The sequence below is a fragment of the Telopea speciosissima genome, chromosome 10 (assembly GCF_018873765.1).
Source record: "Telopea speciosissima isolate NSW1024214 ecotype Mountain lineage chromosome 10, Tspe_v1, whole genome shotgun sequence".
In the NCBI taxonomy this organism is placed as follows: Eukaryota; Viridiplantae; Streptophyta; class Magnoliopsida; order Proteales; family Proteaceae; genus Telopea; species Telopea speciosissima.
In genome coordinates this window covers 62,147,942-62,254,906 of record NC_057925.1, presented here as the reverse complement: position 1 = coordinate 62,254,906, position 106,965 = coordinate 62,147,942, and the positions used below count along the sequence as shown (strand labels likewise).

General features: G+C 39.4%; 8 protein-coding genes and 1 long non-coding RNA gene across 11 annotated transcripts; 3 read left to right on the top strand and 6 right to left on the bottom strand.

Annotated features, from left to right (window-relative positions):
- Positions 1 to 1,494: 1,494 nt before the first annotated feature.
- LOC122642775 (separase-like) lies at positions 1,495 to 21,372 on the top strand. Of its 2 annotated transcripts, none has more exons than XM_043836352.1 (10): positions 1,495 to 1,770; positions 1,857 to 2,335; positions 4,249 to 4,363; positions 4,500 to 4,625; positions 19,412 to 19,705; positions 19,779 to 19,898; positions 20,029 to 20,250; positions 20,370 to 20,480; positions 20,587 to 20,733; positions 20,861 to 21,372. In XM_043836352.1, exons 1-10 carry the CDS (start codon positions 1,711 to 1,713, stop codon positions 21,329 to 21,331), a joined length of 2,145 nt encoding a protein of 714 aa, XP_043692287.1. In that variant the 5' UTR covers positions 1,495 to 1,710; the 3' UTR covers positions 21,332 to 21,372. The 2 variants fall into 2 exon arrangements, with proteins under 2 accessions (XP_043692287.1, XP_043692288.1); XM_043836353.1 differs by having other exon boundaries at positions 1,860 to 2,335; positions 20,861 to 21,370.
- Positions 21,373 to 32,383: 11,011 nt separating this feature from the next.
- On the top strand, positions 32,384 to 34,863 carry LOC122642776 (tubulin alpha-5 chain-like; the record flags this gene model as incomplete). The annotated part of the gene is made up of 4 exons (XM_043836355.1): positions 32,384 to 32,618; positions 32,699 to 32,898; positions 33,040 to 33,548; positions 34,352 to 34,863. Coding segments are annotated over 4 exons (1,257 nt in total), but the record flags the coding sequence as incomplete, so codon positions are not given.
- A 2,221-nt stretch (positions 34,864 to 37,084) lies between these two features.
- LOC122643863 (ethylene-responsive transcription factor ERN1-like) lies at positions 37,085 to 37,944 on the bottom strand. The gene has a single exon (XM_043837435.1). It carries the CDS (start codon positions 37,895 to 37,897, stop codon positions 37,085 to 37,087), a length of 813 nt encoding a protein of 270 aa, XP_043693370.1. The 5' UTR covers positions 37,898 to 37,944.
- Positions 37,945 to 42,223: 4,279 nt separating this feature from the next.
- On the bottom strand, positions 42,224 to 63,937 carry LOC122642774 (importin-5-like). Its single transcript, XM_043836351.1, has 20 exons — positions 62,582 to 63,937; positions 62,058 to 62,261; positions 59,818 to 59,922; positions 59,256 to 59,321; positions 59,006 to 59,170; positions 58,412 to 58,486; positions 58,148 to 58,302; positions 57,233 to 57,368; positions 57,073 to 57,142; positions 56,846 to 56,973; positions 56,668 to 56,724; positions 54,498 to 54,683; positions 54,319 to 54,411; positions 44,708 to 44,793; positions 44,559 to 44,625; positions 44,363 to 44,429; positions 44,108 to 44,244; positions 43,787 to 43,878; positions 43,573 to 43,639; positions 42,224 to 42,772 (listed from the first exon to the last, which is right to left on the bottom strand). Exons 1-20 carry the CDS (start codon positions 63,806 to 63,808, stop codon positions 42,608 to 42,610), a joined length of 3,348 nt encoding a protein of 1,115 aa, XP_043692286.1. The 5' UTR covers positions 63,809 to 63,937; the 3' UTR covers positions 42,224 to 42,607.
- Positions 63,938 to 71,693: 7,756 nt separating this feature from the next.
- Positions 71,694 to 78,086, bottom strand: LOC122641535 (WD repeat-containing protein 44). The gene is made up of 7 exons (XM_043834800.1): positions 76,389 to 78,086; positions 75,221 to 75,311; positions 74,966 to 75,123; positions 74,224 to 74,275; positions 73,729 to 73,808; positions 73,452 to 73,545; positions 71,694 to 72,442 (listed from the first exon to the last, which is right to left on the bottom strand). Exons 1-7 carry the CDS (start codon positions 77,934 to 77,936, stop codon positions 71,715 to 71,717), a joined length of 2,751 nt encoding a protein of 916 aa, XP_043690735.1. The 5' UTR covers positions 77,937 to 78,086; the 3' UTR covers positions 71,694 to 71,714.
- A 3,493-nt stretch (positions 78,087 to 81,579) lies between these two features.
- LOC122643112 (40S ribosomal protein S5) lies at positions 81,580 to 88,241 on the bottom strand. Of its 2 annotated transcripts, none has more exons than XM_043836754.1 (4): positions 88,104 to 88,241; positions 82,463 to 82,734; positions 82,170 to 82,373; positions 81,580 to 81,835 (listed from the first exon to the last, which is right to left on the bottom strand). In XM_043836754.1, the coding sequence occupies exons 1-4, from the start codon at positions 88,167 to 88,169 to the stop codon at positions 81,781 to 81,783; spliced, it is 597 nt and encodes a 198-aa protein (XP_043692689.1). In that variant the 5' UTR covers positions 88,170 to 88,241; the 3' UTR covers positions 81,580 to 81,780. The 2 variants fall into 2 exon arrangements, with proteins under 2 accessions (XP_043692689.1, XP_043692690.1); XM_043836755.1 differs by having other exon boundaries at positions 82,463 to 82,741; positions 88,111 to 88,234.
- A 3,778-nt stretch (positions 88,242 to 92,019) lies between these two features.
- LOC122643862 (probable cytokinin riboside 5'-monophosphate phosphoribohydrolase LOGL1) lies at positions 92,020 to 92,767 on the top strand. Its single transcript, XM_043837434.1, has 4 exons — positions 92,020 to 92,219; positions 92,351 to 92,448; positions 92,605 to 92,635; positions 92,723 to 92,767. Exons 1-4 carry the CDS (start codon positions 92,124 to 92,126, stop codon positions 92,765 to 92,767), a joined length of 270 nt encoding a protein of 89 aa, XP_043693369.1. The 5' UTR covers positions 92,020 to 92,123.
- Positions 92,768 to 94,080: 1,313 nt separating this feature from the next.
- LOC122642919 lies at positions 94,081 to 96,294 on the bottom strand. Its single transcript, XM_043836535.1, has one exon. It carries the CDS (start codon positions 95,988 to 95,990, stop codon positions 94,314 to 94,316), a length of 1,677 nt encoding a protein of 558 aa, XP_043692470.1. The 5' UTR covers positions 95,991 to 96,294; the 3' UTR covers positions 94,081 to 94,313.
- A 3,038-nt stretch (positions 96,295 to 99,332) lies between these two features.
- On the bottom strand, positions 99,333 to 104,747 carry LOC122643140. Its single transcript, XR_006330171.1, has 4 exons — positions 104,445 to 104,747; positions 101,625 to 101,719; positions 100,647 to 100,719; positions 99,333 to 99,424 (listed from the first exon to the last, which is right to left on the bottom strand). It is a non-coding gene; the product is annotated as an uncharacterized LOC122643140 (long non-coding RNA).
- Positions 104,748 to 106,965: the final 2,218 nt, after the last annotated feature.

Sequence of the window (106,965 nt, the reverse complement as noted above, 5' to 3'; positions counted from 1 at the left end):
ACCGCGCCAGTAATATACCAAAGTAGCCCTGGCAAAGAGATTCAAATAGGTGCAAAGGGCGATTCCCACCCAGAGACAAAATCCGATGTCCACTTCGTGAAACAAAGAAAGCCTTGGACGTGAATTTATCCCTTCATCCAAACCTTAACAAAATCTGCCTGAACCAAGAATCTCAAAAGCACGTGTCTAGGGTCCAGGAGAGAAACGATAACATCCCCTTGAAGTAATAATGACTTCTGCAAAAATTCTTTGATCGAGAACAAGGAAGGCCTTCCATAGCTGCACTTGGAGGTCAAAGCAGTAGAAAAAGCACGCTTTGACAACTCCACCTCCGCTTTGGAAAAAAACACTGCAGGCTCCCTGAAAAATGACGAAGCCTTCTTCACCTCAATCTCTATAGGAGGAGTGGCCAGCGAACGAGAAACAACAGCCGCAAATGAAGCCGGCAAAGCCACAGCCGCAGCAATCCCCAGCCTTGGATCAGGTGGGCGATCCTCCCGAGGAGGAGGAATCACCATAACCAAACCCTACGGAAAAAAAGCTAACCTGTGCCTTCAGAGCAAATTTGTGCTAACATGCGCCTCCAGAGCTAATGCACGGAATGTTAACTCCTCATGTATTCAATTTATATTATGTAGTACAATGTTACAACTGAAATGGGAAAGCTAAATAAGGAAGTAATAGAAAGGAAAGCAACATAATCAGTAGCTACTATCAAAGCTAACAAAAACAAGACTCTCTCACGATAGGGACACTGCCCCTTATAGTGACACACTACCAAACTACGTCTAACACTTGATGGTCCAATAGGGGTCCACGACTCCTATAGGGCTACACTTTCTGAGTTCAGCTTATCTTAAAAGTTAAAACCTTTTAGTTTGTGCCATTGTTGTGTGCTCCTTCCCTTTATTTTTATTATTAATTTCTGTTTCTTATGGGATCCATGTACCCGACCCCATTTAGTTGGGATAAGGCTGAGTTGTTGTTGTTGTGGCTAGCACTCCCTTTTGTAGCTTCATCCATAAAAAAGTGATTCATGATATCAGTCTTAAGTAAATATGTATTCCTGAAGGTTTGAAGTTTTGCCAAGGTTGGGGTTATGCCAGTCCCTGGTGAAAAACTATAATATTTCCCCAAATTTTATCAATTTCAACTCTTGGGAGAACTGAAAATTTTCGTGCTAATTTCGCTCAAAGTTTAGAAATTAGAACCTTGTAATATACTGAAAATTAGGAAACTAAGAACTCCAACTAAACTTACCTCTGCTGTTGTTTGAAATAATCTTTCTTTTTGACAGGTTGTATTTTATTAAAATGTCATTCTTTACTGAAATAGTTGATAGCGTAAATTAAAATATCATTGGCCTTTTCCTGGTAGTGAAGTTTTTCTATTCCTGGCCTTATAGAAATATCTACATGATAATGGACATTTTTTTTGGGAGTTCACGCATCATTGTTTTTAAATCCATATACCAAAGCTTGTTTGTGGTTGCTTTGGATGAATGTTATTTAGACAGTTTTTCAAGCATGACTATATGACTACTATTTAGACTGTAACTGAAGACCTTGTATTCTATTTATCTTCCATGAAATGCATTCATCACTCTGAAGATAACATATACTTTATGTTTGGCAGGTTGCTACGTGGTACTCCATAAATGACATTCTTGATCTTATATTTTATTGTGCTAATAAATGCCGAACTGTAAAGATGGATATGTGTAGAGATGTTGCAAAACATCTAAATGAAGCTGCAAGTGATTTCCTTCAGGTATATGGTTTGCATTTGGCATATTTTCTTCAAGTATACGTTCAACTGCCAGGCTGTATGGTAATTTACATTTGAAAATTATTCAGCAGGGTTTGACACCGGTTGATTTGATTGTTAGTCTTTATGCTGCTGCATTGTATGTTGATAATGATGTTGAATCCAGAGGTTCAAAGGATGAATGCGTAGTTAAAAGTTTGCTTGACAGTGGAGCTAATCTGCAACACATTGCTGCCTTGCTTGCTTCATTAGAAAGTTACTTTTATATTGATGGGAATGAGAATGGTGTAACCCACTGCAGTACAGAAGAGAATTCCGTGGGTACACTTCGTCCAGTCATGGAATCTAATGTTCAACACTCAAAAACTTGTTGCCATAGGCATGGAGAAGTTTCCCTGTTCTCCTACTTAAATGCTTTGGAGTGCTTGTGCAAGCCATTTTCTGAACTAGTAAATACAGCAAAGAAACATATCCTTGCTGAATCTGCAGTTGATCTATGTTCTGATAAGCTACATTATATTCAGGATGCATTCCATAGATTTTGGAAAGTGTTTCTCATGTGTTCCAGGTAATTCAGGGGAGAGTTCTTTTCAATTTTTCTCCCTTTCAATATGTTGTATTCTACGTCTTTTTCATTTTTTTCCAACCCAGAACATTCATGACCCTGGGCATGTCCTCAAAGAATTGATAAAGAGCAAATTACATGCACCCCCCTGTAGTTTCAAACAATAACAAAACACCCCCTAATTTCGCCTTTTACGTGCACCCCCCTAGATTATTGTGGGACTTACAAATAAGCCCTTTCCGTTAAGTGGTAAACGTTAGTTGTAGTTAAACATTAAAAAATGACCATATTATCCTTCAATAATTTGTTTTGACCCTTTTACCCTTATGTGACATAACCCAAAAATCCATCTCCCCCAACCAACGTTCCATTGTCATCTTCCTCCACCTATCTCAGCTCTTTCTTCTCCGGTGATCTGCGAACCTCCTATCATCATCGGGGATCTGCGAAGGAGGAGCTTCACTCTGCACGCCGGCGAATTTAAATCAGAGTATTCCATCAGCCACCTATGGAAACCCATTTCCCCCGTCAATCTTAAAATACTTTTCTCTTTCTGGTTGTGAGTTTGTGATGAAAGTTATATATTAATATTGGAAGCAAGAAGAAAAAAATTGGGGGAGCGGGGAAGCTGTGTTTGTTGTATTTTTATTAATCTGATCACATTCCTTCTACAGCTACATCTTTGGTCTTCATTGCTCGGTATTTTCAAAATGCAATTACATTTACAGGTTTATAGGCGAGATTGAGATTGCCGGAATCTGTAGCTCTGGTTGCATCATCGAAGCGAAAAGTGGAATCAGGACTGGTAACAGAAGCAGGAGCTGAAGAAGAAGAAGCAGGAGTTAACTTAGAGGAATGGGAGAAGTTAGGATATGAGGTTTGTGAGGAAGGGAGAGAGAATAAGAGGTGTGGGGAGAAGGGAATAGTGGAAGTAATGGATTACAACCGAAGCTGGTCTGTGTGTGTGTATCGGTGTGGGTTCTTTTCTCTATGCTCATCTTTGTCTGTAAGTAACAGAACAGAAGCACCACCTGTAGGGTGTGCATTGTACGCTTTCTGTTATGAATCTGGAGCCCCAACTTCAGCGCTTCACCACCTGCGATCGTCACCTGGAAGAGAACTTCAATAGCTTCTGCCCCTCATGCTTCCGCGAACACCTCAAAGGTTTGGAGCCGGTGACCTGCTGATGGAAGAACAATCCATCTGCTTCTTCCTCCAACTCCCCCGTCGGCTCCGCCCTCAAAGCCATTTTCAGGGGGTCTTCTGCTACTGCTGTTGCTGCCGCTGACAGTGGTGTTGGTAATCACCGTAACAAACTTTCCTCCTCCTTCCCCAAGTTCCGCCGCTGCAAGTCCTTCTCCGGTGGTAACGGAGAGGGATTCTCCTAACTAAGCCGCTGCAAACCCTAACTCGTTTTTGGGGGGTTTTGGGGAAAAGAATAAAATAAGGGTAAAATGGGGATTTAAAATAGGTCACTGAATTAAAAGGGTAAAACGGTCTTTTTACATACAAAACTAACAGTTTACTAACACCATGAGCCATTAGGTTTTTTTTTGTAAAAATGAAACTGGAGGGGGTATTTTGTTATTGTTTGAAACTACAAGGGGGGGGGGGTGCATATAATTTGCTCATTGATAAAAAATGTTTTTATAACTTGTTATTAATAGTTTTATTGCTCTGGACTATGTTATCATGTTCCTGTGTTCAATTTAAAGTCTTTAGAGTATGGTCAACATTCTTGTGAGATGATCTAAAAAAAATTTTACACAGATTGCCGACCTCACATAAACCGCTTTCAAGGTCTGTACTTAGTCTCACACTCTCACTATGCGATGCTAGAACTTCACAACATTGCAATTCGAGTGCCCAAGGAAAAAACGTAATTCAAGAAGAGATTTTACTGTTGAAATGTGTAGGTGCAGGTGTACATCTGAAACTGGGAGAGAGAGGTTTCATGAGAGCCAGAAAACATTGCTTTGTGTTGCAGTAGCAGATTTCACAGTCTCTATCAGGACAAGAAAAGACATTCAGGCTAGTCATTGTTGTTTCGTCATATTGATATGCATTGAGAATTTTTTGATTCTTGCATTGAAATTATTGCAGGATTGTAGGAGCAGTGACATTTTAGTTTCTTTATCGGCTAAGTAATTTGGTTTTCTTATTTCAGAGGAGTGCAGATTGCATCGATCAAATTACTTCAATGAAGTGGATTCAGTTTCATGAGCTAAAATATCTCCTCACCTCTCTCTATAACATTGGTGTGATTTTATACAGATCCAACCAAGTAAAACAGGTATTTATTCAGCACCTATGGACTTTATCTGGGATTATGATATATGAAAATAAGAGCCCGCTTGATAACCTTACTGCTGTTTCTGTGCTGAGAAACAGCAGAATCCAGTTTTTTTCCGTTTCTGTGCTGAGAAACCGCTTTTGACCCGCTTGGTAAACCTGTTCTGGAGCAGCAGATCTACAATGCAAAAAAAAAAAAAAAAAGAAGAGATTTTTATCAACCATTAGGAAAGACAATAAGATGGGGAAAAAATTTGATAAAAATAATTGCTTAACATAACCACCAATCAGTTTATTCCATGCATATTTTTTTAAACAGATCTGAAACAAAGAGAAGTCGCTAATCGAGTTCCCAAATAGAGGGGAAAGATGGAGGAATCAACAATCAAGTGGGAAGCCCTAAGATTCACGGGTTTCTGTTCATTCCAATGGATGCACACAAAAGCCAAGGTTCTTAGGGTTTCTGTGAACCAGGTCTCGCACAGAGAGCGAGCGAGAGTGAGAGAGAGAGAGAGATAGAGTGGGAGAAAGAGAAGGATACAGAGAGAGTTCGAGCTTACCTTCAATGGTTGTTAAAAATCTCCTAGTCGAAGTAGAGTTGCAGGTTGAAGGAGGAGTTCTCCCAAACCGTCGAATGAGAAGTGAGAGGTGTGTGTATCGTGAAGTGCGTCCAACGATTAGGAGTTTTTATCGGGACAGTTTTGTAAATTTCAGTCCAGAAATGACAGAACATGCATGTTCTGTCAAAAATCTTCCATGCCACATAAATTTTTGATGTATGCTCCAAGAACACGTTCTACGAAACACATTTACCAAGCGCTTTTTAGGGTGTTTTCCCGTTTCTCAGAACCGGAAAACTCCAGAAATTGTTTCTCGTAAGGTTATCAAACGGGTACTAAGTTTTCTAAGTGGGTTGTGGAGAGTGTTCTCTAAGAAACCTGCTATTTTGAGACATTTGGAGGCTCATTTGGCCATTCCATCTGTTGGATATACGGGATACATGGGATTGCCTGCTAATGTGGTACTCCAATCATTTTATGGATTAGGGTTAGAAACCCACATGTAAATCCAGGATTGTAGAGATTAGGCACTCAAAATAGAAACCAGAATTTAGCAACTTCCCTAATAGCATCCTTGATTTAGTCTTTCTAAAGGTTTTAGAAGGTAGAAAATAGAAACCGAAATTGAAATTAGAAACAAGGGACAAAATTAGAAGCTAGCTGCATTAGCAAGTTCAGATGTAATTACTATTCGGAAATTGCAATTAGAATCCAAAATAGAAACGTAGAATAGATTTAGTAATTTAGGAGGGCAGAAAATAACAAGTCAATCAGAATTAGAAACTAATAAAAAAATGGAAAGTAATGGTAGAAGTACTGCTGTAACAACATTAAGGGATAAGAAATATACTACCAATACAACTTGTGATCTAGGAGAGAAGAAGATAGCAATATCAGCACTAGAACCTGATCTAAAAACTTGATTGAATGAAGCAGGAGAAGATAGGAGGATAGAGGATATGAACTAGGCTTCCCATCTAGAACTTGACTAGCATCTCACAGCAAAGCGTTCTGATCTCACAGAAATCAGTAAGCATAAGCTTAACAAATTGTTCAAGTAATTGGGGTAGGTGATCCCCTACTCTTTATTTACGATTTCAATAAAATAAGCAAAATAGGAAACCCTTATGTATGGTAGGGAGAATCCCTAACAACTTCAAAATAAAAACAATTCTAGAGTTTTAACTGTTAAGAATTATCGTGTTTAGGGGTTATCGTGTTTAGGGGTTTATCGTGTTTAGGTGTTTGGAGTTGTTTACGTCTCTTATTGTGCTTTCTAGTTAGTTCTAATTAGATTTATGTCTTAAGGGTATTTTGGGTACTTCATATTGTAATTCACTTAAGTGATGTTATAAATAAATCTGTCTCTCACGATTTAGTATATCTAACTAAATCGTGAGAAGCCTTCTTTTCTCTCGGTTTTTCCTTCTTCCTCTTCTCTCGGTTGTTCTTTCTTCTTTGCTTTCTTCTTCTAGTTCTCTGGCTGCAGATTACTTTTAGCTTCAGTTTTGTTTCATGGTATCAGAGCAATAAATTCTGACCCACGAGATTCATCTTGTTGCTGCTGTTTTGAAGGTTCTTTTTCACCCCTTTGATTATCGTGGTTTACAGCAACCTATGCTGCCTATGTTGATCTGAACTCTAGTCATATATTCATGAAGGACTAGAGTCCCCTGCTATGCTGCAACTGATTGTGTATGTTCCTGTTGCTGTTCGATGTCCTTGAAGATTGCTTATTTGCTTGCCCCTAAAACCTTGACAATCGATTTTCCAAAAAACCTGTGGAAATCGATTTCTTTTTCTTCTGGGGTCTGTTCTTCATTCTTGTGGCTGGACTTCGAGTCATTATACATCACTATTGCTGGTTATATTTATCAAAGACTATACTTCTGTATTGGGCTGTTCTGCCCTATTCTTCAAGGCTATCGGATTTATCCTGATCAGAGATTTTTTTTCTTTTGGGCTGTTATCGACATTGGAGTTTGCACCTTTTTTTTATTTCCCTAACGGCTGATGCTAAGTCTTCTACCGACAACTTTAATAGTCAAATTACCAGTGTGAAGCTGAATGGTGCTTCTAATTATTTACTTTGGTCTGAAGCCTTTGAGGTCTATGTCATTGCTCGCCGGAAGATGAAATATCTTACGATGGAACCCGTGGATTCCACTAATGCCAAATATGATGATTGGAAGGCTGAGAATGCAACTCTTCTTTGCTGGCTTTGGAATAGCATGGAACCTTCCATTGCTTCCAATGTTATGTTTCATAAAACTGCCAAGGGTGTTTGGAACGAACTTAAAGAGCTACTCTCAAGATACAAATCTGTCCCGAATTTATGATGTCTATGAAAAATTCTTTTCTTTTAAACAAGATGGAAAATCCCTTGGTGAGTATTACAGTTCATTGAAGGGGATGTGGGAAGAACTAAATGTATACCAGCCTATCTCTATTGATGCTGCTGTAATTTTTTTTTTGGATGAATAAAAATTTAATTACGAAGAAAAGAGAAAGAATGTACAAGCCGAAGCAAAAACTAACTGGGGGTTAGGATAGAAGAAGGGATGCCCCAGGAGACAACAATGAGCCTGTTCCTTGGGGAATCCTTCACATCCTTAAGGGGGAGGGATCTAACTTTAGATGAAACATAAAAAAAGATGGCCTTCCAAATCATGTCGAAAGAGCGGGAGTTGGATGTCCATCTTCTGAGGTTGCGTTCCATCCAAATGTGAGCAATAGTGGCACAAAAGGCAATCTTGCCAACTGAGTCGCAAATCGACTTCCCTTCGAAGGTCATGTCTATCCAAATCCACTCTCGGCCGAGTGGGAGAGGGGTGCGTCTACCTGGCCAGCAAAGGCGGAGGACACGGGTCCAAATGGAGGAGGCAAAGGGGCAAGTGAAGAAAAGGTGATCAACATCTTCAATCCCATTCCATCAAGGACAGCAGCTGGGAGGGACTGGAATATGTCGATGAGCAAGAAAGGCTTGGGTGGGGAGGCATCTAGTCAGGGCACGCCAAGCGGTGAGGCTATGGCGAGGAATGTGACCACGAAACCAAACAACTCTATGCCAAGGACAGGGGGTCCCTCTATGTCTAACCAAGTCCCAAGCTGAATGAGAGCTGAATCTGCCAAATTGGGAGGGGAGCCATAAGATGGTGTCACCTCTCCCTCGATGTCCAGGGGGAATGGGGGGGAGGGTGCTCCAAAGGTCGGCGAGAGGGGGGAGGAGGGAATGGGGGGAGACCAAGAGCCACTGGAGATGATGGTAGCAACATGGGCAAATCTGTCTAGACCAGAGGAGTAAATATCTCTAGGGCTCACAATAGAAGAGAGGACTTCGGAGGGGTGCCACTTGTCGAGCCAAAGGAGGGTGGTTGATCCATCATCAATCCTACAAGTAATAGCCTCTCTGGTTAGGTATCTGACTTGAAGAATACTGCGCCAAACCCACGAGGAATCAGCTCCAGGACTAACAGACCAAATAGAATCTCTGCGAAGAGGCCCGGCATAAATCCAAGAAGTCCAGATGGAGGATCTGTTGGTGAGGATCTTCCAAATAAGCTTTATGGAACCAGCAATGTTGACATCCTTTATTCTTCTAAGCCCGAGCCCTCCTTCAGATTTGGGAACACAAAGAGAAGCCCAGCTCTTCGGATGCAGAAACCTAGCAGTATCCACCCCCTTCCAAAGGAAAGCACACATAATGGATTCAGCTGCCTTGATAGTTGCCTTCCGGAGACTAAAAACCCCACTCCAATATATGTAACATGACTGAAGGACCGATCTGATAAGCTCAAGATGGCCTGCATAGGAAAGTAGCTTTGCTTTCCAAAGCTGCAACCTCTTGCGAAGGAGATCTAGGATGGGAGAGCAGTGGTGGGCAAAAAGTCTGGCAGGGATGAGGGGAAGGCCAAGGTATCGAACTGGGAGGGTTCCAATGGTAAAGTCAGTGAGGAAGGACAGAGAGGTTTTGGTTAGGTCTGAAACCCCAGCAAGGAATTTTTGAGACTTCATCTGGTTAATGCAAAGCCCCGAAAGGTTCTGGAAAAGAAGGAGGGAGGACATGATGGACTCATTGGAGCGGGGGACAGCCTTGAAGAAGATCATGAGATCATCAGCGAAGGCCAGGTGAGTCAAGTTGGTAGGCTTGCATTTAGGAATGGGGGAGATGAGGTGAAGGTCAGTTTTAGATTGGATGCTACGGGAGAGGACTTTGAGGGAGAGGCAAAAGAGGAAAGGGGATAGGGGGTAGCCTTGGCGGATGCCAGCAGAGGAAGGGAAAAACCCAGCCGGACTGCCATTTAGGAGAACCGAGAAGCGGGGGGAGGAGATGCAGCAATGGATCCAGTTGACAAAAATGGGGGGGAAAGACATCTTAAGGAGGACTTGGGAGATGAAATCCCAGCGAAGGGAGTCAAAAGCCTTATGAATGTCTATCTTAAGGAGAGCAGCGGGGGAGTGGGATTTGCGATTGAAGCCTCAAACAATTTCCTGGAAAAGGATGATATTATCCGAGATGCTTCTCCCGGCTATGATTAGGACTGACAAGAGAGTCAATGACAAGGCTAAGCCGATTGACAAGGATTTTGGCTATGAACTTGTAGAGAAGGTTGCAAAGGGAGATGGGCCTGAAGTCAGACATGGAAGAGGCACCAGAGGACTTGGGGATGAGGTAGAGGAAGGTGTGGTTAATGTTCTGGATTTGGTGAGGATTGAAGAAGAAGCTCTTGATGGCATTGATAAGCTCGACACTAATGATGTCCCAGCAAGAGGAGAAGAATCCCATACTGAACCCATCAGGACCTGGAGCTTTACTGGCCTTGTGGGATCGAACAGCAGCTGTAATTTCAGAGTCAGAGGGGATGGAACTGAGGGTGTTAAGGAGGTGGGGGGGAGGAATTTGTTGATAAGGTCAGCAAGAATGGGGGAGGGAGTGGTGGCAGGGGGACAAAACATGCCGGTGAAGTAGTTCACGGCTTCAGATTTGATGGAGTCAACAGAGGAGAGGGTCGAGCCATCAGGAGAGGTAAGGGAGAGAATAGAGTTAGAGTTGGATCGGTGGAAGAAAGCGGTGTTAGAGTCGCCAAGTTCAAGCCATTTGATTCTGGATTTCTGTTTAAGAAAGCTTTCTTCTTGGGAAAGAGAGGAAGCAAAGTCCGAAGCCGCTAAGGATTCCTCTTCAGTGAGGGAGGTGTTGAGGGGATCAGCCTGAAGGCGAAGCTGAATGGAGGAGAGGGTGTCCCAATAAGAGGCGATCCGAGAGGAGATGTTGCCAAAGGTGGAAGAGTTCCAAGCTTTAACAGCTGACTTGACATTTTTGAGTTTTTTGGAGAAGGCCAGGAGAGGGAAGGAGAAGGAATGGACTGGAATATTCCAAGCAGATTGGACAAGGGGAAGGAAGTCAGGGTGGGAGGTCCACATGTCAAAGAATTTGAAAGGTTTAGGACCAAAGGATAGATAAGGGAGGACAAAGAGAGAAATGGGGGAGTGGTCAGAAAGGCCAGGGAGGTCAAAGGAGACATAGGAGGAAGGAAGGGAATAAAGCCAAGGGTCATTAACAAGGACTCTGTCAAGTTTGCAGGCAACTCTGTGAGGGCCAGAGTGCTTGTTGTGCCAAGTGAAATCAGCACCCGACCATCTGAGGTCGTTTAGCCCAGAGTCATCGAGACAGGAGTTGAAAGCAGTAACTGCTTGGTGGTCAATAGAGGAACCACCCAGTTTTTCACTAGGAGGGGAGCCAACAGAGGAAGAAATAGATCTGATGTTGTCCCAGAGGGGGATCCTATCAGGATGGCGGTTGAGGGCATAGACGTGGTGAAGAAGAAGAGATGATTATGAAGGTGGTCAGAGATGCTGAGGTGAATGAATTGGGAGGAGGAGAAGGAGGCCGAGATATGGAATTTGGTGGGCTCCCACAAAACCCATATGCGGCCACAAGGAGAGTGGTCATAGTTGGAGAGGAAGGACCAAGAGGGGGGCAAGAGAGTAAGCAATGCGGGACGAATTGTGCTCGAGCACTTTGGTCTCAAGGAGGCAGCAAAGGGGGGATTTGGAGGACTTGAGGCGGGTTCGGATTTCAGCTTGCTTAGCCAGGGCATTGAGCCCATGGACGTTCCAAATGGTCCAAGGGATCATGAGAGGGGGGAGGAGGGGGCAGCCAACCAGTGGAGGAGGTAACTCTAGACCCCGGTGGGACACTGCGGGGCCAGAGGCGATATTCCTTTAACGGGGGGTAGCAGACCAATGGGGAGGGGGGGGGTGGGGTGGGTTTGGTTTGACTGGGTGGGTGTAGATGAGCCGGTTTGGGGGTCCAGGGCTGGTTCGGTAGAGATAGGCCGGGATGGGTTAAAAGGGGGAATGGGGAATAAGTGGTGTGAGGCGGGCATAAGGGTCGGGTGGGAGGTATCTGGGTTTAAGTGGGATAGGACAGGGTGAGGGTGATGGTGGCCCCGTGGAAAGTTGGGATGGGTTTTTTGGGAAGGTTGAGAGCTGAAAAGGGGGGGTTTTGGAAGTTGTCAACGGGGGGGGGGGGTCTCATCTTCGTTACCAAAAGGGGAGGAAGGACGACACAGAGGCAGAAGCTTCAGGGGTGATTGCAGGGTGTGCAGGCCGTCGTTGACGCTCTCAGAGAGCACCTGGGGAGCAGGCGAGAGATCGACAGCACAGGGGATCTCAGGATCGAGACCCGAGAGGGCGGCGAACCTGTTGTTTCCAGCGTCAGTAGAGCAGTGGGGTAGGTAGGCATCGGGACTATCGCCAAGGGATGCAGCCTCGCCAAAGTCTCGAGTGCTTCTCCGGCGACGGCTTCTCTGTTTTTTCCGACCACGAGCCATCGCCGTAGGGGCCTTGGAGAGGGGTTCATCTTCGATTGCAGGGAAGGAGTCCAGCAGATTTTCTTCAATAGCTGTATTAGCAGGAGAAGGCGTCGACTGCATTGGTGGAAGAGTGTTCCCAAGGTCAGCAGAGACAACAGTGATGACCTCCGAAGACAAAGTTGGAGGCACCACAGTAGTTTCCACAGAAGTCGAAGCAGTTCGATAGCCGCCTTCGAAGGTCTCAACCATAACCAGGGTTTCAGGAGCAGGTTCGATGATCACCTTCTTGTGCTTGGACAAGAGAGGACCTGGCTCGCAATTTTTCGAGTGGCCAAAGACCTTGCAGAGAGAGCAGTGGTGAGGCAGGCCTTCGTAGAGGACACATTGGTCGAAGGAGTGGCCGTCTTCTTCCAAAATGGTGACGAAGTCAGGGGGAGAATCCTCAGCACTCAATTCTACGCAGATGCGAGCAAAAGAAAGTCTATCCATTTTCTTGGTGCACTCGTTGGAGAAGAGAGGGGTGCCGATGGTCGATCCAACGATGCTAAGGCCAGAGGGGCACCAATAGTGCAGAGGGAGGCCGGGAAGGGTAATCCAAACGGGAATGGATTTGAGATCAATCCTGTGAAGCGAGAAGTGATGGTCCCATTGCCGGAGGTAAATGCTTTTTTGCCAATCTGCTAGGGGCCACCTTCCAACAAGACGAGCTTTTTTCACTTCCTTCGAGAACTCAAGATGTAAATCCCATTTAATAGCACATAGATGTAAACAGAACCTACGGCTTTCCATTGCTTGAGGAGGGAGGCCTTGACAACATGGTAGGGAGGACGGCTACCAAGAAAATGGCCAACAAGACAACACTGCCATTTCAGGATTTCTTCATCAAGTAGGCCTTTTGGGCAGAATCCAACCTTGGAATCGTCGCGAGTGGTGGGAGAGACATGGTGGAGGGGGTGTCCGGCAGGTTTAAAGGCAGAGCTGCTGGAGAAAAAAGATGTCCAGGGGGTAGCAGCGGTTACAGAAGGTTCAACAGCAGGGGGGTGAGAGAAAGGTGGCAGGGAGAGGGTGGTGGGGTGGTGGAGGCAGGTGGAGGGGTTGTCGGGGAAGAAGGGGGCATGCCGGAGATCATGTCACCATTCGGGTGTCGTGTTGGAATTGCTGCTGTAATTAAGTCCCAACGATTTGAATTTTTGGTTGCTAAATTTCTCTTTGGGCTAGATTCTGATCTTCAATACGTCAAAAGTCAATTGTTGACTGGAGAGAAGATCCCCTCTATGAATGAAGCATATTGTCGGATCCAGAGAGTTGTATCCCCTTCTATGGTGAAGTCTGATTCACCTCCTACAACCAAAGATAATTCTGCCCTTTTCATTTCTACTGGAGGGCGTGGCCGTGGTGGTGGTGGTATTTCTTCTCGCGGTCGTGGTTCTAATTTTGGGCATGGTCGTGCCGCTGGTTCTGGAGGTCATGGGGTTACATCTAACACTGTTGGTTCTGGTTCTGTTGATCCTAGTTCTCGATGGTGCACTCATTGTAATCGGCCTAATCATACTGTTGATAAGTGTTGGCTCAAACATGGCAAACCACAGTGGGCCCGTGAGCAATTTGCAAATTCTGCCATATCTGATGGAGGGACTGATTCTGTGCACTCTTCCGACCCTGCCCCGAGATCCTCTACTGATGGTGGTACCTCTTCTAATGATTTAGTCTCTCAACTCTTACAACGAGTCCAGCAACTTGAGGCTTCTTCTTCTCCATCTACAGCTGTCCTTGCCCACTCAGGTACTACTGCTTGTTTCGCATCCTCATCCTCTTCGTGGGTCATTGACTCAGGAGCATCCTCTCACATGACGGGTAAGCCTACTTTGTTTTCAGCTTCCACACAGACTTCTATGTCATCTTGGATTTCTGTTGCAGATGGATCCTCTATGCCAGTCACTGGTCATGGGAAAGTTGCTCTGTCTTCTAACATATCTTTAGCTAATGTTCTTCATGTTCCCAAGCTTCCTCTTAACCTCTTGTCTGTTAGTCAATTAACTAAAAATTTGAATTGTTCCATAACCTTTCACCCTTCTTATTGTGTCTTTCAGGATCTTGCAACAAAGACGAAGATTGGTGGCGGGTATGAGAAGGGAGGCCTTTATTACTTTGATCTGGGCACTACATCCACTGCAGCGGTTGCTACTTCTCTTGGCGTATCTCCTTTACATTGGCACTATCGGCTAGGACATCCTTCTTTATCTAAGCTGCAGCACCTTGTTCCCAGTTGCAAGTCTGTCTCCCGTATCGAGTGTGAAGCTTGTGAGCTTGGCAAGCATCATCGTACTGTTTGTCCTTTGAGTCCAGAGTCTAGGAGTACTTCTTTATTTCAGTTAGTTCATTCGGATATTTGGGGTCCTTGTAGGGTCAAAAGTCGGTTAGGGTTTTCCTATTTTGTTAGTTTTACTGATGATCATTCTCGTATGACATGGCTGTACCTCTTGAAGGATCGATCTGAATTTGTCTCTGTTTTCAAATAGTTTTATAATGAAATTCGAGTTCATTTTGGTGTTTCTTTAAAGACTTTGCGTACTGACAATGCTCTTGAATTAATTCAATGTGAGGTCTCTCATTTTTGTTCTGACAATGGTATTCTTCACCAAACTAGTTGCTCTTACACACCCCAACAAAATGGTGTGGCAGAGCGCAAAAATCGCCATTTGTTAGATGTTACTCGTTCTTTGATGTTTCATATGCATGTTCCCAAACTCTATTGGGCAGATGCGGTGCTGACAGCATGTTTCCTTATTAATCGTATGCCTTCGTTTGTCCTCAATAATCAAATTCCTTTTAAAATAGTTTTTCCTGATCGGGCAGTTTTCTCTCTTCCTCCTCGTGTTTTTGGTTGTCAGTGTTTTGTTCATGTGCTTCGCCCAGGGCTTGATAAGTTATCTCCTCGGGCTGTTAAGTGTTTATTTCTTGGATATTCTCGTACTCAGAAGGGGTATCGCTGCTTTGACCCTGTTACTCGCCAACAGTTTATTTCTGCTGATGTTACCTTTTTCGAGAGTTCCCCGTATTTTGCTGGTCCCACAGTTGATGTTCCTCTTGATGCCGTTGATCGGGTTGCTGCCCCTGCTCCTCTTCCCTTGCCGATAGCTGCCCCGCCTATACAGGTTTATGTGCGTCGCCACCAACAGCAGCTGCTGCCCCTAGTTCAATCTATTACGGCCCCACCTCTACCGCCACCAGTTGATTCTTTGCCTGCAGATCCCACTGTTCACGTTGATGATCTCCCTATTGCTCAAAGAAAAGGTACTCGTGCTTGCACTACCCGTCCTCTTTATCCTCTGGCCAACTATGTGTCTGTTTCTCATCTTCCTTTTCATTATCGTGCTTTTGCTACTGCCTTACATTCTACTTTTCTTCCTACTTCTTATACCATTGCTATGTCTCACCCTGAGTGGAAAAATACTATGGATGTGGAGATGGAAGCTCTCATCTCTCGTAAGACTTGGTCTTTGGTTGATCTCCCACCTGGTAAGGATCTTGTTAAGTGTTGTTGGGTGTACACGGTGAAGTACAATCCCGATGGTATTGTGGAGCGGCACAAGGCCCGTTTGGTTACCAAGGGGTTTACCCAAACCTATGGGGTCGATTATTTTGAAACCTTCTCTCTTGTTGCGAGGCTGAATTCTGTTCGTATCTTGCTTTCTTTGGTCGTTAACCTTGACTGGCCTCTTTTCCAGATGGATGTGAAGAATGCTTTCTTATATGGTGACCTGCAGGAGGAAGTGTATATGGAGCAACCTCCGGGTTATGTTGCTTAGGGGGAGGATAGTGTCCGAGTTTGTCGCCTTCACAAGGCAATTTATGGACTGAAATAGTCCCCCTGTGCCTGGTTTGATAAATTTAGCAGTGTTGTTGCTGGTTGTGGATTTTCTCAGTGCTACTTTGATCACTCTATCTTTGTTAGACGACAGGGGTCTAATGTGGTCATCTTAGCCGTATATGTTGATGATATTATTATTACTGGTAATGATGCTTCTGGGATTGCATAGGTGAAGACATATCTACTTGACAATTTTCAGATTAAGGATTTGGGTAACCTCAGGTACTTTCTTGGCATCGAGGTTGTTCGTAGTTCTCGTGGTCTAAGCTTCTCCCAACGAAAGTATGTTCTTGATTTACTTGATGAGACAGGTATGATGGGTTGTAAGCCTATTGATACTCCTATGGATCCTCATGTCAGGTTTGGTGCTTCTGATGACACAGACTTTGGTGATCCACACCAGTATCGACGCCTGGTCGGTAGACTTATCTATCTTACAGTTACTCGCCCTGATATTTCTTTTGCTGTGGGTGTTATTAGTCAGTTCATGCAGACGCCTAAGCAAGTTCATTGGGAGGTTGCTTGTCGTATTTTACGTTACCTTAAGGGTGCTCCTGGCAAGGGGCTTATCTATCGCCGTCATGGACATACTAGCATTGTTGGATTTTCTGATGCTGATTGGACTGGTTCTGATGGTGATCGTAGGTCTACTACAGGTTATTGTACTTTCTTTGGTGGTAACTTGGTTACTTGGAAGAGCAAGAAACAAACTCATTTGCTCGTTCGGTCGGCGGTGAGTGCACGAGCTATGGCTCACACATGCTGAATTGATGTGGGTTCGTTCCTTTGCTCATGAGCTTGGTTATTCCAGTAATCAGCCTATGGAGATGTACTGTGATAACTAGGCTGCTATCTACATTGCCAACAACCCTGTGTTTCATGAACGAACTAAGCACATTGAAGTAGACTGTCATTTTGTTCGTGATGCTGTTCTGAAGAAGTTGATTACTACCCCTTTTGTTCGATCCTAGTTTCAGCTCGGCGATATGTTTACCAAAGATTTGTCTCGACCACAATTTGCAATTGGCTGTTCCAAGCTGGATCTTGGTGATGTCTATGCTCCAGCTTGAGGGGGAGTGTTAAGAATTATCGTGTTTAGGGGTTATCGTGTTTAGGGGTTTATCGTGTTTAGGTGTTTGGAGTTGTTTATGTCTCTTATTGTGCTTTCTAGATAGTTCTAATTAGATTTATGTCTTAAGGATATTTTGGGTACTTCATATTGTAATTCACTTAAGTGATGTTATAAATAAATCTGTCTCTCACGATTTAGTATATCTAACTAAATCGTGAGAAGCCTTCTTTTCTCTCGGTTTTTCCTTCTTCCTCTTCTCTCGGTTCTTCTTCTTTCTTCTTTGCTTTCTTCTTCTAGTTCTCTGGCTGCAGATTACTTTTAGCTTCAGTTTTGTTTCATTAACAAAATAGAACTAACTATTTATTCCCAAATAGACCTTAAATAGGCTTATAGAATTGGCTCATTACAATAGAAAACTCAAAAATACTAAGCCCATGGCCCATATAGCCCATTAGATATTCAAAATTAGACATATTGTTCCATTCTTGGTCCACTCTAATGACCTGGTTTGTTGCTGGCCTTCTGAACTGCCTCACCTACATGTCAAATTTCTTAACCAAACTCAACCATATGACCCACCTGTTAGAGTACATGTTGTGAGGGTAGAATGGGTACTTTGGTAAATAAGCATGTACTTAACCTCCCTTGGTATCCTCATGTTATAATAAAACAACAACTCAGCCTTATCCCAACTAAATGAGGTTGGCTACATGCATCTTTTTGGTTCGGTTCAGTCTGGTCTTATTGGTTTGTTACTTTTTAGCATATATCGGGCCAGAAGGGGAACCGACCAGACTGATTACCAATTGGTTTACAAAATTCAAACTGAAACCAATAGCCATCAGTTAGGTTGGTTTTGGTCCCTTATTGGTTTCTCTTAATGGTCTCTTATCTGCCCGGTCTCAGTTTTTCATTTTATAAAATTATATTAAAAATTTTATCAGGTTTTTCCACTTTTTTTTATTCCTTTTCCGGTTTTGGTTCATTCGGTCGATCTTATCGATTCAGTTGGTTCGGACCAAAATCGAATGGAATTGGGAGTTTTTTTTTTAAATCAAAACCGAGACCAAACCGATAAGGACTTTGTTTGGTCTTTCCTTTTGGTTCGGCCTCCATTTTGATACCCCTAGTGGGAGCTGTTTTGCATCTTTTTTTTTGCCACATGTGGTGTCCATTGAAGCTCAAGCTTTCTAGACATGTTGTCTTCTCATCTTTTAACCATATTGTGTTTTCCAGTCCGATGTAATACTGCTACATGGTAGAATGATGTTAAACTATTTTAATAAATCCACTATGTTTGAAGAATAGAGGATTGAAAAAGAAAACGGAGAAAAGCTATATATGTGATGGGACATACAGTTGAGATAGGCTACCAAATTCGGAATGTGACTTATCCAATAAACTCCATATTTATCCAATAGTTAAGAATGATTAAAGCATCATTGCCACATGGCAAATACAGGCAGCATAAGTGGAAAACCTTCCACAATTAGTAGAGGTGAGCACTGCTTTTCGAGTGACTTCTTTCCATATCAGATTGGTAAGTTTCATCTTGATCCAATTCCACTGAATAGAGATACAGAGCTTCGAAAATTTGTTCAAAATTCAATTTTTCTAGCGACTTCTTTTCCATTGTTTGACCATAAAATGGAGATTGGATCTGACACTTAAAACATGGTAAATCTAAGAGGGACGCTTGTAATAGCATAGGTTGGTTGGACCACAAGAATCTTCTGCGTGATTCAGAAAGGGTGGACTAGGGCCAGATGAAGTCAAATTACCCTTTTCAATTTAATAATGAAATTATCTAATAAGTTCCTAATATTGACCCTGCTTTTTGGTAGGGCTTAGTGTCAGCTTTTGCTTGTATCCTCCCCTTCCCCTTTTTCTCCCTTTGGTAATTGAATTATTTATTCATTTAAAAAAAACAATGTAATACAATTGTATGAAATGTTTTCTGTTTCTTGGTTTTTTTTTTTTGGGGGGGGGGGGAGTAAAGGTAATTGCTACTATATAGCTGTTTACTACACAATTTTAAAGTTGTGAGAAGCTTAAAAGTATTCTTGACCATAATAAACTTGCTTTAGTTAACCTATCAAAAAATAAACACGCTTTACTGCATACATTTGCCCCTCCCAGACCCTGCAGTAGCGGGAGCCTTGTGCACTTGCTCTTACCATCTCCATTTTGTGGGTGCCAGATTCCCTCTATCTTTGTCAGACACCAAAACTTGTACCGATCTCCTCCCTACCCGGACTATTAACACCTTAGAGCTAAGGTTGAGCTGCAGAAGTCTCTACTTTCACGTTTGAAATTTACTGTTCACTGCTACTATTCTCATGTTTATTGTCGTTTCATTTGTTCATACTTCATAATTAACTGTTGGAGTTTGTAGTTCTTTCATTGTTCAAGTTTCTTAATTTTGAGGCTTCAGTTGTTTTTTTTTCTTCTGTTTTTGTTTCTTTACAGGCTTCAGTGGCTTTAGAATTATGCTGTAGAGCATCATGGATTTGTGTTTCTCTCCTCTGCAAGACATTTAGGGACAAGTCAGAGGGGATTCAAGAGGAACTATCTGAAGATTCTATTATAGAGTTCGTTGTTGAGACATGTAGAAAAAACGCATTTCTTCTGGATGTTCTCCATCAATGTGGAAGCCCTGATGTAGACACAAGCATTGTAAATAGCCTTTTGAATTGGTGCACTGTTGGAAACTATCTTGAAAGGTTGAGTGGTCCCGCACCCTTGGTGAAACAATGGGTTAAGGTATCATCTGAAATGTGCTCGATTTTGTTAGATATTTTTTTTATCCACTACTAATTTTATTTCTTTGCTCCAGATTAAGTGCAAAGAATTTAGGGGAGCCGATGTGGAAGATTATGCTCCTACTTTATATTCTTTGCTGTTAAAGACTTCTCCAACATGGTCAAAAAAGACGACTGGCATCATTTTAGAGCAGGTCTGTGTCTTTTGTGCTATTAATTTCTATATCTAGTGATTATTCTGGTGCTTCCTTCCTTCTTTCTGTGGGGTTTCCCAGTTATAATAACTGCATTGTGTTTAACTTTTAAATTTTGAATTGTATGAAGGAGCTTTTTATGTATGAAGAAATGAATTCCAGTTATCCGAAACTATGCCAGAAAATGCAACTGAAAATTATGGATATTCTTCTCTTTGATGTTTATATAACAAAGGACGATTTCTTAGAAAATTCAAGGGTCCTTATTTGGAAAGGAAGAGTATTAAGGGCTTGTGAGAGTGAAGACCTTCAAATTTGTATTCAGTGTTTTTCGGAGGCTATTTATATACTTGTGAGCCATTTCCTCATCACTTCGATTTACTTTATTTTATGGTAGTTCAAAAGAATGCTACTTGATCCTTGACCTATTTGGAGATGATTTTGCATTTATTATGAAGTTCATTGAAACAGGACGAAGTATTTTCTAAATCTTCTGTCAACAGTGCTTTGACTTGCCATCAATTAGCACTTGCACATTGCTTGCGGGCACTTTGTACCCAGGAGGCTGAGCCAAACTCCGAGGTGATATTGCTCTAGGGCCTGTAGTTAGAAATAAATTACATGCATTTAAATGTTCTCTGTGCTTTCTTACCATAATTGATGACACTTGCCTGTTGTATTTCTATAGGTAATCTTGCATGATATTCATCATGCACTAGAGCTATGGTCGAATATAGTCATTCCAAGGCATTGTCCTGCAGATGAGCTCTGTGAGTTGGTGACTAAAAATGCAATGCCGTTACTATATCAAGTTTCTGATTTGTTATCACTGAAGGTTAGTTTCATTATTGACAACTAGAAGTAGTAGATTCCGTGCAAAGTATATGGTTCAAGGATAATTTCTAATATTGTCAATTTTGATATCTGATCATGGTTTATCTTCCCTCATTGTGCAATGCCAGGGTCACATGCATTTCCATTATGAAATTTACAAGCTCATCATCATACTACTAAAGCGAAAAAATGTTCCTCTTGAAAAGAGTGTAGCAATGCTATGGGCAGATAGAAGACTGACCCACGCCCTTTGTGTTTCACCAGTTTATGAGAACTTCATCTTGAAATTCTCAGAACATTTTGGTGTTAATTCCGACTCTGTTGGTTTCTGGGTTAATTGTTTAAAGGATTCAGAGCCACTACTGGTTGGATTTCAGCAGAAGTTCTCACTTTCTCATTCCATTTCCCCTCAAGAAAATCATCCTGAAAATTCTTTGGGTTCTGATATCAACATTAATGAAGTAAAAAAGGCTGCAATGGATCTCTTGTCAAGTGTAAGATCTCTTGAAATATCACATCCTGATAATTGTTTTTCGTTTATGCTAACCATGGCAATCATAGTGTTAACCCTTTTTCGTTTCCCTCCCAATTTGTGCTAGGTTCCAGTGTGCAGTCGTTCCAGTTTTCTTGCTGGGCATCTTTACTATGATTTATGTGAAAAATTCATTTCAAATGGGCAACTACTTGAGGTAATTTGTGCTATGTATGTCTTTCTATTATTATCATTTTTTACCTTTGGACCAGAGTTTCCTGATCAAGCTGTTTGGGTTTTTGCTTGTCCTTTTTTCTTTTCTAGAGAGCTTTGGATAAACCCTTTACCATGACTAATTGTATGTTTGTTAATGTCTGAGTAAAATCCACCATAAATTGATTCTAAACTAACAAAAATACAACATATTGTTGAACTAATTAAAGATTTTACTTCAGAGAACTGTTTGAAGTATATCATATTGGGTGTTTTCTACTGGCATCCTTTGCAAAGGAAAGGAAAACCAGCTTATGCTCAGTGTTATTATCACTAAATGATATAATTCAAATGAGACTGGACAAACTCCTAACCACAAAACATGTTGGTGATTCTCTCTGTGCTGGAGCATATGCAAGTTCATGGGTATGTCCAAGTCCAACCAGTCACGAATAATGTTGAAGTCTCCATTTCCAATACCCTAAACAAAAATATCAGGTGTTCTTTACCAATAATAACTACTGGTGTTAAGCTGATTTGTGAAATGAGCTTCTTTAACAAACCATTGGATGACCAACTTTAATTGTGTTGGATCCTCTTATGAATAAGATGATTCTAACAATGCTTGATCTCAAAAACCAAAACCTGTGAAGAAAAAAAAAACAGAAGACAAGATGAAAGAGAAGAGCATGATGGAGATGGAGAAGAGAGAGGGTGAACACGATAGGAATAGAATGGACAACCTCTATTGTGGACAGCCTCTCCCTTATATTAATGAAGCAATCAACTCTTAGTAGGAAACCTACTAAGAGTCTAATGACAAACAAAGACTAAATAAAGTAACTATCAATGACTAACTTAGACTATGACTCAACTTAGACTTCTCCTACAGTCCCACTCTTGACTTAACACTAGCTCTCCTCCTTAAGGTACAATATTCAACCCTCTCCCTCAATCTGGAGTATATATATCAAAACGGTCCAGCTAGGAACAAGAATAGATATTAACATTAGAACCAGTCTTGAACATTTATAGCATTTGTAGACGCCAGTGAGCGTAGAGAGAACTTCATTCTGATAGCAATACCAACTCAAGCACTCCAATCATTAGCATGGTTGAGAAAACTCTTCGTGTCTAATAAATCTAGACAGCAATGAACAAAATAAGTGGCAAAGAATACCAACCGCATCCAAAATATTATAACAGCAACATTAACATCATAGGTAGGGGTGTAAATGAATAGCCGAAATCCGTTTCCATATCGGTATTCGTATCTATTTAGCACTATCCGAATCTGTCTGAAAGCTAAGTGGATGCGAATACGGATAGGCTATAGCTATCTGAAAAGCTATATTTACATGTAAACGGATAAAATATCCGTTCCGTATCTGTGTCCATATTTGTTTAGCACTATCCGAATCCGTCTGAAAGCTAATCGGATGCGGATGTGGATATAGCACTATCCAAGCCGAAGCCGATCCATTTACAACCCTAATCATAGGCCCTTCTCTAACAAGGCAAGTAGTAATCTTCACAAGGAAGACATAAAATGCAACATAGGTCACTGTGAGCTGCTGGTAAAAATGCAATTTAGGTTACTGTGAACCATTGATAAAACCAAGGATCAAGAACTCGGGTTTTGACCTGGCTGAAATCGAGTTTTGGTCGAAACCAACCGAAACCAGGTCGAAACCTGGTACTTTCTCCCATACATGGGGAAACCTTGGTTGGCGGGGTTTCTGTCGAAACCAAGTCGAGATATGCCTTTCTCGGTCGAGATGAGGTATTATATAGGCCTGGTTCAAGGTGGTTCAACGGTCGAAACTGGTCGAAACCATGCACTTTTAAAAACATAGTTCTAAAACTCGTCTCGACTCGGCGAGATCTCGACGAGTTTCTCGGTTTTCTGAGAAATCGTGACGAGATGGCATACGCATTCTAAAAATGCATTTTCTTGGCGAGATCTCAGTATCGTCTCGGCCAAGCCAAATAGGTCCAGTTTTCTTATTTTTTTCATGATTTTTGCAGTTATAAAAATGCAATTTCTCGCCGAGATCTCGGCAAGATCTCAGTATGGGTTATGGCTATGGGTGACCCCTTTTTTGTGCCCAGTTGACCCATTTACAAAACAACTTAAAACTAAGGCTATGGACAGAACTCGAAAATCTCCCTAGTTCTGTCCACAGCTCTAAAGAAAGGGGAAAACACTCAAAACAGCCCTCTCCCTCAATTTTCTTCCTATTTCCTTCAAATCTTGGGTGGATTGCATGGTTCCAAGTGAGATCAAGTGCTAAATTGAAGATTCAACTCCAACAGTCTAAGAATCATCACTTATTTGTAGGATTTCAAAGGTATTTTCTAGAGTAGGTTGTTTTAGTCCGACTCGTCGCCTATCAACCTATGGTCCAAAGTGAAACTCATATTTGGACTTGTTTTTTTGGGAAATCTGGGCATGCCATTGTGTTTAAATGGCCTGAAATAGGCTGAATACCAAGTTTCAGACCCAAAATATGTGTAAAACCCACTGAGTTGGGGGTCCGAGTAAAAAAAAAATAAATGCAGCATCTCGGCGAGATCTCGACTCGTCTCGGTTTTTGGCTAGGCCAAGATGCCACCGAGACCCGAGTTTTAGAACCTTGTTTAAAAATTCACCTCCAACTTGTCTCGGAAACCTGCAAAACCGAGATATCTTGGTGGTTTTGACAGGTTTCGATTGAGTTATTGATCCATGGATAAAAGTGCATTATAGGTTACTACGGATCATTGATAAATGTGCAGCATAGGCCATTGTGAACCACTGATAAAAGTATAATATAGGTTACTGTGGACCACTGATAACAACATAAGGTTGTTGAAAATCATTGATAACAACATAAGGTTGTTGAGAACCACATAACACAGCATAAGGTTGCTGGGAACCACAAGTAACAGTATAAGGTTGCTACAAACAAGTAACCATCTTCATAAGAAAATATGGAGCAGATGACCCAAACAAGCAAACAATAATAACCTTTAGCTGATAACACTAACTATAATAATCTTTTCAAATACCAGATGATAACTCCAATGAACAGATGAGCAGCTGATACTATGCCTGATGACACAAGTACATAATTGTTTTTAAATATCAGACGATAACTCCAATATCCCCTTATGTGTAGCACTACTGATGTGGTTAAGATTGTCCAATTGGGTCAATCGGGGTTCAAGAGACTTTATTTTCGCCCATTGTTGAGTTCTATGGACGTTGGGTTTTGTTGAGATGTGTTACCCGATATTATAAGGGTATTTTGGGTTTTTTATTTATGCTTTATTTATGTACTTTTGAACAAGGGTAGGATTGTAATTTGGGCTGTGACACTGTTCACGTGAACAGTGTCGTGAATAGTATCGTGAACAGTGTTTACCTTTGTAATCTCTTTTATTATTATTATTATAAATAGAGAGCTTGATTGATCTCATTGATCATTCAAGCCATTCACGAAATTCCTGTTTTGTTAACATGGCATCAGAGCCAAATACACTCTGATCTAGGTTTTCAAAACCCACCTCCCTCCCTTCGATTTTTTTCTCCTTCCCTCCATCGAGCTTCTTCCCTTCTTCTTTCTTCCTTTCTTTTGGTTCTTCTTCTCCCATTAGGGCAGCACTACGAGGTGATCGTAATGATCTAGCTGCTGCCCCAATATACCTCCTTTTTATGCCTCTTTTTTGGATCGAGTGGAGTCAAGCACCGCTCGCGATTTGAAGATTCCTATTTTTTTTTGGAGATCAGGCCTCTACATCTGTTTCGGCTGCATCTTCTATTGTGGGATCTTTATTTGATATTGTTCTCAGCCCCTATTCACTTCATCAAATTGGTTGAAGACCCCAACCCCTTATCGATCTCTCTTCTCAGGGTTTTTTTCAAAACCCTGACATTAATCGATCTTGGGGTTGGGCTGCTGGTTCCTGCTGCATCTGATTGGCACCCTTGCTGCCTTCATTCGACATCATTCCCAGCCTACATATCTGAGATTTTTTGCTCCAATACAGCCCTTTTCTATTGGGGGTCGATTCCAGAATTTTTTTGGATATTTTTGGCTGTTTGCTGCTTCATTGAAGATTGGTTACCTGTCGCAATGATCTGGTTTAGATTCTTCTTCGGCCTCTTCGGCATTTATGGCCAGCCCGGACTGATTTTCTTCCCCTTGCTGCCCCAATCAAACTTGATGGCTCCAACTACTGAAGTGGTCTCGGTCTACCTATTTGACAGAGGCGGCCGTGGCCTCACCGCCATCTTCTTGGGACAACAACTAAACCAAGGTGGAAGAGGGTTCTCAGCTCAACAAGTGGTTATCGAATGATGCGATGGTGATGTCCTACTTGATCCATTCTATGCAAGGGGATATCTCGACAATTTTCTTCTCTGGACACTCCCCATACTATCCGGAATGGTGCCAAAGAGACTTATGGTCGCACGGGGAATGATGCACGTGTCTATGAGATTAGAAAGAAGGCTAATGCCACTACCCAACAGAGCTCTCTGTCTCCAAATACTATGCTGCCCTCAAGAACATATGGCAGCAATTGGATCATTACTCCGACTATCAGCCCTCTCAAGCATCGATCCGGCTGCCTTATCGCAAACACGTTGACAAAATACGTGTCTATGATTTTTTGGCTGGACTAAATATGGAGTTTGATCCTATTCGGGTGCAAGTACTTGGGCAGTCCCCTTTTCCATCCCTAGAACAGGCCTTTGCCTTGGTTCATAATGAGGAATCTCGTCGGGCTGCTATGCTGCATTCCTCTACCGTTGATCGCTCCGCCTTGCAAGTTGCTTCCAGTACTCCTTCTCTTACCACTACTGATGGTGGTCCTGCTGTCCCTAAAGGTCCTGTCAAGTGTGAACACTGCAACAGGCTTTATCATACTAAGGCTCAATGCTGGAAGCTCCATGGGAAGCCTGCTGATTTTGAGGAAAAGAAAGCCCGTGGGAAGTTTAAGCCCAAGGCTCATATGGCTGATTCTCCTACTCCTGCTGCTGCTGCCCCTTCATCTGACATTGGGCTTACTCAGGATGAGCTCCTAGCTTTCCGTCGCATGCTACTGAGCCTCTTCCGTTGCCTCCACTACGGCATCTACACTGCTGCCCCCCTGGTTCTAATTTTGCCTCGGTACTCTAGTCGATGAGTCCGTATGCATCGGCTGTATCCGATCCTTGGATTATAGATTCCGGTGCCATGACCACATGCGGCTCCTCCCATGTATTTCATCTTTATTCTCCATCTTCCGCAAAGACAGTGTTCGAGTAGCTAATGGTTCCCTTTCTCCTATTAATGGGAAGGGTTCCATCGCTGCTCCCTACCCTTTCATTAAAATCTGTTTTGCATGTTCCGTCCTTTTCTACTAACCTTCTCTCTATTAGTAGTCTAACTAGAGATCTGAACTGCAAACTGACTTTTTTCCCTTCTCATTGTGTCATACAGGATCTGGAGACGGGGCGTACGATTGGGGGTGGTAAGATGCAGGGTGGTCTCTACTTACTTGACCCGGGTTAGCCTTCTACTTTGCATTCGGCTTCCTCTACAGATCATCATTTACAGTCCACCTCGTCCCCTGACCTTCATCTCTGGCACTGCCGACTTGGTCATCCATCCCTTAGTACTTTGTCTCTTTTGTTTCCGAGCTTGATTAAGCATTGTAATAGGAATGAGTTTTTATGTGAGGTTTGTGTTTTGGCCAAACAGACTCGTTCCAGTTATTCTTCATTAAATAAAAGAAGTGAGTTTCCTTTTGCTTTGGTTCATTCTGATGTGTGGGGCCCTACCCGTTGTACTTCCCTTTCCGGTCATCGATGGTTTGTCTCGTTTATTGATTGTTATACTCGTGCCACTTGGGTATACATGATGAGCCATAAAAGTGAGGTCTTCCGCTGTTTTCAGTTATTTCATCGTATGGTTCAGACCCAATTCAATGCCACCTTGCGCATTTTACGCAGTGATAGTGGCAGAGAGTACATGGAGGGTCAGTTCCAACTTTATTTGGCTGCACATGGTATTGTCCATCGGACATTGTGTTGACACACCCCCGAAATGGGGTTATTGAAAGGAAAAATAGACATCTCCTTGAGGTAGCCCGGGCCATTATGTTTGCACGGCAGGTTCCTTCTCACTACTGGGGTGATGCCATTCTTACCGCTGCTTATCTCATCAACCGTGTGCCTACCCGTGTCCTTGATGGTCGTTCCCCCGTTGATCTCCTCCAGGGTTCCTCCTCCTTTGTGGTTCCCCCCAAAGTTTTTGGTTGTGTTGGCTATGCCCGCAATCATCATCCTCATGGGAACTTTGCTCCACGGAGCATTCGGTGTATATTTCTGGGCTATTCTGCGACCCAGAAAGGATACAAGTGTTACCATCCACCTTCTCGTCGTACTTTTGTCTCCATGGATATTGTCTTCCATGAGTCCTTGCCATATTATTCCCAGACACCTCTTCAGGGGGAGCAGGATCAGGGTTTTGAAGATGTGTCTGCTATTTTTCCGGCTTCTATTCAGGGGGAGCATAGACCAGTCAGTCAAATCCCTGTTGATAAGGTATATACCCGGGAGCGCACAGACAAGTTGAGACTACCACCACCACCATACCACCTCCACAATCGTCCGCACTTGATCCAGCATCCGCACCCTACTACATCATCTGGTAAGGATCCTTCCCTTGACTTACCTATCGCTGTTCGTAAAGGCGTTAGGTCATGCACCCAACACCCCATCTCCAATGTTGTTTCCTATGATGCTTTTTCTCCTTCTTATCGTGCATTTATTTCTTCTCTTTCCTCTGTTTCTATTCCTCAGAAATGGCAGGAGGCGATTGCAGATCCAAAGTGGAAAGCAGCCATGATGGAAGAAATGACGGCCTTACTTAAAAATGAGACATGGGAGCTAGTTGTTCTTCCTTCGGGTAAGAAACCGGGTGCAAATGGGTATTTGTTGTCAAGCGAGAGCCGGATGGAACAGTGGATAGATATAAAGCCAGGCTTGTGGCCGAGGCTTCACTCGGACTTATGGGATCGACTACCAGGAGACATTTGCCCTGTTGCAAAGTTGAACACTTGTCCGGGTCTTATTGTCTTGTCTTTGTCAACTTTGGCTGGGACCTACAGCAGATTGGATGTAAAAATGCATTTCTTCATGGGGAGTTGGAAGAGGAGGTTTATATGGATGTTCCTCTGGGTTTTTCCTCTGACAAGACCCATGGGAAAGTTTGTAGGCTCAAAAGGGCACTCTATGGGTTAAAGCAGTCTCCACGGGCATGGTTTGGTAGGTTTCATAAAGCCATGGTCTCCTGTGGATACAAACAGAGTCATGCTGATCACACTGTTCATCAAGCGAAAGGGAGAAAAGGTCACTCTTCTCATAGTTTATGTTGATGACATAGTTGTGATGGGTAATGATACTGAGATGAAGTTTCTCACCGAAGGCTTTCTTGGGACGGGAATTTGACATAAAAGATCTAGGACAGCTAAGATATTTTCTTGGGATTGAAGTTGCCCGTTCTCCATAAGGCATCTTTCTCTCCCAGAGAAAGTATGTTCTAGATTTACTATCAGAGACTGGTTTGCTTGGTTGTCATCCTTGTGACACTCCCTTGGAAGCTACTACCCTTCTGCAAGAGAAGGATGGTGAACCTGTTGATAAGGGCAGACATCAGCGATTGGTGGGCAAGCTAATTTATCTCTCCCACACGGACGGATATTGCCATTCTTTGTGAGTCTTGTGAGCCGAGTTCATGTATGATCCTTATTCCACTCACATGGCTGCTGTTCTTTGTATTCTCCATTACTTGAAGTCAGCTCCAGGAAAGGGGATCCTTTTATCTCCTCATGACCATCTTCACATTGAGGCTTACACGAGATCTTGTGACCGGGTGGTAACCCCGACAGAAATCTACCTCCGGCTATTGTATACTTTTGTTGGAGGAAATCTAGTCACATGGCGGAGTAAAAAGCAAAATGTTGTTGCAAGATCTAGTGCTGAAGTTGAATTCCGTGCTATGGCCCAGGGCATATGTGAGTTACTGTGGCTTCAGAGTTTACTCCTTGATATTCGTGGTTCTGTTCATCTTCCAATGATGTTGTACTGTGACAACAAAGCAAGCAATTAGCATTGCCCACAATCCAAAGGCAGCATGACCGTACCAAACATGTGGAGATTGTGGACACTTCATCAAGGAGAAGTTAGAGAGTGGGCAGATTTGTATTCCTTTTGTGAAGTCTGGAGATCAACTGGCTGATGTCTTCACTAAAGGGTTGAGTGGGAAGTTGTTTTATCCTAGTCTAGTCAAGTTGGGCATGTGTGATATCTATGCCCCAACTTGAGGGGGAGTGTTGAGATGTGTTACCCGTTATTATAAGGGTGTTTTGGGTTTTTTATTTATGCTTTATTTATGTACTTTTGAACAAGGGTAGGATTGTAATTTGGGCTGTGATACTGTTCACATGAACAGTATCGTGAATAGTATCGTGAACAGTGTTTCCCTTTGTAATCTCTTTTATTATTATTATTATAAATAGAGAGCTTGACTGATCTCATTGATCATTCAAGCCATTCACGAAATTCCTGTTTTGTTAACAGGTTTTTTATTTTTGGCTTTATTGATGTAATGAGCCTATTTTATAAGCCCATAAAGTGGAGATGATGTTAATACACAGGATTAGTAGTTAAGTTTAGTGTTTGAGTTAGATTAGGATACTTAATCCCTAGATAAAGTTTTGTTTTGAGTTTATTTACTTTATTGAGTGTATTAGAGTGATTAGGAGTCCTTTTATGAGTCAAATTAGGAATTTTAGAAGGTTTATCTATATGTAATACATCCCCCATCAATTAAAAATGATTTGAGTAAAGAATTTGAGTTTTTTTTATAAGAGTTTTGGTCCTGTTGAGCAGTGCATACAGGATCGGTATCCCAAACCTGATTTCTTTCCTTCTCTTCTGTTCTCTTCTTCTCTCTTCTTCTCTCTTCTTCCTCCCAAGAAAATCGATCTCATCTTTCTTCCCTTAATAATGTCGTTGCTTCATTTGTCTCAGATCTGATCACAGATTTGATTATTGGACTTGCTTGCATCTGAGATCCAAATCTGGATTTTCAGACTGCGTAACTGCACGTGGACAAATAATGCAAGGGAGAATACCAAAGTGTAACCCATCATCATATGGCAGCAATTACCAGCATCACGAAAGATAGCAAATAAAACCCCAGATAGTCCAAATTCAAACAAATTTGAGCAAATAATCTCCAATAATAACAACAGCAAAATGGTGGTTTCGCAACGAAAGAACCGACATCTAATATTAAATAACAATGTGCAAAATCCACTTAAGAGTAGAAACATCACTCCATGCAAGTACCAATCTTCAAAAAATTGTAATCCCAAACTGATGTGATCTGAGGCCCACTAAAACAAGAAAGTGCAAATATACTAGAGCAATGGCAATTCTGTAAATTCTGGCCACACTAATGGGCTCACCCAAGCAAGAAAAGACTTGAATCAAGTGCTTAGATGCAAATAGTAAATATGTGAAAGTCATGGTTTGAAAACTCGTCTTGACCAGGTCGAGATTCTCGAGATCTCAATGAAATAATGCATTTTTTTTGTGTGTTTGGAATGATGTTTCAGTGGGCAGTTGGGCATAGTAGGCTCCAAAACTTTAAGCGAAGCTTGTTTTATGCTTAAAAAACATATTTAAATCTTCAAATGAAAAAAAAACCCACCTAATTTGGTATTTTGATTCACACCCTTGGTTGGCAGTAAAGGCTGAACCCTTAATGTAATATTGCCTATTCTGCACATTGTTTGAATGATATGAGACATAATTGGCAAGTAAACAAGTAAATTATGCAATAACATATGAAGACACATAATATTGAATAATTATTCAAGAAATAGTTAGAAGACTTATAGTTTCTACTACAAACCACAAGATGCAATGAATTGTTCACAGTGCATATTACATTGATACCCAACCCAAATACAATGAATAATAAATAAGTCATAGACACCTTACTACCCTAGTCTTCTACATCTCAACTCCCAAGTCCCAACAATACACTACTTTGAATATTTATTTGTTTGGGAGGTATAATATATTTGACTCAAAAGATGTTGTATTCTGATGTAATTCAATTCTTCTGTATCGTCAAAATCGAATAAAAAGGTTTTATTATGATTCCTTAGGTTCCTTATGTTTACAGTGGTCAATATTCCTCTTGTTCATGGATATTGATGTGTATTTGGAGCTAGATTAGTTTAGGGTTTCCTGATTTTCATTTATATGGTGACAGTGCAGTACTTGTTTGATTCACTCCATGTAGGGAGCATGAATGCAGTGCCAAATGCATTATTTGATCTACTATTGCCCTTTTTCTGTGTGAGTTAGAGTTGGTTGCTTTTGCTGTTGTTAATGAGGTGTCAAATAGTTTTTTATAATTTTTCCTCTTTCCTTTCGTCACTTGTATAGTGATTTGTTTGGCTGGCAATGATTTGAAATCATACTCACTCTACCATTCCCCCCCCCCCCTCAAAAAAAAAATAAAAAAATAATAATAATAGACAAAGAACCTACAATCAATAATCTTATGTTCAAACTGTAAATATATATATATATATAATTTTTTTTTGTTCTTTACTCAAAAAAGTCCAAACTGTATTCATCTTGTTTTCTTCCTCATTTGGCCTGTAAAAGATGAAATATTTTTGGTTGTTGAAGATTCTGTGAAATTCTGTTTTGCGTGAAAGTATTTGTTCTATGTGGAATGCCCTTATAGTTGTTGGCATCTAAGTAACAGTGACCTTCTCTACATTGGTCTTTCTTTGGGCTAACGTGTAAAGTTTCAATTGTCACAAACAGGATATGTCTATTGTGAAACTATCACTACATTCCTGAATTTGATTGAGGAAAGCCGATCCATGGTGATTGGTGGGATTCTAACTGCTTTGTTGTCCTTGCAGTGATAATACAATTGGTGTTGCACATGATGCGTTTAATACTTTCTTCAGTGAGACTGGTTCTGGCAGGCATGTACCAAGAGCTATATTTGTTGATTTGGAACCCACTGTCATTGATGAAGTTAGGACTGGGTCCTACAGGCAGCTTTTTCACCCGGAGCAACTCATTTCTGGGAAGGAAGATGCTGCTAATAATTTTGCCAGAGGACATTATACTGGTTAGTTGCATCTCATGTTCTTTGATCCTTTTACAATGTCGGCTTCTGTGGCTAAACTATTTTGATGTTATGTGCTGCAGTGGGAAAGGAAATTGTAGATCTATGCCTTGACCGAGTGAGGAAATTAGCTGACAACTGCACTGGTTTGCAAGGGTTTCTGGTATTTAGTGCCGTGGGTGGTGGCACTGGTTCTGGTTTGGGTTCTTTGTTGTTGGAACGATTATCTGTGGATTACGGGAAGAAGTCAAAGCTTGGGTTCACTATCTATCCTTCTCCACAGGTAACTTCTGATTTATGCAGACGATATATCTACTCAGAGTTAACAATTCATCTTTCTCTGTGTCTAGTTAAGATACTACTTCTGTTTGAGTTTGAGCTATTAGCATTGAACTCTGATTGGTTTGATTGTCCTGAATAACAGGTCTCTACAGCAGTTGTGGAGCCTTATAACAGTGTGCTCTCCACTCATTCCCTCCTGGAACATACAGATGTGTCTGTGCTTTTGGACAATGAAGCAATTTATGATATTTGCCGGAGATCCCTAGACATAGAACGGCCAACTTACACCAACTTGAACCGCTTGATATCTCAGGTCATTTCATCTTTGACTACTTCCTTGAGGTTTGATGGGGCCATCAATGTGGATGTTACAGAATTTCAAACCAACCTTGTACCATACCCCAGAATACATTTCATGCTGTCCTCGTATGCTCCCGTTATATCAGCCGAGAAAGCATTCCATGAACAGCTATCGATACCTGAGATCACAAATGCAGTGTTTGAGCCTTCAAGCATGATGGCCAAATGTGACCCTAGGCACGGGAAATACATGGCCTGCTGTTTGATGTACCGTGGAGATGTCGTTCCCAAGGACGTTAATGCTGCTGTTGCAACCATCAAGACCAAGCGGACTGTTCAGTTTGTGGACTGGTAAGTATGCGAGCATCTCTTTCTATTTAAACCCAACCCATCTAAATCTTATCCCAACTTCTTGGGATTGTACTTGAAAAAGGAATTGTCAGGATTCATGTTCAAATGGTTTGGTAAAAGGTAGTGCAAGCTGCTAACCTGATGCAGCACTACCTTATCTAGCTTGGGATATGATGCGAGGGATGGCAAATTTTGCTAATGCCCAACACTTTTGGAATAGTAAATTGAGGCCCCGTTTGTTTAGAGAGAAAGGTGGGGTGGGATTGTTGGGAAGATGGGACCAACATGTTGGTGGGGGTGTTGTTGGGGTGGAAATGTTGAGATAAAGTTTCTTTTTTCATGAACAGTAACCAAAGTCCCACCAAATCAGCAGACAAAGCAATTAACGATGTCCCCTGGGCTTTTGTAAGTTTACCATCCCAAATTAACCAAACAAGGTTGGGGTGGGATTTTGAAGTGCCACATCAGCATTTTCCCACCCCACCTAAGTCCCCTCCAAAAAGACATGGCCTGAAGGACTATTATTAATGGTGGATGAAATGCAGTTGTCCATGCCTGTAAATGGGATAGAATTTAGAATGGATGAGATCCATCATGTCCTTGCAGTGGGTTTACCTGAGCTCACTGTTGAAACGGACATGTGATCCTCATAATTCAATCTTCTGCATTGTATTTGATGGTGAATGAAAATGCTTGATCATAGGAGAAAGTCTGGATATCTTACTTTTATCCTCGTTCATATAAACATTATATGAACTCTCCATCTAGAATCTAATGCTTTCCTGGTGTGGGTGGATTTGAAGGTGTCCTACGGGCTTCAAGTGCGGGATTAACTATCAACCTCCAACGGTGGTCCCTGGGGGTGACCTAGCCAAGGTGCAGCGTGCAGTGTGCATGATAAGCAACAACACAGCTGTGGCCGAGGTGTTCTCTCGTATTGACCACAAATTTGATCTTATGTATTCCAAGAGGGCATTTGTCCACTGGTATGTTGGTGAGGGTATGGAGGAAGGGGAGTTCTCAGAAGCCCGTGAGGATTTGGCTGCGCTCGAGAAAGACTATGAGGAAGTTGGAGCTGAGGGTGTTGATGATGAAGAGGAAGGTGACGATTATTGAGTACTTCTGGGGGGCACTCATCAATCCCTTGTTTCTCTCTCATGTTGTCCCTATCTTCCATTATGCATTATCACATCATTCCATGTTCTGGTGTTTTAGTTGTGCTTTGATTTGTGTGTTCCTAATGGTTTGAGGTGTAATGATTTTTGATAATCCAATTACATGTTAATCAGCTAGTAGAAACTTTATGGCATTCTTTCTAAACCTAAAATTTCTTGAAAGAGATACCATTAGTATTGTGAGTTCTCCTCTCCCCAGATTTTGTTCTGAAAGGAAGATGCTTTCAGTGCATTGTAAAGGGGATTCGCTTGAGAATTCTGTTTTGAATTCTAGTGCAGTTTTCAGTGGTGGTAATTCAATAACTCATCCATTAATTGTGGTTTTGCAGCCTATGGAATCATGGATATAACACTAATGTTTTTAATTAACCATGAGGACTGATGGCATTGGAGAGTGAGCTGCTCTTTGCGCTATCTCAGAACTTATTCTGTAGCCCACAGCGAAACTAATGTTAAAAACTATTGGTGCCTTTTCCATGAAAAAATGTCAGTGAGAAGTGAGTAACATAATTTTACAGAAGTACTCTTCATCCAAGTGGAGCCCAAGGGGTTGAAGTTGAACGAGCAAAGTTTGATTTCTTTCTGACTCGATCTGCTAGGATTATGAGCCATCTCTCTGGGATCCGGCTCCTCTCCAGCGCACATCGTGCGGCTGGGGGGGCTTCGATCCACACCACCACATGTATCCCGGTGCAGTGGCATGTGGATTGAGGCATCCCCAGCCGGATGATGTGCGCTGGACATCGTCCTGTGCGGGAGAGGAGCTCTATGCATCTCTCTGTCTGTGTGGGGCCTAAACCTTGAGAGAAGTTCAGGTATAATTTATTCACCAAAGCCTAAAAAAGTACATTAATACAAATTTATTTTGCATCGAAGTCCTCTGAATGATAGGTCTTACATGAGTATGGAGGATTTCATAGCTTCAAGACTTGAACCCCAATTTCTATATCTCCAGTGTATTCATTGCTCTGAGTACCACCATCTTCAACACTGACAGTCAAGAGGGCGGAATAGCTATGTTGTAGCCATGGGAGCTGGATTAAATTGGCTCCTGTGATATTTCCAATTCTGATTCTTCCTGTATTCTTATTGGTTTGAGTAACCATTTGTGACCGTCTGAATTTTTTGTCTCAGACCAGTGAAGGAAGCAAGGGAGAACTAGAGTATTAGGGAGGAGAAGGAGGAAGAGGCTTAGAAGAAGAATTCTGCAGGTACTCGAGAAGTTCCAGGGGCTCCTTCAATCCCTCCGTCAACACGATCTCGTGCCTGCATTTTGAACATCTTTAAGCCAAATACCAAAATTTTGAAAGAGCTACAAGCTAGCCTTTCTTATGGTTTCTGGGTTTGGAGGATTGGACTCCTCCATTGTTCATATAGACTTGTAAAAGGGAAGATGTGACGACCCAAGAACAGGGTTTCAAAAATGCTGGTATTGAACTACTGATCCCTATTTCTGTCATTCTGGATCGGAATATACATACCAAGACTCCCCTGAATCGGTGAGTTTTCAGAGACAATGACTGATTTTAAAATTCTTAGGAGCGATTCGGATCAAATGCTTCTCACTTCTGGGAATATTTTCACTTAACTTACTATTGCAATGGACGGTCGAAGAATCCACGATATCTCTAGGAATGTGAAGGAGGTTGCTTTGGAGAAGTTGGTGCTTGTGTGGGGGTAGAGCCATTGGAGGTGAAAGAACATTCTTCACTTCTTGGAAAGTGAGTTTCACCGTGAAAAGAAAATCACTTTCTAAGAGATGAAGAAGGATGTTTATTCTATTCCTCACTCTATAATGTGTTTGATTCTATGCAGGAACTCTTCCAAGGAAATAAGGCTGAAGCTATTTTCTCATATAGTGATTGAAGGAAATGCTTACAAAGGAGGAAGATCTTCTTCACACGTCTTCATTGATTTAAACAACGCACAGGGTACCCAGAGATTATTTGGTGGAATAATAATAATATGAATAAAAAACACGAATCATGTGTAGAAATTAGAATACAGATAGACATAGTTGCTCTTAACAATTTTATGTAGCTGTAGTTTTAAATGCAAAATGATTGGATAGACTTTGGTAGAGATTTTTTTGTTTGTTAGATAGAACTTGGTAGAGTCTTGAATGATCGGAGGATTCTTTTGATTGATGGCAGTGGAATTTGCCATATTTTTTGCACTAGAAATATTAAAATGGTAAGAACTAGCCACAAGGAAACACAGCATATGTTACCCTTGAAAACCCCTCTTGCATTGGAACTTCTTCATCCAATACAAAACCATATATGCACTATTACAAGTTCCACATTAAAGAAGTAAAGAAAAAAAAAAGGAAAGAGAGAAGATGATAGTGATGAGCAAGCATCAAATTGAACAGAACAACTGACAAAGAGGGGGAAGATCCCAGAAAACATCAGTTGGATCATGAACAGTCTCCAAGTATTCATGCACTCTCATCCTTTCCAAGTCCATAATGTTTGATTCCTGTAGTGTCTCAGGAAAGCTAACATTTTTTGACAACTCCAACCCTCCTTGGTTCACTGGATACCTATCAAATGCTGAACCAAATATGCATGAGAGCTCAGACTGCGAAGAACCCAGATCGAAATCCTTGCTACAATTGCTCAAATCTGGTCTATATGCATCATCAGATATCTGCTTCCCTTGAATCTTCTCATAAGAGAAGCAACTATCAGTGATACTGGTGCAATTAGTACTAGTAATTGTACCTGTACTAGTAGTACAAGGTGTAGTAGTAGTAGTAGTAGTTGTGAAGGTGGTAGTGGTATTGGTGTTGGTGTAAGCAGAGGTATTAACCTGCTGGTTTAGACCTTTCTTATGATTAAGAAGATTCCTAATTCGCGATGCGAGAGGGGAATTGGTAGAGACATGGGTGATGAAATTAGTGCGAGTATTGGATCCTCGAAGAAGGCAGGCGGCCTCATCGTATGCTCGAGCAGCTTCTTCCGCAGTCTCGAATGTGCCAAGCCACATCCTTATCTTCTGTGTTGTGTCCTTGATCTCTGCAACCCATCTCCCAGAAGGCCTTTGTCTTACTCCAACAAATTTATTGTTGCCATTGGTCTTTCCTCTCCCCTTGATTTTATTTCCTTTACTAATGGAAAGCTCTCCTTGTTGATGATGTTGCTGCTGCTGTGGTTGGAACTGAAGTTCCATTTTGAGATCAGTTTAGAAGATGATTGAGAACTAGAGAGAGAGACAGAGAGAGAGAGAGAGAGAGAGAGATGGGTTTGATTTAAAACAAGGAAAACAACCAGAGGATGATGAGTGTCTCTGCTAGCTCCATGAAAGTGGAGAGCCTGTCCTCATTTCCTCATCTGGTTGTCAATTGGATTTATGTGTTCTTAAGGATGACTATATATGAGTTCCCACAAAATAATTGGATAATTTTATACTAAGGTCTTTATGGGGCTTATTTCTTTTATATATTCTATTGCTCATGGTATCTGCAAAAAAATTTTGGTTTCCCTTTCTTTTATGCCAAACATGTTAGTTCCATCTCTTGACAAAATGTCTCTTTTGCCCTTGACATCATAATGGAAATATCACCTTATGTTTGCAACTCAAATCAGATTATTCCTAGCTAGTACTCTCTTGGCCATCACAAAGATGCTTAATTCAGTTACTTTTACTGGATTCCATTGGATCAATTTTCTATGATCAACACAGACTAACCACATGAGAGAGATTGAATTGGTTGGTTAAAAATATTACAAAACTAAAATATCAATTGACATATCAAAGCATAAGGGACATGGGTAAGCTTGTATTTTGTGGAGCCATCTTATTATGTTTTGATAGAAAGAAACTAAAATAAAAGAAGATGGTCCAGGAAGTCATGAACATTTCAATAATTTCTGGAACTTTTTTTCTTTTGAAATTAAATACAATCTAGATTTTTAGATTGGGTCCTAGCCTCCTACTTTGACTCCCCTATAAATAGGTGTGTTGTTCATTCCGGGGATCTCCCTATCCATTTATTGTCTGTAGATAGAAACTCCTGGTGAGGTAGTTATTGTGTCTTTTTTTATTTTCTTCTCCTTTTCACTTTGGCTCCCCCTTCTTTGGAGTCTCAGTGTGTTCTTCTGTCCCTATTGAATTTTTATTCATTCTTGCCAAAAAAAAAAAATTTGAATTTTGATTCATACCTTTTAAAAAAAAGCATAAGGGACATGCAAGTCTTTTTATTGGTAAACAAAGGGACATGCATGTCATTACAATAAAAAAGGGGCACACTCAAAGAAAGAGAAATTCCACAGGTTTGCTCAGTCTTATTAATGGATTCCCCACACCTTTGGATGTATAATTTTATCATCCTCCTCATTTGTGGGCTTAGAATATCTCTCTCTCTCTCTCTCTCTCTCTCTCTCTCGGTCAACTCCAACAGAAAAAGTCGTGAAGGCACGAAAGGTTGCCACGTGGAGGCATGCCATGTATCCCTTGAGATGGACCCAAAACATAGGGTTTGAGGGTAAATGAGTAGATGAGAGAATGTGTTATCGTGCAGGCTGCGTTTGTTTAAAATACAAACTGGAAGGCAAAATGTCTCTTTCATTGATGCATAAATGGCTCAATTGATTGGCCACCCAAAAAGATTATTCAATATATATATATATGGAGAAAGTTTTCATATACGGTTGTATAAACCGTGAATGTGAGAGGGTGAGAGTTTCAAGGCATTAATTAATGAGTAAAGGTTTATGATTTTTCCAACTCTTTGTGAGAGGGGACACGATTGTGCATACTTACAGGCCGTGTACGAAAACTTTCCCCTATATATATATATAAAATAGTCTAATGGTTTTAGGTTTTTTTTTTGTGAATTAGAAAAGGATTTATATACCTTTTTTGGTAAGGCATTTCTCTGAGTTTAATTTTAATGCAACCCTAATATGGATCTTTTTATAAACTTTTTTTTTTTTTGTTGGAGGAAAGACAAGAAAAAAAGTGGGTCTCCATGATCTATGTCAAGCAGGACAACTTCCTGTGAGAGAATCTATGGATACGTGGACCTGTGTTAGTTTTAATAAAAAAAAAAATTTGTTTTGTATTATTGATATATAAAAATTAATTTAATAATTTAGGTCAAACATTCCCAACCAAATGGGCAAATCTCTGATAACATACTTGCACGTCTTCACCGAAACAACCATAGAGTTTTATAGGAGTGGAAGGAGTGGGGGTCCCTCTTATGCAATTCTTGATTGTGCTAGGCCAAAAGTCTTTTTCTTTTTTTTTTTTTTTCCTTTTCTAGGTTCATGCAGTAACTGGTTTACTTGGAATTATCACAATTTCATCAAAAGAAAAAAAGAAATATCACAAAAATGGTTTTGCGCCTTTGGTTCAGCAGCCGTGTCATCATTGTCTATTCTACACTGTTATTTTATATTTGGGCAAATTACACGTCATCTCCTGATTTTCAAACGAAACTTAGATCATCGCCTGGTTTTTGAAAAAACTTAAATCGCCCCCTCTACAGTAACGGTGTTAGTCTAGTTATTGATGTGAAAGGACTATTTTACACTTGTACTAAAACATTAGAATTAAATTTACAATACTACCCTTCATCTTCAACATTGGTCAAGGGTAGTTTAGGGATTTAAATTTATTTAACTGGCTGACATCATCACTTAACAGCATAAAACTAACAGTAGAGACTAATTTGTCATATTGGGGTCAAACCAGGGGGTGATCTGAGTTTCGTTTAAAAATTAGGAGGTGATGTGTAAATTACCCTTTATATTTTCATGCCATGTAAATGAGGATGATTTCTTGTAACCGGACATGGTTATGCCATGTAGATTAGGGACAACTCCTTGTAATCAGGCATGGTATTAACCGTTTTCTCTCCAAATACTGCCATACCACCCATAGCAACATCTGCTAATATGTTTCTTCCATTAGAGAATGAGATTTTTATGGAAGAGGCTTAAGATTTAAATCTCCAAGTGAGGTGAGAGATCTTTCAGGGGCCTCGAATCAATGAGCTGAAATAATCCAAATAATGGTCATCCAATTGAGAGAGAGAAAGAGACAGAAGAGGACCCATCAAAGTTCAGGTTTTGTTGAAGAGAGGGTGCAACCTTCAAGAGGATCCCAGGACCAACAACCTCAAACAGTCTGCATGAGTAGGCCCTTAGCTAATCAAATCTAATTTCATTTAAGCAGTCCTAGTTCTATATATTATTGATGCTGGGTTTGACGTATCTCCCCTCCCCCGCCCCCCGCCCACCGCCCGGAAATTTTTTTTTGCATAAAACTCCTCAAGATTGTCATCGAACTCAAAATCATTTCGGAGAAACCACTTCTATCATTCATTCCAATCTTCTAATGCTAATTTGGAAGCAGAGCACATTGAGTTGGGATCAACATTTATTTAGGATAAATTACACCGCAGCTGAAACACAACTAAAGGGAAAAATATATAATAAAAAGAAAACACTTTTTGCACAGGAGAGAAAAAATTAATCAACGGGGCTTTTTCCTCAAGAGCTATAACTCAAATGTGATCTTCATAACATAATCCGAAGAACATACTCAAAATGCTAGATATTGTCACCATTTTCTCACATATCAATTAAAAAGAACAAAAAAGAGAGCTAAAAACCCCATGATCAAAGACCAAATTCAAGAAACTATAGCTGAATCCAACTATCTAAAACTTCTTTAAGGTGAAACCTCTACCCTTTAGTATGTCCAAACTTTGCCTCTACGTTTTAATATGCCGTAACGAAAGTTCAAAATGGAGACAAAAAGACAACCCTAAGGCCCAGACTGGTTGCAAGTAAGAGAAGTGAAATCACCTTTGAAAAGGAAAACAAAAAATTATAATTTTGATTGTGAAACCTAACTAATACTCACTATATTTGGTAAAAACCTGAAAAGAAGATGCAAACCAATGACTTACAAGAGTTGAAACTCAGCAGTGGCAGTCTTAAGCTCTAAATATTTTGATCAAATGAAACCACAAACTCAGTACTGAAAGACAAACTCCAAACATTTTTTCTCCACTATCAAACCTTTATCGCAACACAAGGCAACCATTCTTTCAGAACAATATGATAATCTGAGAAATCGCTCTGTAGTCGTTTAATTAGTTCTTTACCTCTAACAGAGAAAAGGGTATTTTGTAAACCAATACTTTTTTTTGTTAAAAGTTAAAAATCAGCTGCGGCTACTATTTCCCGAACATCTGGGACTTGTGGCACAATTTACCCTTTTATCTTCCTCCCCCCCCTCCCTCCCTCCCTCCCTCCCTCCCCAACACTTCCGTGGTAACACTGAACAAATGACAGAGCCAACAGAATACTAATCTCATCGAACCAATCACTAAATGCTGTACAACAGATCAAAGTTATATTTGTAAGAGTGATTTATTTAGGAGACATAGCACAACAGTTTTTTGAACATGGAGGAGTCATAATAGTATGTTCATAAATTATGAAGGTTTCTCACAATTGATAGAAGAAAAATTAGATTGGCAAAAAAAGTATAGATATATTAAGATCACCAAAACTGCAACAAGAATTGCCTCATCAGCAATCCTCAAACCCCGCAACAACCGACAAGACTCTCAATGACCACCACCAGCCATCTCTTCTTTTTTCCCCTTACCCCCGGACAAAACCGGACGACAAATAAAACGCTTGTAATATACACATCTACATAATAACATTTTTCCTCCACCCGCACGACTTTTATCCTCACCTGACCAAAACATCGCATTGCCAGAAAATCCCAAGCCAAAGGAACAATAAGAATACATTATGGAAAGAATGGGTAATGAACATTAATAGACAAAACAAACTGAACGCAGCAATTCTCCAAAAGGAACGATGAGTAGCCCCAAACACAAATACCCAAGAACTATGAAGAGAGGATGGATTGCAGCGCAAGCTGTTGCTGAGGCTGCAACGACGACAAAGTTGATGCTAGAGTAGAAGGCGGCAAAGTCTGTTGTAACTGCCTCAAAAGATTGATCATTCGACTGGCGGTTTGCTCTGTAGCAAATTCCCTGCCTGCACATAGAACCTACACAAAACATCCAATCACCACAATGAATACAGAATACAGAAAACCAAGCTGTCCAACCCAAACTTGGCCGATATTCTTAGTTTAAGAAATGGACGGGTGAATGGCAGGTGAATTCCTTGGGTATGGGAATTGTATTGTTGGACTGAGCACTGCCGATCCTGATCAGATTGGCTAATCCAGCAAATCAGACTCCAAAAACTGAAACCCTGGGACCAGGTCCTGAGGTCCAAAAGTGGACTACTCCTGACCACATGCCTTCTGAAATTTGTAATGTCAAAGTCTGAAACCAGAGATGAGGAGAAAGCAAGGAATTTTCATTTCACAATTCCTAGCATCTCTCTGTTCAATGAAACAGTAGTAGTTTCAGACCACAAAATCCATTCAACAATAACAAATTACTGCCATGTGACACGGCTCAGGTGGGCCCCAAATTTGGTACACATGTTGTTAATGCCAGCCAGCATCTATTCATAGTCTAACTTTCAGATCAATGTTGAAACACCCATGTGTTATTATTAGATTTAAAATGAATTTGAAAAGTGTAATGAAGAAAACTGAACTCCTCTGGAACCTGTTGAAAATCAATGGACAGACCCCGCACATTGTGGGATATAAGGTTAAGTTAGGCCACCAAACTTGACAGGTGTCCCATCGAGGTGGTCCCAAGTCTATCCAACGGGGTCAGCGGGGTCAGCCTCCCAAATCATTGATCCACATGGCCAAAAAATGGGGGTGCATGATGGAAAGAGAAGCAACAACAGGCATGCTGGAAGTATCCCAATAATAAATAAACGTACCTCGGCAAAGATTGCAACAATCTTAGGAAGAAACTGATTGTTCGGGCCCAAAAGATCCCTATCAGACCTGTAAATAAACATGAAGATCCAACTTGAATTTGAATGTAATGCGAAAACACATCTACAGAAAGAAAAAAAAACTGTACAACTAGGTATAAGAAAAAAGCATGGAATAAATTCGTAATTCAATATGCAATATGATATAGTTTATTACCTTTCAACCATTGAGCAAAGCTGTTCATGAACAACTTTGGCCTCAATCAAATCACCTTTTATTGGCAAGCAGCTCAACCAAGCAGGAACAACCTGCCACAAAACATAAATGACTAAAGAAAACAAGGCATTTTATTTTAATAATAATAATAATGGCTTGCCAAAGATTTCTGTAATGTTAAATAAAATAAATGGTAACAACATACTAATTCATAATGCTATAGCCGGAGGTTTGAAACACAGAAATTAATGCACATTAACTCGAAGCACTTCATGCTACAAAAATCAACACTAGAAACATCAAACAGAAAGATGGAAGTACCTGAGAAGCATCAATATTTTCACGATGGTACTGGCATATTTTCCCAAGAGCTGAAACAGCATTGTCATATGCCATTACATTATCCGAATGGAGTGCATTAGGATGCCTTATCACAACATTTAGCCTGGAAAGAGCCTCTGCAACAAGCCAAGTAGAACAGTCTTCTCATACAGAGCATGTAAAGTTCACATAATTAAATACAAGCCACAAAGGGGCCTAACTTTTGAAGATATGCAAAAAGAATAAGAAAGCTACCTCCAACAAGAGGTCTAAATACAGATCCACCAAACTCAGCACAAACACCAATTCCATATACCGCTGCCTGTAAATACAATAGTGAAGAAAAATTAACACCCCCCCCCAACAAGTGAAAGGCAGAAAGGAAAGGAAGGTATGTATTATAAACTTATGAAGAATCAGAACCACCATAGGTGCTGGTCAAAACACAAACCTGCCGAACATCTGGGTTGTCGTCATTGCAGGCTTCCAAAAGGAAAGGAAGGTATGTATCATAATACCTGTACCATCAATACACAGAATAAACACAATGCAAAAAAGCACAAACTAAAAAATGAATTTAAGCTTAAATATTTTGCATACTTCAAAGCTGCTTCTCGGCATTGCTCTGCAACGTCATCAAAAATGCAAATGGCAATCCTTCTTTCCTCAGCTGTTTTATCCTTGCCCTGCATTGAAAAGCATTTAAGTGACTCAAAAATGCAAGATTTAGCGACAGATATTCAGCAAATTCCTTAAGATATCCAAGGCCGACAACAAAACTAATAGTAAAAGGCTCAATCAACTGCATAAAGGATAAATGGTGAAAGCTTCTAAAGACGACTATTTATTGTTTTGAGACCAAAGTCTTACAATACAAACAGAATGCAAGAATGGGAAACAAATATTGGGCATCTCCAAGATAAATCTATCATTGCAGACGCTCAAGATCAACAACATTGACACAAAGTCCCGATGAGAAGTTAAGACAACCATTGAATGGACGAACAGGAATCTGACAGGTTATACAACTCCAATCATTTGAAGAATAAGCAACAAGGAGATAAGATTTGATTTTAAATCTATTTCTGTTTTAGAGTTTGGTTAGGAGACTATTTTTTTTTCTTTATATATTTTAAGCAACCCAACGTAATGAGCAGAATAGAGAATGGAATATTGAGTTTGATTTTGAGTGTAGCCTGCGTGGGCTTAGAGGCAGCCAGTTGGCAGCAAGCATTCTTCTTCCTCTCTCAGGTACAATTTGTTCTTTCCGTTCTACTGCATCCTCCTTTCTCATCTCCTATTAATACTTTCTTTATTGTCCTTTACCTTGTTGAAATCGACTGTCCAAACCTTGAGAGATTTGTTTGATCTCTCTATTGCCTCCTCCATCCACCTTCAAGTAGGGAGGTTAGAGTCACTACCTCTGAGCGACCCTACCAGCATATTCCCGGCCTAAAACTCCACTGGAATTGGGTTTTTCAAAATGAAACTTAACGTGATCTCTCACTCACTGCTAGGGTCTATTTGCAAAATATAATGTATTAATGTGACTCATTCAATTAATTTTTAACTCTGATGCTAGTCGATCTTAAGAGGTTTAGATGTTAGGATTCTATGCCTGAAATCTTGGGTTGAAAGGAGCCTATATGATGGAGATATTCTACCTGAACCGAGACTGGTTTTCCACCCTTGCTAGTTGACAACAACCTCATTGACATAACATAATCCCCCCTATCCTTCTTTCCATTATTAACCCCCCTACTCTCTTTACTCTCTTTTGTCCATATTTATCAACCCAAGTTTGCCCCTATTCAATAAATGCTATTTCCTTTTGTCTTTAGCCCTTTTAATTACCAAGTGACCCCTCTGAATCTGGTTAATTACGAGATTGCCACTCCCATTACACATTGATCTATTTAGGCACATGGGTGGGCCCATAGAGAACCCAAACAAGGTTTCTGAACCCCGGGATTGCATCACAAACAAATCTTCAAGAGACACCAAAGGAGAAACAAATAAGATGAATGAACAAATAGAATAAGGTCATGGAGAGGTATAAAGGGAAAGGGCTTATTAAGTTAAAGATGTAACAAAACCCGATTCCTTCTGGGCAACTATATTTAAGAGGAAAGTATTACTAATAACAAGGATCTTATGGAAGCGAGATGAAATTTGAATCCTTCACAAGGTAGCCAAAGTCTACTGAATGGGAGGGAGAATGCTAGTAAAGGCTGGAGAATAGATAATGGAACAACATTAGGAAGGACCTCCATGCTGCCAGAAAGAGGCTTTAGACCCCGTTTGGCAACATTTCTGTTTTGCAAGAGTGATTCTGAGCAAGAAGTTCTATATTATTCTGTTCCGAGGAATGATCTTGTGGGGTAGAATGGTTTTTGGTAACATGGAAGTGTTTCCACTTTCCACCTCCACCTCAAACCATGAGTCATCCAACCTCGTGTAAATATACCATTGATCCTATCTGCAAATTAACCTAGGAAAACCTCCCCTTCTTAGAGAGGATATCATGGCCGGGGTTAGCCTTCTCAAGGGGACCTTCTTACCAGCAACAAGACAGCATCTAAGACAATCATCAAGTTAATGATCATTCTTGCCATCAATGTAACCTTCAGAGCTGAACCTGAAAATGGCCACCAAATCGAGTGGGGAACTTGGAGGCATTGAATCGTTCAATAGGACTGATGCCGCTTTCACAAGAGAGAAGGTGATCACAAGACATCGACATTGTTTCTGAAGACAGACATGATAGCCGTGCTAGTGATGATCATTGCTTCTTTGGATCCCTCTATCTCTGAAGTAGAGGAAGTCTATAAAGCCACAAGTAATTTCTTACATATTGAGGGTTGAAGGGTCAAATTCTTTCTCTCATTTGACACCTGGGTAATTTTCCCTTGCTGTCTTAGATTTCATTTCTTTCATAAACAAAGAAGATGTTGTCGTGAGCCGTGGCAACTGCCTCCACTAGAAATTTGAGATTCCCTAATTTCTCGTCAATCCCTCCTACCACAAACTTCAAAGGTTTGTGATGCAGGTTCATCATAGATATTGGCTTATTTCTTTAGAAATAGGCCTAGGGTTGGGTTAGATACATGTTGGGCCTTTGTTCGCAAGGGTTTTCTATGTATTAGGCCACTTTAATGAGCCTAAACTAGGGGTACATAAGTTGCATACGGGATTAGCCCAATACTTAGTTTATTTTTATGTTTTTTAATTGAACCGGTTCAAATTGGTTGCATCCAATTAGTTCAATTTAAGTGATCATGTGACTTGGTTAAGTGGTCATGTGACAACTTAAGTGGTCATGTGATGTAAGTTGGGCTGGATTAGGACTCTATAAGTCCAGTCATGTTTTGAGTCTATTTCCTTTAGTATTTTAGTTTCCTAGTCAATTTAAATTACCTAATAGGTTAGGGATAGGATTAGGCCATTCCTTTTTAGTGTCTAAGTCTATTTTTGAGTCTTCTATATAAGTTTGGAAGGGAGGCCAGCATTGCACACGAATTTGATTAATGAAAAAACCTTTTGCTTGTTGGCTGCCATTGTTGCTGCTCCTGTGCTCCTTGTGAGTGTACATCCTTGTGGTTCTATCAAGGTGGAAAGGCACTGGTGGAATCCGGTTGACTCCTTACGCCGTGATGGCTGGGAGGATCTTCTTCAAATTCGAAGGTGGCTTTATCCTTCACAAGTGTCGAAGCTTGCTGCCAGTGGAATCTCCAGTAAGTTTGACGCCAAAATTCTTCTTCTATTCTTCTAATCCTTTCCCCCAATTGATCCCCTTTATTTTTGGTTTGAATCCCATAAACCCTAACTCCATTAAAGCCCAAAACTTGCAACTCAATTCTGTCCAAAATTGCAAAATTTCAAAACTCATCCAAACCCTAACCTTTTTATACCATATTGATCCCCTAGACCTGCCCATTAATACCCTATAAACCCCTTTCCCAATATCCAACCAAAACCCTAGGAATTGACCTAAATCCTAGTGTTGTCTATTCGAACCAGCAGCCCCTTTTGTTATTTGATCCGGTTGTTTGGCTCCTAGTAGGTCTCCTACCTATCTAGGACTACATTAATTGGTATCAAAGCTATCGCGGAGGGAAGCTCCAACCAAGCGTCGAAAGACCCACCTCCATTCGTTTTTAAGACCCGAGTACGTCTACCCAATGGGAGCACAACCATATTAATTGTTGACGAGAGGCGACGTAACAACATTATTTCACAATCCGTGGTGGATATGTTGTCCCAATCAGGAGAGATTTGCATAATGCCTACAGATAAAATCTGTGTTGAATTTGGGTGTTCTTCATACCATGATGGTGCTTGGTGTCAGCTGGTACCACATTCAAAGAGTTTTATTGCAGTAGGTGGTGATTGGTTGGACGAGCGACAAGGTCGGATTGAACCTGAAAACAACTCGTGTGTCCTACCTGATCGACACCGGCTATACCATTTATTTACTCTAATAGGGTTACAACCAAAGGTGACCACATCGACTGTACAGCCACACGGACTGCCGAACATGTCAACTCAAACGCAAGTGGCATCGACTGTGTTTGAAGATTCACCAATGGCAGATGCACCAACAGAAGATCCTACTAAAGTGATCTATGTTGAAGAAACCAATATAGATAAGGCTGAACTAGTAGAAGATGAAAAGCTGATTGAGAGCATTCCAAAGGAAAACAATGACCTTCAAGATGCTACTCTTAAAGAGGTGGAGCTTGTGTCTCATGCATTAGATGAGAAGGTTGCTAACACTGAAGGCTCTATGGACGAGACATTGACATTCTTCTGCGATTCACAAAGTGAACACATAGAGTTTGTTATGCCACCATGGTTCTTCAAGAGAAAGCTCCACGCATTGAAGACTTTATCCCCAATGTTCTTGCCTCATCGGAATTTTGTTTGGGGATGGTTAAAGTTGCTGATCACATATTGATTCCCCCTCATCACTGCAAAATTCGAGGACGAATTTTTTCAAGTTGGGGAGAGTTGATGCAGGTTCATCATAGATATTGGCTTATTTCTTTAGAAATAGGCCTAGGGTTGGGTTATATACATGTTGGGCCTTTGTTCCCAAGGGTTTTCTATGTATTAGGCCACTTTAATGAGCCTAAACTAGGGGTACATAGGTTGCATACGGGATTAGCCCAATACTTAGTTTATTTTTATATTTTCTAATAGAACCGGTTCAAATTGGTTACATCCAATTGGTTCAATTTAAGTGATCATGTGACTTGGTTAAGTGGTCATGTGATGTAAGTTGGGCTGGATTAGGACTCTATAAGTCCAGCCATGTTTTGAGTATATTTCTTTAGTATTTTAGTTTCCTAGTCAATTTAAATTACCTAATAGGTTAAGGATAGGATTAGGCCATTCCTTTTTAGTGTCTAAGTCTATTTTTGAGTCTTCTATATAAGTTTGTAAGGGAGGCCAGCATTGCACACGAATTTGATTAATGAAAAAAGCTTTTGCTTGTTGGCTGCCATTGTTGCTGCTCCTGTGCTCCTTATGAGTGTACATCCTTGTGGTTCTATCAAGGTGGAAAGGGACTAGTGGAATCCGGTTGACTCCTTACGCCGTGACGGCTGGGAGGATCTTCTTCAAATTCGAAGGTGGCTTTATCCTTCACAAGTGTTGAAGCTTGCTGCCAGTGGAATCTCCAGTAAGTTTGACGCCAAAATTCTTCTTCTAATCCTCTAATCCTTTCCCCCAATTGATCCCCTTTATTTTCTGTTTGAATCCCATAAACCCTAACTCCATTAAAGCCCAAAACCTGCAACTCAATTCTGTCCAGAATTGCAGAATTTCAAAACTCATCCAAACCCTAACCTTTTTATACCATATTGACCCCCCAGACCTGCCCATTAATACCCTATAAACCCCTTTCCCAATATCCAACCCAAACCCTAGGAATTGACCTAAATCCAAGGGCTGTCCATTCGAACCAGCAGCTCCTTTTGTTATTTGATCCGGTTGTTTGGCTCCTAGTAGGTCTCCTACCTATCTAGGACTACATTAGTTTGTTTCTTAAATGGTAGTTCAACTTGAAAGTTCCTTACAACCATGAACACGGCCACCACTTCAAGGCTCTAATTGGAATTCCGTTTTCCAATTTCACAAACATGCCCCTACAACTGCATGCTCTATCTTCCCCACCCTACTCAACACCCCTCCTCTCACAAGCCTCACTTTATTCCCTCTCCAGTTCGCCAAAGCTTCACCTTCGACAAGGCTACACTTCCACGGCTATAGCTCTTCATTTGTCGTAGATAACTTAATTGACAGCACTATAGCTCTTGATTCTCACATGTGGCATGAGTGGGCCACCTTCATTGATCGATGAAGAGTAAAGGCTATTTCAAAGATGGGATTTCTTCTCCTCTGGAGGGCAATGAGAGCAAGGGAGGCAACAGTGCTGCTCTATAAAAGTATGACCTCGTATAGAGCCTAATGGAGGGTAAAGAATCATGTTGCCGACCCCATATAGCCGAGATTTCCCTGACTTCCTGGGCTAGGACTCTTTCCTCTTACTTTCATTTCAGTTTTTCACACTTCTCATCTCTTTTGTCTTCATTTCTCCTTTTCTCTTACTCTATTCTGCAAGGATCCATGTAGCTGATCCCATTTAGATGGGATTAGGCTTAGTTGTTTATTGTTGTTTTTCTACTGTTGTGGGTACCAACTCCAAAGACTTGAATCGCTTGAAGAATGTTTGCCTCAATTTTGTGCACGAGCTGTTTGACACTTTTGAGTAAGGTTTTATTGGTTGGTTGGTTGCTTGTTTCAGAACTAGTTCCTCTACTTGACCAGGGAACACATTTAACACATATGGTGTGGCTTTCGTGTTAAAAAGTGTCATATTGAGAAGCTTTGTGTGGTAGAGGTGGAAAAACAAGGAAGGATTAAGTAAGGAATGATCGTATCAGAGCTGAATTGGGAGTTGCTCCAATGAATGACAAGCTCCGAGAGAGTCGTCTGAGGTGGTTTGGTCATGTTCAACGAAGGCCTAAGGATGCCCCAGTAAGGAGGAGTGATATGATTCCAATTGATGGAGCTAAAAGAGCGCAGGGCAGACCTAAACTGACCATAGGAGAAGTTGTGAGGACACGCATAGTCTAGGTCTCATGCCATGTATGCCTCGGACAGAGCCTATTGGAGGACAAGGATCCATGTAGCAGACCCTACTTAGCTGAGATTCTCCTGACTTGCTGGGCTTTGCCTCTTTCCTCTTTCACTTTTCTTGTATTTTCCTTTGTTCATTTGGTCATTTTTCATTTTTTCACTTCTCATCTCATTTTCCCATTCTTCTCTTTCACTTCGCAGTTTTTACCTACTTTGTTTGATTGGATCCATGTAGCCGACCCCAGTAAGTTGGGATAAGGCTGAGTTTGTAGTTTGTTGTTTGTTGTTGGTGTGGCTTTCATAGACCAAGGGAGACAATGATGGTGGAGGTGGAAGGGCTATTGTTGTGGTGGATCCGGGGAGGAGATCGCGACAGTGATCAGATCAAAAGGAAAGAGGTGGTGGTAGCTGCAGCGATGCGATTGGAACCAGGGTGTGGGAGGGCTCACAACCGAGAGAGAGAGAGAGACAGGAACATCAGGCTCGGGCTTAATTAAATTTGGAGTGATCCTCCCAAAAAAAATTTTAATCCTGGATTTTTTTTAAAAATCTCGGGGCACTTTTTGGGCCCTGAGACCAGTTCATTCTACAGGAACAAAAAATCAACTCAGAATTGCCAAACACAATTCCACTCTCAAAGTGTTCCTCGAGAACAAAAAATACTAGAATCACTCCAAAAAAAAGTTACCAAACAGGGCCCTCATATTCCCAGTGAATTCCCCCAAACAGACACAACCCTAAGGCTATGTTTGGTTGCAAGGGGAATTAAAGGGGAGGGAAGTGAAAATTTTCAAACCTTAAAAAGAAACTTTTGTAATAAGTACCCCATGTGATTGTATAAACTACTTAAATTTCATACCATATTTAGTAATGATACATTTTACATGTAATTTTTTTTTACTTTTTAAACCAAAGGAATTGGATGCAAAGTAAAGTGAGATTTAATAACCAAATATGGAATGATTTGGAGTAAGTGATATAGTCACATGGGGTAATGATTACAAAAGTTTCCTATTTAAGTTTAAAATTTTCACTTCCCTTCCCTTTTTTCCCCTTGCAACCAAATGGAGCCTAAGGTATCTTAGCTCATAATCAGAGAAGTAAATCTTGCAATATATTATGAGGATTACTCAGAGATTAAGGGCTTCCAGCTCTTATAATAGTTAGGGTTAACCTTAGTCAAGTTGAATTGGTTGAAAGATCAAATTGGAGTACTACCCCCAAAGTTCATATCAAAATTGTAAAAGTGAAACAAATCATACAAAAAGACAACAGTGTTTTAGTCTCACCAAAGGCTCCAAAAATCTGTGAAAGGTAGAATCCTAGAAAAAAACATAGGCCATGATGGTTCAAAGTCCTAAATCCACCCTCTCAGGCATTCCCCATCTTTCTAGCTACAGGAAAAGGAGGGGAAAACTGTAGATGAGTACAACCTCTCTCACAAATGAGGTAGTCCACCGTGACGGTGAGAGTGAGAAGGGTTGCAAACTGCAATGCCATTGAAACTACAAAAAAAATTACATTCCACAGACACACTGCACAGAAACTTCAAAAGGAAGGGAAGGGGGATGGCACCCATCTAAGTTCCACTGCCACCTCAAGTGATTTGCAACTATGCACCCTCTTATTCTGATTTGGGCATTCCAGAATCTGTCTAGTGTCTGGAAGTGTTAGTGTTTGGTTATGGATGATGTATGACCATCTAATAACTGTTGAATACTTTCACAAGAACATCTATGTCAAGCTTAGAAAGCCAGATATCCACAGACCAACCAGGGTAGTTAACTGAGATTCCCAGTAAAACCAAAGAATCAGTAACTGGTTAGACAGGACGGCTAGGCAACCAGACTGCAACTACAGCTAATCATCTCAAGGATAATTGCTTTGTATTTTCAATCATATTGGGACCTTTCAGCACAAGACTTCTTCAATCCTCTTGCAGAACAGAAAACCATACTTCCAGGTTCGAGTTCCGAACCTGGTTTCAATCAGACTCGATACCGAAATAAGTCGCAAAACGTGAAATTTCAATCAAAACCTGGAAGGTTTCGCTGATTGTTCTTCGAGGCCCAACTGGTCAAATTAGGTCCAGAAATTTCTAGGAAACCATATTTTAAGCCCTCTAAACATAGTGGAAACCCTTAGATTTTTTATAATAAAAAAAAAAACACACCCAAAATGGTAGTTTGTCTTCGAACCCTAGTTTGATAGTATACGCTGTACGCTACTGTATACATTATCTAATATGGCCTATTCCACACAAAATTTAGTACAACAACATACGTAATTCAATTAAAACAACTTATATATGCATTAGTAATGAATAGATATAAAATTAAAAACCATTTAATAATTATCAAATGTCATACATGGTTCATTACAAATATGAAAACAAGAGAATTCTATTATATGTGGATAAAGTACTTGCTTTTCCCCCACTTCAATATTTATGGCTGACAGCAGGACTAGTAAGAGAATTAGTAATTTCTCTCATCAATGAGTGCATACTAGTTTATCAAAATTAAATTAATATTAGTAGTGGCGGTAGTGGTGGTGGTAGTAGTAATAGTATGTTCAACAAGAAAGCCAACATTAAAAGTGATATATTTGTCAGTTTGCAAATGAGTGCTCCAATTGGAAATGGCAACAACAGAAAGGCATATCTTCTGTTTGAAGTGATATTACATGGTCATAGATGCCATCGTCACTGCATCATACAATTGTACTACAGGGATGACATAGTTCAAAATTTTGACGGTGTCAACAGTTGTAGAAACGAATTGGCATGTGAATTGAAGGGTATTCAAAGTGTCGGTTTTTTAACTGAAATGGGTTATATTTCAATGCAATTTCGGCCATTCCAATGACATATTTTGGCCATTTCGGTTTCAACCAAGTTCGAAATCCTATAGTCGAAACCAAAATATTGAACCTTTTGGATGTTCAACTAACAGTGCATGCAACAATTACTAAAATAACTGGATTGCTTACTAATGACCCATCGGCCAATATCAGCTTAAATCCATAAGAAAAGATTTGCGTAATAGTCGAGTCTTGTATTAACTCACCCACATAGGTGTTATATAGGAAGAAAGCTCATCGAAGAAAGGTAAGAAAGAGGCCTTGAATGTTTTGATCAATGTGCCCAAGCAATCACCAACCTGAATGAGAAGAAGTAACATAAGTCAATGTGAAAACAAACTTGGCTATTAAAAATATCCATTAACACAGTAATTTGGAAACGCACTTGGTCAAAGACTTCTTCTTCTTGCTCATTTTCTTCTTTAAGCAACTCCCCTTCCTCTGCATCAAAGTCCTCTGCTTTGGCCCTCTCTGCTCTTTCTGTTTTTCTAGTTGAGCTAGCTGTTATTACTTGCTTTATTTCATCAACTATGGATCTCACCTGGCTTTCATCCAGAAGTGATCCAGATATCTGAAAGAGACGATGAGAATGTAGTCATAAAGTGAGCTCATGGCTTCTTTCAGAACGAGCTAGCGGAACATGAGAACATGATGCAATCTCAGGAAAAAGGTTCATGAATTCACTGGTGCTATAGTGAGGATTAGAATCTACTTGATAGTTTAGCAATTTTTAAGAAATAATGATAGAGACAGTAGTTGGTAGCAATTATTACCAGTTTTTCAGTTAAAACTATCTTACAAATCCAAGGTAATATGCTTCTGACACAATTTGTGTAGTACAACCAATGTACCAGCAGGGTAAGAATCTGTACATGATTAATCTATCCAGAAACTCTCAAGTCAGATAAAGAGTCTAATCGAGTAAAGCATAAATTAAGATCTCTTATACTTCATTTTCATATAAGTTATGTGGATAAGCTCATTGTCACATAAATTAATGAAGGTTTTCTGCTACTATGATGTGTATGCAATTTTCCTTCCACATCTCTTCATGGTGTGATACTTCCAAGGTCCCCCAGGTGCGATGAACAGATATTCCTCAGTATGATTTTGGTTGAACTTCTCTATCTAACTCATGTACCATCTTCTCTGTTTCTCCCAGTTTGTAAAGTATCATCTTATTTCATTGGAATTTCCAAAAATTTGTTTTCAGATAGCTTAAAACGGATATTATCAACCAAAGTTTAGAGTATTAAATTTTGGAAGCACTAACCATTTCAGCCTAACATAAGCTTATTAAACTGTTCTAGGCCATTGGCTGACCCACAAACAGAAAATTCATTTGAATTATAAAATCTACTACTTCAATTCATTTTTCAAAAACGGGAAAAGAACTTGGTTTTTTTTCACTCTTCTTTCTATATAAATTCACTCTTTCTCTAATGGCCTGTTCATTTAATAGGGTGGGATTTAAGGGGTGGAATAGTTGTAACAAACTAACACACCCCCATGGGATTTGAGATCATTTGATCATATGGGGTAGGATTAGGAAATTGGGGATACAACAAAAAACATCTCAGCTTTTCCTGTCAGCCTATGTGGCCTTAAGTTTCTCCCACCCCACCCCTTTGCAAAGTCCCACCGATTTGATGGGACTTTGCCAAAAATCCACAGGATTTCCCTTGTAAATGAAATCACCTGCAGGCGCCATCCAAGGCAGCACCACTTGCTGGCGCCACCCAAGGCAGCACCGATCTGGCTCAGTCCATCTCTGCAACAGGTAGGAAGGAGGGAGAAAGAAGTAGATGGTCCCAATCTGCTCTTTCTCTCTCTCTAAAGTTAAGGGGAACTTCAACTTTCCCATTCCTGTCGGTTTATGATTCCCATCCCATCACCATGTGGGTCCCAGTCCCACAAGAATCCCACCCTACAGACCCTGCTAAACAAACGGGGCCAAAATGAAATCTACTTTTGTATTTGATGTTATTATTTTTTTATGCAATTTTATACTCAGCGATTCTCTTAGCCACATCCAAAATCCTGCCCCAACTTTTTAGTTAATCCTAGCACGAATAAAATTTATAATCTTACCTTTTAACTGCTAGTGAACAATCCCTAACAACTTTTTTCACTATTCTATATAAATTCACTCTTTTCTAAATAAATTCTAACTTTGTATTTGATGATATTATATTTTTTATGTAATCTTCATTTCATTCAGCGATTCTCCGAACCACATTCAAAATCCTGCCCCAACTGTAGTTCATCCTAGCACTCAGAAAACTTATAATCTTACCTTTAACTGGTGGTGAACATCCCTAACCCTACACTCAATCCGGCTTGAATCTGTTACTTTCTTAAAGCAAATTTCTTCAGTCAACCAGCCCCACATCCTCAATCTATTTTTCATATCATCAAATTCTAATACAGTCTGGTTTTCTTGCTATATTTAAAAGGGCAAGGGCGGGGGCAGGGGGGGGGAGGGGGGAAGGAATGTAAAACAAGTATGCAATACATATATTTCGGGATTCGGTAAATCCAAGAAAATCACAGACCTGAATACATTCATTCAAAGCATCCAGCATGCTTGCACAAATTTCTGTCTCAGGTTCCTGAAACACCAATTGCAACTCAGAGGACACATCAATATATCAACAATAAGCACTGGGTACAGAAATATGTCAGAAAGCAGTACAAATTGAGAACACAAATGAATAAAAACTATAGGATGACCTTGTGTAAAGCTTCCACCAAAGCAGGTATAATATAGTCAGACAACTGCTTAATATAAGATTCATTCCGACCTTGGGCTTGCCCTTTTTCCACAGCTAGTTTAGCTGAACGCAATAGCTCCGGCATGGCTAAAAATAAAAAATGGTTGCGTTACATAAAAAGATCAAGAAAATGACAGCAACTTGAACAAAACAAAATGTTTAACAAGCTTATAATAAAACTAATACCTGAAACAGCAGCCTTCCTAACTTCTTCATGGAAATAAAATTTGAGAAGTGGAACTAAAGTAGGAGCAACCTGCACATTTTAAGAACCCAGTTGATCAGTAAAAAAAAATTGTTTACAAGAAACCAAATAAAAATATAGTTGCATCAATCACTAACCAACCTGATCAATCCATGGATAGAACCCCTCCTTTAATTCATCTGCATAGCAACATAGCATATTACAAGCCGTAGCTTTCTCCTCTAGTACACTAGTTTTGATCCCTATCCTTTTATCTCCCAGAGTAATAGTCTCAATACTGTAATAGAATACAGAAACTTAGCAAAACGAAGACAAAACCTTGCACAAATAAACAGACAAAAAAAAATTAATACAATTTTGATTATCGTTACTTTCTCCTTAACCAATTGCTATAACTCCATGTTATGCAAACAAATAGATGTAAAACACATGATAAAACTAAACCAGGATGCCATCTGCCTCATGGCATACGTAGAAACAGAACAATCTAGTGGCTTCTGTCTCTGCTACTGATAGTGACTGCGGCTCAGACAGATACAGGCTCGCTAATTTGAATTTATACACCAAGGAGGTGAAACAACCCATTCTTTATGACGCTTTCATACAAAAATCATAAATCATATAAAAAACTCTCTCAGGTTCACGCCTAATCAATACCCTCCCCCAGGGAGGGGAACAAAGAGAGAGAAGCATAAAACCTTAAATTCTAAGGAGAAGGTTTCAGAAAAAAATCTCCATAGAAAAAATGTTAGCCAACAAATGGAACCCACTAAATGGTCTGCCATATTTTCACATTTGAGAACAGGCATATCCAACAAGCATAAATAAACAGAAAACTTAACTGCTTAATCTAACAAATACGCAACAATAATAATAACAATGCGTAATTGAAAGTTATGGAATTTTTGTCCATTCTGGGACAAAAAACAGTTGTGCAACTTATCCATATTTAGCATCAACATGAAATAAAAGTTCACAAATCTACTACTATAACAATCTAAAGCATTGTTATAAAGATCTCAGCAATTTAATGAACTTCTGGAACTGAAGGCAAACCTTTCATCATCTGATTCATCAATATCATCATCAGAATCTGCAGATGTAATGGTTACATCAGGTTTAAGCTGAGCAGATTGAAGTAGTGGTGGCATAACAACACTCATGTAAGGGAGGAAATCCTGCCCTAGACACTTGCAGAGTCTAGCCCATGCCTGCAAAATGATAAAAGAAAATTTATATCATCCAACAACCATAATGCATGGAAGACATTATTGATATAATCCTCAGACTAGTTTAGAACATTTAAATGAACGAACATACTTGTAGCATGTAACTTGTTGTCGGATCATCTGTCTCCATTTGAGACCCTTGCAAAGCCATAAGCACTTCCATAACCTTTCAAAAAGCCATAAAAACCAAAAATGAGCCCCACAGGCCTAAGTGTTCCTACAAAAATCCGGTGGTCATCCAAAATATACACTGGAGAAGTATAATAGCTCCAAAGCAACAACTAATATTAATCATCCTCCAAATCCAAAACCAATGACAGCTACATAGCATCAACTACAATTCTAATTCAACTGGCACCAAATTAAAGAGTCAAAAGAATTTGGTGAGAACTTGATTTCATTTCTAGAAAACTTTAAGAAATCAATAGTTGCACATTTATCAAAAAGGACCAAACCTGGTGCAATTCCCACTTTTGCAGGGACCCAGAAGGGTTGGATTGAGGTCAGTCCTAACGTTCAGCATTTTTTGCACAAAGTGGTTACTCTCAGACTCAATCCAGCATCACCCGCTGGCAGCCTGAGATTTTAACATCTGACTGAGGGGTGGCCCTTAGTTGCACAGCTATCAGATCATTATAATCATAAATGAATGCCATAATGAAGTAGAAATGTTTTTCATTATCACCTGCTTGGCATCATCCCTGAACTTCTCCTTTCCAACAGCCATTCCAACCAAACTAATGCATTCCATTGATTTGGCACGAAGCATGCGGTTAGACTTGTCAGTTGCATTAACCAAGATAGCTTTCAGATAAGGCATAACAGCGTCATAGTATTTTTGGAAGTGTTCCTATGGACGAATGCAAAGTGTAAGACTACATCATTTCAAACCAAAAATGCATTACTAATAAGGTAAACGAGATTGTAGTAACTACCTGGGATGAATCCGCAACTGATGCTAAAGCTGTCAACGCCCCTTCTTGCACCATTTGCTTCCCATTCTGGACCAAACATACAATATAGTTATCCACTCCACCATATAAACCTCCAGAATATGTAGGCTTAAATGGCCAAAATATGTCTTGGTACATTGACATGTTTGTACATGTGTAAATAAAATTCTATAAGTAAACATAAAAAATACTCCTTCCACTGCGTAAAAAAAGTCCTCCTTTCCTTCTTTTTTTTTTTGGACCCAAAGTGTTGGTCCATTACACAAATTAAGTAATGAATTCTTAGGAGATCCTACCACATTAACCCTTGCATTTGTTATCCAATTTGAAAAGCATTTTTACCCAACTAATGGAAGGACAATTTTGGAAAATATTGGGTCTTTTAATGCTTTAACCACTTCTCCTTTAACTTTAGGTTTTTTTTCCAAAAGAGAATCATCTAGGGACACAGGAAGTAAGTACATAAGTATAAAAATGCTCATAACCATGTTTGCATGTCAGTGAGCATCTGGCATACAAGAAGGAACAATCAACAAAGACATACCTGTAGGAGTACAAGCAATTTGCTTATTATCCCATCCAAATAAGGTGTTAAGATATCTGGTGTACAGTTTTCACTGAAGTTGAGGACTGCTGAAGCAGCATGTGCCTATAGAGTTCAAAAGATTTGAAGATAACAGTAAGACAAATGTTCTGGCCGAGTAAGCAGAGTAAAGGTATAAGATAGTCATAGATGCCCCCCCTCCAAAAAAAAACAAAAAACAAATGCATTAGACAGACAAAATATGTTTAGAAACATAAACTGAGTGCTGGTCAATAAGATAAATCTCAGACAACAATATGCGGCCAATTTTCCATCTTAAAGGATCTACAAACTATGTAGCAAATACCTTAACATAATATGAGGAGCTATTAGCAGTATAAAAAATGTATGGCAAACAAAACAAACAAACAAACAAAAACATGTAAATGGTAAAGGGTCACACCATGGTTTGAGGTATCGGATCGGATCAGCCAATATTGGCCGGATCGGATCAGCCGATATTGGCCGGATCGGATCACTATCAGTCGAGGCAGATCCCAAAATTTGACCGATACAACATGGTTTGACTGGATCGTTGATTGGATCGCCCAACTCAGTTGTATCGGCCGATCCGATCCAACTGAATTTTTTTTTATTTTTTCGAAGTTTTTAAGTATTTTTTTTAGTTTTTTACATTATCTTGACTGATACCGACCGATATTGACCGATACCAACCGATTTTGACCGATCCGATCCAGGTAATATCGGCCGATCCGATCCCGAGATCACAACACCCACCAACTCTAGCCGATACATGACCCGATCCATAAAAAAACGATTTTGGGGGGTTTTTTTACCGATCTGGAAAGGTTTCGGCCATGACCAATCCCGAGTCCGATACCTGGATTTTGAACCTTGGGCCACACTAATATGACTAATAAACAGAAAGATCAGAGTAAGTATACATGCCATAGAAAGAAGAAGAAAAAAAGAGGGGGGGGGGGAAGTCAAGGACCCACAAAGGCCACTCTCACCTTAGCTGTTAGAAACTTGGCATAAAATTAGAAGAAAAATATACCCAAACATATGTTGGGGCCCAGAATCATACTAGGAAGAGAAAAAAATAAACAACACTCAAAAATTACTGAGGACAGTAAACCTCATGGTAAGATGACTAATCTGTTTGTTTCTAATGACAAATTTTATTGCCCAAAGAAAAAAAATGTGAATGCAAAAGCAAATGCAACATAATAAGACCCGCACTAAACATAATATTAATAAAGTAGTATCCATGTAATGGATACATCCCAATGTACTACCCCGAAGCACCTCCCTTTGTGAGTGCAGTATGGGTATGCGATGTGTCAAATCCTCCAAAACCATAAAACTTCTTGTTCTGATTTATTAGATGCGGTGTATCACCACCCATTGTCTGCTCAAGCACATACAATAAGGCAGACTGCACAGCTAGACGTCCATACCCATTTTAACCTTACAGACTATATATTTGAGTACACTATCAAAAGAGTTCTTGACCGCATGTTCAAGTTAATAATGGCATACTTTATTGCTAAATGTTCTCACCGTGGACTTTCTATGTTAGACCTTTCTGGTTCCTTTGCTTTCATTATATGACATTGCATTGTAGAATGAATGAAGGGCTTAGTGTGACCATTGTGGTCTGTGGAAAACCACCACTTAATATTCGTAGTTCTCCAGGCTTGTAATATCAATAATTTGATAAGTTCAAATAACTGAGGCCAAGGCTGAAGAAAATCATAACACCCGACCATCTTCTTCCCAGATTTAAGTCCCTTTTTTGACAGATAAGTCCCAAATATGGCTTAATACATAATCAAGCTCCGCCATCACTGTATGCATGCACTTAATGTGCATGTACTCACCAAAGCCAAAGCACATCACTTGACCTACACAACAAACCAAACAAGGCCCCTACACATGTTTACTTTAAAAAATAGATTAATAACATACCCAGAAGTATAGAAAATAATCGTCATTTCATAAATTGCACATGGAAAATAACCATGAGGCTCCAAAAGTGAGAATCAATTCAAAATAATTCACTCAGAGTATAGAATCGGCATACTTGACTTAGGAAAACAACCACCATAATAAGTTATATAAGCTTGCAGTGCATACGATTCAAAATACTTCACTCTTCTACAAAAATGCATAAGAATCAAGTCCACGAGAAAAATTAGCACCCAAATATAAAGTATAAACCACTAAGATCCACTCACCTGTACTCTGGGATTTTGAAAATCATCCATCGCTGCGGCTAGTGCAGGCAGCACCCGTTGGTGATATTGTGTTTGCAACTCTGGTCCCAAGTCCGTAGACAGTTGCCCAATTGCATTAATAGCTGCCCATCTCACACGTGGGTGGGGATCTTGAAATGAATTCAAAACCATGTTCACCACTTGCTCGAGATTTTTTATCATTACCTGCATCAAGTGCGATAGAAGATGAACATCAAAAGCTATTCTTTATAATCATATATCAAACAAAGAGTAAAACATAACAACTTAGAAGATGAAGAACATACTAAAGTTATTCTTTATAATCATATATCAAAAAGGAGTAAAACATAATAACAATAAGACAATAAAGAGGAACAACTTTACAAACAGAAAATTACTTTAATAATTAAAAAAAACGAACATCAAAGAAGGAAATATGATTTCTACCCAAAAAAAGAAGAAGAAGGAAATATGATGACTAAGAATTTTGGAATCAGAATTAAAGTACAGAGCAGCTTAAATACCTTTGAGCATCCCTCTGCAATCTGAGCTAGGGTGATGAGCGCTGCATGGTGCTTCTGCCACTCAGGAGCAGCCAAGTATTGAGGCAAGAGCTCCGACGCAACAGGAACGATCGTATTCCCACCCAATGAGATAGACAACCGATCCAAGCACTCCTGGCCAACGCTGTAATTACTGGTCTCCCCAGCATCCTCATCTTCAGTGTCGGCATTGTGCCACGCAGGATCGTCTTCGATATCCAGAAGCATTTTCATCAAGATCGAAAATAATCTACTTATGAACTGTGGCAGTTTTCGCATCATCCCAGGAGCTCTCTCCCTGGCCTCGGCAAGCGTGATCACGAATTCAATGGCAAGATGACGTGTCCCCTCCTCGAGGGAATCGGCCTCTGCAATTTGCAGCATGGAACCAACTACGTCGACCAGCTGCCGCCTCAAGAACTTGGGCTCCGTTCCAGCCAACTCAATCAACAGCTCAAGTGCTTCTTGAGCAGTCGCCTCTTGAGCACCATTCAGTGCTTCCGTCAAAGTCTGCATCATCACCGGCAATAGGTCTTGGAACCGATCACGGTCTGAGGGGCTCGACAGGCACTGAATGAAATTAATAGCAGCACCAAGTGCGGTAATCCGTACATCAGAATTAGAGGAAGAAGCCAAGCACTGAAGGAAGACGGAATGGAGAGTATTGAGGTGGGGAATTAGGGTTTCCCCTATGTACTGTGACAACTGGGCAAACATCAGAAGAGCGGACTCTTGAAGCCTAGGGGAATCGGAGGTGACACACTGGAACATAAAGGGGAGAAGCTCAGGCCACCCACCATCAGGAAGGATTCCCGAGGCGAGCTCGGAAACCGTATCGCAGAGCTTTTTGGATATTGTCTTAGCATCTTCTCTTTGAACGCAAGAAAGAAGGTGAGATTTGAGAGTGGATTGCGTAGAAGGAGAGAGACGCGGCCAGATGTAGGAATCATCGCGGGTGAGCTGCTTACGAAGGAGAATCGCAGACATGGCACGGAGCTCGACCTGAGGGGAGGATTGAAGATGAGCGAGCTTGAGGGACAACGCATCGGGATGATTCTGTTTGCATAGATTGAATATAGCCTCAGCCTGCGATCGCTGTTCGTTCCCAGAGGACATGAGATGGTAAATAAGGGTTTCGAATGGAGCAGGATCGGGGCCGAGGATGGCAGCCACCTGAGCTTGTTGGAGCTGAGACGACTCGAAATCCATAGAAGCTAATTAGGGTTTTGCAGTGAGTGAGGGAAGGTGTGAGGCGATGAGGAGAAAAGATAAATGGATAGATAGAAAGACAGATAGAGATGGAGGCGACTATCTCCCTTTCTTGCTCTCACGCTTTGCCTCCGAGGCGACAGTGCGGAAGAGAAGGGTTTTGTTTGTTTTTGTGTTTTTTATTTAAGGCTTAAAAGAGTGCTTTGGAGGGTTTATTTGGGTAAAGTAATGTTTTATGATTTTATCTATTTTGGAGGGAAACGACGCGGGTGAATCTGAGTCTGAACAACGGTGAAAGTCCCACCGCGTCTGGGGGATTATGCTTTTAGTGGGCGCTCGTGAGTCGTGACGTGAGAGTCGTTGCATCGACGCGTGACAGACGTTATGAGTTCTTTCTCTCTCTCTCTCTCTCTCGCGTGACAGACGTTATGAGTTCTTTCTCTCTCTCTCTCTCTCTCTCTCTCTCTCTCTCTCTCTCTCTCTCTCTCTCTCTCTCTTTATGTTATGTAGTGAGAGATCTATGACAATCGTTTACTCAAACGAACCACCATTGCCGATCTTATACTTATTGCCGTCGGATCTGATTACCAATTTACCCATGGCAGTTATGTTCAGGTCAACAATAAAAATCCAATAGTCAACTTCTCAGCAACAAAAAAAAAAGGGAAAATTACGAGATTAGACACTTTTGAGTTTGCTCTTACCAAATTATCTACAACATGACATGTTTAGCTTTACAAGATTGTATACTTTTGGGTTTTAATTTACAAAACTTGCCAAAACAGTACTCCATCCATATTTACATATTGTTTATGACATTTTTGCCCCAATTCATATTTTATCTGTTTATTCCCTACCTCTTCTTCTTACTTTCATCTTTCTTCTTATGTAACCCCTGCAATCCCACAGGCCAACCCACCATTCAACCGCCGAACCCACCCCCTGCTCTCCATTCGTGAACCTACACAAGCACACAACGGAATCTAAAAATATCGAATCCGCTTCCGCCGATGCCGCTAGAGGCTGCTTCTTCCTCCCCATACTCAGAGTAAGAGAGGACTCGGTTTACATTAAACTGCTCAGCCAATATGACTAGGCCAGCCAAGCCAAGCCGGAGCCCAGTGGACCGAAAAGGCCATCGCCGGCGACCTCATCCACCATGTTAAATCTCGATAAACCGATCGATTGGAGGAACCCAATAAGCAAGGATCGCAAATAGCGCAACCAGTTTGCCCCGATTACCAACACATCGGGATCGAATTCGAGGAGACGCCGTTCAGATGGCTACATAATCCCATTTCCTCTCGGCTCTTTTCGTCTTTTCCTTTTGAATATTCTATAATATTCTATTGGAAGAAAAAGGATTGAAAAAGAGAAGAGGAAGAAGAATTGGATACGCTATTGACGAGTTTGAGATGGGATTGATCGACAGAAGAAACTAGAAAGAAGTGTGACATTATTATAATAAACTGAAAGGGGAGAGGAAGGTGGGGGTGGGGCGATCATTCATGATCGTTTTTGTTGTTATTAGAGAAAGAGGAAGTGGAGGAGGTGGAGCAGAGGGATACAGTATAGGAGAGGAAGGAGGCGATGGTGAAGAAGAGGAGAGGGTTACTGTTGGGGAGGTAGTGGTACTGCTGCTTGGTGCGTATGAGTCCGAGAGGAGAGATGAGTTGGGATCCAGGTGGTCATGGAGATGGAGGTGGTTTGACAGCATTAGCAGGAATGATGGATCTATCTAAATTCAAGTCCTTGAGTAGAAATAACCTAGTGGTGGAGGTTGGAGTTGCAGAGAAAGAGAGAGAAAGAACGAAAAATGTTTCAAAGTTAATTTCACTTTGAAGATTGAAGGTCGTCTTCCTTGTTAACGATGGCAACACGGCGGTAATTTGAGGGGTTTTTGGCTTCCTGCTAATCCGAGACGATCCAAACCGTGAGTAGGGAGATGGGAGGAAGGAAGAACGGGGTGGCGCAGGAGGGATTGCAAGGGTGGGTTGTGTGATTGAAACAGTGGGTTGGCCGGAGGGAAGAAGAAGAAGAAGAAGAGGGAGGGAATAAACGATGAGGATTGGGGCAAAAATGTCATAAAGAATATGTAAATAAGGATGGAATGATGTTTTGGCTAGTTTTGTAAAGTAAAACCCAATAATATACAATCTTGTGAAGCTGAACAAGTAGTGGCTAATTTGGTAAGAGTAAACTCAAATGTGCCTAATCTTGTACTTTTCCCAAAAAAAATGATGGAGACAGGGTTTTAGTGCACACTCGTATGGGTGTCAATCCATCGGTTCCAATGTGAGAATGGGTTAATCCAAAATCAAACTAACAACGAAAGATTCTATGAGTTCAAGTTTGGCCTTGTCGGCACGAGCCTGTCCTAGTCCGCCCTGAACCCGAACTATAGTACTTCATCCCTCAAAAAATATTTAATACAGTATGCCGAGAACAATATGGATCCCCATGATACCTAAAACCAAGATTGGAGAAGGTTTTCTAAACAAGCGTCATAGTGGAGCACACCAATGGGGGACGACACCACGGATTTAAAAATCAAAATTGAATAGAGTGAATTGGAATCAGCCAACCCGCCTGATCTGATTCATACCACTCAGGAGCGTGTGATCCATACAATGTTTCTAGGGTTTATAATGAATTTAGTTGTTTTTGTCCGATCCGAAATGAAGCAGATCAAATCATCAGAATTAGCTGGATCTGATTTAGATATTGATTCCTTGCCTTAGAACCCTGAAGTGATGAAATGTTTTCATAAATAAGGAACAAAAAAGTCATTTCATGTGGAGAGGGAGAGAGAGAGAGAGAGCATGTCAGTGTACCCTCTACTAAGGGTGTTAAATTTGGGTCAGAATCGGAGCGGAACCAACTCACCCAATAGCTTATTGTTCTGGTTCTAGATCTACAGCTAAGTTATTGGTCTCCCAACGGTTCCAAAACCGATAGACCATTTAGGAACCGTTGGAACTTGAACAAATTCACATCCTAACTTGGTTCGGTTCTGGATCTATTGCTAAGTTATTGGTTTGGTTACAGATCTACCTATTAATTTATTGGCCTCCAGCAGTTCCAAAACTGATAGACCATTTAGGAACTATCGGAACCGGAACAAGTTCACATCCTAACCCTATATATTATATAATTCTTAAGACTTTAGGTCATGAGAGCTAAGGTCAAACCCTTTATTTTTATTAGTTTTACATTTTCATTAGTACCACTTGTTTCAAATGCTATTTTACCAAAGATATGATTCTTAATTTAAGGGTCCATTTGGGAATACTAACTTAAGAACATATCCCAAAATAATCATAACTCATGAGAATGGTGGTGTTCCTATTTATTAATTGTACAAAACAAGAGGTAATATGGACTAGTTCCGTGATTTGATAAAAAAAAAAATGATAGTAGGTTGCATATCTCATGTGAATAAAATTAATATATTATTCTAATATTATTGAATATGTATAGCATTTGATATGATCTCGATTGAAGGATCCAGAAAGTTAGGGGTAGGCTTAAAATGATCATAGGAGAAGTTGCAAGGAAGGACATTTATAGTATAGGTCTTATACCAAGTATGACCTCGGATAGAGCCTATTAGAGGGCAAGGATCGATGTAACAGACCCCATTTAATTGAGATTCTTCTAATTTGTTGGGTTGTACTTCTTTCCTCTTAGTTTGATCTTTCTTTTTATTTTATTTTCCATCTATCATTTGTCATTTGCCATTTTTGGTGGGAAAAAAAAAAAAGAAGAGGCAAATAATCTTTCTTTTTATTTTATTTTCCATCCATCATTTCTCATCTTATTTTCCATCCCTCTGTCCCCTATCTCTTCGTCCTCATTTTTTTGTGTAGACCTCAATTTCCCCTATGTTGTTTTAATTGGATCCATGTAGCCGACCCATTAAGTTGGCATAAGTTTGAGTTTGTTGTTGTTGTTATCGTTGTTGTTGTTTTATATAGCATGTGTTAAGAGATTTTTTTATTATTATTTTGGATTGCTTGGAACCATGTAGGACCCGAAATCGACCCACCCATTAGTTAATGGTCCTAGATCTCAGGTTTGGAACTGATTAGCTTATTGGTCCAGTGTTGATCTTTAACCCCTTAAGGCCGAAACCATTAAAGAATCCGACTTAGAGACCCGAACCAGATCAATTGACACCCCTACCACTTGTTCAAAGAACCTTTTCCAAGAAAGCAAAAAGAATAGAACTCTAGGAAAAAGCTCTTGATGAGTTGTTTTCTATATGAATTTTATTTTTGTCTTTTTTTTTTTGCATGTATCGACGTATTGTGTACAAGGTAAACACAATTGACTAACAGCTCTTGACTAATGGTAGGGTGTGTGTAATTTATTTTCCATAGCAGGCGAGACTGCCCTGCGAGAGAAATCACTGTTTCCACTGAATCATAAGGGAGAGGTCTAAACTCTGAACTGGATTTCAAGTTTTTGATTGGGTTCCTGATGGAAGCTACAAGATTTGAGCGTAAAGGAAGTAAGGAAAGAAGTTGAGATTGTTGAGCTCGCTGATAAGGGAAGGAGAGGGATTTGTTCTTCTTGTTACTTTAGAATGTGTGGCCAGTGTGGGATTCATGGAAAGTAAACCCAAAGCTTGAGCTCTAGTTGAAAAAAAAAAAACAGAGAAAATAAGGGAGGGAGTAAAGAAAGAAGAGATTGAAAACATAGAAGAATTTGGAAGGAAAAAAAAAGTAAACAGAAACAGAGAGTGTGATAATGAGAACAGAGTATTTATGTGGAGAAAGCAGGAGGGTATGTACATACAAAGACCCACACCCCCACATACCTTCCTCCCATGATCTCTTTCATTGTCTCTTAACTCCCTTTGTTCCTCTCTGTCTATCAATCTCTCTCTGTGCTTCATTGGTATTCGAGATTAAACAAATCGATCTGGGTCAATCACTACTTTGTATTTCTGTTTTCAAATTGAAGAGACACAGTGAACGTGCTCTTCTTTGTCTGGATGCCTCAATTAAACCATACAGAAGACGACATGATTGGTCTTCTGGAATTTTTTAATCCATTAAACCCCAGAAAACAAATAGAGTGGAGAAGGGAAGAAAACCCACTTGTCTGTTATTTCTCCCTGAGATTTGAAACTCTTCTTCTTTAGAGAGAAGTATAGGCTAAGTTTATGTAACACTGGTTTTCTTTTTCAATAGGTGGTCACCTGAAATGGGGTTGCAGGTATTTTTTTTTTTTTTAATGATAGAAAGAAGGCTATTTATTCATGCGGCCCAACGCCAAGTAAAGGAAAACAAGATACATAAAACAAATAGAGAACATGATAAACACAAGGTATGGATAAACAGTATCCAAAACCAAAGAGTGGAAATTGACCCTGTCTCACATTCCATTGACTGGGTTATCTAGACTAAGGGATGGGTCACAACCACTTCCCTAGAAAAAAAACTGTACAAACAGCGAAAATTAAGCGCATGCACATGCGTGCTAATAGAGGGGCCCCATACGTGCCGAAAAGACAACGTCAAAGTGCTCACGCGTGACGACACACTGCCACAGCCTACTTTCAAACAAACTTGTCGGATCGGCAAAGGTCTGCTGGATCGACGAGTGGAGCTTCAACCGACGGCAAGAAGACAACTAGAATCGCTGCCACAACTTACTTTCAAACTTATCTGCAAGGATCTACTGGATCAGCGAGTGGAGCTTCGTCCGATGACAGGAGAGGGAGCAAACAACCTCCGACAGCCTAAAAGGTCTTGATCACAATCGACATATAGTATTGCCATCAAAGGTCTTGATCACAATCCGAACTCGACGTGTCTAAAAATTTGGCATTTACCTACTGTCCCCAAGGTTCAACATCTGATTTGGAAGATCTTGCTTAATAGGCTTCCTCTCCCAGATTTTCTTATAAGGAGGGTTCTGAACTTAAATCCATTGTGCTCCTTATGTCAAAGTCAAGAACAATTAACCAATCATCTCTTCTTGGATTGTCCGTTCACTTAGCACTTGTGGCGTCTTTTTGATATGCATTAGCAATTTAATGATCAACAGTTCTCTAACATCATCCTTTACTTCATTGAGAACTTGAACAGGAACAATAGAGACAGCAACATTAGGATGGCCTATTTTTGCAACATCATTTGGAATGTGTGGACTGCTTATTGGGATCTCATATTTAGGAACCAATCCTTCAAACAAGACATCAATATTAGGTGAGCAATCATTAGAGTTAAAGACCACATTCCATTACACAGGAATCAGGAAGAGCGCCCTCATAGATTTATCAGATGGATCCCCCTTACACCCTTCTTTGTCAAATTCAATGTTGACGGTGTGAGCAAAGGAAACCCAGGTAGTGCTGGTATTGGTGGAGTTTGTCGTAGCTTGGAAGCATCCTTCATTTGTTCTTTCGCAATTGATTTCGGGTGGAATTTTGTGCTTGTTGTTGAAGCTCTTGCAATCAGAAACACCATCACTATGGCTCTCTCTTTGAACTTCCAGAATCTAATCATTGAGAGCGATAACCTTCTAGTCATCAACATCCTCAATAAAGTCTCTGTTGTTGTGCCTTGGAAAATTGCTCCCATTATTGTTGATTGTTCTCGCCTTGCGCTTGGGTTCGAGGACATCCAATTTAAACATACTCTGAGGGAAGGCAACGCTGTTGTGGACTACTTAGCTTCATTAGGAGCTTCGGCTCAACAACATTTTGTTTGGCATCAATCCCCCCACCACATTGTTTAGATCTTCTCTTGTATTGAGACTTTCTGGGACCTTGTTCCAGCATTAATAAATTGCCTTTACCAAAAGAGAGAGAGAGAGAAAGAGCGGGGTTGCACCAGTGGCCCTATGCATGCCAAGTGTTGGGCAGTACAAGAAGATGGGTGATGGGGGAATTTATTCACCTATCACTAAAAGTTGTTTACGCATAACTACTTTCCAAACAGTATCTCATTCTATACTCTATTATGTCTAATAGTTACCAAACAGTTTTAATTTTTTTTTATAAAAAAACTTTTTATTAATAATTTTTTTTAAATGCACCATAAATAAAATGAAAAATGATACCAAATAGACCCTTAGTCTAGTCTCCACTAAAGACCATCCTCTTCAAAAACAGGACAAAAATTAAGCTGTTAAACGGGTTGCATTTGTTATTATTATTACTATGTTGAGTTTTAGCATTTATTTATTATTTCTTCCTTTGGTAAAAAAAATCGGAATTTGTTTTGGTAAAAAAAGAAGATCTGAGCCGATTTGAACTGAAGTCGAACAATTTTTCGGCTCCCCCTTTGATCCAATTTAAAAAACCATTATGTATTTGCTCTTATATAAGCACAATTTCCAATACAAATGACAACACTTAAAACGTTTTCCATAATCATGTGGCCTATCGTGTATTTAATTCTCCCCATTGTATTGTGAAATGTTGTGACAATTGATATGTCTAAAGCTTAACACATGTAGATCCAAATGTTGGAAATACCTACAGATATAATCATTAAATCATATTGGGGTAGATCTACCAACAAGGTTTCCAAACCCATAGTTGAACCTTTATTGTGAAAGGTGGCGAAGATCAATCAGGTAAAAACTTTAGAACATATGCAAAGGTTGATGGAGAACATAGTTCAAGCTCTAATGGAACTAGGAAGTGTATATTCCTTGATTGTATTGTAGGTCAAGGAAAAACTCCATTGTTAGAAAGTGGAAATCAACAATTGCTTCGACATTATTCAATCAATTATAGAGGGGGGGGAAATTGCTCTCAACTCTACATTTTATATGATCCATTTTTCTTATAACAATTATATCATACATATAGAAGTCATCGCACCCCCCCTCCCCCTATAAACAAAAAAGAGAGAGAGAGAAAAGACGCTCATTTCTATTAAAGATGTTATGAATGGTCTTTAAAGAGATTGCTTTGACGACTTAACCGAACTGGTAGCCCAAAGTTTTGATATATTCTAAGTTCGCCACCCAACCCTGCTGCCACAACCACAAGACCCCATGCTGTTGCTTGTATGCAATTATTCCCAGTGTTGTTGCCACCGTCGAACCATGACAGAGATGAAGATGAAGATGAAGATGAAAACTTGCCTAAAGCAAAACTGGAAGGTGAATCACCATACTTCAAATAACCAGAATCTGAACTAAATGAAGAGCTCACACTAATGCCCGAGTCTAACCTAGAAGGTGCTTTAGTAAGCCTCTCATCTATGCACGATGATGCTCTCTCTAATATGTTGTTGTTCTTAGGAAGAGGTGGGAGATTTTTTCTATTGTTGTTGTTGAGCATGGATGAATATTCCTCAAGCATTGAACTTGAGGCACTTGAAGATGGAAGTAATGGCAAAATGGAACGTTTTGAGTGTCTCTTTGATAGCAATGGAACTGTCGGTGGTTCATACTTGGTAGATCCAGGCCATGGAATTGCAACTGAAACATCTTTGCAATGGAATTGCTCGAGAGACCGTGTAGTAATCTTTTTGCTTTTTCCACCACCTATATTTTTTATTTCATCTCGTCTCCATACATATATTTGAGAATCTTCACTTGCGCTTACAACATATTTCCCGTCAGTAGTGAATGATGCAGATATTTGACTACTTGTGTTGCGGAAACCTGTCCACCAATAGCATACGTTAGATTTGTAGCAAAGTTATGTACATAAATACATACATACATACATACATACATAAACTATCTTAATCAATTAAAATTATATTGTTGAGAGCTAAAGTATTAAGAGAGACAACATCCATGTAAATTTAATAAAGTAGATAGCCAGCCAGTTTTGTGCCAACACCATCCTTGTTGAAACCCAATGAATCACATGGATTGGACAAATTTAGTTAAAAACAATGTTTAATATGTTCATGATGTCAGTAGATATTAACTACAAGAATTGAAGTGGGCTGAGAGGGGCTCATCCTTCTATTGGTTTGGTATCTAGTGATATCCCAACAACTACTAAGATTCCTCTGTTGTCATCTACATGCATACTAATTTGTTGAATTATATACAATTCAACTAAAGGGCTCTTTAAAAAAATTATAAATTGGTACTAATTAGATTAAATACATTTGTATATTTAATGACTATTTTCTTCATAACTAGTTTTTTAGAAATCTATGTAAATACATGTGATAGTGTATCAAATTAGCATTGTCCAATCTATTTTTATTTTGGGTAAATTGAATTAACAATAAAAGAAAATGGAACTAAGACTTGAATGGTGCATATTCATATGATAGAAATTGTAGCTTCTGATGAATTTTTGTTCTTTAGGTTTCTTAAGTTACTTAATTTTTTATCATCATTTTCTAACAATGCAATAGTTTTTCCTCTAATTATTTTTCTCAATTTGTATACAATGGTTAGTATCAAAACAAAAACATAGACGCAAACTACTCGATGAGTCTCATGTCCTTATATGAAATGTTAGATCAAGATAGTGATAATTGTACACTTGGGCAGAACTTTGGCATACAACCAAGTGAGACCAATTGGATGATGTTTCTTATTTTGTTTCATTTATTCAATTTAGTTATATGTTTTGATTTGGGTTACCAAAATGTATTATACCTATATATGACAAATTCATAATAATAAGATTAAAAATAAATAATACCTCTAAATTTGTGAACGATTTCAGAACCGTCGAATATTCGGATCCGTGAATCGGCAGAGGTTATCAGCACCTCTGATGGATTAGTTGGGACAAACTGTTTGAAGGGCACCAGTCAAAATTATAATACTCAAACAGTAGAAAAATTTTTGAACAGACATATTGTAAAAATAGAAACACGGTACATTGTCATTAGTGTTTAAAAAAAATATAATAAGATATAAATAAATATATATTCTCAAATTTTCATAAGGATAATTAAAAGGAGGTTAGGAGCTACCACGAAGCCAGTAATCTTTTTCCCTTGAGTCTTCTTTTTGGTATGGAGATCTATTTGACCTTTTTGGTTTAATTTACATTCTGAAAGATCATAAAATTGAGAGGTGAAAAACAAATGTCAATGAATTTTAAAAGATGATTTGTAAAAGTATTGCACATAAATAATAAATCTTGATATCAATATATTCAATCTCCATATTGGCAACATGTTTTGAACATATCAAGAATGATTGTGCTAAAAATGCTAAATATTTTTAAGACATCCATTTTAAACTTTCGAAAGAAAAGAACACAATAGCATGTCCATACATGTATAGCATTGAAAGTCTCTCAAATTAGAACATTTTGTTGATGTCTACCAATAAATGAGAACTCTCTGAACACTCTTATATCCAAATTATGTAATAACAATAACAAGAATTTCTTCAATAACATAGTATGATGTACCAAACAATGAGTTTTAGAAACAAAAGGAAATTATCAGAATGGAACATACCGGATGTGTTGTACAAACGACAAGTCCCTGTATGTGAACCTACCAATGCACCCTTCAATGTGAAAAGAAGACAAAGAAAAATCACAACAAAAGAAACTTAACATTGTATATAAATCAAGTACATGATTATCAATTGATTAAGGAAAATATCTAAACTCAATCAGCACATTCCTCAATTTGAGTAGTTTCTATTGACAATGTCAAATATCTAGTTTTTTGAAAACTTGATCAAATTTTGGGAACCATAGGAATTCACCCAAAATCTCTTTATATCACAATTAAGTTTGGAAAAAATTTGTTATCACCACATTGGTGACAAATGCATTTTAACTATGGTTTTCATTCTATCATGTGAAAAAATATTGTGACAAATCCAACCATTGGACATCGAGGGAATTGCCTGGATTAGTCACATGTCAAATTTCAGTCTTAAATTCAATTATTTCCCCATTCATGCAATGACATATCCTCTCATGCATGTTTATGCACCCCGTTATAGTCCTATGCACCCTATATAAATAACGAATCACAGGTTTTTCTATCCACAAAATTTTAACCCCATTTGAGTAGCTACGTGGCTGAAATAATACATGAATACAAAAAAAAAAAAAACAAATTTCACCAATACGGTGACAATAAGTTACATAGTTTTTAACCACTTCTAGGTAAGCATCAATATTTAACTTCATTTAGTACCAAACAATATTTGTAAAGAAAGAGATCAAAATTAATATAAGTGGACCTGTCCATCAGGAGTGTAGCAAGTAGCAGTGACCATTTCATGAAGATCAGTCCAGTCCACAACTTGTCGATCCGGTATACTCCATAATCTAACCTTTGCATCCAATGAACCACTGATGAAGTAGCTATCATCTATTGGGTTAAATTGTATACAAGTAACTGCCAAACAAATAAAAGAGATGGCAATGAAAAACTAGACAAAATAAATACTGCATTATTATGTTCAAATTATAACAAAGTATGTCACACATCTCACCATAATCATTGTGCGCAAACAGCTTCAAACAAGTCTTGCTTTCCATGTCCCATAGCCTAACAGTTTTGTCCATGGAAGAAGAAAGTAATTGCTGCACAATCATAGACTCATATATGTCATTGCCTAACAAAATCACCTAGGATATAGTTTAGCAAAGTTGTATATAACAAACTAATACCAGTGATGATACTATATTTTGGCAAAAAAGATTTCATGGATGAGGCTATCCATGGGATATCTATACGGAACCAGCGACATGAAAGGGTGATATGATAATTATTAGTGTTTTATATATAAGGAACAATTTATAAGAATGGTCATGTGTCAAATATCATATTCAAATTCATCATAAACCTTCCATTATATTGGCATGGATAATCTCAGTAGCCCAAGCATCACAGCCTCACAAGTGCACCATCTTTATAGCTAGTCCTAAATTTTTAATATTTTATTTTGTCACTTAACCAACTTTGTTAAGATTGAAACTTGACATGTAGGTAGTGGATTTTCAGATGTACCTGTCCACCAAAATTTCAGTCTCATTTGATATATGCTACATGGCACAATTAATACTGTGTTTGGTATGCATTCTAGGTCGATAATGTATAACTGTATATTATATTCTCTTTAATCACGATTTAAAGTTGAGATCTTTAGGAGGTAGGGTGTCTGGGACCAACAAAATATTGAGGTTGAGAAGATCATGGACGGAAGACAAAATCTAAGTTTGGTATGAATTCTTAGAATGCATTATCAACCTAGAATGCATACTAGACACAAGGGATATGAATTCTTGGAATGCATTCTAGGTCGATAATGCATTCCAAGAAATAATACTGAATAGAGCTTTAGTCTTTCATTTCACCCATGATCTTAAACATCTGGAGCCACTATTTATTTACCGTATATTTATCATCTCATCTTCTCAACCTCAGTCCCTAGCACCCCAACACCATGAAGATCTCAACTCTAAACCTGAAGAATTTGTGGGTCCCAAATACCCCATCCAAGTGACGATCTCAATTCTAAATCGTGGTTAAAGAGAATGAACAATACAGCTATACTTTAAAGCGAACGATTGTAATTGTATAGTAGGTGGGAAGGGAGATTTGAAATTTACCTATATAAAAAAACAAAGGCCTCATTAAGAGAAAGAGAGGAGGCTAACCTGAGATTTGGACCAAGAGAGATCCAAGACATCATCAAGATGACCTTGGAAAGAGCAAACAGGCCTCTCCGAAAGGGAGAAAACAGTGTCTGGCATCATCACGTAGTCAGGGATTGCACCCTTCTTGCTGCTGGACAATAATTTCCCTTTCCTCTTCTTCTCCGATGACATCACCTGAGCCTCTTCAAGAGGTGGTCGATCTTGTTGGTTGGAAACAATTGCAGACGCCATGGGATGGATTGGGGTGGAACAAGTATTACTCCCTTCTTCTGGCGACCTCGAAGCTGACGACATCACATCACAATCGATCACTTCCCACACATGAATCACACGATCTTCTCCTGCGCTCGCAAGGTAATGAGCATCAAAGCTAAACCTCATTGTCCAAATCGAGCCCTGATGAGCTTGGATTTCTTGGGACATATATAAACCTGTGAGCTCCTTGTATGATTTCCCTTGTTGACGGACTTTGGTCCACTGTGATGAGTTCTTCATCGACCTTTGGTCCATGTCACCGATTCGTCCAGTTACCGAATTGGCGACACCCTTTATGTTCTTCAACCATGCAGCTCCTCTTCTCTTGCTCTTTCTCAAACTCCTTCCAATTATGGGATTTAGATTCTGTAGATTCATACTGGCCTTCCTCTCAGTGACTGCCAATGTGGGATCTCTACGCACATTTTCTCTCCGCATCAACTCCTTAACGATTGGGGAAAACCCCACACTCTTCTCGAATTCCTCTCTGCTCAATTGCTTCCCTGTTTGAAGATCACTGACTCTGTTCCACATACCCTCATCATCAAATTCATTGACAATGAATTCCTTTCCTGTGTCCAGATTCTTTATCACAAAAAACCTACTACCTTTCCCATTAAATGTCCTAGATGACAGCGATGCATCTGCACGTCTTCCACATCGATCAAGAGTAAGATTAACAGAGTTAGGGCTCCGTAACTGCGACTTGCGGTCTCTTGACGATGAAAACCCGGAATTGGTTCGGAGAAGATGATGCTTCGATGAAATACCAAGAAGTTCCTCCATTCTTTGCTGGGCAATCATGAAGGAAGATGCCACATTTCCATCTGATCTTGATCGAACAATCAATGTACGAGCCAAAGGAGAAGGTGAAGGTTCTATTTGCTTTTGTTCTTGTTGTTCTATTTCTGTGGTGGCGACCTTGGTTAGAGAAACGCCGGGTTTTATAGAGGCGGCGCCGGCCAAACCCATGCCTTGGAGAAGCTTCTTGCGGCGCTCCTTGATGGAACCTGGTTCGGCCATCCACATATCGTAGTCTTCAGACATTTTGGAGATTCTTCTGCTGGGTGCCGCTGCAGTGGTGAAGCCGCGGAATTCCTCTGGTGGAGCTGAAATACATGACGCAAAGGACATGCGGTTGTCGTCGTAGTCTTCGTCCTCGTCGTCATCGGAACCAGAAGAGGCCATGTCCATTGCCAGGACGGTGGACATCCGATCGAAGGACTCGAAGAATTGGTCGTCATCGTCTCCCAACCCGTCCCAGTTCATCACCATCAATTTCCTGTCGGCCATTGCACCACACTGGGTGGGTGGAACGGGGGAGGAAAAGAGGGAGATCGTAGGGAGAAGAAAGGGGAGATAGAGATAGAGAGAGAGAGATTTTTCTTCCCCTTTCGTCGTGTCAGAAAAATCTGGATTTTGTTTACGTAGAGAAGGAGACGGACGGTCAAGGAAGAAAGACTTGTTTGATCGGTGTTTTGTGTTCGAAGAAGACAGGGAAGACGAGCCTTACTTGTAGGACGTCATAAATGTGAGTAAAATTGATTTTCTGTTTGTTTCCTCTTTGCCTCTTTGTGTTGCGGTTTTTTTTTTTTTTTTTTTTTGGTTGGAATTAGAGAGCTTTAATAGGGGTAGGGGGATGGGGATAGACCCCAAGGTGGTTTGAACCCATAACCACTTAAAACTCTTTTATGCGGTTTTTTTGTGGTTTGAAAGCGAAGGACATGTTGAGAAAAAACAAAAAGATAAAAAGTTTCCTTTGGCTGTGAAAAAGATGGATTTTTCTCTTTTGGAGTTTAAAATCTGTGAGTTCTTAAAAAACCCTTACAATCGTGACATGTGGCATTATTTAATCTAACTGGCAGAATTTAAAAACAAGCATTTAAGTTCTTATCTAATCCTAGTTACCCCAATCCATATCCTAATCCTAGTTAACCACACCATACCTCTATCCTAACCCTGATTGATCAAACCATTTGAAAAACGATTCAAAAAAGGATTTTTATCATTTGAATTGGTTCTCGCATGGCCGTTGCCGGAGAAAAGAAAACACAACTCCTGCGTGCTATTCCCATTGAAGCAGCGGCTCCCTTGAAACACGCCTGAAAATCCGACATGAACTCTGTTTCAGAGCACAGCTCTGTTTTTATGATTTGGAATCATGGTTCGTCGGTTCTTCCTCCTAGTTCGAACCTAATCGCACTCTTTCTCTGTCTCTTTCTCTCTCTCTTGCAACTCTCGGAGCAACCTGAAATCCAATAACCATGGTTCTTCCTCCTAGCTTTGGTCGCAGATATAAAATCAGAGCAGCGTAGCAATGGTAGCATGGATGAGTATGGAATGTTATAATGAAAAGTAAGAAAGAATAAGATAAAAGCTTGCGTGAAGCATTGAAATAAGATACTGAAAAATCAAATAAACAACTGGATTAAAAACAAGGTAGGTATGGTCTGAGGAGCCAATTCCAATAACGTCGAAGATCCCTATTCCTTCCTTGGAGATTGAGGTTCCTGCTGTTCAAAGACCCAACAACCCTATCTGGTTTTAATCATCCAGATATCCAGAATAGGGTACAGTGTTTTTCGACGTGGGGTTCCCCAAAACTCTTCGTACACTTGGCTTGTTTGGCCGTTGAGTATGGTTGGTCTAGATTCGGCTTCGCCGCCGATGCTTCATTGGGTTTATGTCCTGCGGCTGATATAAGCTGGAAGGTGTATGCAGAATCGATGGATTTCATGCAGAAGATTAAATTCAATCATTAATTGAAGAAAATCGATAAAAAAAAAAAACCCCCTTTTGAAACGTCTTACAAATGGTATAGTTAACTAGGGTTAAGATAAATGTATGACTTAATTAAGTAAGGTTAAAATATGACTTTGTAACAAGTTTAACTTAAAACTTAAAAACTTATTTTTAAATTTTGATCGTTAAATCAACTAATGCCATGTGTCACAATTCTAAAGTACTTAAAAGAACCTACAGACATTGAACTTGAGAAGAAAAAAATCCGTGAAAGAATACCAGAAAACCGTACGAATTTTGTACGGATTTCTTTTCCTTTCTTCTCTCCATGTCTAGACAACTAAACACTGCAAAAGAAAAACTTTTTTCCTTTACATTTCATTCTCTGTCTTGTCTTTTCTTTTCTCTCCATGTCTAACTTCTAGACTACCAAACACAACCTAAATTTAAACAGGGTATTCACTGGCTGCGGAGGTCGGGTTTTTGGGAAGACCAACGCTCAGGTGGTACCCTGTCATGGAGTCATGGACACATGGAGCATGAATTTTAGGTATTGGTCGACGTATATGTATATAGCTGGTACAGTTGTACCTGATACCGATACTTAATTGATACCAGCAGAGTTGAACATAACAGTCACGGACCCACGGTATCAGGTTTATCAGAATAACTCCAAATCAACTGTATTGGATCAATGGTGAGCGATTCAACCAATACATATCAGTATCAATATTGGCCCAGACCAATACAAGTACTGATACCCATACCTTAAACCATGGTCCTGTTACTGGAAAAATAAAAACCACGGTCCCACTCTCATGGGCCATTGGGTTCAGGGAATTTAAAACGAAAAACAAAAAAAAAAAACAGAATTTGCTATAGATCAATCCCGATTGAGCCAGAATCAATGAAAATTGGCACAAAAAACAAAAAAGAAGCTCAACCATACTTTCAATATAAGATCAGCCCGCATTGGCCAGTCCTATCAGATTCCCTCAAACCCTGAGAAGGGGTTAAAAGGGTGTAGAATTTAAAGGGAATGACAAATGTACGAGATGTTAAAAGGGTGTAGAATTTAAGGGAATGACAACTGAGAATGGAGTAGAAAAGGTGTAGACTTACGGATCTGGATCCTCTACAATGAGGGCATCACCCAAAGAGCATCAAATTGCTCAGCTACCAGGGTCCGCGAAAAATAAAAATACGAAACCCTACTGCATCCAGATTTAGGCTGTGTTTTCTAGGAATATACCAAGGGTCTATACTACATCCTGAATCCTGATTCTCCTATCTTTTCTCGCTTCAGAATGCATTTTAAGCCTCAATGTATTCTGAGAATGCATATTTGAAACACAGCTTTAGTAAAATTTCACCTTGCAGATTCCTAATGGAACTGGCTTGGCAGTTTGGGAGTGCAAAACTAGCAGGAAACAACCATTCTCTCCACTGTAAAGACCAAAATACAATGCATCAGTGCTGACAATCAGAACTTATTCACACCAATTTGACAAAGTAATTCAGAATTCTGAATTTAAACTAGACTAATTGTTTATTAGCATATGCTCACCAAATTCACTATTGGACCCAGATCATCTCCAACATGCATCAAACGGCTGGCAGAATCCGGGCACACACCCCACGTACCTCTAGCCATTGGATGGAGGCTTGAGTGGATTTCTTTCCATACACTACACTCTGGTCAAGTTTCAACTACACAATTAAAACTTCAATTCCAACCACAGAATGAAGACAGATAACAGGGTACACGATTGTATTTGAGTATGATATTTAGCATATACCCTTTTTAGTCAAAATGAGTCAAAGGAGGAGCGTCTGTCTAGTAACTCGGTCTCCAGATCATCGGGGCCTCAGCTAATTCCTACTTCCAAACCTGAGTTGACAAGAGATAGAATACCATCTCTTATGCATATCATTTCACAATGACGAACCCTCAATAATGCCTCACTATTCACTGCCCCCCCTCCCCCCCCCCCCCCCAATCTTTCCACATGCTATAGCTGACATAACAGCGATCTTTTAAGGCTCAACACAGTTTCATTACTGTAATGAAATTTGTAGCAAGAACATGTCATTCCAATGAGATGTTGAGTCCTAACACCGCATGCAAGGTTCACAAGGATGAAAAGTTTATACTAAAGCCCCACCATCAGTCATCTTATGCAGCACTTATATGAGATAATCTAATGTTTGATTCTTAAATAGAGAATCCCACAACAATAAAAAACGACCAAAATATATATTTAGCAACAACATTACCTACCACAAAACTGGAAAAGATCCATGTATAATCAACTCTGCAGGAAAGTTTAAGAAACAGAAGCAAAATAAAAACGATCACTTGTGCCATTAGCAACCTCAGTAAACTATATGCCTCTCAACGGTTGGCTTTAGCAACTCGCTCAATCTCATCCTTCTTCTTGATGGCATAACTGTAAAAGCATAAAATAACAAGTTAATGTAAGAACAAAGATCACCACTTCTCTATTTGAAGTGACAGGGTTATAATTGATGGCAATCAGGCAAGAGCAGCAGGTGGTGAGGTTGGTAGAACATAAGTTTTGGCCCAAATTTAATTGATGGGCCGGAGGTAGGTTCTCACATATATTCTATTTGCTAATCTTCATATGGTTTCTGATTGTTTCGTAAAAAATTTTCTACAAAAGTCACACTCCCTCTTAGTCGTTATGTCCCAAAATCACCCTAATATGCAGCCACAGAACGATAATTAGGATGGTCAGCTAAATGGACTTCTGGTTTTTTTACCTGTTGGATGATCCCTTGGCAGCATTGATGAGCTCATCCGCCAAGCATTCTGCTATAGTCTTGATATTTCTGAAAGCACTCTCACGAGCACCTGTTGTAAGAAGATATATTGCTTGATTAACACGCCTCAAAGGAGAAATATCAACAGCTTGACGCCTCACAACACCAGCAGAACCAATTCGAGTGGCATCTTCCCTTGGCCCACTACAAAAATGGTAACCAAAAGAAAGATCTAAGATACAGGAAAAGCATATAGATGAACGAACACAAAGGGGATACTTCTAGCTGGATACCTGTTGATCACTGCATCAACAATTACTTGAATAGGATTCAAGTCCGTGAGGAGATGGATGATTTCCATAGCATGCTTAATAATTCGGACAGCCATTAGTTTCTTCCCATTGTTCCGCCCATGCATCATCAGAGAATTGGTCAGCCTCTCCACAATAGGGCACTGTGCCTTCCTGAATCTTTTGACCGAGTACCTCCCTGCTGTGTGTGGTACATAGGTGGCATGCTTAGATGAAGATACACCAATGTAATCCACCAAAGAAATGTCAGTAACCTGCACAGAATCCCAAGAATATGATCAAAGTCCATGAACAATTCATAACTTGGCTAATTTTCTCATCATTCAAATCATAGCAGAAATTCTAGTCATTGGATCCTAATGCATGTTCTCTATCCTCAACTCTTGCAGACAATTTATATGGACAATATCAGCAGAGTTAAACCAGTGAACCGAGAGGAAGAGGAGATGAAGGAGAGAAAGGGGGTCTGATTAGAGAGCAAAAGTCAATACTAGCAGTTCCCTCCCCCCCCCCCCCACCACAACCCCCTCCCCAAAAAAAGAACACCTTTATTTATACTAGTGTGGAATACAAGACAGTATTCCTATTTGTAATAGGAATCAAACATAGAACTAAACATAACAAAACATTCCACATTAGTATTTATACTAGTGTGGAATACAAGACAGGATTCCTACTTGTAATAGGAATCAAACATAGAACTAAACATAACACTAATAGGACACTTAACCCCAAATCTCGATATAGGGGAGATTCCCGTATCGAGTTATAAATACAACCCTATGTACCACTCGGTACATAGAATTAACACTCCCCCTCAAGCTAGAGTATACACATAAAAAGAATGCTTGGACCAATAAGAATAGCTATTAAAAGCAACACGAGTCTTGAATAGTAGTTGTAGATGTCAGTGGATGTCAGTGAGCAAGGGAGAGAGAGAGACAAGCATCATTTAGGTAGCAATATCAACTCAACCACACAAATCATCAACAACATCAGTAGATAATAACCGTCATGTTGAACAAATCCAATCAGCAACGAGCAAAATAGGCAGTAGTGAACACTAACCACAATCCACAACATCACATCAGCATCAGCAATATCAAAGCACTTCACAAAGAAGGCTAGCAGTAGGTAACACTTCACAAAGAAGGCCAGCAGTAGGTAGTCATCTTCTCAAAGAAAGATAAAAGTGCACCATCCAACGGCCACATCAAAAGCCCTTCTCAAAGAAGGCATGTATTCTTCTCAAATAAAGGCAGATATAGAGCCCCAAAGTGAGGTCTCATATAAAAACTCAAATGATAAATAGACAGTATAGGTTACTACGGACCAAACAACATCTGGCTGCTATAGACCAAATAAACAGTATAGGTTATTGTGGACTAGATAGGCAGTGTAGGTTATTGCAAACCAAATAGCCTGTATAGGTTACTATGGACAAAACAACATTAGGTTGTTGTAGACCAAATAACTATGAATTGTTGTGGAATATTGTCTTCACAAATAAAATTGTTATTGAGGACACAAATAAATAAATAATAATAATCTTCACATAAAAATACTCTTAAGCTGGTGACAGAATAATAATCTTCAATAGCAGATAAGAGAATGATAATTTTCAATATCCCCCTCACTTGTAGCATTACACGTGGACAAATAAGGACCACCAATAATCAGCATCTCAAAGGATGATCATCACCCAAAACAAAAAAACAATAATCAAGAGCAGCGCTGGAACAAGATCCCAGTAATCTCCAATTCACCCCTTCATGATAGAAATAATCTCCATGCAAGTAAGATCCCAATAATTTCCAATCTACCCTCACAGTAGCAAATAATTGTCATGCAAGTGCCAATCTTTAAAAAATTGGAAATCCCAAACTTAAGTAATCGAGGGTCCACCAAAACAATAATATGATAGATATGTAAGTCTAGTGGTAATTTGGTAAATACTGGCCAAACCAATGGAGCCATCCAAGTAAACAGACCAAATAATGCAATCCGAGATTCCAATACCTTGATCAGATCAAGTATAGACCCACTCAATCAACATAACCTAAAAGATTTAAAAAGGCAATGGCAGTTTGGTAATGAAAAAGGGGATGACATGATTATAATATAGTTGAAATCCAAGTAGAAACACAAGCAAAGGGCAAAGGGTAAACTTGGAATGAGCAATAAAATATGGACAGTGGAGGATAAGGGATGATAAGGGTATATAGAAATACTCGAGGAATAAAAGAAAGCAACTAATGCATGATAAAATCGTGGACCAAGGGACATAGGGGACACATGGGGACATGGGTGACATGGGTTAAATAATAAATAAATTAATAGAGAAACCCAAAGGAATGAGGAACAAACCCTTTTGTAAGGAGATTGAATACCAAGAAAGTGGGTGGGGGCAAACCTCTAAAATAGGCAATAAAAACAAGATGAAACGTGATATGGGAAACCCAAGTAATAAAGCAAGTCTACAGGGTAATTATGTCGATCTAGTTCCATGAAAAGATTAAATAGAACCATTGTAATTGGGCAAGGGCATACTTGTCATTACAATGAACAAGACTACCTTCTCCACGGTAGACCAGAGTAGTCAAGTAAGTACTAGAGGGTAATTATGTCGATCTAGTTACATGAAAAGATTAAATAGAACCACTATAATTGGCCAGGGGCATACTTGTCATTACAGTGAACAAGACCACCTTCCCCACAGTAGAATAGAGTAAACTTGGAATGAGCAATAAAATATGGACAGTGGAGGATAAGGGAAGATGAGGGTATATAGGAAAACTCAAGGAATAAAAGAAGCAACTAATGCATGATAAAATCGTGGACCAAGGGACCCAGGGGACACATGGGGACATGGGTGAAATGGGTTAAATAATAAATAAAGTAATAGAGAAACCCAAAGGAATGAGGAACAAACCCTTTTGTAAGGAGATTGAATACCAAGAAAGTGGGTGGGGGCAAACCTCTAAAATAGGCAACAAAAACAGGAAGAAACGTGATATGGGAAACCCAAGTAATAAAGCAAGTCTACAGGGTAATTATGTCGATCTAGTTCCAAGAAAAGATTAAATAGAACCATTGTAATTGGGCAAGGGCATACTTGTCATTACAATGAACAAGACTACCTTCTACACAGTAGACCAGAGTAGTCAAGTAAGTACTAGAGGGTAATTATGTCGATCTAGTTCCATGAAAAGATTAAATAGAACCACTATAATTGGCCAGGGGCATACTTGTCATTACAGTGAACAAGACCACCTTCCCCACAGTAGAATAGAGTAGCCAAGGTGGAGGATAGAAACCAAAGGCGGTAAACAAGCAATCGATCAAGAAAATTAAGGTGGAGATTTGAACTATTCAGAAATCAAGATGACGAAGCAAACAACAACCCAGTAAATCAAATAGGTTCGGTACCTAACCCATCAATCGAAGCACAAAGTGGCAGCGACAATCGGCTTCGATCAACGCAAAAAGAAAATACCTTATAAAAGCCATTGATGGATCCTATTCGATACTATCTTCAGCAATAAGATAGCAGATGATATCAAATAGTAGAACCCAAATAAAAACAATAGTAGTGGGCATCAAACCAGAGAACCAACAAATCATCTAGAGCAAATAAAATTAGTAGCAGCAATCAACAGGGGTTTGAACAACAGTCTTCAACAGCCAAAGCACACCAGCAATCAGATAAGCAAACTTTTTATTATCTTTTTTTTTAAAGACTTGCAGAGGCTGTCTCTCTGCTCAGATTTGCAGAATTTTTTCTTCTTCTTCTTCATCGCTCTGATACCATGTGACTATCAGAAGAGTAAAACCAGTGAACCTAGAGGAAGAGAAGAGATGGGAGGAGGAGGAGATGAAGGAGAGAAAGGGGGACTGACAAGAGAGCAACAGTCGATTCTAGCAGTCCCCCACCCCAAAAAAATTATGTATACTAGGTTGAATACACGACAAGAATAGGAATCAAACATAGAATTAAACATTAACTCAACTACTAACTAAACATAACCCTAATAGGACACTTAACCTCAAATCTCGATTTAGGGGATATTCCCCTATCGAGGTACAAATACAACCCTATGTACCACTCGGTACATATAATTAACAGTTTAGTTTACTGTTCACAACTTCTGTTGAACCCCATTTTTTTTTAATATACTCTGGGAAGTGAGTGCTTATTTGTTAAACAAGAACAAATGAAAATTCATCAATGTTACGAACATCACCAACATTGCACCACAAAGATAATGTCATCACAAACTGCATGGTTGAAGATAACAACTTCCCCAGACCTCAAAATAAAAATTTAATAAAAAAAAAAAAAACAAAAATTCAACAAGGAGCAAACCATGAATTCTTTTTTTTTTTTTTTTTTTTTTTTAATCATACCACCATCATGAGATGCCATACACCTCTAGTAGGAAGAGTTAATTTCCGAATTCTAGGGATCAGGAAGAAACATATTAAATAAAAAATTGAATTAAACCTAACCTCCACTTCCACTCTCAAAGTCAAGTTTCTATAGATCCAAATATTTGAAGATTGCTCTACCTTGGTCTAGATTTACTGTGCAATCGTTCATTTTCTTTTGTTTGACCTAAATTCAACCATTATTGAAGGCACTGGTAAGTGGTAACCGGCTAACCGCTTGTCTTATGTGTAGAAATATCTTGGTCAAAACAACAAAGGGATTTTCCATTCTGTTCCAATCAAAATTAAATGTTGGAATGGCCTCCCAAAAAAAATAATAAAAATAAACTGCCGTCAGATAAAAACTACAGTATCTTTGACACAGATCACCATATATGTTATATATGTTTCCTCTCTCTCCGTCCCTCTTTTATTTATTTTTTTTTCTCTAAAGAAGGCGATCACTAAATCAGGCTTGAAATTAAAATCTTCAAGCTGTTCAACAGCCACAGATAGATGATTAGTTCACTCCAATTTGTTACCTATAAAATACAGCACTGACTCAAAGGAGCATTCTATTTTGCGCAATGATGACTACTCTTTACAGGAAAGAGAATTTACATAAAAAAAATATATCAGGTCTTGTTCAGCATTCTTCTCTGCACTAGATAATTACCAAAATGAATACGGTAACATCTCCAATACAAGTTGAACCTAATAAAGTAGCAAATGATATCATATTTTTGCAATATAAAAAATACCATAGGACTCAGAATCGGAATAACAGAAAAACACAAGGGGCATCGTAATTCATAGATTTAATAAATCTCACGTTCAATTTAACCAAGGATAACATCATACAGTATATCTCAGAAGATCGAAGATAAAAAGAATAACGAATGCTTAGTTTATGGTTTCGAACTAGATCTATAGAATGAAGAGCAACAAACTAACAAGTAGCAAATGAGATCTCTTGGACTCAGATGGCTTCTCGCTAACAGGAAGCTTCACCATTATCACAGCCTAAATTGCTTCTATGCATCAGACGTCCCACGACAGCATACAATGAGATCAGGTAAAGAAAATAAAAACGATGATATTTGCCTAATCTGTCATTTATAGGGATCCAGAAATCATCTCATAGAAGTCGCAGAAAGAATGAAGTGATTAGGGATGATGAGATGAGGCGACGGACCTGGACTTCCTCGAAGCTCCATCGGTTGAAAAGCTTCACTTCAGGTTGAGCTACTACGACCGCCATGGCCGTCGACGCAGAGCAGAGTTTCTGAGTCCTCTAAATCTAAAACCCTAAAATGCGTACTCGCAGAAAATAACAACTAAGTGAGGTTCGATCAATACTTATATACGTCAAAACCGACCGGTTTATAGTGACCGTAGATCCTCTATTTGGCCTTTTTATTGCTTCCATCGACTTGGTTCAGACCCGTTCTACACTCAGTTGAAATTCTTACTTCTACCTTGGGCTCGGGGCCTCGGGCCCAACCGCCCAGGGTTTCAAGAATCAAATCAGCCGATCCCGATTTCCACCGAGCGGGCCGATTCACACCCAAAAACCCTAGCAATTTTCTGTTTTATGGATCTAAAGACCAATTCTAAGGTTCTTAAGCATCGATTTGGGTCAATTCTGAATTCCTAATGACCGATTCCATCCCTGATTTTGTGTTTTAAAACCCTACTCGAGCCTCCAAAACAAATGTCAGTTGTGATCAAGGTTCTAAGAATCCGGAATTCATCGATGAATCAGACGCTTCAGATCGGAGGCCATGATCGATCCCGATTTCCACCTATCCAACACAATAGGATCACTTAAAAAAAAGTCTAGAAATTTTCCTTTTTTTGGATAAGAGGATCGATTCCATGGTTCTTGAGCACTGATTTGAACCGAAATCGCCAATGACTGATTCCATCCCCGATTTCATGTTTTAAAACCCTGGTTGTGATGGACCAACAGCATTTGCAGCATTCATGTATTGAGAGAGAAAAGGGAAAAAAGAATTTACTTGGCATTCATAATCTGTTTTAATTCTAAGTGCTTCTATCGATCATCAGATGGTCGAATTCCACCAACAATTTGCCGAAGTTACTCCTGCCTAATCATATTGTGTACGTAACTATGTATGGGCAAATAATGGCAATAGGAAAAAAGGGGACCAAATCAATAACTAAACTAAGATTAAGAACAGAGAATGCAAAGACAGAATGAGAAGAAGGGAAAAGAAGACTCTTTCATGAGATCAAGAAATAGAATGAAAAGTATTTGACCTATCAATTTCTCTTGTCTTCTCAGTTGCTATATTGTACAGGAAAAGAGTTTTGAAAAGATTACAGGTAAGTGTATCTTCATCCATCGGACCAAAACACTGGATGATGTTATAGTATTTTCAAAATAGTGAGTTTTGAGAATAGTCCCACATCGGGCAGGTGAAGAAAGTTTGTTGGATATATTTAATAAAGTGTTAATTATTATCTAATTGTTCAATTTGAATCTGGAAGTGATTGTTGTAAATGATTATTACGGTTTATAAATACCCAGGTTGTTTCAAACAAAAAATTACCCAAAAACGTTTATCTTCTTCTTCTCATCCTTATTCTCTAAGTTGATCTTGCAGAAAATCTGTCTTACTGTAGAAACAGGTTGGTTTCTGGGAGATGATTTGTCTGCATTCTCCATGAAAGCAAGCCTACAAGAGGTGGGGAAGTAGAGGTTTCCATGAATTGAAGTGCAGGAGCAAAGAGGAGGCAATTTTCCTACATCCACAGTCAGTGGAGAATCCCTTGACCAAGGGTTTTATGATGTTGTTCAGAGGGTATTGGAGAATAGTCAACAAATCAAGGGGTATTATCAATTTTGTACTATAGAGAGGTAGAACATTTATCACCCTAGATGGGTGTTAAAAAAAAAAAGAAAAAAGATGGGTGTATTTTTTCTTCACTCACAGTGTAAAAAAAATTCTTATTTTCTTAAATTTTAAAAATTTCACTCATACGACTGTTGTGATGGATTTTGAGAGATTCTTGTAGACTATGAAACCAAATATTATCATTTCGGGTGTATGTTTAAACTAATGAGGTTCAAATACATTTAGAGATGCTTAATTATTTCCCTTGCAGTTTTAAGTCAAAATATTACTATTTGACCGTTGAAATAACCCATCGAAATGTACTAGATTTCAATTGAATTTTGACTGAACTCCAAAATATTTTAATTTCAACCCAACCAAAACCCAAGTGGAAATAGAAATCTCAAACTATGTTGAAAACTTTAAGGAAAAAACCTATTTCTTTCAGCAAGGTGTTTAGGTGAAAACAACTACTAGACGGGGCTTAAAAGAGGTTAAAACCTTACCTTATTCACATTGTTTCATGTTTACCTATAGGGAGAAAGAGCGCCACTCGGTCGAGTAGTGCGACGTGTACCTGCACCCAGACACAGTCGTGTGTGAAATGATCAACGCACCTCTGGTCCTTTCTGCCTTTCAAGGGGGGGGGGGGTGCACCGGTCATTAATTTCACACACAACATTGGGTGCAGGTACACGCCACACTCATGACCGGGTGGCGTTCCTTTTCCCTTACCTATATTAGCCCCAATTAGCCTTGTTTGGGCACAACACTTACTTGAGCCCATCCCAACCCTAGTGTTGTACGATGTCCATTTATCATCCTTGTTAAACCAAAACAATATTTGTCATTCTCTCTATCAAACTCTAGACTTAAATCACCTTAGAAATTGAATTAAGTGGATTAACCACTATCCAAGTGATCAAAGTTGTGTTGTATTTAGTATACATTTTCGAAATAGATTCTGTGTCTAGAACGTATTTTAAAATATAATTCTTTATTTTTTTGCTTTAATATACATCCTATAATCAAAATCTATTATGAGAATACATACCAAACACAACCCAAGTCTCATCACAACCTTCGACCCTAATCCCACCAAATAAAATAAGGGAGAGCTGCATTATATCGGTCAAAATGTCAAATCATGTTTTCTTATGTAATAATAATAATAATAATAATAATAATATTTTTTGTTCTTCTTGTTGATAATGAGGAATAAATGAACTCTTGATGTATATATTATTGATTCAAAATATAGGTAAGTGACAAAGTGGAGGTTGAAAAGAAATTTGGTTTTGCTCTTACTTTCAGTGCTGACCCAACTAAGATCAAAACATCAAATGAGATGATTTCCCTCTTGTTTATCTAATTTACATCTACATCCATATTTGATTTTGAATGTTCATATCCTCTTTATATGTGGAACCAAGCCCATAAAACTTGTGATGTGATGGACTTTGATTGGACATTAAGAGGGTGAGAACCACATTGGGTCAGTTCCATCATTATCTCCAACGCATGCTTGAGCCCACATTTTAACTGCTTTGATTTACTTTGGACAACAGAAATAGCTTGTTTATGGGTATTGGGAATTGGGTAAGGCTAAAGATATTGTCACTATCTTCCAGGTGGGGCCCAGTATGATGGGCTGTGGGGCTCTTCTCTGGGCAATATGCAAGTCTCTGTTGGTTAGTTACCAGGCCCATCGTGTGGACCATAAAAACAGAGAATAGAAGAAGGCGTGGATGGGCCCAATCGCAGTAACCATGGTTCAGAAAATAATGGGATCAGATGTTGAACCGAAAAGGGTTCGGTTTCACTACAGTCGACCGGCCTTAAAGAATTGGGATCAGATCGGCTAATTCAGATCGATCGGTCAATCCATAGTGGATTTCTAGGGTTTTGGGCATATTTATTTGGCTGATTTTAACCGATCCATGACCAATTTCCGATCAGTCCGTGACCGATTTAGATAATAATGGAATAATTAGAACCCAACAATGCGGTTGGTTCTTGGAAACCGGTCCGACCCATGATTGATCAGGCTTGCCATGAATTCCTAGAAGGGGGATGATCACTGATGACTTTCAAAGGAGATCAAGAGAAGATGCCATTTCTGTTAGCTCCAAACAGATGGGGAAAAGAAAGAATCTTATATGTCACTTATCTTGCTAGGTCTAATCACATTTAACAATTATTATTATTCACAAAAACAAAAAAAAGGAATACTTGTTTTCTTATTTGGAAGAAGATAGTAATATAAAATACTGTAGTACTCTTGCTGGCCATTAATGGAGGCTTCAAGAAGGGTTGGCTTTCTATTCCAGTACTGCAGGTGAAGAGTGAAGAACATGGGGAAGTTCAAAACGGTTTGTGTCTTCTGTGGAAGTAAATCAGGGAATAGAAAAATATTCTGTGATGCAGCCCTTAATCTTGGAAGAGAACTGGTTTGTTTGTGTTTCTTTTTTTTTTTCCTTTTTGGTTCTATTTTATACTTCTTATTCTCTCTTTTTGGGTTTAATTGGCTCTTTTCTCTTGGATTTCCTTTTAAGGGTTTTAGGATTAATATGATGTACAGGTGGAGAGAAAGATAGATCTGATTTATGGAGGAGGAAGTGTTGGGCTTATGGGTTTGGTGTCTCCGACTGTTTTCAATGGTGGATGTAATGTTCTTGGGTAAGAGAAAGAAAAAACACATCAAGATTCAAGAAAGATCAACTCCTGCTAGCTTCTTCTTTACAACTTCTATATATATACATATATATATATATGTTTCTCATTCATAAAATGACTTTTGGATTTCTATGTTTCTTTTTTTCCATTTGTGAACAGAGTTATTCCAACAGCTCTTGTTCCACACGAGGTATGATCCATTCTCTCTCTCTCTCTCTCTCTCTCTGTACCTTGGAAGCTATATATATGTATATGTTCATGAAAAGCTTGTAATCAGATATCAGGCCATGCAGTGGGTGAAGTATTAGTTGTCTCAGAATAGAGCTGATTGAAGAAAAAGGATCCATATAGTCAACCCCATTTAGATCGCATAAGGCTGAATTAAGCTATGTTGTTTTAACATAATCTAGGGTGTGCTTCTTACCAAAAAATAATAATAATAATAATCTAGGGTGTGCTGAAGCCCACAACCTAGGATTTCATTGAGGTAGATAGCTGCAATAAGGCTTGCTGACTATCCTTAACAGCAGATGTATTACAATAAAATCCAGAGTTAATCTGCAAGTTATCTTGCACTGGAAGAGTCATTACTTAAAAGTTGGAAAAATCATGTGGATGAACTTCAACACGCCCCTTGTTGAAGTTAATGTTGCAAACTTGAAGTCATCTTAGCACACAAACAATAGATTAAACTGTTGGCTTTCTTGTTCAACGAGTTTAGCACCCAAGCCAAGTGATCTTGGAGCCCAACCTCTAGTTTTGGACTTGGATGACAACTACAACTTGACAATGGTTTCATGGCAGAGGTAAAATCTATTAGTCCCATGTCCAATCCCTAGGAGTAAACAAAATTATGCCTAATATACCTGCGGGATATTGTGCCCAAAACAGTTTACTTGGTAAGGTCAACATAAAGTGATTGCAACAATCAAACCATAGAACCAATTGCATTTCTAACACAAGACTTAGTGAGGTAAAGGTCCATGTTCCTCTACTGAAACAAATTCATGTTCAGAATGACTGCAAAACATCAGTGTGTTTGGAAGGAACTTACAATCCAGGCATCATTGAAGCACCAGCTATTATTTATGCACAGCCACAAACTCCGCTGCTGAATCCCTCCCTGGGAAATGTGTTAGTGGCAGCACACGATACAAATCAGAAAAAAATTGTCATCTCCGTACAATCATATCCGATCACCATGTAGAGAGACACATTGCTCCTCCAATTTGTGGACAGACTTTGTGAGGTCCATCAGTGCAACCAGTCATACTTCTCTTTTGGTGCAACTGAGCTCTCAAGGAATTTCAAGGTATTACCAGTTGCCCAAACATCAACTGTAGGTTTAATCCCTTCATCCTCCCCCCCTGGTTTACTTCATTGAAAGTGTGGTTGAGCAACAGAGCTGGTGACAAGTATGAAAAGGAGGCCCTATGTGAAACTACTAAGGAGATCTTAAAACAGATGGGGACAACTCAATAAGGAATCCAGTCACGAAGTTTGACATCTGCTGCAGGTTGAAACCCGTTCACCCACCTCTCTGCCCTGGTTAATCTCTTTGAAAATGCGTGGTTGAACAACACAGCTGGTGAGAAATATGAAAGACATTTGTTTCAAAATGGGGATAAGTATATCTTACACAAATGATCCTGATCCAATTGCTGAAAGACATGAATACAAAAAATAAAAGTACAAGTAAGCATAACAGGAATTCAGGAAAGAAAGAAGCCGCCTAATATATTTAACCCAAGAACCAGATCAAGAAACAGAAATAAGCACAAGAGGTCTCAAGCAATGGACCAATAAATCTTTGACTGCAATCCCTTTCTCTAAATGGATTCCTTATTATGCTTTGTCCTCAACCTGGATTAGCATGTACTAATGCCATCCTTGCAATCCATTGTCAAGTTATAAAATGTCTCTACTCGAGTCTTTGCCCTGTACAGGACCTCAGTGTCCACTGCAACTCTCATATACCCATCAAATTCAGCCGGGTGCCAATCAGTCAAGAGCTTGGTCTCGTTGTACCACTCACTAGTGTTTCCCCACAATTCCTTGTAATCGTCAAGCAAATGAACCTTGTAGTGAGACCTCAACTTGTCAAAATAATTATAGAATGGCTCATTGGTGGCAATGTACAGGTGGCGCCAAGGCTGAATGGTCCCTTTAAGCTTCTCAACAAGGACATCTGGGGCCGTGTCGCTATCCAAATGGGGCCAGAGCTCCTTGTTCTGAGCTTTTTCTCCTCGTACCACATGAACTGCGTCAAAATCCCAGTCCATCCGGCCACTAATCTCAGAAACTATATTCATCAGCCTCTTTGACTTCCAAAGGGCGTGCCACGGTCTCTGCAAATACTTTGCAGCCGGCCCTTCACATACTCTGTACCAATAATTCTCAGGCTCAGGTGCATCAAATTGCCTCCATATGATTGTGCTCTTATCTTTCCTTAGCTGCATTGGAGTAATCTTGTGGCTTGCAACCTTTCTGACCGGGATCTTTTTCTTATGGGCCTTATCCAATTTCTTCCAATCCCTGAGAAATTCTACTTCCTCGACAATTGATGCTACTTCCTTGAGATGCTCGAAATCAAAATAGTAGCGGAAATCCTTACCCTCGTCATCCTTGTTACTTGGATTATAAGTCGCAGCCAAGCAAATGCTCAAATCCATCACGAATGTTCTGTTCAGATATTGAGCCTCACCAAGACCACACAAGAAACTCCACAAGTAATGGTTCATACCTTTGCAGTAATCTCCTCCCCGAGAATAGTACAAATATCTCCCCTTTCTGAAAGCTGTATCTGACTGAACTGTGGGTATCGTATCATTAATCTCCTCATCACGTACGGGCGATGAAACTCTTGGAGCTTTGCCCTTCCTCGAAGAAGAACTCGAAATCTTACCTCTCGGCCGCTTGGCATTAGTCCCTGAATGCCAACCGCTAGCTTTAGCTACCTCATAGGTGCAGTTCTCTCCAATGCCAAGCCTAAATCTCCTGAAGTCTCTATACTTTCGCCAAGACTTCTCTTTCTTGTTCCGAAATCTCCAAGCCACATCACACTCGTTCGGCTTCGATCCATTCACAGGGGTTTGATACCCTAAGAAGACGATGGACTTAAATACCTTGAGATTGAACTTCTCTATCGCAATGAGAACAAGCGGATCCGAACAATTAACTTGCTTCAAGGTATAGTCACAGTCCAAAGTCGAGCTGGAATTAAGAATCTTCTCCTCAGACTTCTCGATGGTGTTTGTGGTGATGGGAACCTCGGCAGCAGCAGCAGGAGAAACAGCAGGGGCGAGTGTGGCCAGATCCTCGCCGGTCTGGATTATCGAAGAATCGGTTTTGAAAGTGGCGTTCTCTACTTGGGTGAAAACCTTAGTGAGGGCTTTGGAGGATTCAAACCAGGGATCCGAAGGTTGGTATGTGATGGCAATTACAGTAAATAAAAGAACAGAGAAGACAAAGACGGAGAAGCATACATTGCTGATGAGTTTAATTAGATTTTGCCCTACAGGCTCTGTTGAACTCGCTTCTTTCATGGAACTTCCTTTCTAGGTTTCTCTGAAATGCTAATTACGGTGTCTGTGATTTGATCGCTTCACACGAAGCCCGGTGGTAGAAGATGAATTCGAGAGATAAACTAACAAAAAAACAATGTAGATAAACAGATAGACAATAAGAACTCCTACTGTTAGGGATCACTCACCATATGCAGATCTCTGGTGGCCAAAAGGCTCCTAAGGCTGGACAAGATCTGTTTCCTTCCCCACTGCCGTCTTCGCTTAGTTTTCAAGAAATCTTTTTCTGCAGTGACCAGTGACCACTGAGAGAGAGAGAGAGAGAGAGAGAGAGAGAGAGGGAAAGAGGATGAGGATGTATCCGAAGGAAAAAAAAAATGTATATAAAATGGCACATGCAGTATGGATCAAGGTTCAAAAACCTGGAATCGGTCCAGATCAGTCCGGACCGGATCATCGTTTCAAATATCGGAATCTGATTAGAATCGATCATGATCGATCCGGATTTCTGTTGATTCAATAAAGTCGATACTTGGTCTAGAGAATCGTTGAGTTTTCAAATTTGAGGGCAGATTTAAGGGATCATTATCGGCTCCATTTCTCACTGTCCGGATGGGGTCCATACCCCTCTATTAGAGGCATGAGTAGATAATTTTTCAATTTAAGGATTTTTTTTTTGGGTTGACTTCAAGAATTGGCAAGAATCGACCTCGGATTCTTTGTTTTTAATCTTTAGCAAGAATCATGATCCGGATCCATCTCGCAGATTCTTATCCAATTCATAATGAAATCGATCAAAGGCTCGGTGAGAAAATGAAAATTAGCCTACAAATGCCTTAACCCTAGTTTTTTTTTCCGGTAAAAATGATTCTATTCATCAAGAGCAAAAATGCACGAGACTAGAAAAATACAAGATTTCGATAGCCATAGAGTGGAATTTGACCTTTCTATCGAACATTGCATAGACATGGCCTTCTTGATTAGAAAATCAGCCAAAGCATTGACAATCCTAGATAGAAAGGAAAAGGGACAAGAAAAATCTGGGATGCTAAGAAGCCAATATCAGTGATGATAAGTTGAATCACCAGGGGAACCGTAACCTAACCCTAGTTCTCATACATAAAAAACAAAAAGACGAGCTGGATCGGCCAAAATCGGAATTGGGGTCAATCCTAAGAGTGACCCCGTCGTTCACCGTTGCTGCATCGCAAGACAAGGGCATAAAATTACAGGAAAAAAAAGGGGTTGTCGGCTTAAGGACTGTATATCAAAGCTAAGGTCCAATTCTTACAGATGAGAAAAAGCTGTCTAACGACGCCTTTTTTTCTTAATTTCTTTGAGTGAAGACAATAAAAGGTATAGGTAGGAGTAGGTAAAGTGAACACATTCGCAAGATTAGTAGTAGTTGGAACTTAGAACTCAATGAGTCATCCTTAGAAAGGGAAATGCGAACTGAAATATGATCTTAGCCATTTAATATGGTTGGCTTCATGAATTTTGATCTACCACTACATTCTATCAAAATCATTTTAGTTGTGGGCCTAAGTTGTCCATATATTTTCTCCTAATTTTTTTTTCCAAATCATCCTGGGCCTAACCCTCGAGCATGACAACTTTTAATTGTATTAAGGGAGAGGGTTCTTTGAGCAAGGGGTTTGGGGGAGTGGGCCAATGAGGAACAATAAAATAGATTCATAACATGAAAGATAGAGAGATAATTTCATGTGAGGAGGAAAGAGGTAGAGAAACAGAGTGCTAGTGTAACCTCTGCGGTTGGTTGAATGAATCTTTTACCTTGAATTAAAATTAAAACAAAATCTATCAACTCATTGGACTTGATCACTCAATTGTAGTGCAAATCTTTTTTGACGAGACGTCGTAGTTGATTGTTGATGTAAAATATCTATTAACTACTTGACAAGTAGCAACTCATAAACTTTGAGCCTCCACAATAAAGGTGTCTTTAAGAATTTGAATGATAGGTCAAACAAGTGAAAATTTAATTTTTAATTTCAAAACATGCAAAATGTTTTCTAGACTCACAAGTCACAAGTCCAAGAACATGTTATGGTCTTGCACACTTATTTGTGCCATTTTAAAAAAAATGATAAGGTAAATTTGATTGTTTGATATATATGGATGGATAATATAGATCACGTGTCAAATTTCATATTTAAATTCAATTATATACTATCCGTACAATGACATACTCTTCTATGAGTTGGGTTCAGCAACCTACATGGGGAGGAGTGGGGATAGATCCCAACCCTCCATGGGCTGTGGGACCCACCCCCATGGAGGGTTCAGATCTATTCCCACCGTTCCAATTGGGGAACAGATCTGGAGTCCCCTTCTATGTGTGTACACGCACCTCCTCAGAGGCTTATGCTGCTATGCACATTCTGATAGTATGAGATTTTTAATACTTTATTTTGATACTTATCAAATTTCGCTTATTTGAAACTGGAACTTGGAGTTTATCTGTTTACAAAATTTTCGCCCTATCAACGGTGCAAAGATTAGGATTTTTCCATACAGACTTGCTTTTAAATGTGGTATTTTCCAAGCATTGGATTGACTTGCCACATTAACCGGAATTTCATATTTCCATATGTGAAAAGAGTTATTAAAATATCTATATATATATATTTTTTGGAAACATAATTATTTGGATTAACACTGCCATCGCCAACCTTTCCCCAACCACCCACCCACCCTTCAAACAAAAAAAACTAAGAAAATGATGATTATGCACAAAAATTGGGACATTAAAGACACGCATATGCTTAATGAAAATCTATGAAATTGGAAATCAAATCATTCTTGTGGAGCATTAACACGAATAGAATTTTTAAATGCATTACTATTGAATCTCTTAGGTGGTTATCTCTGAGTATCAATGGCTCCAGCAGAGCTTACATAAAAAATATAAAAAACAAAGGACTCCAGCAGACCTCTTTGGTTTGAATAATGTAAAAGGACAACAATAATTGTTTTTTAGTGATGCAGTGCCCTCGTCCGGCATCACCAACCAGGCTAGATGCATTCAAAACAATGAAATTTATATATATATTTTATCCCTAATTTTTCAATTATGAACTATGTTCAGTACTTTGTCCCAAGAATAGTGTTAGTTTTCTACAAATTGTCTTTAGCTGCCCATGTAGGAAAGTCTTATCTGGATGAAATACCAACATTTGCACTAAAAGAAAATCGTAGTAGTTTAAAAAGATCTCACTGAGACACCAAAAAAAGAAAAAAAAAAGAACAAAAAAAGAAGAAAAAAAAGGTAATCTACATAAATGCACAGACCAAAGAGACAGGTTGTGATATCAACAAGTCCCAAAGACCAATCCTGATGAATGAGGTACTACAGTATAAGAAAAATCACTCTTCCATTGATTCTACCTTCAACAATCTATTACTCTCCAATTCCAAGCATAACTTTGAGATGGCTGAAAAATAAAAAAAAATTCTCAATCAGAACAATAATCCAAGTACTAATTACTGTAAACATATTGGTTAACGATGAAATATACACATACTTGGATATAAAGGAAGCTAATAGTGGCAATAATAACATACAAGTGTACATTATTGAAAAAACTTGTAAAAGAAGTATAACCTCATTACAATTTACAGTGAAAGCTCAGTAGAAAAATAGCGAAATCTAAATGGATGCTGTAAACAAGAAACTATTTAAAATTTTTTTCTAATTGACACCCCTTTAAGATGAAAATATTTTGTAATAAAACTTGTTTTACCCTTTTAATATAAGATTTTTTTTTTTTCAATGAAAATTTCAATAACTTAATAATCCATATATTTAATTGTTGAGCTCATTCTTAAAATTAATGTTTGGGTCCCACGTGCAATGACAACTATTTTTGGGTGTATCTCATTGTTGTTTACTTTCTCATTTGAAATAAAATTTTCAAATGACAACATCAACCATCACTAAGAGTAATTTGAATTATTTATTCATAATGTGAATATAAAACAAACAATCACTAGCATCCATCATCCTTAGAGGCCCACAGATGTTTGCTTTAGAATTCTAGGTGATAATAGTTGTTGAGGGGTGGTTTTTCTGTCCTAAGAAATGACAAAACTCAAACCTCCAAACGAGGTAACAACCACAATCCTCTTTGACAAAAAAAAAGATAATATCTGATAGCACTCAATTTTTATTCTCTTTGATATAGCAATGAATGTCCACTTCTTTCTTCCATTCATTCTGAAGCATTCAGGACCTATATATATATTTTGAGAGAATGTTCTTTGTGCCACAACGCAGGCTATGCCTAGGCTCATGGGCCTGCCACTTAAGGGGCCGGGTGGTCATTGCGTCCACCCCCATGTGTCTGGGCACAGCCTGCACTGCGGCACAAAGAACAACGCTTCATATTTTACACCAGTTCACCATAACAATGTCCTCACAAATACATATTTTTATGTTTCCCAAATAGAGTTCTGACAATTATGCAAATCCATAACACTACAAAATGATATAGAGAGCTTCATCAAACCCAGCAAATTGCATTTCAACATCCTAAAATAATGCAACTTAAATTTTTTTTGATGAAGTCAATATTGCAGCCATAAAAGTTGAAGGAAGAATATGTATGTATACTGACCTCAAGTAACTTAACAAAGATAAGAAATTAAAAAAACTACCTTCTGTAAAACTCGGCTGCAGTTCGTGATCCATTGTAGCAAATAAACCAGAGCAACATGATCACCAATAAATCTATAGTAGTTAAGAGCTTACAATCACAATACCATGGAATTTTTTCGAAAAAAAAGTTCTATATGTCAGAAAATTGTTCGCGACTAGAAGTGGTTAATTGTCCATAACATTAACCCTTAAATATCTCTTCCATTTATCTTGTGCATGATTTTATTATGAGCTTGTGCAACTCCTTAATTGTGCCATGGGTGGAGAAAAACTTTATCCTTAAAAGAAGGTCCTAGATGTGTTTGGATCACCTTACAGGCTTATATGTTTGTACTCTTCCCATGTGAACAGGTTGGAAGTTCTATAAAATGAATTTTTGAGAACTGCCCCTAACATTTTTTTTTTCTCTCTTAAATAGTCTGCAGTTCCTTCTTCACTCCTCTCTATGTTCTCAATTCTCCTATTCTGCCTCTGCACCAATCCTCACATGATCCCTCTGTACTGTTCTGTTTCTTCTATTAACAGTGCAAGTGCATCTCTTTGTCATCTATTTTCCCGTTTCTTCTGTCCTGTTCTCATCCAACCTTAACCTAATCTTAGTTGACATTCAGTAAATCTGCAACATTTCTGTAACAATTGAAAGGAAATTCAAATCCACTTCCACCCCCAAATGTCTCAAAACACAATTAGAATTTTTTTTTTGGTTAATCCTGTGATAGCAAAATCTTCATTAAAGGGGAATTTCTGTTTCCTATTACTCTCATTCTGGAATTTCAAGAAATGAAATAGAGTTGTCATAGCTTTAATCAATTTGTTGATCTGTTTACTTAGAACTTTATTATCGAATTCAATATATTGTATCTTTTAATTCAAACTTGCTTTCAATTGCAAGCCTGAATACTATTAAAATGCAAAAAACCTCAAAAGAGCTTATAGAGAGAGAGAGAGAGAGAGAGAGGACTAAAATTGAAGGATACTGAATATGTATTTTTCCCACCAATCCAACCCGTATGGTCCGAAAGTGACATTGTACAGGTAGATCTTGCGTTGAATCCAGTTCATGGCTTTAAATCTAAGAAGTAACATAAAAATAAAAAGAAATACACATAAATATTGTCAATGATCTGTTAGAAGAGAATAAAGCTTTAAACATGAGGAATCTACTATCCTGTATAGTATAGAAAACAAAGAAAAAACAGAAAGGACCTGACAGATTGAGATCAATGACTATAAAAAGTGAAAAAGATGGGGCAAAGACTAATCTACTAATCTAAAATCTTCCTCTACAGATTTGTTTGTTAAATAAGTTGCTGGTAGATTGGAAATGGATGTAGATGCAACAGTGATTATATTTCCATAATATCCACACAATATAAATTGTGCCTAGTAAAAAATCAGAGTTCCTAGCATAAAGAGAGATATTGTCAAATTATAACTAAAAATAGATAACTAGTTTCTTTCTTCTCCCATCTTGGAGAAGAGTTCATATGGTTTGCCATAGAAATGAATCAGTTTTGGTGTCTTGGGAGCATTGTATACTGAAAAATTGATTATTTTTGTTACTGTTTTAGATCTTATTTTTGGATAGTCAAATTTCTTTGTTTTGTGTGATACTAGAACTGTACCATTTGAAACGATATTGAGTTACCTGACCATTGAGATTAAGATCTTGTAATTTTAAATTATATTTAAAGTGTTGCGATCGATTTAATAATGGAAAAATTGCCTAGATCTACTAGACAAGAAAATTAATTACAAAACAAGTAGGTGTTTTTACCTACTTGTTTTGTAATTAATTTTCTTATCTTGTAGGTTTAGAAAATTTCCCTTTTACTAATAGGGTGTTAATTGGATTTCTATTTTAAAAAGTCTAATTAGATTAAAAATCATGTATTGGGTTAAATTTAAGAAGTAAAATGTAATTAGATTTTTCAAATAGACCATAACTTTCTATATATGACTTAATTATAATTGCAAGATCTTCATCTCAATGGAGAGATAACAAGGTTTCAAACAATACCGATATTGTACAAAACAAAAAAACTTTTGATTATCCAAAAACAGATTAAAAAAAAAATTGAAAATAATCAATTTTCTATAATATATGCTCCCAAACACCAAAACTGATCCATCTAAAGTTGGGGCACAGCATGTAGGTCCCACACAAGAGTGTGAACCCCTTCTATCCGAAAAAAAAAAAACAAGAAAAAAAAAGGGTATGGACCCGGATGAGGTGGAGAAACTTGGGTGGAGAAGTGAAACCGAATGACTAACAAAGACTAAACAGGTGTTGGGACTTGGAACTGGAAGTCTGGAAGGGTTGGTGATTTGTGAAAGAATCAATCCTAGCTGCGAGTTAATGGAACTAATTTTTGTCCTTCGAATCCTTCCAACTTGCAAAAGCATTTATTGCTTTGCACCAGTAGTGGAGTGGAGTGGAGTGGAGTGGAGTGGAGCTTCAGTTTCCCGATTGAGCTAAGAGAGCTTCAACCTTCAACACAACAAAACTCAAACCTGGGGATTCTTCTTTCAGCGTGAGACTTCCGATTGGGTCGACCGTCGACATCAAATGTGAGTTCAGAGCAGAGAGATTGCCAGGAAAGTTTAAAGAGAGAGAGCGAAATAAAACGAGGTATGGTGGTGCACAGATGGGCGCCTCAGTTGGAGATTCTGTGGCAAAGGTATTGAGGTCATATACAGGAGCATTTCTGAGTCACTGTGGATGGAATTCGGTGAGATTTCAAAGATCTTGATATGCTTTTAGAGGAGTTTTGGGAATATTGAGGTCATATACAGAGAGCAGTGATGGATGAAGCCACACGCCGGAGCTATCGCCGCGAACAGGCACACGCCGGAGAGAGAGACGAGGGACCCAGATTGGATCAAGCCGGGATTTGAAGAATATGCTATGCTACTTTCCTTTAATTTCGGGGGTGGAGAAAATTTAAGGAAAAAATAGGATTGGACATGTGCCAACTGGAAAGCAAAGATTCTACGTAAAAAATAGTTATTCGTACGTGACTCTGTGAACCTCGAAAGGTCTTCTCTGTTTCCACAAAAGAGAAGGAAGCACTGCAAGCATAGGAACAAGGAATTTGTTCAGAGTGTACAAGCTTGCCATGGTTGCAAACTCAGTATTCCCCTACCACCTGAGTTGTAGCCGAGGAAGACAAATTGATATTTTTCCCCACCACCAAGACTCTCAAGCTTAATCCCTCCCATCAAGGTCCAAAAATCGCCATGCATAGGCTTGTTTTATTCAGAAGCTTAGCACCAAGAAACAGAGCATCGGAAAGAAAATATGAAGAAGAAAAGGCAGAAAGGAAAATGAGATATACAAATCCAAAAAGGCCTTGACTTCATCAATCTCAGGCCACATGTCAGGCGGGAAAAGAAGAAAACTTTATTTGTATCTTCTTGGAATCCTTAGATTAATTTTATGAGTTTCAAGCCTTTTAACTGGCAAAGGTACTCGGATATTTCAATCGATTCTGTAACTTTGCCCAAAATGGAGAAATTGTCAATGAATATATTTTCCTTATATCAAAACATAAACACGCTTAGTAAACAAAATATGAGAAACAACAAGAACATCAACTACGTCGAGAAAAGCACAAGAGCAGGCAAGATCAGATCTTTGGGACAAGGAGGAGAAGGAAATAGATGGAATGATTCATGCCACAAGCATTCGAAAAAAAAAAAAGGTTGACGGAAGGTTGTAGATCTGATTACGATTTCGTAGTGAATATAACATCAGAAAAAGGGTGAACAAGTGGAATATTCAGATCTGGGCGTACCTGAGGGAGCCGCACCTCGCACCTCCTGCTACTCTTGGAAGTTGACCGTGCACTTCCCTTCCACAATGTATAAATCACGAGAAGAAGGGAGAGCAAATGGAATTTTCAGATCAGGAAGTACTTGAGGGAGCCACACCTTCCTCGCTCCTCTCACCTAGCTAGCACCTATTTGGCTGTTCTTGGAAGTTGACCTGAACTTCCCCAGTTTATAAATCACCAGAAGATCGAGTGAGAAAATGAAGCTTTTAGATCAGGGCGTACCTGGGGAAAGACACACCTCGAAACTCCTTTCCTTAGCTATTGGAAGTTGACCGTTTTGAATTTCCTTTGAACTCAATACTCTTTGGCTCTGCAATTTTTTTTTACGACTAAATTTTACGCTCGAAATTTGAAGAGGCAAAAAGCGTTCAAATGAGTAAGTGGGAGTGGGACTCAATAATCAATCAATGACACCTATTTCTTGAGCCAATAAAAATTTTCCATAAAAATATAACACCTAATTCTAGATTTGCCATGTCGCAAAAGCGTAAATGATGTCTTTACCCCCCCCCCACCCAAAAAAAAACAGAAGTATTTCCATAAAAATATAATACTAGAGATGTAAACGGATCGAATTCGAATCGGATTGGGTACTATCCGAATTCGAATTCGTTTACAATTCCGCTATCCGAATTCGATCCGAATATTTGTCGAATATAATAACATAATATCAAATTCGAATTCGACTTGTTAAACGGATTTCGGATATTATCCGGTTCGATTCGTTTAGCAACGGATACCAAATATCCGAATGTTTCTATTCGATTACTGTCCGATTGTCCGCTTACTGTTTTCTATTTATTGAGCTTTATTTCTTCTTAAATCCTGTTTGCAGGTTCCTTCAAAGTCCAATTTAAAGATTTCACTCATGAATATAATAAAACAGAAAAGCCTGATCTAAAATCCAACCAAACCTGCAGTATCCGAATATGAAACAACCCAACAAATATAAAATAATTGGTGATACTGTAGATAAGACTAATAACAAATCCAACATACAACAACTAGATTCATACAGTTAAAAAAAAAAAAAAAAAAAAAATCTGAAAGATAGAAACTCACGTAAATCTGTTGCCGACAGACTTGAGATCGACAACCTGAACAATGAGTTATGGGACTTTAGAGGACGATCCAAGAGATGGATTCGCTAGAAATTAGAATGGTAGAAATGGCATCAGGGGTAATGCTATAAAGAAGAAAATGATGCATATGAAACAATAGAGAGAGAGAGAGAGAGAGAGAGAGAGAGAGAGAGAGAGAGAGTTACCTTTGACAGTTGCTAGTGGTGATTGCACATGCAGAACGACGTCTCTTGTAACAACAAAGATGTGCGCAGGAAGGCATGAAACGATATGTATATGAAACTAGAGAGAGAGGGTTTGTAGATTTGTAGTCACAACGGAGGAAGGCAAAGAGAACGTTGAGCTTTAGGGTTATACTTGAGAGTCTTGAGAGTTGAGAATTGAGAGATCGAGAATCCGAGATTTCAATTTTCAAAGAGGTTTTTGGCTTTCCAAGTTTCCATTGAGACTTTTGGTTTCCATATCTTTTTTTTTTTGTCTTATTTACATTTTTACTTGTGGCTTTCCATCGAAACTTTTGGCTTTCCATCTAGACTTTTGGCTTTCCTAATTCCTTCTTTCTTTTTTTGTGTGGTCTTATTTACATTATTTTATGTATTTCTACTTTTTGTTTTGTTTTTATATGTTTTTTTAATAGGTATATGATAACATTGTATCATAGTCAAATAGTAATACATATAAAACAATCATATTTTCTAACTTACTAGCTACTAAGTTATAAATATAAATAAAATACAAAATCCAAGAAGGCAACTTAATCGGATAGACGGATACGAATATTTTATTTCAGATATTTTAATACCGTCGGATAGCTAAACGAATCGGATAATAATCGATCGAAAACATAGATTACCATATTTGTATTTGATTGGTTTCAGACGGATTCGGATAGTTTCCGGATAGTGAATTTTCGAATACGAATCCTCATAAACGAATACGAACTCGGATCGAATACAGAGTTTCGACTATCCGTTTACATCTCTAAATATAACACCTAATTCTAGATTTGCCATGTCGCAAAAGCGTAAATGATGTCCTTACCCACCCCCACCCCCCCCCCCCCCAAAAAAAAAAGAAGAAGTATTTACATCTATTTTGCCATTTGGCCAATTCTCATTTTACAATTATGGGGCAAAACTGACCTGCCGTGCAATCCCTACACCAACACAGGCCAAATATAATGCACACAGAGATATAGATTTGGATTGGATTTTCGATTTCACTAAGACTGAACAATTAGTGTTCTTTTTTCTTTTTTTATATCCGCCATTCCACGGCCTTAAAAGTCGGTTAATCGAGATTGGAATGTGGTTTGTGTGATTACACTTTCATAAAAATAGAAAAAAAGGGTGTGTGGGTTTAGTCACACATCGGGTGTGTGAGTATGGTGAGTGTTGTGT

Excerpts from the sequence above, each read along its gene's own strand:
- LOC122642775 (XM_043836352.1), top strand. The coding sequence starts at position 1,711 with ATGGATATGTGTAGAGATGTTGCAAAACATCTAAATGAAGCTGCAAGT. Across the intron at positions 20,251-20,369 it reads CGGAGGCTATTTATATACTT|GACGAAGTATTTTCTAAATC; the intron begins GTGAGCCATTTC and ends TCATTGAAACAG. Across the intron at positions 20,734-20,860 it reads CTGATTTGTTATCACTGAAG|GGTCACATGCATTTCCATTA; the intron begins GTTAGTTTCATT and ends GTGCAATGCCAG.
- LOC122643863 (XM_043837435.1), bottom strand. The coding sequence starts at position 37,897 with ATGGAACTTCAGTTCCAACCACAGCAGCAGCAACATCATCAACAAGGA.
- LOC122642774 (XM_043836351.1), bottom strand. The coding sequence starts at position 63,808 with ATGGATTTCGAGTCGTCTCAGCTCCAACAAGCTCAGGTGGCTGCCATC. Across the intron at positions 44,794-54,318 it reads CCTATATAACACCTATGTGG|GGCAAGGATAAAACAGCTGA; the intron begins GTGAGTTAATAC and ends TTTTCAATGCAG. Across the intron at positions 43,879-44,107 it reads AAAATATTGATGCTTCTCAG|GTTGTTCCTGCTTGGTTGAG; the intron begins GTACTTCCATCT and ends GTTTTGTGGCAG.
- LOC122641535 (XM_043834800.1), bottom strand. The coding sequence starts at position 77,936 with ATGGCCGACAGGAAATTGATGGTGATGAACTGGGACGGGTTGGGAGAC. Across the intron at positions 75,124-75,220 it reads GTTTGCGCACAATGATTATG|TTACTTGTATACAATTTAAC; the intron begins GTGAGATGTGTG and ends TTTGTTTGGCAG. Across the intron at positions 73,546-73,728 it reads AAAAGATTACTGGCTTCGTG|TTTGTCCCAACTAATCCATC; the intron begins GTAGCTCCTAAC and ends CCCTTCAAACAG.
- LOC122643112 (XM_043836754.1), bottom strand. The coding sequence starts at position 88,169 with ATGGCGGTCGTAGTAGCTCAACCTGAAGTGAAGCTTTTCAACCGATGG. Across the intron at positions 82,374-82,462 it reads GTTGATGCAGTGATCAACAG|TGGGCCAAGGGAAGATGCCA; the intron begins GTATCCAGCTAG and ends CCATTTTTGTAG. Across the intron at positions 81,836-82,169 it reads GCCAAGGGATCATCCAACAG|TTATGCCATCAAGAAGAAGG; the intron begins GTAAAAAAACCA and ends ATGCTTTTACAG.
- LOC122643862 (XM_043837434.1), top strand. The coding sequence starts at position 92,124 with ATGGGGAAGTTCAAAACGGTTTGTGTCTTCTGTGGAAGTAAATCAGGG. Across the intron at positions 92,449-92,604 it reads GGTGGATGTAATGTTCTTGG|AGTTATTCCAACAGCTCTTG; the intron begins GTAAGAGAAAGA and ends ATTTGTGAACAG. Across the intron at positions 92,636-92,722 it reads CAGCTCTTGTTCCACACGAG|ATATCAGGCCATGCAGTGGG; the intron begins GTATGATCCATT and ends GCTTGTAATCAG.
- LOC122642919 (XM_043836535.1), bottom strand. The coding sequence starts at position 95,990 with ATGAAAGAAGCGAGTTCAACAGAGCCTGTAGGGCAAAATCTAATTAAA.